We start from the raw sequence: 144,179 nt of genomic DNA on the forward strand, positions 1-144,179 counted from the left end.
CCATAACAAAGAATGAAATAATACTGTTTGGGGCCACATGGATGGACACAGATATTATCATACTAAGTGAAATAAAGCAAATGGAGAAAGACAAATATCATATGATATCACTTATGTGTGGAATAAAAAAAAAGATATATTTAGCTTATTTACAAAACTGAAAGAGACTCACAGACATAGGAAGCAAACTATGGCTACCAAAAGGGAAAGGGGGAAGGAGGGAAAATTAGGATGCTGAGACTAACATATCCACATTACTATATATAAAATATATAACCAACAGGGTCCTACTGTACAACACAGGAAACTCTTCTCAATATTTTGTGATAAATTATACAGGAAAAGAATCTAAAGTATATGCATATATTTATGTATAACTGAATTACTGTGTTGTATACCCAAAACTAATAGAACATTGTAAATCAACTATACATCACTTAAAAATTTTTAAAAAGATTTTTATTGAAATAACATTGAGTTTATAGACTAATATCAAATTAATGGCCATCTTTATTATACTGAGTCTTCCTGTCCATATTTCCTATGTTAAATATAAATATATATATACATAAATATATATATAAATTTATGTATATACATAAAAATATAAATATATATGTGTGTGTATAGATAGTTCTTTATGTTCTTCAATGATTATATTTACATACAACTCTAAATCATTTTTATTTGATTTAAGTAAGTTGTTATCATTTTATAGATAGCTTTTATTTCTGTTATGAAATGGATCTTTTACCTGTTACATTGTGCTATGTATATGAATGGTTATTCCTGGTATGTAGGAATGTTACTTATTTTTGTATGCTCATCTCAGTATAAACTTTTTCAAACTTCTCTAGTCTCTGGAACTTGAGCTTTTCTGTGAAACTTTGTATCTGTCCTCAAATCAGCAAAGATGTTTTCTCTGGTGACTTCGGTGCTACAGAACATAGGTAAGGGTCAAAGTTTCTAATATGACAGCCGGAGCAAGGTCCAAGGTGTCTTTGCTTATCACAAGGTGTCGTTGCTAAAATCTATTCACTTGCAACAATGATTTGGATGAGATTGGTTTGCATTATTTCTTTCATCTGTTTTTTTGCCCACATAGCAGCTGTATCGGTAAGTAGGGTTCTGCTCTTCAGGGTATTTAGAAATATTAATTCTAGTATATGTTATCCTTTTTCTGAATATTTATTTCTTTTCAGATTAACCATCTTTCTAAAGGAAATGGTAAGAACCAATTGAAATACATAGAGTATTTTCTGAACTTTCATTTGCTCAGCAAGACTGATAATAATTTTCTCCCCACTTTTAACAGTATATGATGGAGAATTTGAGGAACAGAAGGATATTTCAGAAATCAACTTAGGTGGGTGTAATTTCTGCCATTATTAATGTCTTTAAATAATTTAAAATTCTGCGATAGAATTGCTGAAAATCTCTTAACTTTCAGAATATGATATTGAGTAACTTTAGGAGAGAACTATTCATTGGTGCCTCATTAGAATTTGCAGCATTTCTGAAAAATGAAAACATGAAAAAGGAATAATGGTTAGACTGAATTTTCTAGAACTAGTGAGTATTCAGTGGCTCTAGAAATATATAACAAGATTTTTTTAATAAAAAATTCATTTTTCCAGTTTTCATTTTGAAATGATCACCTAGTACCTCACTTCCTATCTCAGAAGTCCCATTTTGATCCCTAGAGTGTAAGAGTTTTGACGCCAATGATCAAAAAGTTTCCATCTAATTCACCCCTCACTTTTTAAGATTCTTGGACAAAGTTTCTTTTTTTTCATTGAAGTATAGTTGATTTACACTATTATATTCCTTTCAGATGTACAACATAGTGATCAAATATTTTTACAGATCATACTCCATTCATAGTTATTATAAGATACTGGATATATTTCCTAAGCTGTACACTATATCTTTGTGACATTTATTTTATAAACAGTAGTTTGTCCTTCTTTATCCCCTACCCCTCTCTTGCCCTTCCCAACCTTCTTTTCAGTCTTCACTGGTAAAGAGTTTGTTCTCTGTGTCTCTATGTTTGTGTTTTATTATTCACTAGTTTGTTTTATTTTTTAGATTTCGCATGGAAGTGATAACATAGAATACTTGTCTCTCTTCATCTGACTTATTTCACTAAGCAGGATACCCTCTAAGTTTTCTTGTCCCAAAAAATGGCAACAGTGGATGTGACAATATATGATATTTATTAGCTATTTACATTTGTTCAATTAAAATGAATTTTTGTATTGTTTCAAAAAGAGTTTAACCACATAAAGATGAATAACTAAGGACAACAATGGAAAAGACTCATTTTATAAGAGATGCGTTTTAGCAATTCTTGTTCAAATATTTCTCTTTTTAAATCTACATCTAGCTGCAGGCTTGGACCTCTTTCAAGGGGACATCCTCCTGCAGGTGAGTACCTTCCAGTGACACCAGAACGTTCCCACAGGACTGACTATGATAGGACAGTGAGCCCTGCTCTGTCCAGCCCTGCCTGGGATGACCATTGTGGAGATGGAAGAATCTCAGCCATGATTCGTGTGCACAAAGACTTCCACTGTGCTTGCTGGTTTTAAAAAAAAAAAAAGATGAAAACATTAGTGACTAAAACGAAAGAGTCTATAGTTATTAAATTCTTTGTCCACCCAATTTTCCTAAGAAGTGAAGAATGAGAGAGAAGGAAATCCACCACCATACTGAAAGTGACTATTTCAGTTTTGAGGAAATGTAGGTCTCTTTCATAGTTGTTCAACTGCTGAGTCATGTCTGACTCTTTGCAATCCCATGGACTGCAGTACGCCAGTCTTCCCTGTCCCTCACCACCTCCCAGAGTGTGCTCAAACTCATGTCCATTGAGCTGGTGATGCCATTCAACCATCTCATCCTCTGTCACCCCCTTCTCCTTTTGCTTTCACTCTTCCCCTGCCTCAGGGTTTTTTCCAGTGAGCAGGCTCTTCTTCAGGTGACCAAAGTATTGGAGCTTCAGCTTCAGCATCAGTCCTTCCAATGAATATTCAGGGTTGGTTTTCTTTAGGATTGACTGGTTTGACTCACTTGCAGTCCAAGGGACTCTCAGGAATCTTCTCCACCACCACCGTTAGGAAGCATCACTTCTTTGGCGCTCAGTCTTCTTTATGGTCCAACTCTCAGATCTGTACATGACTACTGGAAAAACCATAACTTTGACTATATGGACCTTTGTCAGCAAAGTAATATCTCTGCTTTTTAATATGCTGTCTAGGTTAGTCATAGCTTTTCTTTCAAGGAGCAAGCATCCTTTATTTGGTCTTAAAAATTTCTCTGGAAATTTCTATATTGTCTATAATGGACATTTATTGTTTTTATAATTTGAAGACAACATGACTGTTTAAATAGTGTGACAGATTGTTTGTGATGTGAGAGTTTACAAAGGGGAAAGGAAGCCAAGGAGACCAGCCATCCAGTCTGCTTTGCCTTTTGTTTCTGCAGAATTCCAGAAATGGCCTGAGAGACCCGAGCACCAGGTGGAAGTTCCCCATCCCTTACATCCTGGCCGACAATCTGGGTAACATTAATTATTCGGTATTAGAAGCCTTGAGTTGAACCCTTCTCTCTCCTCTCTCTTCCGGGTCATCAGCTTCAAAGTTGAGTAACTGCCAACATCTAAAGGAGTTTCTAAGCTCTGAGGAGTCTTTATCTCAGGGAAACTCATGCTGCTTAACCAATCTAAGATGCAGAATGTCAAATAGTACTTTTTAAAATGCAGAACACACTAACATGTTAATTAGACCAAGAGAGCAACACAAAGGACAAAAATGAAATACAATTTGACATCATAGCAATGAAAAATGTACACCTGAAATAAGAGTTTTGTTTAAGTGACTCTAAATATGGTACCAGGATATCAGTTTCAGCATATTGATTTCTTCTCTTTCTGTTGCAAAACAAACATGTCACACTTTTGAGAAATAGAAAAGACCATATTTCATATGTTCATCACTCTTGTTCCTTGGTATTAAAATTTTCTATTCTTTTCTGTCTCTTAAGAAAAAGGACAATATAAATTAGATTTTGCTCATCATTGGAAATAAGAGTAGTTGGAAATAAAATAAATATTAGAAACCATGTGTGGACATTGGCTGACCTCAAGCAGCTGACTAACAGCTCAACAGCCACGATGATGCGATGCCTGTCTGGGAGGCCCGTCCTCTGTAGATGGGAAGACTCCAGAGCAGAGGGGAAGTCAGGACAGTGTTGCTCAATCTTAATGAGCTGCTGGGCTGCTCCCACTCTCAGGAGATGTAGATTGTGTTTCAAGATTTTCCATCACTTGTATCAGTGTTGCTTCCAGCGCCTTTTCAGGAGAAAAGTTACACAGAAAAAAATGCTATTGTTCTCAGTTATGTTCTTTATTGGAGTATAATTGCTTTACAATGTTGTGTTAATTTCTGCTCTACAGCAAAGTGAATCTGCCACGTGAATACATAGATCTCCTCCCTCTTGAACTTCCCTTCCTCCTTCCCTCCCAATCCCGCCCTTCCAGGTCATCGCAGAGCTCCCTTGCTATACAGTTGGTTCTCACTAGCTACCTATTTTACACGTGGTAGTGTATATATGTTAGTCCTAATCTCCCAATTTGTCCAACCCTTCCCTTCCCTCACTGACTCCACATGTCCACTCTCTGCGTCTGCATCTCTATTCCTACCCTGCAAACAGATGAGATGTGATTTTTAAATCCACCACTCTCAGTGTTTCCACCATTTGGGTTGAAGATAACAAAAGCAACACAAGCTTATAGACAGCATGATTTGAATTATAATCAAACTTTTCTCTTACATTTTGTGGCAACCAAGCTGTCTTCAATTTAAAGATGTTACTCAGTGAGAATACATAAAAGTTCATGAAAATCTTCAAACAGGTTTAATGCCTGCTCCTACTGTTGTTGTGTGTGTTATTCCCACAATTTATTTACTGATTATTCCAATGACTTCCTTTAATGACCTTAATATGATTTTATGACATCTGAATGTAGAGTCTCCGACTCAGGAGTTCCTTAAATAAAGGCTAGAAAAATGTGAGATAAGTACATGGTAAAGTGCCAAGAATGATAAACTCTTTGGGAGAATCCCCAAAAATCAAGTATGCAAGAATACAATTTAATTTTATAGAACTTAGCTTAATTTTTAACTCAGAGACCTACAACCAACGATGGGGTTAAAAACCACACACACACAAAGTGAGAAACAATCTCCTTTCCTCTGGTGTATCTTTCTCCTCCACCTCGTCCTTGTCTTATGCAATACCAAGGTAAGCACACGTGTAGGTTAAGAAAAAGGAGTGACATTTGATCTTTGGTCATCAATCCACAAAGGTTACTAACAGGCATCTAGTACTCTTGCTGATTCAGGTACATAGGTTTCTGCTGCTTTGGTTCCAAACTTGGGTTACAGAAATCTTTTCTAAGGCTGTCTGCAGAACTCCCTGTCTAGCCTTGTCACCCCATGGGGATCCTACAGGGAAGCTGTGTAAATATCGCACTTAACTCCTTATGCTTTCAGAACCCTCAAACCTCTCTTAGCTCTGCTGTCTCTCTCCAGCAAGAGGGAGAGTCTCTTTAGATTGGGGGAAGGAACCCCACTGTCACCGCTTCTCTCCAAGGTAATTTATCTGTGACTCAAGTCACTTCTGTCTTCTGCTCGGCAATGTTGGTCTCTTGAGGCAATGCACTCAGAATTTTTGCTTAAATGAGGGAAAATGAAAGGGAGAAAGTGGGGAAATTATTTTATGGTTTTGTTCAGCCGCACATACCATAAGTGTATTCTTATTTTGTAGATACACACACACACACACACATTATGTATTTCGCATTTAGTGTGTTTGTATACACAAATGGTTTGTCAGTTTTAGTTTCCAAGGGCTATATTTACTATCAAAAAATCTATCATGGACTTCAGTGGATTTCATACAGCAGTGTGAGTTTCTATGTTTCTAGGTTATATATATTATCCCAGATCTAGCTAAGGCTCACTGATAGCTATATTGATTTCTGCAGCGCTGAATGCCAAAGGAGCCATTCTCTATGCCTTTGAAATGTTCCGCCTCAAGTCCTGTGTGGATTTCAAGCCCTATGAAGGCGAGAGCTCATACATCATCTTTCAGGAGTTTAGTGGGTGAGTATGAAATGTTACAGAGTGTGAAATCCATCCTCTGACTTATAAAAAGTGACAGATCTCTTTTAAAGACTAAACAAAGAAATTGGAAAGAAACTAAAAGCAAAATCAAATATTTCACTGTGAATTTCTTCAAGTGGCATCACATTTTTATTGTGCTCTATGAAGAATGCATTGTTTGGATACCTCTAGAAACCAGGGAGACTCATCTCAGTTCTTTTCTGGGTTGAGGTCATGTTTTTAAACTACAGCCCTTTTTTAAAAAAAATAAAGTTTATTAAAGCTGCATTCTATTGATGGTACTCTTTTCAATTATGAGTACTCCGTTGGCTAGACTTCTATGAAAAGTTCTGTCAATGTAAGTGATATTATATGATATTTGCTTTTCTCTTTATGATTTACTTCACTATGTATGAAAGTCTCTAGGTCCATCTACACCTCTGCAAATGGTACAATTTCATTCTTTTTAATGGCTGAGTAATATTTCATTGGCTATATGTACCTCAGGCTTAGAGAACAAGCAGGGATATCAAGGAGGGGACGAGGGGATGGGATGAATCTGAAGATTGGGACTGACATATATACACTATTGATACTGTGTATAAAATATGTAACTAATGAGATGCTGAAGCTGACACTCCAATACTTTGGCCACCTCATGTGAAGAGCTGACTCATTGGAAAAGATCCTGATGTTGGGAGGGACTGGGGGCAGGAGGAGAAGAGGACGACAGAGGATGAGATGGCTGGATGGCATCACCGACTCAATGGCCATGAGTTTGAGTAAGCTCCGGGAGTTGGTGATGGACAGGGAGGCCTGGCGTGCTGTGGTTCATGGGGTCGCAAAGAGTCGGACACGACTGAGCGACTGAACTGACTGGCTGAGAACTGCCTGTGTAGCACAGGAAACTCTACTGAGTGCTCTGTAGGGACCTAAATGGGAAGGAAATCCAGAAAAAGAGGGGATATATGTGTACATATAGCCGATTCACTTCGCTGTACAGTGGAAGCTAACAGAACATTGTAAAGCAACTATGCGTGAGTGAAGTTGCTCAGTCGTGTCCGACTCTTTGCAACCCCATGGATGGTAGCCTGCACCAGGCTCCTCCGTCCATGGGATTTTCTAGGCAAGAGTACTGGAGTGGGTTGCCATTTCCTTCTCCAGCTATAGTCCAATAAAAATTAAGGAAAAAAAAAAGACCCACCTGGTGGTTTCTATTCACATTGTGGTTCCCATCACGGCCTGTAGGTGTTGTCTGGGTTTGGTTGTCTAGTTGTGAAGGTGGGGATTTTGTTTATCATGGATGAATAACAAAGGTAGAGAAGGAAGTTAGCATTCATTTTAGCTTCTCAAGAGAAGAGTCTTAGACCTCATAAGGTGTGCACTTGGCAGGAGGGGTGGTGGGGTAGTAAGTAAATAGCTTTAATATGCTACGGTGAATGCAGACGCAGGATCTCTAACGCAGAGGGAATCGAAGGGTCAGGGAAAGAGGCGCTGAGTGTCAGAGAGATGGAGGAGGGAGAAGACTGTAGAGGCAGAGGAGAAGGAAGAACAAATAGAGAGTGGGAAGAGAGGTAAAATCCTGTGTAACAAGGGAAGCTCAGCTCTGAGCTCTGCGGTGATGGAGATGGGTGGAATGGGGGGAGGGTGAGAGGGAGGTCCAAGGCGGAGGGGATATATATACGTATAGCTGATTTGTGGTGTTCTGCAGCAGAAACTAACATTGTAAAGACATTATACTTCAATAAAAGATAAGCAAATAGTGCTGCGATGAACATTGGGGTGCACGTGTCTCTTTCAGATCTGGTTTCCTCAGTGTGTATGCCCAGAAGTGGGATTGCTGGGTCATATGGCAGTTCTATTTCCAGTTTTTTAAGAAATCTCCACACTGTTTTCCATAGCGGCTGTACTAGTTTGCATTCCCACCAACAGTGTAAGAGGGTTCCCTTTTCTCCACACCCTTCCAGCATTTATTGCTTGTAGACTTTTGGGTAGCAGCCATCCTGACTGGCGTGTAATGGTCCCTCATTGTGGTTTGATTTGCATTTCTCTAATAATGAGTGATGTTGAGCATCTTTTCATGTGTTTGTTAGCCATCTGTATGTTCTTCTTTGGAGAAATGTCTGTTATAATAGCCAGCACATGGAAGCACCTAGATGCCCATCAGCAGATGAATGGATAAGGAAGCTGTGGTACATATACACCATGGAATATTACTCAGCCATTAAAAAGAATTCATTTGAATCAGTCCTAATGAGATGGATGAAGCTGGAGCCCATTATACAGAGTGAAGTAAGCCAGAAAGATAAAGAACATTACAGCATACTAACACATATATATGGAATTTAGAAAGGTGATAACGATAACCCTATATGCAAAACAGAAAAAGAGACACAGAAATACAGAACAGACTTTTGAACTTTGTGGGAGAATGTGAGGGTGGGATATTTCCAAAGAACAGCATGTATACTATCTATGGTGAAACAGATCACCAGCCCAGGTGGGATGCATGAGACAAGTGCTCCGGCCTGGTGCACTGGGAAGACCCAGAGGAATCGGGTGGAGAGGGAGGTGGGAGGGGGGATCGGGATTGGGAATACATGTAAATCCATGGCTGATTCATATCAATGTATGACAAAACCCACTGGAAAAAAAAATAATAATAAAAAAAAAATTAAAAAAAAAAAGATAAGCAAATAGTACATTTTAAAATTTTTTGAAAATAAAATTCTTTCTTGGGAAAAAAAAAACAAAAACCCATCAGTCTGGGGACTCTCATTGCCTGTGGTTGGGATGTCTCTTACATTTAAGTTAGAGGGAGAGAAAAAGGGAGGAAGAAGGTCCAGGGAATGACTGGCCCAAAGCACCCCAAACCCTTGGAGATCCTGATGCTCTGAAGCTGGAGGTTAACAGGGCTCTTCCAGAAAGATAGGGTCAAAATTTCAGAGTGGTAATGCCATGGTATTTTACAACTTATACCTTTCTTTGGGGGAGGGATGTTAAAAATGATAAATAATATATGCTTCCTCTGGATTGTGGATATTTTGCAGAGTAAATTCTGACTTGGTAATGAAATGCTATTATCTGATAGGCAAGGCAAACATGGTGATATTTACACAGCTCAATACATTTACTAAAGATCGTTGAGTTGTACCCTTAAATTGGTGAATTTTATGATATGTAAATTACACCTTAATAAAGTTGTTAGAAAATAACTAAGATCCGTTTTTGAGTAGAATTCAAGTCTATTAGCATCTGAACATATAAGATGTTAGCAATTTGGGGAAAGCAATAGCAGGTAATTTAACGTGATTGTCACCAGGGAACTACATTGGTAGCATTTAAAATGATTGGTACATCTCTCATTCTGTTGAGCATGGGTCAGCATATAGAGCCTTGTTCCTCAACTTAAAGGGGGCAAGGAGACAATTTGTGTGCAGCTCCTGGTTTGCTAATAGCAATGGAAAATCGGATTTATGAGCAAAAACAAAAATAATTGGGAAAAAGAGGGAAAGAGCCCGCACGTGAGGAATTTAGAGTATCTGCCAGCAGTTCCTGAGTCCACTATTTTCTGAGGGAATTTATGAGTCCTTCTTGCCTGGAGCCTTTTAGACATAAGTTAGGGAGCCTGCTGTGTGCTGTCATAATGCTGCAGATTTGGAAAAATCCCAAGATATGAACTTGATGAACTTGCATTTTTAATAAGGGTCTTTTTCATAATCATAAAGCATATACCTTCTCATTACAGGAAATTTGAAAAGTCATTAAAATGTAAAGGAGAAAGTATAAATCAACCGTAGCCACCACTCAGAGACACCTTTGTGGTATAAAAACAATGGCATTATTTTTTTGGACTGCCCCATGGGTTTGTGAAGGTGAAGAAAACAGCCAGTTTTTCCTTCTTTTTACCTGATGCATTATTAGGTTTGATTTGCCTTTGAGTAGATACCACTTTTATAATGGTCTGTCACTTGTAAACCCTACATAATAATCCCTCCAGGAAATGTTGCTTTTTTAACCAGTCACACAGTTTGAACCATTAGCGTACGAAAAGGTTAATAACAACTTCTTCTTAAAATCAAACCTAACCTTCAAATTTGTATTCTGGAAACTTAGGAATTACAGCCACTTGAGAATTCTCTAGAAGAAAATTTCTATCTCCTTTCTATAGGTGCTGGTCTGAGGTTGGCGACCGACACGTGGGACAGAACCTCTCTATTGGTCAGGGATGTGACTATAAGGCCATCGTTGAACATGAGATTTTGCACGCTCTGGGGTTTTACCATGAGCAGTCAAGGACGGACCGAGATGACTATGTGAATATCTGGTGGGATGAAATTCTTCCAGGTGTGTATGAACCCAAGGTGGTTGGGTGGGATTTGCTATTACCTTTATCACTTGCTCAGATCAACCATGGGATGACCAGGCCAAACCTATGTGTGAACAGGAGCTTCAGTTTCTCCAGGAGGAACACAGACTATGACCTCCTCTCCTCTGGGCTGAGTTGATCTGATCATAATTGATTCCGGATAAGGGTCTCAGGAAATGAGGAATGTTGTTCATCTCAATGCGGGGTTGAAAAGTTAATCAGATGCTTTTGTTTTGCTTCAGTGTTTTTGTTGAAACTCTATCTAAAATTCTACTTCCTGTCTTAGTGCGTAAAATGAACTAGATCCTTGAGGATGTCAGGGTCCTTTTTTTCTGGGTGTGAAATCTCATGTAACTTTAGGAAAGTATAAACTGTATAATAAACTTGAGATACTTGAGGATTTTTGTGCTCTACCAAATCAACAATATATGTTTAAAAACAGAACAACAACTACATTAGAAAAAAAAAGGTCTTTTAGCTGAAATTATACTCCCAATTTTGTTAACTGTAGCTAATAGTTTGGAGTTTTGATTAACCAAAATGTATAAATCTTTTCTTTATCCTTTCTAAGTGCCTCTTTTTTTCCCCCCAGCCCATGCTTTGTAAAGGATAACACAATTTTATTTCACATGTTATTATGCAGTTATTCTAACAATTCTGATGTTCTTTAGTTTTGCTGGATTTCCTTCAACACTACCTACCTTCTTTGTTTGAGACAACTAAGCTGAAAGCTTTTGAGTACATGAAAATATTATTATCAAAGAATTGCCCAATGGGTGGGGGGAAATTCCATGCTGTGTTTCTGAAAACACCTAGTTTTAAAATAGGAATTAGTCCAGGAGGTGGAAAAGCATTATTTTTGGCAATGATAGCTTAATGAAACCTTAATGGATTGGAAATGCCTTAGTGATGACCACACATGGTTTTCATGAAGCAAATCATGGCCTTGTAATTATCTGTTTCATTTAGATCTCAATTTCACATATGAGTTCATGGATGGTAGTGCATCTGTAATAATTTTAAGGACTTGGAAGGACTGGCCATACTTTAAAATAAAATGTGAATCCCCAAAAGACTTCTGCCAGAACTAGCTCCTTGGGAGGAAGTCAGTGGTTCTCACAGGAGGAGGGGGTACAGATGGCTAATTCTATTACACTATGTGTCCCTCTTGGCACCTCCTATTCTGATATTTTATGAAGGTAGAGTGCAGGTGGGAGGAGGAGAAAGCATGCGGTTTGTAAAAACCTAATCGAAGGACTTCCCTGGCGGTCCAGGGGTTGGAACTTCACCTTCCAATGCAGGGAGTGGGGGTCTGATCCCTGGGTTAGGAAGTTGAGATCCCCACATGCCTAGTGGCCAAAAAACTAAAACATAAAAAAGAAGCAATATTGTAACAACTTCAATGAAAACTTAACCAGAAACCCTAATCCATTACCAGGTATGAAATAATAGATCAAAAACATATGCTTGTCTCCCTGGCCTAATTGCTTTATATCTGGGTCTGCGTAGAGGGGACAGAAGAGTGCAGGTCAGAGGTCAGAGAACCAAATCTCTGACTATGAGGCTCAGGGCGTTATTAGACTTTGTGTTTGCTAGAGGCCTGAATTTCTCACTTTCTCCTCTGTATACTTAACTCTGCTGAACATGACATGAGGAAGCAGAAAATATGTGTGGTTTTAAGTCTTGAAGAACATGATGCTCAGTGCTTTTAAAATGGTTTTAGGCTATATGAGGGCTTCCCTGGTGGCTCAGTGGTAAAGAATCCACCTGCAATGCAGGAGTCGTGGATTTGATCCCAGGATGGGAAGATCCCCTGGAGGAGGGCATGGCAACCCACTCCAGTATTCTTGCTTGGAGAATCCCATGGACAGAGGAGCCTGGCAGGCTATAGTCCATAGGGTTGCAAAGAGTCGGACACAGCTGAAGCGACTTAGCATGCATGCAGGCTACATAAAGGCTCTTCCCTGGTAGCTCAGTGGTAAAGAAACTGCCTGCAGTGCGGGAGACACTGGTTTCATCCCTGGGTTGGGAAGATCCCCTAGAGCAGGAAATGGCAACCCACTCCAGTATTCTTGCCTAAAAAATTCAATGGATAGAAGCACCTGGTGGGCTACAGTCCATGGGGTCGCAAAGGTCGGACATGACTTAGCGAGTAAACAACAACAACAAAGGCTATAGGAAATCCCCTTTCTTGAGGGATTCTGCACATTTGCCAGGAGAGTTTGTAGATGTGCTCAGCTCTGGGTTGAGTGTGGATGACTCACCATGTTTGCTCATCTCCAGTCTATGTTTTCATCAGGTGTAATTCCTTATGCCTCAATTGCCTGCCATCACTGGAGAAATTTTCTCAAGCGAAACATTCAGTCCAATTAAGATCATAAGCAATGGCAGTATTATTACTCAGGGTAATTTATGACTTGCCGCATCTCATCTTCAGCTGATGGCAGCCTCATTATTTACACTAAGAACAGACTTCCCTGGTGGCTCAGATGTTAAAGCGTCTGCCTACAATGTGGGAGACCTGGGTTCGATCCCTGGGTTGGGAAGATCCTCTGGAGAAGGAAATGGCAACCCACTCCAGGACTCTTGCCTGGAAAATCCCATGGATGGAGGAGCATGGGGGTCCTGAAGCACCTGGAGGGCTACAGTCCGTGGGGTCACAAAGGGTCGGACATGACTGAGCGACTTCACCTTACCTTACCTTAGAGACTCTATGGGCAATACAATTCTCTCCCCAAATCCATCTCCGTTTCTGAAGTCAGAACTGTGTTTTCTGAATCTGTTTTTTTCCATTAAGGAGAACACGTCTGAGGTTTAGCAGGAACCTACAAACTATAGAACTACAGCCCATGGGCCATATCTGTTTGCTTTTGTAAACAAAGCTTTATGGAAACACAGCCACTCCCGTTTATTTATGTGTTACCTATGGTTGGTTTTGAGCTATACCAGCAGAGTTGAGTAGTTATGACAGATACCATACAGCTTGCAAAGCCAAAAGTATTTTCGATCTGACCTTTTACAGAAAAGGCTTGCCCATGATCTCTGCTTTACAAGGTCATTTCTTCTTCAAGCCCTCGGTTATGAGCTCCCTGAAGACAGGACCACGCCTGTCCTAGTCACTGCCAGGGGCCACCACCCACCTAACACTGCTCCCAGTAAATAGTAGGCATGACAAAACTGTGTTGAATTAAATTTTAAAATGTATTAAAAGCATTTATTGGGTCAAGCATTCTGATAAGTCTCCTTGAACAATAAAGCATAAAGTCATCTATTCTAATCCAATGGTTATATTGAAAGTTAAGGAAAACAGCCAGTGAATTGAAAGTGCCTTGCCTAAGATGCCGCTGAGAGTCACCAGGAGATTCCTGACCCTAGTCCTCACACCACTTTGATCCTTTTTATAACGTTACGCTCTTAACTGCCATCAAAGGACCAAGTGCTCCAGAAGGAATGACTTTTCTCCTTCCCTATTTGGGTCATTTATTTCTTGTAGTCTGTCTTACCTTCGATCCCTCTTGGGTTAAGTCCCCACAAAAGCCTTGTGAATTGGAAGGATGAAACATCAGTATTCTCATTTTATACTTAAAACAAGTTTTTGATCAGAGGGGTTCACAGGTTTTTCCAAAAGTATTTGGGGGCCACCTGCCAGAGTTCCTCAATTTTGAGTGTACCTGTGTTGATATCTTTGAAAGATGATCACAGTTTCTTCTAATTAATAAATACAGTTGGATGGAAAGCTAAAAAGGGAAAAGGAGATGAAGGTGGAAATTTATGATTGGGAGAGCTGAGCATTCTCGTTCAGTTTTCTGGTCACTCCCTAAGAAGAAAATGAAAAATCTGTGAACTTCCTATTCCTATAGCTACAACAGTAAATTATTAATGGCTGCTGGATTAACAGAACATCTGAATGGTATCTCATTTTGGCATTTCATTTTACAATGCACATTCTCTTCCTTGGGCTAATCTCATCAAAAATATTTTCCTTTTCTATTTTGAAAGGAAAGTCCGTTTTCTTCCTATTTTATTTTTCTCATCATGGGGCGTTTTATGGAGCAGGAGAATGTGAGCCTTGATTGACAGGATGCGATGTTCTTGTTAGCTGCTAACCTTTTTCTTTGCCCCTCAGGTTTTTTTTTCCTAACTTGTCGGAGAGTTGTCCAGGTATAACTCTTGGTGGATGAGGTACTTGGCTGGTAGTGAGATGAATCAATCCTGAATATTTTTCTGAATTCAAAAACTCCTTATTTCTGCCATAAGGAATATCTGCCTCAACTTTGATATTTTATCTTCTCTGTCTCAAAGTATTATGCACACACACACATATTTATTTATATGTATAAAAATGAATCTTTGATTTAAATATACACTTAACAACATGCATTTTATATTATATACTATTAAATATGTGCATATTTTTTATTAATATAATATATACTTTAATGTTCATTGTAGTAATTTTATATACTATTATATAGCATACTAATACATTGTAATAGGGCTTCCCTGGTGGCTCAGTGGTAAAGAAGCCATCTGCTAATGCAGAAGATACGGGTTCAATCCCTGGGTCGGGAAGATCTCCTGGAGAAGGAAATGGCTACCCACCTCAGTAGTCTTGCCTGCAAAATCCCATGGACAGAGGAGCTTGGTGGGCTATATATAGTCCATGGGGTTGCAAAGAGTCAGACATGACTTAGCGGCTAAACAACAATAATACATTGCAATATTATTAGTAAATATTAATAAATACATAAATATATATTATATAATTATAAAATATGTTAAATGTGTGTATATACTTAAATCAAAGAAATATTATTCTGCCCCATCCCCTTTCTGGTCCCTGCTTGAGTATCTAGTCAGAGGGTGGGACAGGGAAATGGCATGACTACTTAGGACATGTGGACTCCCTCCTGACAGGCTACCAGCACAACTTTAACACCTATGATGACAGCTTCATCACAGACCTCAACACACCCTATGATTACGAGTCTCTGATGCACTACCGGCCTCTCTCATTTAACAAGAATGATAGTGTCCCTACCATCACGGCCAAGATCCCTGAGTTTAACTCCATCATTGGGCAGCGTATGGATTTCAGTGCCATTGATTTGGAGAGGCTGAACCGAATGTACAACTGCAGTGAGTACCTCTGAGTCTGAGGACTGGATACCCCCATTGACCTTAGAGGTTTCCCATACATTTTCCTTTGTGTTAATTTGCTAATTTCCTGTCCATTTCATTAAGGGAAATGGACAGACTACATAAACTTAGTTTCTCTCTCCTTAGAAAAAAATACAACACCTACCTCACAGAATGGTTACGAAAATCAATTATGTGGTTGCGTTTTGTGAAATGAGAGTATTGGACCAATGAAAGGAGCTGGAATTGTCCTACTTCTTTGGCTTCCTTCTGAAGGATGCATCATCATGTAAAGCTCAAGATAGTTATAAGCTTGAAAGTATTTGGCATCTTGCAAAATTCTTTGTCGGGCTTAGTGGCTCCTAGGGTCATCTAATCCTCAGAGATGAGATGTTGTCCAAAATGGCTCCGCTAGTCTTCTGAGACACATTCTTTAATCCTGTTCAATATATACATAGAGAAGATCTACTAAGGGCAAGGCCCATCATAGTTGGTACCTCTTTCTTAATTGAAAGGGGTTGACAGTTGATGTTTACAGCAAAGCATGACGGTAAGCATTTTTATCATTTGACTCTTGTGAGGTGTGTAGGGCTGCATCTGTGTTCACAGGTTCTATGATCTAATCAGTGACAATAGGATTTGTATTTGAGAAAAATAAAAACAAAGGTTTCATGATCCTGCTACACAGGGAGGTCTTAGTAGCCTAAGATATTAGGCATTTGAAATGACCTGCCTCAAGTGTTTAACCAGGTGACAAAAATATCATTTCCAGCCACAACTCATACTTTTTTGGACCACTGTGATTTTGAGAAGGCAAACATCTGTGGGATGATTCAGGGTACCAGAGATGATACTGACTGGGTCCATGAGGACAATGCTCAGCCTGGACAAGTGGATCACACCTTGGCCGGACAATGCACAGGTCAGTAAAGGCAGCGAGGAACTACGCCGAGGTGGTTCACCAGGTTCAGGGGGTCATGGCAGCCGCAGGTTTTGCTTCATTTGGAATGCTTGTTATCAAACCTGAAACTCTGAATGAGGACAAAACACATTTCTCATATCTTTATTATTAATTCAGTAAAAAGCATCCAGGTTCTGGACATGCAAAAGAAAGATATATTTAAGCAATAACAAAACTGATACAGACAGATGGTTGATAAGATACAACTTTGTACTTACAGATTGTTTATTTTATATACAGTAGTGTGTAGTGCAGGGTACTATACTCATTATTTTGTAATAACTTATAAGGGAGAGTTGTAATATATATATATATATATATATATAAAACTGAATCACTAAAGTTTATATATATAAAACTGAATCATTGTGTTGCATGCCTAAAACTATTATGGCACTGTAAATCAACTATACTTCAATAAAAATTTTTTAATTAAAAAAAAAAGGATGGGAGTTTGTAAATTAGGGTAATGTCTCCAGAGCAGTGCCCTCCAATAGAACTACAGTGCGAACCACATATGTAATGTAAAATTTCCTAACAGTCACATAAAAAAAGAAACAAAGGAGTCTCTTCAATAATATATTTTATTTAATCCAATATATCCAAAATCTTAGCATTTCAATGTGTAATCAATATAGAAGCTGTTAATGAGGTACTTCACCCTTTTTTATAGTGAGTATTTGAAATCTGGTATTGTTTTATCCTTAAAGCACATTTCACTCTGAACTGACCACAGTTCAAATGATCGATCAGCATGCATGTTTGGTAGCCACCGTAATGAATAGCATAACTTCAGATAGTTCCTACACATGATTTGTGCTGTGAAAAAAAAAGCCATAAAGTCAGAGGAGACCTGGGTTTAAAATCTGGCTCCATCTGCCTAATTGTGACCACAAGAAGTTGTTTTTGTTGCTGCTGTTAAGTCTTGGCTTTTGTAAGCTATCAAGCTTGGAGAAGGAAGTGGCAACCCACTCCAGTATTCTTGCCTGGAGAATCCCATGGACAGAGGAGCCTGGCAGGCTACAGTCCATGGGGTCACAAAGAGTTGGACACGACTGAGCGACTAAATAACAATAACAAGCCATCAAGCTATTGATACTTCATCATGAGCATGGAAGGAGACAAAGCATACAGAGTCTTAAAGAGCAGACCAGCCCTATTACTTTTTCCTCCCATTTTCCCGTTTTCTCTGGAGGTTCTATTTATTTTTAAATTTCTATCTTAAGACACTTTTATTATGTGCTTGGTATTGAAATCATGTCAACCCTATTTGCAAGCAGGTAGGGTAATAGATTATAATTGCCCTTTAAAGACTGGGCTGTTATCAAGTCCCTTAGTCCATACCTGTGTGACTGTTGGTTAGAGTTCCTTCACAGAAGGGATCTAGCTTATCACCAAGATACCAGGCCAGCAGGGGGATTTTCAGAGGTTGTAAACCGTGGCCCCTATTCCTCCCACCGTGACAGAGGGTGAAAGTCTCTGTCACACATCAGATTATTAAACGTAAAATCTCCAGTGTCCAAAGGGTGATGTGTACCTGAGGTTCTCTCTCAATCCCCATCGTAGCCTCTAATCTAATCTCTCCTTGTAGGCTTACTGCTAGGTTAACGTGCAAGTTCAGCTAAACAGAAACGTGACCTCTGTGTGAGAAGAATCTGCTGACTGACTATTCTAGCACTTTAGTAGGAAAGGAATGGACCACGACCCAGAAGAAGGATCTTGAAAAGCTTTATTAGGTTAACTTGACCAGCCACTATGCTTCTTCCACAGGAGGCACTTAATGGGACCAGGTTTCCTCCGCTAGACAGCACTGCATTATTTGGGTAGATGCATAGACTCAAAGAGCTTGAAGGATAGAAGCCACTTCCCACTTGAACTCCAGAGAGATGAGTGCACACCCAGTCAGTGGCAGCATCAGGACAAGAATTCAGGACTCCTGACTCCCCAGTCTGAGTTATTGAATTTGCACTTCATACTTCTGACTATATCTGGTGGAATTCCTGATCAAGGACCACCCGGAGACCTTCTTAGACCTGTGAGCTCCTGTTTACCTTAACCCAAGCCCTCGGCAATTCACAACACTCAAGTCTCAGGCTTCTAAGATCAAGTATTGAGAAGATCATGCAGGAAAATATAATTTTCCCTGATGAAATAGTAAAGCCATTAAGGTATTTTTCAGCTTTATGGAAAGCTTATTTAAATATCATTGCTTGCAGTCAATAAGGAAGGCATGTGCCCCATGTATGAGGCAGGATGAAGCAGGCATTTGTAGTGTCACAGAACGTAGACCTGTACCAGATGTTTACTTCCTTTTTACTTGGTGAAATGTTTTGAGTGGAGCATGTGGTAAGAGGTTGAGTATTCAGTTCAGTTCTGTTCGGTTCAGTCGCTCAGTCATGCCCAACTCTTTGAGACCCCATGGACTGCAGCATGCCAGGCTTCCCTGTCCATCACCAACTCCCAGAGCTTACTCAAGCTCATGTCCATTGTGTTAGTGATGCCATCCAACCATCTCATCCTCTGTCGTCCCCTTCTCCTCCTGCCTTCAATCTTTCCCAGCATCAGGGTCTTTTCAAATGAGTCAGTTCTTCCCATCAGGTGGCCAAAGGATTGGAGTTTCAGCTTCAGCATCAGTCCTTCCAATGAATATTCAGGACTGATTTCCTTTAGGATGGACTGGTTGGATCTCCTTGCAGTCCAAGGGACTCTCAAGAGTCTTTTCCAACACCACAGTTCAAAAGTATCAATTCTTCGGTGCTCAGCTTTCTTTATAGTCCAACTCTCACATCCATACATGACTACTGGAGTAAGTTTAAACGACTTCTTTATATGCCAGAATTGTTCATTGCCCTTGACTTTGAAGAAGTGAGCTGGTTTTCCAAGTGATGTTTATGTTTAGCCACTTGCCTGTTTAAGGGGAGAGAATTTTGAGATATCTGAGTTGGGTGAACCCAACCTCTGGCACAAATATAGACCCTTTACCTCCTACTTTAATGTCCTTCCAAGACTTTCTTTCCATTCAGGAGAAACCCTCAATTGGTCCCTAACATGCTTTGAATGCCTCTTCTTTGGACATAGGAAAGGTGATTCGTTACTAGTGATCTACACCCAGTTATTTGGCTAGGAAAGGTTGAAACTGAATCTTTATCATTGTGAATATGTAAAATCTAACCCTTAAAACTTTGAAGCCCACAATTTTTGACATAACTAGGAGGCCAGCTCTTTTCCTGGGAATGAATCTTTTAACAACACAGTTGATGAAGAAGATGGAACTCATCTCATAGACACTAAATTCCATCCAACTTTGCTTAAACCCTGTATTTCCTTAAGTCAAAGGTGTACATGTCCCAACTTTGGGAATGAAGGTAATCAAAAAGAGACAGTGGGGCGCTATGGCTTCGACCAGTAATTCTGTCAATGGAGATAGAGTATTTATTGACAAACAACCTTTCTATTTCCTCTGAAGAGTTCCGGCCTTTGTTGCCTGGATAATGGCCGGGGCTCACTGTTGTCACCTTGCCTGGGCTGAGGGAAGCCTGGGGTGTGGATGGGCAGAGATGGGACTTTGGGGTCCTCTCTCCACAGGCGCCGGCTACTTCATGTACTTGAACACCAGCTTCGGGGCAGCGGAGGAGGCGGCCATGTTGGAGTCTCGGATTCTTTACCCCAAGAGGAAGCAGCAATGCCTGCAGTTTTTCTATAAAATGACAGGCAGCCCTTCAGACAGACTGGTCGTCTGGATCAGGAGGGATGACGGTACGGGCATCGTGCGCAAGCTGGTCAAGGTGAAGACCTTTCAAGGTACTTGGAAGCGTCCTGCGGGGACTGATTGGGCTTCACACCCAGGACTGTGCTCTTTGCCCTCCTTCCCCTCCCCCGCCCGTTTCACCCTCCTCCCCCTCTCCATTCCGCCTCCTCCTCCCAATCTTCCTCTCCTCTGTCTCCTCCTCCTTTTCCTAGGCCTCCCTTCTTGTCTTCCAAATGCATAATGCCTGGCACGCTTTAACCACTCAAGGGATGCTTTAACCATTCAAAAGCCGCGGTTTCAGGTGAGGCTGAAATATACTATTGTAAGAAGCCAATCAGGAAAGAAGAAAGGAAACGATCAGAACATAAAAATCCAGTTTTCTCTGGAACTTTGGAGAAAGCCAGGAGAGAGAAAACTGGTGATTCCAGGGTGGAGACTGGAAGGTTAAAGGAAGCAGGAATTGATGCTGAGGGAAAGAACACGGTTAGATAGTGGACCACAATTGTTTCTGCATCTGTTTCAGCAAAGTGAAGGATACCTTTATTTAATATACTGAGGTACCTTGAAACCTACTTGTGAATTTGGTGGGAAGTAAGCCATTCATTTGAAAAGACCCTGATGCTGGGAAAGATTGAAGGTGGGAGGAGAAGGGGACGACAGAGGATGAGATGGTTAGATGGCATCACTGACTCAATGGACATGAGTTTGAGTAAACTCTGGAAGTTGGTGATGGACAAGGAGGCCTGGCATACTGCAGTCCATGGGGTTGCAAAGAGTCAGACACGACTGAGTGGCTGAACTGAAGCCATTTGTATACATTAACTTCATTAAAAATCATTTATATGTTCCTAAGTGATATATTGTGCATTTCTATGAGAAGATCATGAAAATCATATTAATAAAATGCTAAGGTAGTTAGGGGGATGTGAGAGTAATCTGGCTGAAAATCAAGATCTAGGGTTATAAAAGCTAAGTACTTAGATTCTTACATTCTTTTATTGTGGTGGTGGTTCATTCATAAACATAAAGGGAGAAATATGTTTTTCTATTTTTTCATTCAGCAAAGAATTTCTCAATTAAAATGATATGAGTCCAGATGAAGCATTCTGTGTACTTCCAGAAGAAGTTGCTGCTCATTTTTTAAAAACAAATTTTTTTGGCTGTGCCATGGGGCTTGTGGGATCTTGGTTCTCTGACAAGGGATGGAACTCATGCCTCCTGGATTAAAGGGTGGAATCTTAACTGTTGGACTGCCAGGGAAGTCCCCCAAACCAGTCAATGTTGGTTTTATTTATACATTTTTTAATATTTTGGCCATGCCTCCGAGTATGTGGGATCTTAGTTCCCCAACCAAGGATTGAACCCATGCCCTCTGTAGTGTAAGCATGAAGTTTTAACCACTGGACCACTAGAAAAGTCCCCAGAAGCTGCTGCTCTTGAAGGGAGGAGGCTTCCTTTGTAAAAGGCTACTCAGAAAAACAGTGGCCCAAATTGTCTCTACTCAGGCCACTCTGTGAGTAGAAAATGCTACAAATAATGGTTTTGAGGAGTTCACTTTTCTGGCTGAAATTTACAGAGCATCTTTATTAAATGGAGGGATGACAGCCAGGTGCCCTTTAAGAGGCAAGAATTTGCTGTGTTACCAAGGATTGTAAATACGGACATATGAAATTGCCATCTTTTGACTTTTGGCTTATCAAATGTCTGTTGGGAGCATGCAGTGCTAATATTAAGGCATGTGGTACGTTTGTACCAGGGGAAAACCCAGAACCTGCAGAATGAAATAATAATAGAAAACAAATTCATAATTAAGATTTTTATGATAAATCAGAGTAGGTCTTTTTTTTCCTTTTTTTTTAGCTGTTTTCCCATATCAGATGTGTGACTTTGGAAATGTTTCTTAAGTTTATAGCAGATCTCTCCTGTGTGTGTTTGTGAAGATCACATGAGATCATTCATGTAAAGCACTTGCCACAGTACCAGTCTCAAAGAGTGCTCCAAAAATGCTGGCCACAGTTGTTACCAATTTTATTCTCTATCCTCAGGAGATTTTGATCACAATTGGAAAATTGCCCATGTGACACTCAGAGAGGAAAAGAAGTTTCGCTACCTTTTCCAGGGCACAAAAGGTGACCCCCAGAACTCGAGTGGGGGAATTTACCTGGACGACATCACTCTGACAGAAACCCCATGCCCCACAGGGGTTTGGACAGTCCGGAATTTCTCCCAGGTCCTGCAGAACACAGTGAAAGGGGACAAACTCCACAGCCCTCGATTCTACAATTCAGAGGGCTACGGTTTGGGGTTGACCTTGTACCCTCAGGGCAGGACGAGCTCCGGGAACTCTGGGTACTTGGGACTCACCTTTCACCTGTGCAGTGGAGAGAATGATGCTGTCCTCGAGTGGCCAGTGGAGAACAGACAGGTGATCATGACGATACTCGACCAGGAAGCTGATGTCAGGAAGAGAATGTCCTCCAGCATGGTGTTTACTACGTCCAAGTCCCAGACATCTACAGGTAGGTGGTTGGAAGAACTGCCCCGCCACCTGGAAGGGCCAACAGATACGGTTCCCATCTGTATAGGAGAAATGAACTTTCTTCTCACACTTCCTCCTTGGGCACATATTGGTATATCCACTGCCATGCCTAAAACAGATAGCTGCTGGGAAGCCAGTGTATAGCACGGGAAGCTCAGCCAGGAGCTCTGCGACGGCCTGGAGGGGTGGGATGGGGGATTGGGAGGGAGGGGATATATGTATACTTATGGCGGATTCATGTTGTACACCAGGAACCACACAACATTATAAAGCAGTTTACACTGTAAACCAATTATCCTCCAATTTAAAATAAATTTTAAAAAATATCATCATGTTGGAGCATTAAGTTAAATTTTTCTTTTTTCTTCAGTTGATGCATAGTTCATTTACAATGCTGTGTTAGTTTCTGGTGGACAGAAGAGTGATTCAGTTATACATATATATTCTTTTTCATATTCTTTTCTCTGATGGTTTATTACAGGCTGTTGAATATAGTTCCATGTGCCATCTGGTAGGATTTTGTTGTTTATCTATCTTATATACAGTAATTTGTAGCTGCTAATCCCAAACTCCCAATTTATCCCCCCTACTCCCTTTCCCCTTTAGTAATGTTTATTTTTCTATGTAAATTAAAATTTTCAGTGTCATCTTCTCTCACGTTCATAAATTCATCCATTGAGCATCTAGTAAGGGCTTGCAATGTGTCAAATTCTGTGCCAGTTCCTTAGAATACAAGCAAATCAGGCAGATCCTGCTTCACTGAGCTAGTCAGTGGTTAAATACTCAGAATTTGTGAGGCTCTGTGCTGAACTGATGCACTGACTCCTAAATTACTGATTGTCAGTATGTCCGCGAAGCAAAATTGCATAATAAAGAAATGGGCAAGTTATATTTTTTTTTCAAAAGAAGAGACATAAGCCTTAAAAGGAAGACGCTATAGCTGTCTCTTCCCCTTCATTGAGGAAGTGACTCAGTAGTGGACCATGACCCTTCAGAGCAGTGGTTCTCTCTGCTCCTACCTCTCCCAATTCTCAGTTTTAATTCTCCTTGAAAGAGTAAATAACCTGATTTTTTCCAACATATTTTTTTTTCTGATTAACAAAGCCCTAATGGATAAACAAGGTTCTATTGTATAGTACAGAGAACTATATTCAGTATCCTATGATAAACTATAATAGAAAAGAATGTTTAAAAAATGTATATATACATACATGTATAACTGAATCACTTTGCTGTACAGTAGAAATTAATATGCGATTCTAAGTCAATTATACTTTAATTAAAAAAAAATCCCACAAAACTCTCTATACTCATCAAAGACAAATGGAAAGTGAAAGATAAAGCGATAATGTGATTTTCTGTTATCTGTAACTTTGCAGCTATAAATGGCTCCGTCATCTGGGACAGGCCCTCGGTTGTGGGGTCCTATGACAACAGTTGTGAATGTTTCAGAAGCATTGACTGGGGTTGGAGTGCTGTCATCTCCCACCAGATGCTGAAAAGGAGAAGCTTCCTTAAAAATGATGACCTTATAATTTTTGTGGACTTTGAAGGTATTTTGCTTCTTTTCCTGAATCCTGTGTTCTGGGTGTTCTACTAATTTTACATGGACTTTTAAGCATCTCATGAAAGGTGGGGATATTCTGGGGGGCAATTAGGTTAAAAAATAGCTGTGCTCTAAGGGAACAAGGTTTTACTCCTTTTTTCAAGGTCTTCTATCTTGATTTGAACTGTCCTTGGGAGAAGCGACAATTTTAGTGCCATCTTTTTGCATAATTTATCAAATGTGACAGTTTTCAGACTGACTTCAGTGTAGTGTCAATCTATCCATGCTCATGTGATGCTTCTTTTTTTTAAGTTAAACAGATAAAACCATAATTGGACTACTTTTAAAAATAAACACAGCAAAAAAAGAATGAAGTCTTGCCATGTGTGACAACATGACGGACATGGATAGCATTATGCTTAGTGAAATCAGTCAGACAGAGAAAGCCAAGTATTCTGTGTTTTCACTTATATGTGAAATCTGAAAAATGAAACAAATGAATGAATATAATAAAACAGACTCACAGATATAGGGAACCAGAGTGGTAGAGGGAGGGAAAATTAGGGGGAGGGGATTAAGAGGTACAAACTATTATGTATGAAATAAATTACAAGGGCGTAATGTACAACACAGGGAATATAGTCAATATTTATAATAACTTTATGGGGAGTGTAACTATAAAAATGTCAAATTACTATGTTGAACAACTTAAGACTGATATAATATTTAAGTCAGTTGTATACACCAATAAAAATAAAAAATAATAAATAAATAGCTGACATTATAGAAATCTACTGGATTCAAAGCCACTTTCCTGTGTCACTAAAGGTGATGTCCAAGAGGGGTAGACGCGGCCCAGGGAACTTTCTCCAGGAGTGAAAGTGAATTGTCCTCATGTCCCTTTGTCTATTTCCTCGAGATATCACCCATCTTAACCAGACTGAAGTTCAAGTTCAAACCAGCAGGCTGACCCCCCAAGGCCTTGTTCTCCATGGCCAGGAGCAGCAGACCTCAGAAGATTCGAGAAAGGCCTCTTTAGAGACAGCCCTCCCGAGCAGCCTGGGCCAGGGGCAGCATAGCCGACAGAAGCGGTCAGTGGACAACACAGGCCCCCTGGAGGACCACAACTGGCCACAGTACTTCAGAGACCCGTGTGACCCGAACCCTTGTCAAAATGAGGGCATCTGCGTGAACGTGAAGGGGATGGTGAGCTGCAGGTAGGCCCGTGGTCGGGAGGGGCACAGGTGAGGGGTGGCAGAGAGGAGCCCCATGTCTTCTTATCCTGCTAGAAGGCACAGTTCTCAGGTCAGAGCATCCATAGCATCAGATGGTCAACTGTGGCTGTCTTGGACTCCACGGGTCTGTGCCCCGGATTGATGGGCAGAGCCAGGGTCCTGCCAGAGCAGAAGAGTCCTGAATCTCCTCTGGGGCATCGTCAACAACAGCTTGAATGTTGGAATTTTGAACTCTACTGCAGGGCTTAAGAGTGACCCAGAGCTTTTAGCTTCCATGCTCCATCATGGTGAGCCTCAGGACCAAGCTTAAATCGGCCCTGACTACAGATATTCTTATGAGTTATTAATTATGATTATTTCTATTGTCCATTAGTTCGTTGTCCTATAATCATAGTTATGTTTTCAATAATAGTAATAAAAATATCTGATATTTGGGGGCTGCTTGCTGTATGTCATGTGCTTCCGCAAGCAGTATGCATGCATGATCTAATTCTTCACAGCCGCCCTGTGACATAAAGGCCCTTCTTATCTCCCTGTAGGGCATAAGAAATTTGAAACTTAAAGACATAAGTAATTTGCCTGTAAATGCTGGAGCTGGAAACTGCATCCAGGTCTGACCATCTGTACTTTGCTCTGTTTAATAGTTCTTTTTATAATGCTTGTTATTGGTATAAAATATTTCATAAAAAGATGTATGGGATGACAGAAGCATCACCTTCATTTGACAGAATAGTAGCAGATGTGGGAGCTGGTCTGATTGGTTCAAAATATCAACATTTCTTCTGACCTCTTTTTTTCTTTAAACTTTGACTTTTTTTATTCATCATGGACTTTTGTATTATTTTTTCTTTTTTTTTAATAGCAAAGGAAATGTTCTTTAATTACTGAGTTTTTTTTCTTGGCCACGCCCTGTGGCATGTGGGATCTTAGTTCTCTGACCAGGGATCGAACCCAAAGCAGAACCCATTCTGCAGTGAAAGTGCAGAATCCTCACCACTGGATCACCAGGGAAGTCCCCTTCTCAGCATTTTTTGATCTCCACTTTGTTTCTTCTTTGTTAAACTTTTATTTTGAGCTAATTCCAGATATGCAGATACACTGATACAATGCTACAGAATTCCTAGTACCTAGAGTCAACATCTTCGGTAACCAAATTCCAATTAGCAAAGCCAAGAAATGAGCATTAACGAATGCAAATGCGATTAACAAGGCCATTGTTGCTGAGTCGGTCTCACCCTCCCCTCGGTCCTGTCTCCCCAGGTGCGTCTCGGGCCCCGCCTTCTTCTACACGGGGGAGCGATGTCAGGCCCTGCAGCTGCATAGCAGCGTCCTGGGCCTGCTGATCGGAGGCGTGGCCAGCATGATCTTCTTGACCTTCACCATCATCTCCATCCTTTACCAAAGGTCAAGGCAGTGATGCCCCAGGACGTCAGCCAGAAGCAGACATACCCCCTGCCCTTGGACCCGCCCTTTCCTTCTGCTGCTCAGGGTAGTTTGGGGCTGTTTTTCCAGCCTTGCTTTGCCTCCAGCCTCCTGGGTGACCCTTCTGTTTTCTACGCCCCTGGCCCCACGTGGCTCTGTCACCCTGCTCTGCCCTCCCGATGAACCCAGTGTGTCCCGTGACCGCACTCATACCCCCTGATTGTAAATTCTTTCTTTAGTGGACTGTCTTTCTCATAGACGGTAAGCTCCATGTGGGCAGACTCTCCTGTATCCTGTTAGCCCAATGCCTGGGAGCCTGCCTGGCCCCAGCACAGGGGATCAGTCAGCAAAAACAAATGAATGGACCAATAAATGAATGAATAACTAACTTGTAGAAACTCTCTGCTTTCTACTGCAAGTAAGACATAGACAATGAAACGCATACTTCTCTTTGTTCAGTTCAGTTCAGTTCAGTCGCTCAGTCGTGTCCGACTCTTTGCGACCCCATGAACCACAGCACGCCAGGCCTCCCTGTCCATCACAAACCCCCGGAGTTTTCTCAAACTCATGCCCATCGAGTCGGTGATGCCATCCAGCCATCTCATCCTCTGTCGTCCCCTTCTCCTCCTGCCCCCAATCCCTCCCAGCATCAGGGTCTTTTCCAACGAGTCAACTCTTTTTGTACCAGAATCCAATTCTCAAATACCTGTTTTTCCATCGGACACAATAGTGTTATTATTCCTTGAGGATCTTGTGTGTTAAGGAATTTTAAATAAAGGTTTCTCCTAGCAACAGCATTTGCTTTCCTCCTCTGATTCTAGGGGAAAATCTTTAATAAATTCAAATAGCTATTTTGTCAGTACCTTCAAAATGTCCAGAATTGTATGTGAATTTGTGTGTGTGTGTGTCTGTGTGGAGGGAGGGAGTAATCATTCAAAAGGTCTTTTTCAGTTCTTTTTAAGTTTTAAAGTGTATTTGATCTACTATTCCTGTATAAAATTATCTTAGTAACAAATTGAAAGTATCAGGTAGAAGAAAGTATTTGTAGACATACTTTCTTTCCATTGTTCCTAAGGAGATCACACTGCCCGGGGTGAGAAAGTTGCAAGAGAGATCAAATAAGGAGAGCTGAGGTTCCCATCCTCAGTCAACACAAGCCCCAGAAAAAGCTGGCTCTAGAAGTTTCCTAAAAGAAAATACCAGTACTTAAAGGCGCCTGAGTAGTCCAGGCTACCCCTTGTGCATGTGTGTGTTCCGTTGTTCAGTCGTCTCCAACTCTTTGTGACCCCGAGGACTGTAGCCCACCAGGCTCCTCTGTCCATGGGATTCTCCAGGCAAGAATACTGGAGTGGGTTGCCATGCCCTCCTCCGGGGACCTTCCTGACCCAGGGATCAAACCTGAGTCTTCTGCATCTCCTACATTAGCAGGTGAATTCTTCACTACTGCACCATACTGCACCACCTGGGAAGGCGTTACATTATCAGCCTGCTAAGTATATACTTCATGGCCATTCTGGAAATAAACATAAGGGGTTAAGAAGAGTCCCTTTCATACAAAGGTGTGAGAAGTGTCTGTAGCAGGTGTAACCCCCGCACCCAACACCAACTTTCCAACCACAGGTGCGTCAGCATCCCCAGGAGGATTGGTTAAAACACAGACCTCAGCCCCTGCCCCCAGAATTTCTCATTCAGTAGCTCTGGGATGGAGTCTAAGAATTTGCACATCCAGCATGTTCCCAGGTGATGCTGATACTGAGAACTGCTGTTTTAGTGAACAGAAAAGAGGCCTGAACTTTAGGCTCCCTTGGCTGCAGACTTGAATGTGCCATCCATTAATAACTAGCCCTACAATTGTCATAAAATCACTCATATGCTTGGTCTTCCTTTACTAATCTGTCAAATGGAAGTAATAGCTGTCTACCTCTTCCCAGCTCACTGTATTTTATTTTAAAAATATTTATTTATTTGGTTGTGCTGGGTCTTAGTTGTAGCACATGGGATCCTTGTTGCAGCATCTTTAGTTGTGGCATGTGGGATCTACTTCCCTGACCAGGGATTGAACCCCAGCCTGCTGCACTGGGAGCATGGAATCTTAGCCACTGGACCACCAAGGAGGTCTCTAAGCTCAGTTTAACATCTACAGGGTTACAGAGTAATAAAACGGGATGATAGACAACGTAGAATTAAAATATATGCAGAGTGCTGTTTAACTTTCAGATTGGAGAGATCTACTTTCAGTAAAGCTGGCATCCTTTCATGCTCCATCAGAGACTGGAAAAGGAAGTGGTTCCATGTTTGCAGAAAACACTAGCATGGGCTGCCCCAAGATGAAATTATAAAGTGGCATTAAGGTTGGAGATGTCTTAACTTCACCCTTTGTGTCACCAGCTTCTCCCTCTCTCGTTTCCTGTGTTCAGAACACTCCCCGCCATGGGAGTCTGTGTGCATCACAGGAAAGCAACAAGCGAGGTGGTGATGTGCACATGTTCTAGGTCAGACACTGCATTCGATATCATTCTTGAGCTGTGTGACTCTGGGAAAGCGATTAATCTCTCTGTGCTTATTCATCTGCAAAATGAAGAGAAAAAAAAATACTTCCTCCACCCTGTCAGGGGTTGTTGTCAGGCTTAAATGAGATTCTAGGACAGCGCCAAACAAATAGCAAGAACTCAATAAATGTTAGTTAACATAGAGGGTTATCAGCCATTTTACATGGAGGGTGCCTTTGCTATCATTTGCTGGGTCCCTCTCCTGAAGATTGGTCCACATTAAGCCTCATCTCTCCTGGTGATCTTGTTTGTTAGAGGGATGCCCCACACAAGGAGAAGGGCTGAGAGCTATCCTGAAGGCTGTGAGTAATACCCCAGTCATATGACATTCCCCTGCAGTCAGAAGTCATCTGCCTCTCATGCAAGCCAGGTCAGCTTGTCCCTCTTGCCCCAAGGGCCAGCCCTTTCGGCAGCTGTACTGTTTACTTCCCCTGAATCTTCTTGGATCACACTTTGGCTGCAGAGTCAGCGGCCCCCTTGTCCTTGTGTGTCCAGAGACTAGAGCAAAGCCTGACCAGCTGGCCGTGGCTGCTGGCCGATGTGTCGCTATCCCTGGGACAGCTGCAGATTCAATACCGACGGAAAACGAAAGCCCAGCCCAGCAGTTGGTTCCTGTGGGTGAATCACAAAAAAAGGCGCATCCTGGTTCATCCTCTAGAAGGCGCATAGAGGGGAAAGGGGGAAGGTCCCTAGAAGCAGGGAAGGCACCTGTTTGACTTACCCAAGTTGCCTTCTACACTCCTGTCTGAAATGAGGGGACCGGGTGATTTCCGGGGCTGCTTTTAGCTTTGCTTTTAGATCAATAAACAAGATTCTGTCCGTGAAGGAGGATAAAAGACAGAAGGAGGGAGCGATCCTGACTAGTATCTCTCAGAAATGCACTGTTGCTGCTGCTAAGTCACTTCAGTCGTATCCGACTCTGTGCGACCCCATAGACGGCAGCCCACCTGGCTCCCCCGTCCCTGGGATTCACACCTGCCCACAAACCCATCACACCCAGTGGAACTGCGTGCCTATAATCTGACATCCCTTTCTGCATCATTTCTTTTTCTCCTGCGAGGATCATAACATGAACGTGTTAGGAGGAGGACATCGAGAGTCATTCTTCGTGCCTGGTTTCTGTCATTCTTCCATGCGTCCCAAGTTACTGGTCCTCTGCCCGCCGCCCTCCGGACTCTCACCCACCCAACAGCAGCTGCACACCTTTGAGGTCCTGCCAAGGGGCTCCGAGGAGGCGCTTCCTCTAATAACCAGCAGGTGGCGATCAAGCCTCAGGAGAAGCGGGCGGGCTGTTGTGGGAGGAGCCCCAGCGTGGAGAACGACTGTCACTCATCAGCCCAACCCGCTGTCCATCAGAATTGTCCTGACCAGGGCAACTGGGCCTCTGGGCATGGGAAACACTCACAGTTCCAGAAAAGCAGTAAAGGGATGTGCGAATTTCCTCGATTAATCAAAATCAAAAGCCTCTTGTATTTGGTGGGGTGGGCTGTTTGGCAGGATGGAAGACCTGGGATGGTACCCATCAAAAGTGGTTCCCAAAAAGGCGGGGTCCTAAGTCCACCTTGGGACATGGGAAGTGGGAGGTGGCAAACATCTGCTCAGGATTTGCACACTCAGTTCCTGTTTCTTTTCTTGATGAGGAAAGAGTTTGGTGTTTTTTGTTTTGTTTTGTTTTTTTTCTTGTTGTTTTTTGTTTGCTTTTTTTCTGGACTTCTGAATTTGCTGTTTAGTTTCTAAGAGTCATCAGCATACTTTGTTTGGGACTTGGCTCTGCATTAAAAAAATAAAAACCTTGGGATGAGAATGGGCTGGAGTAACCCCCAAAGTTGGCCCGTTCGTGCAGCGGGACCACTCATGACCTTTCAGTTCTTCACCTCAAAGTTTTCAGGTGAAAAGGAAAGAATAGATGTCTAGATAATTATTTTTAAAGTAAACAAGATGCTTGTGTCTAGATCAAACCCACACCACATGGAAACTAGTATTTGGAGATAAATAACAGGAGTCTGGCACAGGGCTGGCTTCAGTAATTGTGCCCATCTTTCTTCTTTCTTTTCCTGTCTGCTCCATATTCACTAATAGTAGAGTCATGAAAATTGTTTCCTCTTGAGAGCGTGTAAGAGGCTAAACTTCCACATCTGTCCACCAGGACATAAGGAAAGATGGGGCGGTGAGGTTGGTAAATGGGAACAATCAGGGGCTTTATCCCCACCCCACTCCTTCAGGACCCGGGATGGGAACAGAGAGACAGGGGGATGTGTCACAGGCCTGGCCCAGGGGGCAGTTTTGTTCTCTGCTCTCGGCCACTGCTTGGCATTGGCAGAGATAAAGGATGATTTGGAATGAGCCCCCAGAGGGGCAGGTGGCCTGTGAGTGATGCTGCTGCTGCTCCTAGGAGAGAGGACACCTGGAGTCCATCTGATGCTGGGGAGGCTGTATTCAGAGCAGGCCTCCCCTGGGAACCCACTCATCATGGCTTCATAGGCTTTCTTGCTTCCCTGGGCTTTCATCCTCTCGACAGGCCCTCCGACCTGAGCTCAAAGGGCCCTGAGGTAGTCATGGCTGGAAGTCAATCCCTAGGGGTCCCCTCCTGCAGGAGGGCTCTAAAGGCACCTGGGACTGGTCTGGCCTCTGATGGTTCTCCCTACACTGGTGGGTGACAGGGGTCCAGTATATGCCCGCTGGGCTGTGTGTACCTGGGACAGGGCCATGCCTAGGACTCCAGGAAGACAGACTGGATGCTTGTGGGAAGCACAGGAGATCAATGTAAAGGCATGTCTTGGAGCAACATTGCCCAAAGATTGCCAACCCGTCTATGTGCTTTGGGTCCTGCGAGAAAAGTCATCTTGTTACCTATAGGATGATTTCCTTGGAGGAAATCTTCGAAGTCAGTCATTTGTTGAGGACTCCCTCACGCCCCCGTGGGCACCTGATGAAGAGTGCCCCACCCATCCTGACTCAGGGCTCTCCTGATGACCCTTGATACCCAGGCTTAGAACTCCTCTGGACTCTCACTAGGGTCTCCAGAGCTTACTGTCCCCTCCCCAAAGCTCCCCTGTGGTCAGCTGCTCCCTGCCTTTCAAAGTGATACTGGAAATGATCTTTTGCTTTAAACAAGTTATTATTATTTTATTTATTTATTTTTGGCTGTGCTGGGTCTTTGTTGCTTTGCGCAGGCTTTCTCTGTTTGTGGCGAGCAGGGGCCACTCTTCACTGTGGTGACCTCTCTTGCTGTGGACACAGGCCCTAGGTCACACGGGCTTTAGTAGTTGCAGCTCACGGGCTCTAGAGCACAGGCTCAGTAGTTGTGGCACAAGGGCTTAGTTGCCCCATGGCATGTGGAATCTTCCCAGACCAGGGCTCGAACCTGTGTCCCCTGCATTGGCAGGTGGATTCTTAACCTCTGGGCCACCAAGAAAGTCCTGAAAATGATCTTTTATTTGCATGATACTTGACACTTCCAAAACATACTCCTATAAACTATGCTTTGGGGGTTTAAGAATAGACTTGGGAGATAACTAAAATGATTCCCATTTTTCAGATGGGTAAACCAAGGTCCAGAGAGTTTTAGTGAAGGGCCTGGGAGGGTGAAGAACAGTGCCTTCTGCTCCCAGAGCCGTGTTCTTTCTGCTGCATCCCACCAATGAGGCCTCAAGCTTTCCCTTCAACAAGGAGGTGATGGGGATTTCTGGGCCCTTACTCCTTCCTGGGAAAGATGTGAAGCTGCCATTTTCCGGGACTGATACCTCATGCTTTTCAGCGATCTCCAAGAACAGGGTGTAAGAGTGTGGCTTTCAAGCCAGTTTGGAGGGGCAGGAGTTGTATGGAAGGGAAGTATTAGGAAGAGATGGGAATACCAGACCACCTGACCTGCCTCTTGAGAAACCTGTATACAGGTCAGGAAGCAACAGTTAGAACTGGACATGGAACAACAGACTGGTTCCAAATAGGAAAAGGAGTATGTCAAGGCTGTATATTGTCACCCTGCTTATTTAAACTGTATGTTGTCACCCTACTTATATGCAGAGTACATCATGAGAAACGCTGGGCTGGAAAAAGCACAAGCTCGAATCAAGATTGCTGGGAGAAATATCAATAACCTCAGATATGCAGATGACACCACCCTTATGGCAGAAAGTGAAGAGGAACTAAAAAGCCTCTTGATGAAAGTGAAAGAGGAGAGTGAAAAAGTTGGCTTAAAGCTCAACATTCAGAAAACTAAGATCATGGCATCTGGTCCCATCATTTCATGGGAAATAGATGGGGAAACAGTGGAAGCAGTGGCTGACTTTATTTTTCTGGGCTCCAAAATCACTGCAGATGATGACTGCAGCCATGAAATTAAAAGACGCTTGCTCCTTGGAAGGAAAGTGATGACCAACCTAGACAACATATTAAAAAGCAGAGATATTACTTTGCCAACAAAGGTCCATCTAGTCAAGGCTATGGTTTTTCCAGTGGTCATGTATGGATGTGAGAGTTGGACTATAAAGAAAACTGAGCACAGAAGAATTGATGGTTTTCAACTGTGGTGTTGGAGAAGACTCTTGAGAGTCCCTTGGACTGCAAGGAGATCCAACCAGTCCATCCTAAAGGAGATCAGTCCTGGGTGTTCACTGGAGGGACTGGTATTGAAGCTGAAACTCCAATACTTTGTGCACCTGATGTGAAGAGCTGACTCATCGGAAAAGACCCTGATGCTGGGAAAGATTGAGGGCAGGAGGAGAAGGGGACAACAGAGGATGAGATGGCTGGATGGCATCACTGACACAATGGACATGGGTTTGTGTGGACTCCGGGAGTTGGTGATGGACAGGGAGGCCTGGTGTGCTGCGGTTCATGGGGTCGCAAAGAGTCGGACACGACTAAGCAACTGAACTGAGCTGAGCTGAACTGAAGTGTTGGGGGTGGCCCAAAATGTCGTCCGGGTTTCTCTATAAGCTGTTACGAATGAACATGAATGAACATGAACACCAATGAGCTTCATGGCCACCCTCAATATTTGGAGCCTTATGGATTTCTGGTCCTTCTACCTCCCATATGTGTAGCGTCTCTGCAAAGACTGGCCCAAATGATGTGGCAAGGCCTGTTTTAAATTTATTTTCCTACCCTGTATTCCTACAGAGAGAGGAAACAGAATAGCAGAAGCATTTGTCCCTGATTTATGCTCTAAGCCGTGTTCCCTGGTGTAGCAGCTTCTAGATACATGTGGGTCCTTAGCGCTGGAAATCTGCTGGGCACCTGTGGTGTAAAGAACACTTGGGTGAACACTTGGTGTTGAAACAAAAAGAAATATAAAATAGCTAAATAAGAAGTTTACATAAATTATACCCTGAAATCCCAAAATTTTGGATCTATTGGGTTAAATCAAAAGTATTACTGCAATTCACTTTTCCTCCTGATTTTTTGTAAAGTGGCTCCTAAAATATTTAAAATACACATGGAACTTCCCTGGTGGCCCAGTAGTTAAAACTCTATGCTTCCAAGGCAGGGGGCTCAGGTTTGATCCTTGGTTGGGGCGCTAAAATCCCACATGCTGTGAGGTTCAGCCAATTAAAAAAAAAAAAACACATGACTCACCTCACAGTTCAGCCAGACCATTCTGCCCTCCCCACGTTCCTTTTCACATAATGGATTTGTAGGAAGCATGCTTTTCTTCCTACTTATATGAATAAAGTATACACTTCATAAAGTTGGGGTGGGGGAGGAAGTCTTCAAAATACAAAACTAAATGTCTTCCTTTCTGAATGGTGTGTATATTATTTTACAAAGAAAAACATCAGGACAGGGACTTCCCTATGGTCCAGTGAATATGGCTCCAAGCATCCACTGCAGGGGGCACAGGTTCCATCCCTTGTTGGGGAACTAAGATCCTACCTGCCATGTAGTGCAGCCAAAGGAAAAAAAAAAAAGAAGTAAAAATATTCACACACACACACCCAGACACACACAAAATAAAAAAAGACATCAGGGCAAATGACCAGAAAATTCCAAAGTCCTGTGACCCATGTAGGCACATGATGGCAGCTTACCCCATGAGAGATCGATGAATCTTTTTTCAGAACATTTATTTATTTACTTGACTTTTCCGGGCCTTAGTTGCAGCATGCAACTAACTAAACTCTCAGTTGCAGCACGTGGGGTCTAGTTCCCTGACCAGAGATCAAACCTGGGACCCCTGCATTGGGAACTCCGTCCCTCCATGAGTCCGTGGTATGAAAACGTTTGCAGTCCCAAACATGACCTGCAGGTGGCAGTACTTCACTGGTGGTGGGGGAATTAAAGGAGACGTGCCCAGCATGGGGGGAGCATTCTGATTTGGTTTTTAAGGAGTGACAGGTCAGATGAACAAAAGCTTAGAGGACAGGCCAGCACCTGTGTGTTCAGATCTCTGCCCTGTTGGCCTAAACGTCAATGGTATATTAGTGCCTGGGCTCACTCTACCTGCCACACCAGACATGCGCAGTGTGGGGAAAGTTGTCAGCTGCAGAGCTGTGAGCCTCTTTTCATCTGGACAAATCAAGCTTTCCCACATGACACCCTTTCCCTGAATTGTCCACACACCTGGAAGCCATGCCTTTGGGAAAGGTGACTTTGGTTGTATTTGCATATTCAGCAGACAGAATAGCATGGACATATTTGCAGCACGCAAGCCGTATCACTGATGCTGTCCAGAGAGACCCTCCTCAGCGTGACTACTCCTAGGGATAAAGCAAGTCTGCAGGTCACCGTGTCTCCAGCTCAGACCTCATACAGATTCTACAGAGCAGTGTGTGGTCCTTAACTTCTTTTTTAAAAATAATCTGAAGATAGAACTTGTGTTATCTTCTCCCCTGGACAGTGAGCAGGACCTGTGTCTCTGATGAGATTACATTATAGGGCAAAGCTGAAGGGATCTTGCAGGTGTAAAGAAGGTCCCTAATCATCTGGCTTTCAGTTAATCTCAAGGAAGATTATCCTAGGTGGGCCTGACCTAATCAGGCGAGTCCTTTAAAAACATGTCTGGAGATCAGAGACGGGAGAAGTACCAGAGATTCAAAGGGGCCACAGAAGTTCCTCTGCTGACTTTGAAGAAGCCAACTACCCTGCTGGGAGAAGACCACAGGACAGGGGATGGTAAGACACCTCCAGGAGCTAAAGATGACCTCAGTCCTGTAACTAAAGAGTAGAATTCTGCCAAGCAACCGCTGAGCTTGGAGGAGGACCCTAGCTTTCAGATGAGACTGCAGCCCTAACCAACAACTTGAGTTCAGCCTGGTAAAAGTCTGAGCAGAAGGTGAAGTCAACCATGCCCAGAAACTGTGTGATAACTAACGGGTATGGTTTTCAGCCTCTAACTTTGTGGTAATATGTCACACAGCCATATAAAACTAATATGGGAAATACTGGACCTGTTGCAGAAATATCTGTTGCTAATAGAACCCACAGTGCTCTGTTTTCGGCTGTCCATGAAAATGCCAACCAAGCCACATCCAAATGTCAGAACAGACTTTTTTTTTTTATTTGATTCCCCAACAGTCGGGTACTGAAAACTTTACCTCCAGGTCTCCTGCTTAAAGCCTCTTAAGTTTCTGGGCTCCATATGCTGAGTGGGAATGTGAATTGTGTGAGGAAAGATGTCAGCCCTCAGCTTGTGAGCTTCAGAGACCCCCCCACCCATGTCCCCATGCCTGGAGAAGAGAAGTGACCATTCGCTGGAGAAGGAGTTAAATTCTGGTGGACGTGGAGAAGTCTGAAACAGCGGGAATAGCCTATTGCAAAAGTGGAGACAATTTATATTAACAAAAGCTTCACACCATCTTTTTAGATATTTTAGTATTATAAGCAGGGAAAAGACATAGAGCTATATGTTGTTGAGTCACTAAGTCATGTCCTACTCTTTGCGACCCCATGGACTGCAGAATGCCAGGTTTCCCTGTCCTTCACTATCTCCCAAAGTTTGCTCAGATTCATATCCACTGAGTCAAGAACCTCATGAACAGAGCTGTATGCTGGAATGCTATTAAGACACGATTGAAAATCCCAAGTCATAATTTTAGAAACCTATACCATCTCACTTCAAAACTAATACCTCTGAAATGATTAGACATTGTTTTCAAGGATGTTCAAAAAATACAAAGCCCCTCCTTTATTTTGGACACTTGGGGAATCAGACTTCTGCTGGCCTGAGTCACTGACTTTCTCTAGGGGATGTAGAACCCCATTTGACAGCACCTTCCCCTGCCACAAATGAAATGTGTTCTGCCTACAGGGCACTTCTATGACCTCACTTGCTTCCTTTGTCTTCTAAAATGGTTGTGACATGTGACTCAGAATAATGTCTTCTGCCACCTCTGTGCTTGCTGGTTGCTATAATCTTTCTCATCCCCACAAAACTTTTTTAAAGACTTCTAACCTCTCTGAAGTTCCCTACACAAACCACAAAGGACTATGTCTTCCCACGGTGTTTCTTAATTTCTGGCCTTAGCAACCTAGATCCTGAAATCCCCAAGGACTTGTATTTACCTCTTTCTCCAAGTAAACAGTATGACTCGGAGGCGAGCGTGGCAGACGTATGACTCATCCAGGAGAGGATGTGTTGCACTGGACTCAGAACGTTATTCTGGGCTGAGACTACCTCTGTAGTTTGTATCCACTGCTCACTGGTGGATGCTCTAACCTCTAACCTCACCCCCTCTGGAGCATCAGTACAGACTCCACTGCAGGAAACAGACTTATCAGAGGGTCCCTTAATGCAGGAAGGTTTGGCCCGGTGGAACCGGCTTTATACACTGAGAGATTTCAGGGACGTGGGAAAGTAGTGGACACTTTCCCGGTGAAGTAGGCGCCACATCCCACTTTGTGCCAACACCAGAGTTCCCGTTCTTCCTTCCCTCGGAAATCTGCTGCCCAGAGCCTTGAAATCATTGCTGACTGAAAACCGGTGACCCCAGGGCCAAGCATAGCTCCTGCTGTAATTAACAGATTCACAGACCACTCTTTTTTACAATGCTGAATTCTGTTGCTTATTTCAGGGTATTCTTGGAAAAGAGCAGTGACGGAACTGTGTCTCTTGCAGTTGAGCAGAAAACCAGCATGTACTGTACTTCTCCGGTGTTTGTACGGCTTTTCTGGAAATGTGGATCCAGCACTGTGACTGGAAAGGGGGGAGGTGCATGCACACCTTGAGCGTGTGTGTTTGTGCATGTGTGTGCACATGTGTGTGTGTGTGTGTGTGTGTGTGTGTGCGCACAGGCGCGCATGCCTTGGGGATGAGGGAACAGGCCTCCGTTAATGAATGTGGGCAGAGAACCAGATCCCCATCCTGGGGAGCCCCACTGGAGGTTTCTGTTATTACAGAGGTCCCCTTCACAAAGTTCTGGACAACAATTCCCAGAGGATCCCTAAGAAATGGGTGGAAGGTCAGTGTTTCTTATAGTTTTATGATTTCAAACAGGAGAACCACAGCCTTCTGAATGCAATGCTTTCCCTGGCTAATCACATCAATACTGTCTAACCCTGTCTCAGTTCTCATGGATAGAACCCCAGAAACCAAATCACTAAAGCCATTCTTTTCCTGATGTCTAAATCGAATTCAGCTGATCATCCAGCCTAACCTCTGACTCTTGTCTTCTCAGTACCAGCTTCTGCCCAAAGTTGATCATTCCCTGGAGAATTCTGAGCTTTATAATCATTTCCTTCAGGGACTTTAAATAATGAACTCTTCAATTGGGATAATGATGTGGCAATTTGCTGGCAAATGTGGGCGTAGATATGTATGTCACTTGTGAGTATGTAGAAAAAGGGGGAAAAAAAGAGTTCATTTCCTTGAAATGTGATTGGGACTTCTGTCTGTCCTATCTCCCCCTTCTCCTAAAGAAAAGAGAGACAGAGGTAGAATTTAAAATTAAAAATAAAAGGAAGTTATTTTAAACAGTAAAATTATTAAAAGAAAACTCTTTCAAACCTCAGTGAATAAATGATACTTGAATCTCAGCCTGTTTGTTCCTTTCTTCCTGATGGTTGGACCTGTTAGATCTGTCCTTATGAAGACCACACTGCTCATATTTTCAGAGAAGTCCCACATTTTTTATTCTATTTCATGATGGCCCTAGGATCAGACTTTGATTTGGAATATTTGGTTGCTGTAGCTACAGCACATGGTAAACTTTGCTATGGATATGATTTTAATAAATATTTATATTATATTTTTATGAAATGCACACACACAGGTGAAACATACACGCACATAGTTCACAATCTCCACCATCTGTTCATCAAGGTAAAGTGTCATTAGGAGCACAGACTAGCCAGCTGGAGAGCTTTTTCCAGAAGATTTCTAAGTAGTTAGAATAAATACCAATTAGACAGTAGAAAACTCTGAATGTATATTGGTCCGGGAACTTAGGAACGGAAAGAATTAACACAGAGAGAGCTATACAGCACATCCAGGGCCTCTAAATCCACAGTAACTACAAAAATAATAATATACAATGCTGTAAGATCATTAAAATCTTTTCTAGCATGCACAGAAAAGTACCTGGTTAAAGCTGTTAAATATAATTCATGACAGTTGGGAGGGTCTGTTTTCAGTGCAATATATCACATTTGGAAATGAATGGATAGACAAATATATATATTTTTGCTTACAAAAAGTGGAACAAACCAAAACCTAAGACTGTTCTGCTAAACTATTAATAATAAAAATGCAATCAGCAATTGGTCAGCTGGGATCTAATCATCTAATCATACTTCCTCTGTCCATTCATTCCTCTTAACTCCAACCGTAACACACAGTAACACATATGTGTGTGTTTAGCATCAGGAGAGTCATGTCTTCTGTGAAATTCTTGGAAATATCATCATTCACTTAAAAGCATCTTGATGATATAATTTCCTCCCTATTTTTTCATTGCCTTTTTTCTTTTCCTTTTTTGGTCTCTCTTAGCTAAGAAAACACCAGGGAAATATTGAACTTTATCCATGGCTAATTTTCAGTTTTCATTTTGGAGTCATTTTTTAATTTTCAGTGTTGCATTATCTGAGTGGTAAAAGTATTGGGTCATTAACATAGGAATCTTAACATGTGGTCCTTATGTTAGTCTTCTCTATATTTTTTCCTCGTCGTTTCCTCCATCCCTTTCTTCTTTCTTTCTTTCTCTCTTCCATCCTTCCTCCCTAGAATTCATTGAAGAGTTTCCTAAGTCCTGGCCTTTTACTTATTATTTTAATCAAAGCTTATCTCTGGGCCCAGGGTGTGAAAAGGAAAAATGTCCCTGAAATTCTATTTTACAATATAGACAGAGAAGTTGGCTTGAGTTTCACTTAAATACTATACACATTTGGTATCACACAAGAGACAGGGGTGGGGCAGCAACATAAATGCAACCATTTCCTTTGGTCTGTCTTTACAAAAGAAAGCCTCTTCCCTCATGAAAAAGTCTCTTCAGCATCTGCTCCCAGAGGCCTGCGGAAAAAACATGTTACCCGTGGCTTGGAAAGGATCTCTTTTTCAGAGCACATCCACTGTTTCCCAAGAGGTCCCATGGGCTGGATTTTCCTGTCATTAGTTGAGCAATGAATAAGCACTGGATGTGTTTTCCAGGGATGAGCTGGTTGTTTCAGGGGTGGAAACATTGTATGTTCCTGAAAAACAGAACAGCAGCTTAGCTGAAGGTCACGTCTTCATGATCACTGGGGTGTGAATCTCTGCTGATCGCCCAGGGGGCGCTCTACTCCAGGGGCCAGGCAAGCCACGCCTGGAAATGAACCCCTGCCTGCCCTCCTCCCCAGACCCAGAGGTCCTGGAGAACAAACCAAGCTGTTGTCAAGCATGCGTGGCAGCCGATAAGACAAGCACTAACTACTTCACATCACACCAGCAGCCAGATTGCTACAGAAGACAGGGAGATCTTGACACACCGGCAGCCCTCCGCATGCTGCCTCATGCAACAGCCTGGGGGCATCCATACGAAGGAACATCCCTGGGCCCCTTGGGTTGCTGTGACCTGGGGAAGCTCTCAGGAGGGGTCTGAGCCGGGGAAAGGGAGGAAAGTAAAGAAAGGAGGAAATTGCGGGGGAAGAAGAGGCAGGACCAGGAAAGCAGCAGGAGTCAGGGGATGACAACAGAAGTGCTGAGGGTGAGGGCAGCAGGGAGAACGGCCCTGGGGCAACTGCATAGACTGATGCCGGCGTGGGGCGGGGACACAGCAGGGGAGCAGTGTGGGCGGTGTGTTGGGCAGGGGAAGTGACACAGTGCCCACCCTACCATCAGATGGGCAGACTGCCACGGCTAACGTTTCCGTCATTGCCTGGGGGAGCCCTTGGGGCTGCTGACAACATAAACCAAAGTTACGGTGATTATGGAGCCCTCAAGTAGGCCACCTTGGATCAGCATGAATGACCCTGAAAGGCTGAGTGGCCGCGGCCCGGATTCTCAGGCCCTAGGACCTTGGGATCTGGGCCCCAGCTCTTGATCTGACTGGTTCAGAAACAGGGAACACACGTCACTGGCCTTACATAGTGTGTAACTCAGATTCTGTGGAATCATTTCATAGAGTTTTCACTGTTCTCACTTTAATGCAAATGCTAAACACCATCCAGGGCTTCCCAGGTGGCACGAATGGAAAAGAACCTGCCTGCCAATGCAGGAGACATAAGAGATGCCAGTTTGATCCCTGGGTCAGGAAGATCCCTTGGGGAGGAAATGGCAACCCACTCCAGTACTCTTGCCTGGAGAATCCCATGGACAGAGAAGCCTGGTGGGCTACAGTCCATGCTGTCCCAAAGAGTCGGACACAATTAAGCGACTTAACATGATCCAGGGGTAGTGCTGGCCAAGAGGAAAAGTTCTGATATACCCTGGATCTCGGATGATTTCACAACAGATCCAACCAAAAGGGAAGGTCCTGAAGTTTCATGAGTAATACATCAAGCTGAAGCCCCAAATGCCAAGTTCTGAGCTTTAATAACTAATAGGCATTCCCAGAATTCACTGGAGAACCATAGTCTGGAAGACTTTCGACACATTTCATATATTTCTTCATTTGTGAGATCTGTTTAGTTTGGAGGAGCTAGAAGGAATTCTAGTGCCTGTTTTCCCTGGCAGGAGGTGAGGGGTTGGGGGGAGAAGGGACAGGGGTTTCAGCTTTCCAGAACAGCCGAGACCCACTGCCCAAAGTCATTCACATCCTTCATCTTAGATCTAAAAGGAGAAAATGTTCATCGCACATGCCCCTAATAGAATAGCTAACTTGGGTGATCTCTCATACGTATGCAAGGTTTTAAAAATGCCCGTGTGTAAAACAAGAACACTCCAAAAATAGAAAAAGGAAAAAAAAATAAAAAGAAATGAAACTTACAGCATGGGATGCTATGGTAGGATTCTCTAAATATATCCTTCGCTGCACCATAACCCAGAACTATGACCTACCTATTCTTATATAACATGAATAGAAGTTTGTGTTTGACCAGCAATTAACATTCAATTCCCATTTTTATGGTGGATATGGTTTTGATGGAGAGTTCTCTGCAGGCTGAAGGCAGTTGCCCTCTGTACCAACATCCTGGTAGTTTGGGAAAATATAAGCAAGTATTTAACCTCTGCCCCAAATAAGGCCATTGTGGGTCAATGTTATGAAGTGGACAGTTGGACACTAGGGGTGAGATTTCCCCCCAGGGCAAATGCGTTTAGGTCAACCCAGGAAAGATCTAGAGGACACTACGTACCTGTTTTACCAAACAAATTGTTGAATCTTCTTGATATCGGAGAGCTCATAGAAAATACAGGGGTAGATGAACCTATGGATGTTGACTAGAGAAGAAAAGAATTAAAAGTACACATGTTAGTCCAAGGTCCTGTTTGAATCTGTAGAATGGTTTGTTTGCTGCCCTCTTGTGGTCACTGCCTGCATCTTTCATCTCACCTAAGGAGAGGGCCTGGATGAACCTGAACTTCACTTTCAAATTAAGCAGGAAAGCCTTCTGGTGGCTCAGACCACTAAGAATCTGCCTGCAATGCAGGAGACCTGGCTTCAGTCCCTGGGTCAAGAAGATCCCCTGGATAAAGGAATGGCAACCCCCTCCAGTGTTCTTGCCTGAAGAATTCCATGGACAGAGGGGCCTGGTGGGCTTAAGTCCTTGGGTGGCAAAGAGTTGGACATGACTGAGTGAATAACACTTTCACTTTAAGCAGGAAAGCCACCTTTTGAAACACTGGAATCTTGTCATAGGTATTAGGCTTCCAAATACATATTTTACTGTTTGATAAGGTTTATTATCTTCTGACATGTGAAAACAATATTTTCCAAGAAGAACTACACAAAATTCATCATTATTCTTCAAACTGTGTTCTCAAGGCTCATAAATGGCCTTGAGTTTCCCCAGAAGATTGCTTCTCATTGAAATTTGGTCTTAACTTCCAGTTGATACTATCTGTGCTATTGGCCCCTATAATCCCTATTTTAAAATGTGGGGACAGCATCTTAATGCCAGTTCATTGCCGTGGTTTTGATTAAAAGGCAGAATCAGGTACAAAGCAAGCACGGTGGAATAATCTATAATTATTCCACTACACTACAATTGGTAGTGGAGAGAGAGGGGTTTTTCAAAGTCTCTACAAAGAAACTATTTACCTTTGAGTGTTGTGAAGACCATTTTGACCGTGAATACTTATTCAGCAAGGCTTCCTGCACCTGCAGAGTTTAAGAGAAGCCATTGTCAAATGCTGAAGACGGTATGGAGAGAAGGGAAGCCTTCTATACTGTTGGTGGGAATGTAAAGTGGTAATAGCCACTATGGGGACCAGTGTGGAGGTCCCTTAAAAAACTAAACTAAGAACAGAGCTACTATGTGACCTTGCAATCCCACTCCTGGGCATATACCCAGACAGCAACATGGTCCAAAAGGGTACATGCACCCCAGTGCTCATTGCAGCACTATTTACAATAGCCAAGACGTGGAAGCAACCTAAATGTCCATTGATAGATAGAGGAATGGATAAAGAAGATGTGGTACATATATACAATGGAGTATTACTCAGCTGTTAGAAATAATGAAATAATGCCATTTCCAGCAACATGAATGGAACTAGAGATTGTCATACTGAGTGAAGTAAGTCAGAGAAGGAGAAATATTGTGTGACATTTCTTGTATGTGGAATCTAAAGAGAAATGATAAAGTGAAATTATTCACAAAATAGAAACAGACTCACAGATTTAAAAAATGAACTTATGGTTGTCAGGAGGGGAGAGTGGGGGGAAGGGATGGTTAGGAAGTTTGGGATCAACATGGATACACTGCTGTGTTTAAAATGGATAACTGAAAGGTCCTACTCTACAGCACAGGAAACTCTGCTCAATGTTATGTAGCAGCCTGGATGGGAGGGGAGTTTGGGGGAGAATGGATACATGCATATGTATGGCTGAGTCCCTTCATTGTTCCCCTGAAACTATCACAAAACTGTTAATCAGCTCTATTCCAATATAAAATGAAAAGGTTAAAAAAAAAGAGGCCATTGTCAGCCTAACATGTCATGGCTCTTTACACTTTTCTAGGAGCATGACTATCATCGTTCTTACCTTCTGATCCCAGAGGCATCCAAAGAGTAAAATGAATAATCCCTGAAAAAAAATCAGAAAGAAGTGCATTTTAATCATATTATTTACTAATCATATTCTTGTCTAGCAAAATAGGAAGTATTATTCACGTAGCATAGGATTTGTAAGCTACTTTTTCTACAGCTGCATTTATGGTTAAGTAGATGACAATGATGTAGCAGGTCCACACCAAGGGACCTTCAATGTTACAGTGTTATAAGGATATTTTCAATTTCCCTATTTCCACCCAATTGCAAGCTGGAGGTCCTGTTGGTTATGTTATTAAACATGCCTCTTATGTCTACAGCAGCCCTCACAGTTGTAATGTGGACGTAGGGCATGAGGTAGAAAAATCAGTCCCTCCTAGTCAAGACATCATTAGACATGAACCTTAGAGTTTGGAGTAGCAGGATTTGCGTGGTCTTGGCATGAGCATCTAGGATGATGTCTCAGCGTCACCCCAAGATGCCCTGCCTTCTCACCAATGCGTGGGAGCCTAGGGTTACCATTCATCTATTGGCTGAATCACAATCAAGCATCCCCCCCTTGTGCTCCAAAGGCTTGTTGTCTGTACCTCTGCTAAAGCCCTCCTAACAATGTGACTTGTATTAGAATTAGTTTTGCACTGCTGGAGAGCAAAGGGAACATCTTTTTCGTTTTCGTATAATGAAAGTGAAGTCGTTCAGTCGTATCCAACTCTTTGCGACCCCAAGGGCTGTAGCCTACCAGGATCCTCTGCCCATGGGATTGTTCCGGCAAGAATATTGGAGTGAGTTGCCATTTCCTTTTCGGGGGATCTTCCCGACCCAGGGATTGCACTGCAGGCAGACTCTTTACCATCTGAGCCACCAAGGAAGCCCATTCATATAATGAATGGAGCAGAATTCTTTCAGCCTTCAGCAAATGTTACCTGAGAACCTTCTATGTGGTACCGAGCATTTACTTCATTTGTCAAATGGTTACCCAGCTCCTAGCCTGTTCCAAGGTCTTTGCTGGAACTAGGGATATACTGATAAGAAAGACAGGTGCTTCCACCTCACCAAGGCAGAGCTCATTTAATGCTTGTGAAAATCAACTGGAGAAGCTGTTTGGTTTAATGGTGGTATTTGCATTTAGGATATAATAGACAGCATCAAGATAACATTGGATAAATAGCAAAATCCAGTGTAGGGGAGGAACTTTCCTCCTATTTGCATCAAGGCATTTAGCAGGGAGGCACATATGCAACTAAATTATAAAGCAGGTGATAAGAGGTATGAGGTTCCATGGGAGCAGAGGAATGTGCCTTTTCTCTTTCATTGAGTTCTTGTCATTACTGTTCTTTAGGGCCAGGGCCTCCCCTGAACTCAAACCCTTCCCCATTCCTACCTTTATTTGTGTTTCTATCATTACAGATCTTCGCTGAGAGCGCTGCCCTGCAGAACATACCTGGAAGGCATTGAGGAGGGTAAACACAATGTGGAACACAGCATTGCTCCCCTGGAACACAGTAGCCAGACCGAAACCCCAGGTGAGCCCCAAGAGCGGCGTGAGGACCCCAATGCTCTTGGTGATCTGGAACAGGCTGCTCTTCTCCTGCTTGCTCGGTTTGTCCCCGATGGAAGGCCTCAGGATCTTGGTGACGACCACGACCGTGATGGTCATGTTCACCACCACGATGACCAGGGCCGGGATGACGAAGGCCAGCAGGGCCTTGGTGTCCTCCCAGTTGAGCCAACATGCGTTCTTCCTAGTGTAGACCTCCCGGGGCTGGGTGGCCCCCACCGTGATAACTGAGATGAGCAGCGGGCAGCCGTACCCCAGGGAAAAGGCGATTGTCTTCTGAATGGACTTGCTCGTGTCGTGCAGGATGAAAACCAGGCGGTAGAAGAGCATGAGGCCCAGTGTCAGCATCCAGAAGAAGACGCTGAGGTAGAAGAAGTGGACGAAGAAGGTGGCGGCCACACAGGCCGTCTCATTGAGTGGGAAGCGATGGTCGTGGATGGCAGCGGCCACGATGAACCAGACGTCGGCGACCAGGAGGGAAGCGGTAATGTTGACGATGCAGATGTGGCGCATGGAGGAGGTCCGGTTCTTGGTCACCGACTTCCACACCACGGCCTCCACGACGAGGCAGGCTGCTAAGCTCAAGATGGAAAAGCACAGCCCAATGTAGGAAATGATATCCAGCAGGATTTTCAGGAGAGAATCGGGGTCTGGGGAGTCGGGCGACATGAGGATGGAGAAGGAGGTGAGGTGCTCACAGCTGCAGGACACGCTGTCCTCGGTGACTGCTTTCACATAGCACCCACTGCTGTCCCACCCCCCGGTGTGGTTGGCGAGGTCGAAGTTCCAGAATACACACTGCGGCATCCCGCCCGAAGGGTGGTTGTTTTTGAAAGTCATCAGAATCCTGAATGGCGTGGCTATGCTGCGGCTGACGGTGGTGGTCATCACCAAGCTGTTGGCAAAATTCTCTCCCGGAACATCCTGGTCGAGGATGGTTTTGAGAGTTGGGAAAGCCACGGTGACGACAAATGAATCTGGCTGCAGGTGTTCCAGCTGGCATCCATTGATGGTCACGTTGCCCCAGAGGTCAGAGTCTAAGAAAACAAAGCTCTGCCTGTAGGATTGGGGGTGGCCGGGTTTTATGACCATGCTCTTCATCTGCACATTAGGTTGGGAGATGCTGCTGTCTTCTGCCCGTAAAACTCGGGAAAATCTTTCCACTGAATCCAATAGCTGTGAGCTATAATTGGTTTTTTGTTCCTGTGACATCTTCCAGGTATTCAAGGCAGACTTGCCAAGGATGATGTTGACCGTGGAGAGGACGTGCTGTAATTGACAAGGCATGGGATCAAACCAACTGAATGTTTTCAATCATAAAGGAGAGAGAGAAAAGAACATCTCCTTGGAAACTGGTCAAGTGGGTACATGCATGCGTGCATGCTCATTTGCTAAGTCATGTCAGACTCTTTTGCAACCTCATGGACTGCAGGCCACCAGGCTCCTCTGTCCATGGGATTTCCCAGACAAGAGTACTGGAGTGGGTTGCCATTTCCTCCTCCAGAGGGTCTTTCCAACCCAGGGATGGAATCCAAGTCTTCAGTGTCTCCTGCATTGGCAGGTGGGTTCTTTACCACTGAGCCACCTGGGAAGCTCTAAGTGGGTACAGAGAAGAAGAAAAGAGAAGGGGGATGTGCAGCATCACAGGTTGTAGGGGACAATGATCCACCTTCTTAGGGGGAGAAAGCAGAGGATGGACACTGCCCCCCCTCCAACTTCAAGACTTTGTGAAATGTTTAGAAGTCATGACAGTGAGAACCACTCCTACAACTCACTAAGGTCAACTCAGCAGGCTGGCAGAGATACTTATTAATTGTTTTATGTTTTATTTTATTTTAAATCTCAAGCCTGTAAAGGCTTTTGGGTGGGCGGTATTTCACCAGCAAGGGTGAGGGAGTCTCGGAAGACCCTCTTAAATGCTGAGCACCAAATAAGAGTGTTGTTAAAGGCACCTTTCTTCTTTGCTCAACAGTTTGATTCCCTTTCCCATAAACTTGGAATTATCATTTGTGGCTTATCTCCATGGAGAGAAGTGGCTTCTCTCTGCCGTTCTTCGCCTTGTTCTGTTCTCTCAAATGATGAGCCCTGGAGTTAGTTGAACAGTGGCCTCCAAAATGACTTGTCCTAATTCCCAAACTCTGTGAATGTGACCTGATTTGGAGAAAGGGTCTTTGTAGATGTTATTAAGGATCTTGAGAGAAAAATCACCCTGGATTACCTGGTCAGGCCCTAAATCCAGTGACAAGTATCCTTAAAAGAGACAGATGAGGAGGAGATAAATGGAGAAAATGAGTCATATGAGGACAAAGTTGGAGGTTGGAATGAGGCAGCACAAGTCAGAGAATGCCTGGATCTACTAGAAGGTGGAAAGTGAACGTGTTAGTCATTCAGTCTTGCCTGACTCTGTACAGCCCCATGGACTGTAGCCTGCCAGGCTCCTCTGTCCATGGGATTCTCCAGACAAGAATACCAGAGTGGGTAGTCATTCCCTTCTCCAGGGATCTTCCTGACCCAGGGATTGGACCTGGGTCTCCTGCATTGGCAGGCTGATTTTTTTTTCCATCTGAGCTACCAGGGAAGCCCCCTAGAAGCTAGAAGAGGTGATCAAAGATCCTTCCCTAGAGCCTTCAGAGGAAACGTGGTCCCCAGACACCTTGATTTCAGACTTCTAGCCTCAAGGAGTGTGAGAGAGGAAATTTCCTCATTGTAAGCCACCCAGTTTATGGCAATTTGTTAGAACAGCCCTCGGAGAGCTGTATAAGCTCCTTGGACTCTTGTAACCCAAACTGCTTGCCGGTTGCCTCTGGTTGGGTTTGTCGAGTGAGAAACACCAGCAGGAGGTGAGATGATGAGAGAAGAAAGAAGCCGAGATCTATTTTTCCTGCATCCTCATTTCTACTCTCAGCATATCTTTGGTATGGTTATGTCCTTCCAATGCTATAGCTCCTGCTCAGTGATCCCTCCTCCAAGGTTATGGGTGCACTATTTCCTCTCCTTTTCCTGTTAATCCTCAAGGGAGTAAAGGTTTCTAAATGCTTCTGGTTTCTGGTGGCCTCACACTTTTAAAAAAATTCCTAGTTTTACCTCTGTAAGTATCCCTTTGCTAAAGTATCTTCATTTGAACTCTGGTGAGTGAATTCTCTTTCCTCTTAGAACACTGATTGCTGGAGAAAAAGGAACCTTCTTACACTGTTGGTGGGAATGTAGACTGATATAGCCAGAATGGAAAATAGTATGGAGGTTCCTTCAAACACTAAAAATAGAACTATCATATGATCCAGCATTTCCACTCCTGGACATATACCCAGACAAAACCATCATTCAAAAAGATACATACACCTCAATGTTAATTGCAACACTATTTACAATAGCCAAGACATGGAAGCAATCTAAATGTCCATCAACAGAGGAATGGATAAAGAACATGTGGTGCATATATACAATGGAATATTACTCAGCCATGAAAAGGAATGGAGTTGTGTCATTTGAAGAGATGTGGATGGATCTAGAGACTGTCACACAGAGTGAAAAAAGTCAGAAAGAGAAACAAATATTGTACATTGATGCATATATGTGGAATCCAGAAAAATGGTGTAGATAATCTTATTTTCAAAGCAGAAATAGAGACACAGATGTAGGGAACAAACATATGGCTACCAAGGGGTCAACAGGGAGTGGGATGGATTAGGAGATTGAGACTAACGTACATACCCTATTGCATAGAAAATAGATGGCTCATTAGAACCTACGCACAGCCCAGGGAGCTCTACCAGCGCTCTGCGGTAACAGAAGGGGGAAAAGTGAAAGCGAAAGTCGCTCAGTCCTATCCGACTCTTTGTGACCCCATGGACTTCTCCAGGCCAGAATACTGGAGTGGGCAGCCTTTCCCTTCTCCAGGGGATCTTCCCAACCCAGGGATCGAACCAGGTCTCACAATGCAGGTGGATTCTTTCCCAGCTGAGCCATAAGGGAAGCCCCAACTGAAGTGGGAAGGAAATCCAAAAAAGAGGGGATATATATATATACACATATATATATATATATATGGCTGATTCACTCTACTGTACAGCAGAAATGAACACAACGTTGTAAAGCAACTATACTCCAATAAAAAAAAAAATAAAGAACCGTTGATTGCTTCAACTGTTATGTTTAGTGAGAAATTGTTGAGAATCTCACCTCGTACATATTCTGTAAACCTTCCATTCCTAGTTTTCTTAGAAAGCAGATAAGAATTATTCTCTTTTAATGAAGAAACTAATGAGATTCTTTAAAGAAATCATCTTAAGATCCCAAGATATACACGTACATGCTAAAAGCCAGGGCTGGCAAGGCACTGCTTAGGAAAAGAGAGAAGAATTTGCAGTGGAGAGATTATGTTTCTTGACCGCAAGGGCTGAGGGATGAAGAGATGAGACCCCAGACTCCTGTAAGATGAACAAACTCACCGTCATCATTTCTGAATTCACTTGGGTTGGAACTGTTGAGAACAGGTCCAGGATGTTAATAATAGCTCCCAGGGTCCCAGAAAATGAGCCGGCTTCAAGTTTCACCTGCTTTGTGCTAATGGAAAGATTCCCTAGGTAGGACGGGAGCTTCTCATCCTGGGTGGGGCTCTTAACCAAAGCCTAGGAACAAAAAAGCCAACACAATCAGACAAGACACACACACAAAAAAATTGCAACTCATTTATTGTAACTCATGGAATTTTAGGACTCTTGAATTCTCAATGATGTAGGTATGAGAGGTGAAAGTATTTATTTTGATGAAATAAAACATATTTCCTTACCACATGGCACTCACTTCTACTCTAGGTAAGAGAGGTCAGCTAGCCACTTCTAGGACTATAGATGACTTGTAAGGATAAAGGAAATCTCAGACCTGTAAAAGCATAAAGCCCAATTTTTTTTTCCTATTGATGAACCTTACTTAAAAAAAATTAATTTATTTTTTTCGGCTGTGCTGGGTCTTCGTTGCAATGTGGGATCTTAGTTCCCCCGACCAGGGTTCAAATCTGTGTCCTCTGAATTGGAAGGAGGATTCTTAACCACTGAACCACCAGGGAAGTCCACGAATCTTATTTTTTATTTTGGTTTCTTTGTGAAAAGATTAGAACTTTTAGCTTGATATAAAAATTCTTCAAAGGAGAGCAGTTAGAGGGGATGCTTCACCAACATGACTTTCATCATTGAGCTAACGGAAACCAAGGTGAAGGTCCACAGCTGGTCCTAGGGCAGAACACACTGTGTTGCCTCTCTATTTCAAGCAAAACATCAAGCATTTCTAGGGTTGCATCTTCTTTGGAGATGTAGATAAGTGTAGCTTTGAGAGCAACACAAAGCAGCTCAAAGTCCACTTTCCTAGGTGCTGAGAAATAGGTTCGGCTGAACACAGCTCCCCACCAAGAGCTCAGAGTCAAGGGTTTAAGGATCACCTTGGCCAGCTGGAGCAGAGCGTTTATTGGGGCAGAGATGCAGTCATTTCTCTTGATCTGCCACCGGGAGCCCGCGCATCTGTAAGTTATGATCCCTCCAACAGGATTCTCATGGCTTCTGGTAATGTTCGAGAACCGGCAAAGCTTCTGGATGACTTTCCCAGGCTCCCCAACGCCTAGGATAGGATCCTGGCAAGTGATGCTCTCCCCTGCATTGGAAACGTGGACATAAAAGGTACAGTTGAAAAGAGGAGAAAAGATAGCTGAAACAGGAACAGGCTTAGGCGGCATTTTGATATTTGAACTCATCTTCTTCTTTACTTTCAGTGGCCTTTTCCAAGTTTCTACACAGATCTGATTCTAATTTGCACTGGCTTTTCCTCTAGACCTCATTCCCACCTGTAATCTCTAGGAATTTTCTCTGCTGCCTGTAAAATCTAAGCCATGAAAATAACAAGAGCTTAGTGTGTACTCATCCAGAGAAAAGATATGCAGGTGACCGTAGGTGTTAGGGATGCATGGGATCTTCATGAATGGGATTCTCAACTCTGATGCCTAAGAATCACCAGAGGAGCCTCAGAAATACCAATGTCTGGAAATACCAAGTAGATCAGAACCTCTCAGGCTAAAATTCAGGCTTTAACAATTTTTAAAGCATCCTTGTGATTCCTGGGTGCAGCCAAGGATGAGAGGCACCATCTTAATCTAAAGCTATAATTAGCAGTAGGAATTCTAGGCACCCATGACCTGAATATTCTAGACAATATTTATAAGCATTTATTCCTTCTGGTTTCCCTTAAGATGACTTCCCTTTTCCTCTACCTAAGACCAGACTTCATTGGAAAATGGCATTTTTTGCAGAATCTCCATCTCCAGAGAACTTGGACTCTCTGATGAGCAGAACCACCTCCCCCACTATCTTTTAGCATTTATTGAGTTCTCAGCCACTGTAGAAAAATCTTAAAATACCTAAGTAATTTTCTATTAGGAAAAGGCTGAGGAATCAGACTTTGCAAGAAGAACAAAGAGTAGAACAAAGGTAAGTGAATAAAACATGATGGCACCTGGGCTAAGATGGGAGGACAGAGGAGAAGTGACCTTGGCTGCCCTCTGGAAAAGGTGTGCTTGGGTGGGGGGGGGGTCAAGGGACGGTGACTCAGAGATACAGGGAGCTCTTAATTGCTTCCTACTTTGGTGTCTGGGTCTCAGATACCAAGACCTGTAAGAAGGACCAAAAATCCCTCAATAAACTCAAACAGGCTTGGTAACAGAGCCATAGATCCTTCAGACATCATGGGGTCTTATATAGAGATGATTTCTGGGGTAAGGGGATTGCTTATGATGTAGGCCCAGGAGTATCTTTTTACCTTGAAAAATAGTATATGAGGTGGGATTGGCTCAGCGATGACAAAGGATGGGAAAGACAGTTTCTGATTCTTTTTATATATATTTGAATTTTTCATTATTTTTAAGACACTTTGACATGGGACATTTTTAAAAGTCTTCAATTTGTTACAGCATTGATTCTGTCTTATATTTTGGATTTTTGACCCCAAGGCATGTGGGATCTTAGCTCCCCAGCCAGGGATGGAACCCACACCCCCTGCATTGGAAGGTGAAGTCTTAACCATTGGACTGCCAGGGAAGTCCCTCCGATTCTTTTTATGTAGCTCTGGGAAACAGTGCTTGTGGGGGCATATAGTAGACTAGATATTTGAACTTTGCTGAAAGTCTATAATTTTGCTGAAAGTTCAAAGTGGCCTCAGCCCCACACGAACACTGTCCACTCTTAACTGGTGAGGACAGGGCTTCAACTCCCAGAATCAATGGGTATATGGCTTTATCTGCCAAGATGTCTTAATCAATTTCTTCCCACCTAATTGCTACCAAAGTTAATCAGGCAGCCTCTTCTAGCCACCCACAACCATCTCTAGTTCAGAACTTACCATATTATATGTGATGACATTTTAAAATCACATGTATCTCTCTCCTAGATGTGAGGCCAAGAAACATAGCTTATTTCTTTTTAATCCCCCATGCTTAGCTCAAGGCTTGCCACATGAAAGTGATTAACACACATTTATTGATGGATGAATGAGGAAGTGAATCAATAAATGAATCTCTGCTCATGACCTTAACATTATTTTAAAATGTTAAAAGTGCTCTCACCAGGAACCAGGTGAAGCTTCATAGACGGGCTCTGGACTGAATTATTAGCGGCATTGGTAAAGTGACAAAACACATCCACATTTTCTGGACAGGAAACTGAGTCTGCCATGAAATGGTGTTTGTAGCACACTTGCTTTTCATTAACTTCTTTTACTAAAATAAAATCAAAGAATGAAGTCACAACATAAGTATTCAAAGCACGGATTTTGTTAAAATCATCCAATGTGGATAAACTTGTTCAAATTCTTTCCAAGATTATGTGCCACATCCATCTTTTATGTGGTTCTCAAAATGCCACTAGCCTAGAAGTAACCAAACCCTCACTGGCGTGCATACTGGCCAAAACCTTCTCTCCACCATTCATGGCTCCAAGTCTATGCCCACCCAGTTTCGGACAATCAGAATGCTTTCTCAGCATCCTTCTATCTACTGAAATACCATCATGCTCTGCGCCTTTATCCTATCATTGGTTCAGAGGTCACCAAAGGAGAAGAGGGTGTCAGAGGACGAGATGGTTGGCTGGACAGCATCACCGATGCAATGAATATGATCTTGGGCAGATTCTAGGAGATGGTGAGGGACAGGGAGGCCTGGCATGCTGCAGCACATGGGGTCACAAAGAATCGGACATGACTGGGCGGCTGAACCACAACTCCTACCAGACCCTGAGGTTTTAGCGAGTAGGTGCCTGGTTACATTTATCTTTGCATCTCCTAGTGCCGAGCTCAATATTTGGCACACAGAAAATACTGAAGGCATGCGTGTTTGCCACAGAATGGTGAAATGCTAAAATATTTCAGTTCCCAGATTGATTTCATATCCCCCTGCCATTCAGCCTTCTCTGCATTGTCTAGTCTTTATGGGATTCCCCACTTTTCTGAACTTCCATTGTCCTTTCGATCTGTTAATGCTCATTTTTGGGTATTTAATATTCTACATATTGCCTTTTATGACATATGCTCTTCTAGATATTAATCTACATGCCCCACTTCTTTGATCTACTTTTCATTGCCTCCTACGGTGTTCTGTATTAAGCAGGAGGTCCCCAAGAACCATTTTTGAAAGTATGAATGACCTCCTAAATCCCTGATGGTGATGGTGATGGTGTCAGTGAGTTAAGATTTGGGGTTGTGAAGTCATATTTGGTTGACTTTTATTTGAATGAATCCTGAGGAATTTGGGTGGAAGGTACATTCTACCAGACAGGACTTGAATTTTTTTTTTTTTTTTGGTCAGGTACCATTGAGTGCAACCAATGGACCCTCTTCAGTTAATTATTCCTCAGCTTGGAGTTCCCAAACCTGGGCAGGAGAGTCATAATTCTCAGGGGAAATTTTTGCCCTTTATCAGCAATGAGGACAAGCTCTTAACTCTGGCAGATGAATTTTGTTTTTTTCCTAGATTCTTCTTCTTTTACTAAGCACGTCATCATCTGAGGGCCCTGACGTTGTGCTGGTGGGTGGGGTGCCTTAGTTACTGCCTTGGGATCAAGGCCTTCTCTCTCCTTTACTTCAGAGCTTTCAAATTCAGATTCAAGATTCTGGGTTTCTGATCTTGGCAAATGCCTTCAGGGCATCCCAGCATTAGCAAAAACATTTCCTCTAATTCTTCTTGATTGTTTCTGTTACTCTTTTGGCTGCTCATTTGTGCATTTACAGGATTCTTGTGGTACTTTGATTACATGCTAACTCCTGGCGTAGAGGGAAGGATGATCAGAATATCTAGTCTACTATATGGAACATGTAGAAGGCTCATGACAGTAACTTAATATGGTCTTCAACAGTCATCACTAAAAACAATGGGTTCCACTCTCACCGACTCTCAAGATTTTGTCACAAACCACTTGCTCAGATGGTAAAGAATCTGCCTAAAATGCAGGAGACCCAGGTTCGATCCCTGCGTCAGGAAGATCTCCTGGAGAAGGGAATGGGTACCCACTCCTGTATTCTTGCCTGGAGAATTATATGGACAGAGGAGCCTGGTGGGCTACTGTCCACGGGGTCTCAAAGAGTCAGACACGACTGATCTATTACGACTTTCACTTTTCAATGAGCCACTGGCCACATGGCAAAATAGAAGGCAGTAAAGCCTCATGGAATTCCTCTGTTATATTCTGTCTGATGGAATCCTTATGTCTCTTTATCCTTATTTTAAGAGTAAATTTGTAGACTCCATGTATATGGAATCGTATGTCCTAACAATTCAGCAGTGGGCATCTTACCAGCAGGAAAGGACGAGGAACCCACTTGAAAAATGACCTTGTAGTCTGCATCTTCCTCAATGCAGCATCTGATGTGATGGGAGCTTCGGCATGGTACTGCAGCTTCCACAGGATCAACCATGATGTTGGACTCCAGAGGCAGCGGGTACACGGTGACATCTTTGGCCACGACCCTGTACAAATTCTTGTATCGAAATACGCAGTGATAGGTTCCTGAGTGGAAGGAAGCCAAGATGAGATGGAACAAATGTCATCACTCCAGAAAGGCATTAGCTGAACCTCAAAAACATCATGCTGAGTGACAGAAGCCAGGCACAAAAGGCCACATATCGTGTGATACCAGTTCTATGAAATGTCTACAGTAGACAAATATACGGGAACAGAAAATAGGGTAGTGGTTGCCTAGGGCTGGGGGTTTGGGAAAAATGAGGTGGCTTGTAAAGCATATGGAATTCCTCTTGGTGGGGGTAAGGGGGAGGGATGAAAATGTTCTCAAGTGACTACGGTAAAGTTTGCACAACTCCAGTATACTAAAAGCCACTGAACTGTATCCTTTGAAAGAATCAATTCTGCATGATCAATAGTGACCACCTGCGTGATCAATCCAGAGTCAATAGTGCGTGAATTTTATCTAACAAAGCCGTTGCAAAATCAAAAAAAAGCAAAAACAGGAAGGCATTGGCTGAGAAAGTTAAGAAGAGGATTGGGTTTCCTTGTCAAGCTGGGACAAGCGCACAGCGACCCCTCCCAGGCCCTAGAAGAGAGAACGCTCCTTCGAGTCCCCTCCTGGGCTCTCTATGCATTTGAACCCATCCTCATGGAAATATTCACTTACTTTTGAATACAATGTGGTGGCTTATCCAGAGTCAAATAGCCTGTTGGAGTGGGATCGAGTTTCAAATCAGGTTCCCAAGATCTCCTCCAAGGGCTCTTTCTTTAACCAGGAGGGAAAAAATGAGAATTCTGGTCTGTGCTGGGATGGAGAGTTCTTGAAGAAAGTTGTCAGTGAGATGGAGCCGGAGCCCTGGGGTCTTGTGACACCCATCTGTAAGCGAGTAGATGCCTCCAGTTCTGGCACATCATGGCGCCGCTAAGAAGTGCAGAGGGAAGGAGGAAGGGGGGAGAGGTGGACTGTGAACTCTTGGGAGAGCTTGACCTGTGAACTCTGGGATTAGATGTCTGACGCGTATCTAGGAAAGTCTGAAGATGAGAGTGGGCCGACTCAGCTTTGCATGAGTGAAAAGAGAAGGCTGCAGAGGAGTGGCCTGCACACCCAGTGCTTGGTGAAGCAGAGTGGACTGTGGACAGGGCTTGGGTTGACCTTCATGAAAGCCAGCTTCTCCACTGGACTTCACACCAGAGCCCATCAGGGGATGAGCCACCGCTGGGTCAGCTGCTGCGGGGACAGCTGGGAGTTTATAACAGCATCTACAGTTAAGTAGGACCTTTCAATGTTGCTGACATTCCTTCTCTTTGCCCTAACTTTGTGGGAGTCAGAGCAGCTGCTGGGCAGAGAAAAAACAAGTAGAAAAAGACCAGAGAGAAAATGCCTTCCGATTCCCATTGGGAGGGAAGGAAACTTTACATGGAATAGAAAAGTGTAGTCAATTTTGATGAGAACAGATGATATTTAGAACCTGAGTGGGACTGTTTAATAGTTCAATATAACTAGGATAGCTCTGGCTCCTCCTAAGTTATTGTCTGATAGTCAGGGCTATTGGGCAGAGCAAGTATGAGCTCAGCTTAAGAGAAAAATATTCCCATTCCTGATGGTATCCACCAAGTCCAGCCAGAAAAGAAGCAGTTATTTCTACAGTGCTGCCTAGGCTTTCCTCATAGGAAAAAATCAAGATGACCTGGAACTCGTAGGATCTGGACTGATCAAGCCTATAATTCATGAAAAGCTTTAGAACAAAGTAGTTAATAATTGGCCTCTGGGGGTGGTTCAGTATTTAATTCTCCACTTTTAGTTCAATCCCTGGCCAGGGAACTAAGATCCCACAAGCGCGGCCAAAAAAAATCCAAAACTGTTGGCCTCGAGCCAGACAGTCACCTTTTCACTTTGGCTCTGCCATTCACCAGATGCGAAACCTCAGGCGTTTTCTTACCCTCACTGGGCCCCAGTGTCCTCATCTGTGAAATGGAGATGATAATGACACTCCCCTCTAGGCTTATGGTTTTAAATTAATTCATGTACTTAAGTACTTAGCACAGTGTCTACCACACAGCAGAAGCTCAAGAAGTGTCAGTTATATTGAAGGGATCCTATCAAATTGCTTTTTCTTTCAAAAATTTGCATTTTCTCTCAAACAGTACCTAGGGATAAGTAGAAAACAAAAATGTTTTTCTGTCCTCTTTTGGAACCAGGCAGATAAAACCTTTAGGAAGAATTTTTATACCTCAGTTGGGTGAAACAAGAGTCTGGTAAAAATACTTTAAAAAACAATCCTCTTAGGAGTTTGGAATTACATGCATACCACTAATGCATAAAATAGATGAATAACAAGAACCTACTGTATAGCACAGGGAACTATACTCAATATCTTAATAATGGGAAAGAATCTAAAAAAGAACATATATATGTATATGTATATATATATATAACTGAATCACTTCATATAAAAAACTGAATCACATACATATATAAAAACTGAATTGCTTTATATATAAAACTGAATCACATATATAGGTGATTATATGTGATTACATGGGAATTATATTTATCACATATACATGATATCTTCACATATGTGTGTGTGTGTATATATATATATATATAAACATATAAAACTGAATCAGTTTGCCATACGCTTGAAACTAAACACAACATTGTAAATTAACTATCGTTAAATTAAAACAAAAAAACTTCTTAATGGCAAAGCACAGGCTCTAGAATCAAAGAGACCAGTTTTAATTCTTGCTCTAAAACTTAAGTTGTAGAAACTTAGGCACGTTTATTATCCTCCCTGAACCTCACTTTCCGCATCTGTAAAATGGGAATAGTGACGTCTTCCCCCAAAGGGCTGTTGTATTGAGAGATGACATGTGACATGTAGAGTGGCTAACATAGGCATGGCTTGAGCCAGACCCTCCGTGGATGGTAATGATTCCAGTGTATTTCTAGGGATCCCAGAACCAGGGTCCAGGGCATCTGGACTTTCACTCACCATTCCACTCCCTGGTTGAGGTCTTGACTCTCAGCACCGACTCTGCTCTGTCAGGGTACCTCCTCGTGGTATAAAACCTTTTGTATATTTTAGTTCCAGCAGAAGTGTTCCAGTACATCTCATCATAGTTACTCATATCGCTGATGCACTTTATAAAAAAGCTTTGTCCCTCAGAAACAGAAATTAGGTCCGGGGTTATGTTTAGCTTGGCTAAAAGAATGCAAACAAAACAGACAAAAGAAAACCAACAACAAGTATAATGTTTAGTCTTTCTGGTGATGTCCACATAGAGTGAAATTTCACATGGAGACAGAAAGCATGAGCGGTCCTGACTCTACTGGGGTCAACGCGGCACTGGTACCTTGCTGCTCCGGGGCTTTACTTGTTTCTAGGCTGTTCTTGGTGGTGCTCTGAACTGTACTCATTTCCATCAGAAGCCTTTGGGATTCTTGCACGTCCCCTTTGTGGCTGGAATTATCTCCTAATGATCAGCAGGGCAGAAGGTTGCAAACTTAGAGTGTTGCCTTAACCCAAACTCCCCTCCAACCTCTTCCAGGCACCTCAAGGGAGACTCAACGGCTCAGTTCCTATGACCGTATCATTTTCTACTCTTTCAAAATAACTTTTAAAAATACCATCGTGTATTTTAATTTCTCTTTTTTGTATCTCTTATCCATAAAAATGTGAGCTCCTTAAGAGCAGGACCCTCTCACGGGTGTCTTTGTTCACATCCCCAGCATCAGCAATGGGTCCAGTACCCAGTCGGTGCTTACCAAGCAGATGAGTGTTTTCTGGAATGACTTGTGAAGCAGAGGGATCATAGCATTTATACTGCCCAAATAATTATATCTGGGCTGAGAAGTAGAGGCACCCAAATTGTTCAGAAGTGGGGACTGATTTGTTTTTGTATGATGGGTGCAAAAACATGTTTGCCTGCCCAATTTTTGCAGAGAATGCAGCAGAAAGTTTTAAGTGTCTGATATGGGGTGAAGTTAGAATGCTTTAAGATATAAGCAGTAGAAATGATACTTTTAAGAGTCCTAGAATTAATTGAAACATTAAAAAAAAAATAAAAACACTTGTTACAACTGTAAGATAACCATGAAATACCAGACTCCTAAAGCTTTCTGCTGCATTTTCTCTGAAAAAGATGAAAGAGGAGAGAAAAGGGGGGATGAAGGATGGTGGGGAGTGAGCCAAGCTATTGAAATTCAAGGGAGGGAGAATGGGATTATGGGAGAAAAAGTAGGAGATTAGGGGCATTATCCTTGTGAAGCAAAAGTCACTCAGTCGACTCTTAGTCCATGGGATTCCTTCCTTATTCAGTGACTAACCTGAGTGTGAAACCTACTTCAGCTTTTTGCCTTCTCAGTACAACGTAGGCGGTTCCTTCCCTGCAACCACCTCTTCCTACTCTTACCCTTCCTTGTAAGGAGTTCATGTGAATTTAAACAGCGGAGATGAAAATCCCATTGTGTGATTTACCCCAACCACGCTCTCATTACCAGGGAAGGTCCAGCCTCACTGCTCGTGGATGTTCCCAGTTCATTGGCAGCCCCTGATTTGAGGGGGCAAGCCCCAAAATATCAGTGAAAGAGTCCTTACCCACAGAGATGAAGGTCACTTCTATGTCCCTTCTGCCTCTGGCTCCGTGGGCACTGATGAACTCACACGTGTAGACCACTGTCGTTCCAGACGACCTGCTTGGACACTGAGTCCCATTGGCCATGAGGGTGTATCTGCTGCAGCCACTGTCTGTGTCTATTTCAGCGTTTCCTGCAACAACATAAGAGGTTCCCTTACTGTCACAGTTATCTGACTCTCTGATTTGGTAGCAAAGAAGCCAAATCGGGGGCTTTCCTGGTGGCTCAGTGGTAAAGAGTCTGCCTGCCAATACAGGAGACATGGGTTTGATCCCTGATCTTGGAAGATCCCACATGAAGCTTTCGCACCGCAACTAGAGAGTAATCCCCACTTGCCGCAACTAGGGAAAAGCCCGAGCAGCAATGAAGACCGCACACAGCCAAAAATAAATAAATAAAGTTATTTAAAAAAAAAAACAAAACAAGAAGCCAAATCAGCTAAAATGACTCCTCATTTACATCCAGTTTTCTCTTTGAATGGAGAGGCAGGATGGTATAATGGTTAGTCCTGCCACTTCAAGATCCAGGTGGCCTGGCTGCAGTTTCCAAACTGTATTATTATTTTTTTTTATATTTTTTTTTAACATGGACCATTTTTTCATTTTTTAAAAAGTCTTTATTGAACCAGTTACAACATTGCTTCTGTTCTTTATGCTTTGGTTTTTTGGGTGCGAGGCACGTGGGATTTTGGCTCTCTAATCAGAGCTCGAACCCACACTCCCTGCGTTGGAAGACAAAGTCTAAACCACTGGGCCACCAGGGAAGTCCCCAACACTCTACTACCTACCAGCAGGGTGTTGTTGGCAAAGTCACTAAGCCACACTCTACCTCAGTTTCTCCAGATGTAAAATGGGGATATGTAACAGCTATGACCGAGGATTGTAGTCAGGTAAAAGGAGTTAATGTGTTAACACTTAGGACAGTGCCTGGCTGGGGCCAGCCCCTAACCAAGACCATGATGGTTGCCAGAGTGTGAAAAACTAAAAAAGAGAAGTCATGTCCTTGGATATGATTTCCGTTGGAAGGGGAAAAGATGATAGATTATTTTGATTATTTTTATTATTAAAAGGAGGAAGAAACAGGACTCGGGCCTCTGATACTCGTCTCACTTGAGACCTGTTTTCGTAACTGATTCCTTCCTATTAGTCATATGTTTTAATGGAAGCTTTACCTTCATGTTTTCTTTGGTTACCAGCAGTTCACCCGTCAGAAAGCTGCTCCTGTCTTCCTTTCCGTTCCCAAGACGCTTTCCCTCCCACGCCATCTCACTTCCTGCCTGTGTCTCTATGATGCCCTCTTGGCCACCTTTTTCTACTTCTGTTCCTTCACGCTCTCCCTTCCATTCTTGCCTTCTGCCATGTACTCTGAAGACACTCCTCAAACACTGACAATCTTCCAAAAGTTAAAGAAAAGAAAAAGACCCTTCTGATGAACTCTAACATAAATGCATCTTCTTCAGCCTTAGCTGGAGGATCAATGATATAAAAATATTCTGATTAAAAAGGAACCAGCTTTTCTCCCCAGTCCCCAAAATGGTGATTCAGAACACCAAACTGATTTCCCACCTTGGGTATATTATTAATACCTCCTGGTTCATAGGTACAAATGTCCTTTCATCTCCAAGGCTCATACATCCACTTATTTTTGGAAAACCTACTTCCTCCACTTCCTCCAGGACCTCTCACTCCATCCCTCTCCCTTGACTGCAGAACAACGGAAGGTACTGAATGCAGACTGTAAGTTGGCTCTCTGTTTTCCAGGATAGAGGTGGTAGGCAGTTACAGGTTTGTTCTCAACATTAAATAACATCCAATGGAGAATTCCCAGGACATTGAGGATAAGGGAAGACATGGTTTTCAAAGCTATCATCATTATCAGGAAGCAGTTATTGTGGCAGATTCAATATATTCAAGTCTGCTTTAAATGTTGACATTTATTATCTCTTTTCTCTTCTCTCAAAAGTCTCACAAAATGGGTACCATTGTCTCTATTTAAAAGACGAAAATCTGGGAGCTCCTTAGCAATCTATTGGTTAGGATTTAGCACTTTCACTGTCCCTGCTGAGTTCAATCTCTAAGAATCCACAAGCACTGAAATACCCAAATACCCCAGAAAGCCCAACCTGTTTGAAAAAGACCACCCTCATCTTCTTAAAGTTAGAAATTCTGACACTATGGATTACTTCCTTTCCATCTTTTATCCCTTGCTAGAAGTGCTTTGAAAATCCAGTGCAACCATTTCTGAGATGAGGCGATGCGTTCAATTCCAACACATTGGGGTGAATTATTTAGCTAGATTGCTTTCTCCTGATCTAGAAAAATGGCTGCTAAGAGAACTTGTGGAATTTGGAGAAAGATGGCCCCAACGAAGGGAGGGCAAGGGAGAAGGAAAGAGGACAGGTGTTGAGAGAGCAGAGGTTAAATTCATCAGAGAACCCGCTGTGTGGGTCCCCAGGCGGCCAGCCGGTGGCAGGAAATCCATTGTTCTGTTGTTGGTTGAGCCTGCCCGGGGCATTAGGAATGTCTGTAGCAGGGATGGCCACAGAGAGGTCCCTGAGCATCTGTACGGTAGACTTCCTGGTTCCTTTGCCAGAGGGCCAGGCTTTTCACCCCTCACAGTTGAAAGCGTCTAAGTCAGAGCCACGGGAACTCTGCAAGGTCTTTCTCCCATCTGGCAGTTCCTTCAGGATGTCTACACCTCCCCTTCCTTAAGAATCAGGGAAGTGGCTAAATGGACCACATGTCAACTTGTTCAACAGTTACCAGATGCCTTTCCCATTCTGCAGAGTACTTTAAGGTGGAAACAAATGTGCTCTGCAAACTAGATGTGCTCAGAAAACATTACATATCAATTGATCCTTATTTTATTTATGATTTAATATTGTCTGACAGGAAACAGTTTATAAAAGTTCCACCACACTGATGAATTTCATGGCTAAAGCTACAGTTGCTTTAATGATTTTTTTTTTTACTTGAAAGATGAGCACATAATACTGTCATTTCTTTAGAAAAGAATTGCCTACGTGAGGTTTCTAGGCAGAGAACAGTCTTCTGTTTCACAGTACAATTTCTGCCGGATCAGCTCATGCCAAGTCTGACTCACCAGGCATGTGTGATATAGTTTGGCCAAGACAAAGACTATGAAGCAAGGTGAATGATTTTCTTTCTCTATTGTGACATCCTCGAATAAGTCATTGAATTTGAACCTCAATTTCCTTATTTGAAAATGGAAGGCAAAAAAAAAATGCCTGCTTTAAACTTGTGGTCAAATTTAAATGTGATTAAAGTGATAACAATATATGCATACCTATAACTGGTTCATATTGTACAGAAGAAATCAACACAACATTGTAAAGCAACTGTCCTCCAATTAAAATAAATAAGACATTTTTTCAAGTGATAACATGTTTTTAAAAAATTGGTTAATCATAAATTATTACACAAAAAAGAGCACTATTGCTATTTTAATTTCTTCTACTTATTGTTATTCATTAGTATAACTTAAAAGGTGGGGAATTTCAAGCGTGATCTCAGATAACCAACAGGATCAGAAATTGACATTGGTTGAGAGACAAACAGGTTGATAGAGAAAGATGTAGAACCAAAGACAGAGTCAGATAATGAGTTGGAAGGACAGACACCAGGAGGAGAGACTCAGGAATTCGACTTCAAAGCAAAACCCATGACCTCATCTTTGTCTCTTTGCTGAAGAGGGAAAGGAAAGGGAAGTGAGGACAAGATTTTCTGCAGGGAAGATGCCATAAACCTATGTCATCCCATCACTCCTTCTTGAATCTTCTCTGCCAGAATCTTGTTTACAACCCAAGTGTGACACTTATGGACTTCCCCAATGGCTCAGCAGGTAAAGAATCCACTCACTATCCAAGGAGCCACAGGAGACTCGGGTTCAATCCCTGGACTGGGAAGATCACTAGAGGAGAAGATGGCAACCTACTCCAGTATTCCTGCTGGGCTACAGTGCATGGGGTCACAAGGAGTTGGCCATGACTGAGCACAGAACACACATAACACTTATGTGTACGTATTTGGGGAATTTTGTTCTAGCATGGCTTAGCTGGAGCTGGCATCAAACCTAGTACTTTTTTTCCACAGTCTGAGGTCTAGAAAAAACCAGCTACCCACACTTGCTCTTTTACCCACCGCATCTCCATTTTTACTTGGCCCAAAGGCAAAAAACCTATTTGTCAAAGGGTTTTTAACAGGCTCACCCGGAATGCTTATACTCCCTTCCTGCTTCCATTCAATTTGACTCCAATTCACGTTCACCTCACTGCAGCAGCTCAGAGACACAGGGCTGTTGTCACACATCACCTCCGTGGCTTCGCTTGCCAGTATCTGGATGGGTATAACTTCCACTTTTCTTCTGGATGCATATTCAAAAATATCTAATGTCAGTTTGCAAGTGTATTCACCTGTAGCGAATACACAAAAAGACATGGATGATTACTATTACATATGTCTAGTCCCCTAGAAGAACGATGGCCTCATCTCATGTGTCATGGTGGTACTTCATGAAAAACCACTTTCAAAAGCATGTGAGACTTGGTGTAAGCAACCCCAAAGGAATATTCAGGAGGTATAGAAGGTTTAGGGAGATATTTCTGATGCCACAAGGTGAGGAGCAGAGAGAAGTTCTAAGGAAAAAGCAGAAATCTGAGTCCTTGCTGGTAAGAAAAAAAAGTGTGGGGATGCTTCAGAGGTACAAAGGGAAGATGGGACAACCTTGGAGAATTAGAAAATCATGGATCATTTTGGCATCCTATTTAACTCTGTGGCAAAGTCAGAGTCAACAAACACTTGATAGAATCCATGTGTCTGCAGTCCAGTTTCTCATTCAGAGAAAATGGGTTGCCTCTGTTGACATCTGGATTGCAGTGATGCTATTAAATTTTGAAATGTCAGGTGTAAGAGTTATGCTTCTGTGGTTGCTGGGGAGGAACAGGTGGGAGGGATTACAACAGAGAAGAAGAAAACTTGGGGAGAGCAGTGATGAATATGTTCACTATCTTGATTATGGTGATAGTTGCACAGGTGTACACACATGCCAAAACTTATTAAACTATATGTGCACAATTATACATGTAAGTCATAATTTAAATGATAAATGTAAGCATATTAAGTTTACATATGTACAGTTTATTCTATGTCAATTCTACCTCAACAAAGCTCTTCTCACATTTTAAAAAAATGTTAAAAAAAAAAAGGAAAGAAACCTGCTTTTTGTCTTAGGTTCCAGCTCATAAGCTTTGGTAAATGTGGAAAATTATATTTGTCTCCCCAGGCTAAATTTGCTTGGCTCATTCACCATGGGATTAATTTTCAGCTGTGAAAATTTGAGCTTCTTTTTGAAGAGGAAAAGGCTGTCTACACACACTCCCACGGTTTGATTCTTTCTTAGCCCTTCATGCCTTTCCTCGCCCCAGCTGCTGGATGGCAACCCACCCGTGTAATTCGAGTGATGTTGTGGATAATAAGGCGGGACACAGAGGTCATGTTATTGAGCACAGAGGTGTAGATGGAGACTTCAGTGCTGTTCTGCATGTCGAGCTCCGCTTCCCCCTGCGTCCAGGACACGTTGGTGGAAAAAACTTCATTCTCACACATCAGGGTTACTGTATCTCCTTCAAAGATGATTTCTGGTGTGATGGAGAATTTCGTTTCATCTGGAAACCCAAACGAAAGCCATTAGGATCCCAAAGCAAATGAATGGAATTAATGCTACTCCCCAGTGCTACCACCACTGGTCTTCTCAAGACGTCTCTGTGGTGATGAATGATGCAATGTGTTCCCTGCACTCCTTCCCTGGACAGCTGGGACCTGAGGGCCCCGGAGTGACTGAGCCAGCTGTTAGGGACACGGTTTCTAGCTTGGGATCTTTGCACACTTGAGAGCTGTCAATGATGCTAATGGGGATCCCGAATCTATTTTTCAGTGTTTCAAATAGTCTGTCACAGATATAAAGAACAGACAACTTGGCAACTTGTGGTTGCCAAGCGGAAGGAAAATAGGGGAGGGGTGGATTGGGAGGTTGGGATTAGCAGATACAAACTATTATGTATAGGTTGGATAAACAGCAAGGTTTTATCACATAGCACAGGCAACTATGTTCAAAATCCTTTGATAAACCACAGAAAAGAAGAATATGAAAAAGGACATACAAATATAAATATAGATAACTGAACCACTTTGTTGTATGGCAGAAATTAACACAACATTGTAAATCAACTATACTTCAATAAAATTTATAAAATAAAAATGCAAAACAAAATTTCTAATAGTCTGGTAGAAAATTGCACATTTGCTTATGAAAAAGTCACACCAACTAACCTAAACATCAAGTTTCTTTGCCCCTGATTTGAGAAATATCAACGGTTTGTTACTGATAATTGATACCTCACGCTGACTGAAAGCTCTGTCTTGTGCCTTTGATAAATTAAAAGTGGGAAAACCAATTAATTTTTTACAATAACACGTGCTTGGGAAATAAGACATTTTTTAAAGACCTAACACCTATGGGCCTATAAAAGTGGCAGCTTATAGACACACAGATCTGAATTTGAATTCCGGTTCTGAGCCAGGCATAGCTGTGTGGTGCTGGGGAGCTTGCTGAGTATCTCTGAACCTTGGCTTCCTTGTCTGGAAGAGAGGATGAGTGAGAGCTAACTTGGGAGGTGACTTGGAGGGATAGTAGCTATTCTTACTGGTTTCACGGTAAACTTCTCAAGAGACGTGGCATTAAGTCATCTCACAGACAGAAATAAAAACACAGTACTCGCTATTTTTGGGCTTTTATGGCTCTCCTTTGCTTATATAACATACAGGTTTTCTCTCTAAGCTGAGCTATGTTATTCATGAATTCCATGCATTGAGAAAATCTAAGGAGCTGAGAAAGAAGGGTCTGGGAGGCATCTTTTGGATGGTTCTTTATGCTCAGGCCACACCCTGCTCTTACTGTAAAGTCAAACTGAAAGTCAGTCAGTCGTGTCCGGCTCTTTGCGACCCCATGGACTATACAGTCCATGGAATTCTAGAGGCCAGAATACTGGAGTGGGTAGCCTTTCCCTTCTCCAGGGGATCTTCCCAACCCAGAGATCGAACCCAGGTCTCCTGCACTGCAGGCAGATTCTTAACCAGCTGAGCCACAAGGGAAGGCAGTTCATATTGTAAACATGGGCCTAAAATACCATAGAATTAACTTGGGGTGCTATGATGTTCAAAATATCCAGGTATCTAAGTATCTCTTGCTTTGTTTTTCAGGCTCCTGAATAAAATAAGATTTCAGAAAATCACATTTAACTATTCAGAAGCAAAGCCACCTGTGAATATTTCATGTAGTGACCTGAGGCACGCAAAATGATGTTACTTACCATGTGGCCTTGAGCAAGTCATTTACCCTAAGGGTGATTTGCTCTCAATTTCTCCCTATGGGTGATTTGCTCTCACAATTTGCCCCACCCTCTCCTTCCCAAATGATAGGATGTCTAAAAGTATTAGCAAAGAGATAAAGTATGGACCCGTTTAAGGATGGTCTAACTCCTGAGAAGAGGTGCTTTTCCTTCCAGCTGCGCCTGCAACAGCCCCTTCAGAGCCCTCCCCATGTGGACTGTGTTGTTCCAAAGAGGAATCCCCTAAAGTCGTGAACCATGGGCCTGATTTACGCAGCATCGCTTGCTCATCATATCTCTGCTGAGTTGGCTCCCCTTGCTTTCCCCCAGGCCACAATAGATGCACCCACCTAATTACACAACAGAGCCCAACTCTATACCCCATTTGGAAAATGAGGGAGAGCATCTAAAATGCCAGGACTCTTACCACTGCTATATGTGATCCAAAGCAGAGGTTCTCAAATCTCCCCTGCATCAGAATCACCTGGAGGGCTTGCCAAAATACAGATTGGCCCAGCTTGGTCTGGGGTAACCCCCAGAATTTGCTTTTCTAACAAGTTTCCAGATGGTGCGGATGCTGCTGGAGGGACCACAGTTTGAGAACTACGGCTCTAAAGTAACAATGCACCCCTGGTCAATATCAGGGCATCTCAGGAATACCCCCTCTCCACCATTACAATGTTAGTTCTGCTTCTGGGGAGGTTTGGGGTCTGTCAACCCTGAATTTTCATTGGAAAGACTGATGCTAAAGCTGAAGCTCCAATACTTTGCGAAAAGTCAACTCATTGGAAAAGATCTTGATGCTGGGAAAGATTGAGGGCAGAAGGAGAAGTGGGAGACAGAGGATGTGATGGTTGGATGGTATCGCTGACTCAATGGACATGAGTTTGAGCAAGCTCCGGGAGACAGTGAAGGATGGGAAAGCCTGGTGTGCTATAGTCCACGGGGTCACAAAGAGTCAGACACGACTGAGTGATAGCAGCAACTATCATCACAACGTTAGTGCTCCTTTTTGAATATTTTGAGTCTGTCAATTAAAAAAAAAAAATCAGTAAACCCAGATGGCTCTGTGGCCCCTCTCCTTGTAAAATCTCTCCCTCCTGGGACCCTCCCCACCACCACCAAAGTGGCCGATGGTGGGGAGAAGGCACAAATCCTGTATGCCAGGAACTGGAGAGTTTCTCTCCACAGAGGAAGTCGTCATGCGACTTCTCAGGTTTATGCATCATGATAAGTACGGTTACCATATCTAAGTAGAGGGTGCATATAGGAAGAACGCAGCAATAATCTACTTACTGCTGTAAGTAACCTGAAAGGAATTGCTCTCCATCTTGTAGGTCTGATTGAGGTTCTGTGTGACTTTCTCGTTCGCTTTATACATTAACGCAGGTGATGCTGTTGTTGTTGTTGCGATTTCATACGTCACAACCACACTTCCAGGCCTGGATGGAGACCATTCAGTTCAGTGAAAGCAGTAAGCGACCTGGAAGAGTCTAGATCCTTATGGTTTGTTTGCATAAGAAAGCAAAATGGCAGGAAGAGCCTGGGGACCTTTTACTTTGAGGGTTCACTTGAAATCCACTTATTTCTAAGCTCTAGTTGAAAGCCTGAGGCAGGGTTCAAACACTCAAATGTCTGCAGACAGGTAACATAAATGGCCAGGATAGCCAGATGGGGTGGAGTGAACTGAATCCCACAAGTGGTCAAAGGGTATTAACTATAAGGTAGAGACTGTTGTCACACAGCCAGGCTGACCCAGGGTTACCAGCTATGCTGAATATCCAGTGAAGTCAAAATCCTCAATGTTTCTGGAAACATTCTTAATTTTGTAATTGGCAAGTGGCTTTTTGAAACACTGGGCAAACATACTCAGGGCTATCAGGGCACCTAACTCCACGGTGAGGCATTACACGGCGTTGTACAACACTATAGCCATAGCTAACTGGCTAGTTTTCTAAAGTAAAGGCATATTTGGAACTTTCCTGGTGTCCAGTGGCTAAGACTCCTTGCTCCCAATGCAGGGGGACTGGGTTTGATCCCTGGTGAGGGAACTAGATCCCACATGCTACAAGTAAAGATTTCATGTGCCACAACGAAGACCTGGCATAGCCAAATAAATAAATGTTAAAAAAAAATGATAAAATAAGGGCACCACTGCATGACATTATTTCACTTTTGTATTTCTGACCCTCTAGATACCACATCTTTGTTTGCAAAATTCATGCATGCATAGAATGAACACAGATCTTTTTCTCACCTTCCCTCTAGATAGGTACATCTCTAAGGAGTCAACTACTGTTCTCAGTATTTCCTTCCCCTTCAAGCCCTGGCAATCTGGCATTGTCTTCACCTCTATCAAACTGTTCCTGTTGGGCATCCCAGATGGGGCTCCTCTAACAGGCTTTTGCTTTTTCACTAACTTTTTGGTATCAGCCACTGGATGCGTGCATGTGTGCTAAGTCGCTTCAGTCGTGTCCGACTCTTTGCGACCCTGTGGATGGTAGCCTGCCAGGCTCCTTTGTCCATGGGATGCTCCAGGTGAGAATACTGGAGTGGGTTGCCAAGCTCTCCTCCAGAGGATTTTTGCACTGAGGGATCAAACCCATGTCCTCTGCTGCTCCTGCCTTGCAGGCGGATTCTTTACCACTGAGCCACCAGGGAAGCCCGCCATTGGATAAAATTACCCAATTATAGCATTCTTACCTGAACCCTGTCACCGTCACCAATTTGAAGCCTGGTAAAATACTGTAACCCTTCCAGAACTGGAAAATAAAGCAAGACAAGTACCATTAATCAAGGTCCACTGACAGATATGTCAAATGATTTGAAACAGAGTAAAAAGTGTGTATTTCTTATCATGTGTGCATGCTCAGTCACATCTGATGTGTCCAGGCAAGCATACTGGAGTGGGTTGCCATGCCCTCCTTCAGGAGATCTTCCTAACCCAGGGATTGAACATGTGTCTCCTGTGTCTAATTCATTGAAGGTGGATTTTTTACCCACTGAGCCATCAGGGAAGCCTGTATTTCTTATCACCTTGGGTAAAATGCTCTCTGTATATTTTGTTAAGTAGCCGAATAAGTGCTAGCTTTTCAGATCTTTGGAGAAGTAATTCCTATTTACCTGGGTCATTCTGGGTTCTCCAGGAAGCAAACATCAGAGTAAATGTGCAAAAAATTGACTTAGGGAGGCTTCCCTGGTGGCTCAGTACTAATACACCTGCACTGCAGGAGACATGGATTCAAGCCCTGGTCTGGGAAGATCCCACCTGCCTCAGGGAAACCAAGCCCGAGCCCCACAACTACCGAGCTCACATGCTGCAACTACTGAAGCCATTTGCCCTAGAGTCTGTGCTCTGCAACAAGAGAAGCCACTGCAATTAGAAGCCCACGCATCACAGGGAAGAGCAGCCCCACCCACTGAAACTAGAGAAAGCTCATGCAGCAATGAAGATCCGGCACAGCCATAAACAAATTAAATTAAAATAAATGACTTAGGGAAATGCCTAGAGGAAAACAATGAGGAGGCATCAGGGAAGGTGGACAGAGCCATCAGATCTGAGTGAAACTGAACAGGAGGGGAGGTTAGATGAAATCATCTAGACTGAGCCTAGAAGTACAGTATAGCCTCCAAAGGAGTCCGGCGTGTGTCAGATAGACCTGCCCTGCTCACTCACTAGTAGTGGGCAGCAGTTGGGATCCACAGTCAATTCACACTTCCTGCAGTTGGAAATCTACGAGGTGTCTTCTTGTGACCAATACACTGCCTGATTCCTCACTAAACATATCACAGCTTTGGTTGAGCCAATGTGGTTTTTACTGATGTTTTTAACTCCACTTTGTTTCCCTGAATTCTAACTCCACAGGAGATTCAATTTGAGTCAAGTTACATTTACAGGGCAGATTGCACCTGCAAAGTGCTGTGTTAGGGAGTTGGTGGGCAGGATCAAACAATTAATATGCTAGTGTCTTTTTTCCTCAAAAGCATACAATGTCGTGTGATATGTGTAGTGTGACTTGTGTGCATGAGGAGGATTCTCACGCTGTGCAGAACTATTACATGCCTGATATGCAAATCAGATATCCAAGAACTCTCCTGTATCAGCGTTGCATGATGGCACCGATAAAAAATATTAACCCCTACTTGACTGGGGTAAGCGGGAGGTTGCTCCTGGTTTGAGGCAGGCGGTTGGCTGCCTGGAGAGTTAAGCAGAGTCATTACATCAGTCTACCTATAGCAATTTGTACCACACCAGTTGAGAAGCTCTATTCCAAATGAATTGATCCAACCAATGTCTTTAGGTTTAGATGAATTAATCCAATGTAAAGCACTTAGAATAATGCCTGGCACACATGTTACATTGAGGGAATACCCTTTATCTTTACATGAGCAGATTTTCATATACATATATAGTTTTTCATATTCTTTTCTATTATGGTTGATCACAGGATACTGAATATAGTTCCCTATGCTACCCAGTGGGACCTTGTTTGTTATCCATTCTATGTATAATCGTTTACATCTGCTGACCCCAAACTCCCAATCCTTTCCTCCACTTCCCCTTGATAGCCAGTCTGTGCTCTGGATCTGTGAGTCTGTTTCTGGTATGTGGAATCTGAAGTGTGACACAGATGAACCTATCTACATGAGTAAATTTAAATCTGCCTTAAATGTGAATGCTTAAGGACCTCTAGTATCGAGTGGTATAGAATTCTCTACGTCAGACTTAACGGGTCTGCACAAAAGATATTAGGGGTTTCATCAGTGTGGTGTGTAAAGATGAATAGAAATGCACCATCTGATACTTCTAGACCAAGGTTTTGGAACTTTGAACAGGTTTTAGTGAGTTAATGCCACCAAATTTTATCTGAATCAATTCTATTCTGGGAAGAATTTCCACCTATATGTCAAGATGATGTCAAAGATGGTAGATCAAGATGATGTCAAGGTCAAGATGGTGTAAAAATGGTCAAGATGATGCCAAAAGTCAAGATGAAGCCAAAGAGGTCAAGATGATGTCAAAGGTTAAGATAATGTCATGGGTCAAGATGATATCAGGTCAAGATGTCAAAACATCCTCTGAACACAGTATGATTTGAGCAGTTCTTAAATCATCATCCCAGAGGTATAGAAATAATTTCAATATGAGCTTCATGAATTCTGACAGATTCAAGCAAACAACCCACTGTAAATGCAATAGATTTAGCTCAGCTCAGAGTTTGTTGGTGAAGAGACTCCTGGGACCACAACCCACCGCTGTTTCCAGGTCAGTCTTGTAGGACTTATAGAGGGCAGAGGAAGAGTTCCTGAGGTCTTCTTGAAAGCCCACATTGAGTCTGACTGACATTCTCAGGATAATATCTGTGGAGAACACAGGGTCATATTTTTAAAATCCCATGTTAGCATGAGTACACACAGGACAGAGAAACATTTTCTTGAGTTGATATCAAATTGGCACTCAACAAACAAGCTTTCAATGAGCAGTTACTTACCTCCCCGGAGCTGGCAAAAAGGTCCCTTGGGAGGCAGTCCCTTAAGGCAACTGCAGTGATGCCCTGCAGAGGAACCATCATGTCCCTGACAAGTGAGATTGTGGAGGCAACTTTCCTGAGGCCACTCATAGCCTGTCTCACAGGAGCACCAGATTTCATTTCCAGTAGGTCTGCAGACTGTCATCAACCAGAACAGTGAGGAGAGAAAAGATGCAATTTATAGATTATAAGTACTTAGGCTTGTAGGAAATCCTAATTCCACTCCATATTGCCCTTCTGGGAAGTTCAGTGACTCTGCATGAGGTTCTCGTAATTCCCATACATATCACCTTTTGTGAGGCATAGCCATCTAAAAGAGGGCAATGTCAACTATCCCAGTCACTGCCTACAATGATAAGATGGTAAACAGATTCTCAGACTTTGAGTATATGGCAGCCAACCTCTAAGATGGCCCCAGCCATCCCTGCTTCTGGGTACCCACACCCTTTTATAGATTCCTGCTGGCTCAATGGTAAAGAATCCGCCTGCCAGTGCAGGAGACACAGCTTCAACCCCTGAGTTGGGAAGATCCCCTGGAGAAGGAAATGGTTACCCACTCTAGTATTCTTGACTGAGAAATCCTATGGACAGAGGAGCCTGGGGAGCTGTAGTCCATGGGGTTGCAAAAGAGTTGGACACAACTTAGTGGCCAAATGGCAACAATAACTCATATTATACTAGGATTGTTCTGGGTAACCAATAGAATACAGCAGAAGTGGTGCTATATCACTTCTGAGGTTGGGTTGTAAAAGACAGTGTGGCGTCCCTCTTGGTTACATGTGCTCTCTCTCTAACTCCCTCTGATCACCTGGTCTGGGGGAAGTCAGCTGCACTGATGAGGACATGTCACAGAGAGGCCCACATGATTAGGAACTGAGGTCTCCAGCCAATAGCTATGGAGGAGCTGAGGATCCGCCAGCAACCACACACGTGAGCATGGAAGCAGGTTTTCCAGCCCCAGGTGGGCCTTCAGATGACTGCAACTTGGGCTAATGGCTTGACTACAGCCTCACAAGAGACCCCGAGCCAGAGCCATCCAGCTAAGCTCTTCTTGGATTTCTGGCCTTCAGAAACTGTGTAGCATGATAAATGTTTGTTGCTTTTATTTATTTGTTTGCTTTGGCTTTGCCATGTGGCTTATGGGATCTTAGGTTCCCAATGAGGGATCAAATCCAGGCTCTTGGCAGTGAAACTGCAGAGTCCTAACCACTGGACTGCCAGGGAATCCTGAGTTTGTTGTTTTAAGATGCTAAGTTCCGGGGAAGCAATAAATAACAAATATAGAGTATACTTCTAAACTTGTGCCTTTTATATTCAAGCCAGATGTGAACAGCCCAAGCAGACTCTAATCCCATTGAAAACTGACATTGAAAAATGCCCTGAAGACTTTGAAGTTATATCTAAAACTGGACTAATGCCATATTCCTGGGAATTCTGCAGGCGGGCATCTAGGCAAAGGTCCACAAGATGACTTCCCAAAGCAAAGCTGTCAAAGAACTGTTGCTGAAATAGGAGGGACAGCCAAGTCCCCTGGAATCCTTGGACACTGCTGCCGTCCTGTGTGCCAGCAGTAGGACAGAGTGAAGTGGAAACAGGGAAGTCGAGGCTGCTAGTGAGTATGGCGGATACTGGTAATTCGAAGGAAACCAACAAGACCCTCTTGGTCAAAAACCTCTCTCTTACTGACCTGAAATCCCACTGCTAAAGCCCTCTTGGTTGTTTTATTTTGTTGGTGCTGTTTTCATTTGCCTGTTTTTGAGATAGATGTGGGGGTGGGATTTGAATAACTTTGGACTCCCACGTGAAAAATGAATATGCCTTAAGAGGATGGCAAAAGTGACCATCCCCAGACCACCTACCACATTCCATGTATTGTTTAGTGTTTGACACATATTGTCTGGCCTTAAAAATACTCAGTTTTGGGTACTAGGATTTAAAATGCCTTTCAGATAACTGATAAGAACCTACTGAATAGCACAAGGAATTCTATTCAATACTCTGTCATGATCTATATGGGAGAAGAATCTAAAAATGAATAAATATATGTGAATATATCACTGATTCACTTTGCTATATGGTGGAAACTAACACAATATTGCAAATCAACCATACTTCAATAAAAAATTAATTAAAAAATACCTTTCTTGAAAGGATCATAACGTAAGCTGTTGGAAGAGTGGAAAGGGGAGACATAGAAGAGGGGGGTGGAAGAAATTTGGGGTGCTAAGATATGAATATCGTGGTCAGTAAGTCTCCTCACCCACCCATCCCATCGCCTCCTATCTGAGGTTCACTCTTCCCAGGCTGCTCCCCTCCACACCCCGCATTCCCCTCTAACAGTAAGCAGCCCGGAGTAGTTTCTTCTGATTAGCTCAGTCCTCCTCTTTCAAGCAATAGGCCTTTTACTCACCTGTTGACACCTCGATGCTCAAAATGTTAGTAGCTAGGTCAGTGTCATTCCCTTGAATTGGAAAACTGAGGTTGTTCAAGTAAGCTTTAATAGGCTCCAGGAAGGAGGCATTTTCAAAACTGATCTCAACATCGACGGTGAACTCTTGAGCTGCAGGGCTGCTTATGGCAACTGGAATGAAGGCACACAAAGGCTGTGAGCACTTACCATGTGGGGAGGAGAGAGAACGTGATGGACATTTTAGAACTTAAAGCCAGTGAAACTTAGGAGTTTAAGATGAGTACATACACCTTACTATATATAAAGTAGATAACCAACAAGGACCCTACCATATAGCACGGGGAACTTTACCCAGTACTCTGTAATAACATATGGGGGAAAGAATCTGAGAGAGAATGGATATATGTGTATGTATAATTGAATCACTCTGTTGTACGCCTGAAATTAACACAACACTGAAGATCAACTATAGTCCAGTATAAAATAAAACATTTTTAAAAAGTCAATGATGTATATTTTTGAGATTAATCCTTTGTAATGATAACCCTATATGCAAAACAGAAAAAGAGACACAGATGTACAGTCCAGACTTTGGTACTCTGGGAGAAGGCGAGGGTGGGATGTTCTGAGAGAATAGCATTGAAACAAGTATACTATCAAGGGTGAAACAGATCACCAGCCCAGGTTGGATGCATGAGACAAGTGCTCAGGGCTGGGGCACTGGGAAGACCCAGAGGGATCGGATGGGGAGGGAGGAGGGAGGGGGGATTGCGATGGGGAACACATGTAAATCCATGGCTGATTCATGTCAGTGTATGGCAAAAACCACTACAATATTGTAAAGTAATTAGCCTCCAACTAATAAAAATAAATGAAAAAAAAATTCTTTGAATTAAAAAAGAAAGCCAATGATGGAGACATATGGATGTCTGACACATCACCCTTTAAGAATTTCTAATAAACATTTTTATTTTATGTTTGTTTACTGAGAAAGAGAAGTTTGTTTACTGATCACCACCAAGTCCTCCCTTCATGGGCTTGCTCTCTATGACTTTGCTATTTAGAGGAGAAAGGAAATGCTATCTGGTATCAGCACCATGGCCTCCAGACATCTGAGAGCTTCACAGACCAAGATGAGGACTTGTCCTCCTCTCCATTCTCATTCTCCCCCTTGATGTCCAAGGCTGTGTGAGAACAGATTCTAATGAGACAAGAATAGAAGCAGGGAGACCCAGCAGGGGGACTTGGCAACTGTCTAGACAATCAAAGCCAGGGTCCTGACTCACCAGAATGAGTCAGTACATTCCTGACTCCGTTCAATGGTCATGCACGTGTTTTGAGAGCTCAAGGGTACACGGTTTGAAGACCTCTGGAAAAAGCCATCTAGTTAATCCCCTTTGTTCTTAGTATGTACACACGGTGTGGACTCTTGGTTCTCACTCTGTATCTCCCATGTCCAGAACATGATAGACACTCAAAAAGCAAAATTGGCAAACTGGAAAGTAAAATAAAAGAGACCTATAGCAATTCATTGTGTTTCCAAATTGTCTCCAAATTGGTCGCCTGTACGGCATTCTGCATGCGTCTGCTTCCCACACCAGGCAAGCCAGACAATAGATCTATTGGAAGGTTCCTGCATAGTTTCCGCTATTACATCACATCTGGACCCAAGGTTGTTAGCTTCTTAAGGGCAGAAACTGCTTCTTTCACTTCTCATGGCCTTACCCACTCCAGCTGGCATGGAGCCCAGCATGAAATAAATTCGTGTCCAGTAGATTCTTGTTAAACCTGTGATTTCTGAGTTGAGTCTCAGATTCACCTTTATGTCACAGACAGAATCTTTGGTTCACTCTTGGCTGAAATACATAACTGAAGCCATGGGCTTGGTTAGCAGCTAATGCAGAACCTTTGGAGAATAGGAGAATCTTTTTATACAGATGCCTTGAGAAGACAAGTTGTGGCTTATTTTATTTTGCTGGTCAAGTAAGGAAAAGATTAATGAATATTTGTAAAATTTTTCCTTTTAAAATAAAAGTAAAATCTGCAAAAATGTAAAATCTGGATATATCACATATATGACAATATATATATACTTAAAATGATAATATATGATATACAAAATGATATGATATATAAAATATATGATATATAAAATACATAAATATATATGATGTTATATATAAATCTAAAAGTTTAACATTAAAATTCTATATCTGTTTTCTAAAAGGGTAAAGAATTTATCTCATAATATTTCAAGATTTGTTTTAAATATTCCAAGGATTATTTATGTGCAAACCTAAAATGAAATACATTTACTATGGAAAACTCCAACTGATAAACATTTATTGCAGAAAATGGTAGTATTTGCCCACTTAGAGGTGTAAACTCTGTTTTTTTCTAGGAGTTTGGTTTTACTTATCAGCCTTGTTGAGAATTATTTCATTTTGGCATTCATCAACTTGCTGTAATTAACTCAAATCTTTAAAAATGTTTTTAAAATTTTTAAATGTTTTAAAAATGTAATTAACTCAAACCTTTAAAAATGTCTGTGCACATTTTCTTAAAACTACGAATGCCTCTTAAGCTATGTTCCCTCCATATAAACATGTATTTACAAGTAGAACACAGTGACTTTTACAACCTAGGATGGAATCTCAGTCTGTCATGATTCTATGGCATATCTTGAAATTTCCTGTTTTCTTTCTGGTTTGCAAATGATTCTGTGATGAAAAGCAAGCTTCCTGGAGGGACCACTAGTCTTCTGAGCTATCCTAACCTGTATGTTGTCTGCTAGGAACATTTGCGATGGTGGCTGCTTGATATTTACAAGGTCTGTTTGAGAGCATATTCTTTTTCCTGAAAGGTAATTCAGCAATGTTTATACCTTCCAGAGGATTCAGAAGCTCCAGGATCCTCTTTGGTGTGGTCAGTCTACTTCCCTCCCATGAATGAATGTAAACAGGATTTCCTGGACACTAGCTGCTTTTGTGATAAGTGAGGTCAGTAACAATCCCACATCACCCACTTCATCATCTGCATCTTTGCCTCCCAGGGTCTGATCCCAGCATGATTTCAGTGCCTGCCTGAAGGCGATTAGTATCATCCATCCCTGAGCCCACCTTTCTCTACATGCTTGGAGAAAAAGCATGTGCCTGAAGAGCACATGGTAATTCCTGAATGTCATCATTCCCCACGGAAACCAAGGTAGTTCTTCTGCTGAGACCCTACAAGAAGCTGAGCCAAAAGCCTAAAATACTACTAAGAGGGGACTTTCCTGATGGTCAAGTGGTTAAGAATCCGCCTTGCAATGCAGGGGATGTGGGTTCGATTCCTGATCTGGGAACTAAGATCCCACATGCCACAGAGTAACCAAGCCTGTGCCCCAGCTAGAGAGTCTGTGTGCCACCAGGAAAGATCCTACATGACTCAAGAAGATCCCATGTGCCACAACTAAGCTTCGACACAGCCAAATAAATAAATATTTAAATACATAAATATAAAAATAAATGAATAATAAAATAGTTCTCTGAAAGTATATTCCAATGAGGACTGGTCCTGTGACTTTAGTGAGTTCTAGTCTATGGCATTTGTGCCAGTTTTCTTTTTTGCCTTGCTGAGCAGCATGTAGGATCTTAGTCCCCTGAGCGGGGATTGAACCCCTGCCCCCTGCAGTGGGAGCATGATGTTTTAACCACTGGACTGTCAGGGAAGGCCCTGTGCAAGTAATCACTAAAGCACCAGCCTCTGAGACCCTCTTCTCCTCATCCGTTTTTTATGTTCTTGACAACTTCTAAGGGAGTACGTCAAGGCTGTGTATTGTCACCCTGCTTATTTAACTTATATGCAGAGTACATCCTGAGAAACGCTGGGCTGGAAGAAGCACAAGCTGGAATCAAGATTGCCGGGAGAAATATCAAGAACCTCAGATATGCAGATGACACCACCCTTATGGCAGAAAGTGAAGAGGAACTAAAAAGCCTCTTGATGAAAGTGAAAGAGGAGAGTGAAAAAGTTGGCTTAAAGCTCAACATTCAGAAAACTAAGATCATGGCATCTGGTCCCATCACTTCATGGCAAATAGATGGGGAAACAGTGGAAACAGTGGCTGACTTTATTTTTTTGGGGCTCCAAAATCACTGCAGATGGTGATTGCAGCCATGAAATTAAAAGATGCTTACTCTTTGGAAGGAAAGTTATGGCCAACCTAGATAGCATATTAAAAAGCAGAAACATTACTTTGCCAACAAAGGTCCATCTAGTCAAGGCTATGGTTTTTCCAGTGGTCATGTATGAATGTGAGAGTTGGACTGTGAAGAAAGCTGAGTGCCAAAGAATTGATGCTTTTGAACTGTGGTGTTGGAGAAGACAATCTTGAGAGTCCCTTGGACTGCAAGGAAATCCAGCCAGTCCATCCTAAAGGAGATCAGTCCTGGGTGCTCATTGGAAGAACTGATGCTTAAGTTGAAACTCCAATACTTTGGCCACCTCATGCAAAGAGTTGACTCATTGGAAAAGACCCTGATGCTGGGAGGGATTGGGGGCAGGAGGAAAAGGGGATGACAGAGGATGAGATGGCTGGATGGCATCACTGACTCGATGGACATAAGTTTGAGTAAACTCTGGGAGTTGGTGATGGACAGGGAGGCCTGGCATGCTGCGATTCGTGGGGTTGCAAAGAGTCAGACATGACTGAGTGACTGAACTGAACTGAAGGGAGTTTCAGAATAATCCTCAGCCTGAGCAGCGATTCTCCAGAGACTGATAAGGATGGGTAACATTTAATAAAGAAATATCTTCTTGAAAATGGTCAGTCCTTCAAAATAGGCTCAGGAACTCAGGCATAGTAACTCAGAAAGCTGTCTGCAGGCAGGTCCTTGAGAATCATCTATTCCAGTGTTCCCCACCCCCGGCTGATGATCACCAGAGGTAGGGAATTCTACCCACAAATACTTTGGGGCCTCAACCCAGGTGAGTGAAGGTAGAATCTTTATCAGTTAGGTCCATACATCTGTAGCGTGGGCTGAAGAAGATGCCCTTGCTGATTTGGGTCTTTTCTTCCCATCTAGAGTATCATGGTGCTATGGGCAAAGAGAACACGGAAATACCACTGGGCCTTTAGTCCCTGTAACGCCCTGGGGAGAGTACCTGAATTTAAGGGATGAAGCCCAGATGCTCAGGATCAATCAGCCTGGCCTGCAGAGGGTGGGGTCAGGGGCATGCTTTGGGGTCGAAAGACCACTCCCTGTCCTCTTTGCCTCCTCTAAACCTAAGGACTTCCGAGTTTGGGACAGCGAAGCTGGTGGTCCTGCCAAGGCTACAAGGGACCCAGGAGGAACACGACCATGCCTCCACGCTGTAAGTATATACTTTAGATGCCCTCTGTGCTCCTCGCCTGCCTCTGGGCCACCTGATTCCAGACAGTTCAGTGTGTTTTGTCTCGAGCTCCTTCACCCTGGTATTGTTTGTCTGAATTCTCACAGACTCACTGATGCCCCAGTGGAAGGCAGATCCTCAGTGTCACAGATGCAGGCCTCTCATCGGCCCTGGGAGGCACAAACCAGCCTTTTCCCCTCTCCTTTCCCATAAATCACTGCCCGCCACACAGCACTTATCTTAAGGAGACATTTCTGGAAAGTTGGCCACAAACTGTGACATACAGTTCTGGGTCTTAATTACAGCTGTTTAAACCAACGGTGCGATTTTTGCCTGACCACTTCAGTGGGAATTATGGCTCCTTCAGAAGGCAGAGACTAAGTCAATGCATAAATCAATCTCCCACCTGCAAGAGAACGAGCCTGCTGACTTCGTCCAAGAAAAACGAAGTCACTCTGGTTTTCTCTTGACCAACAGGGACCATGCCTCTTTATTACAGAAGATTTGGCTCTCTGGTTTCTCCCCCTTAGGCCTGTAGCAGGCAAATATTAAAAGCTACCTGTTCTGCTTGTTTCCTGACATGTTCTAGTAGGTAGCAGTCTGGCAGCATCGTCTGGCTCTACTATACCATTGTCAGTGGAGAATCAAAGATTCTGGTTCTCCCTTTAGCTTTTAGAAAGGTTTGCTCAGGCAGTGGAAAACTGCCAGAACCCCAGGGGCAGATGCGGGTGGGATGGGGTGGGGAGGGTGGGCAGTACTTAAAACACTGGACTGTGAGATCTAAAGAAAAGAGTCAATTCTAGTAGCTTGTTATACACCCAAATAATCAAAGTCAGCACCGTATAAAGGGGTGATAGTGCCCCTTACTCAATAAAGCTGCTCTGAGAATCACAACTACATAATCTTCCTCTAAATATGCTAGTGAGATCTCAGTTTCCTCCTGCAATATATGCACAAGAAAAAGCCCCAGACCACGTCAGTCTCCTGGAGCTCCCTCTGCCTGGAGCTCCCGCCTCCCTCCCTTCTTCTGTCCTGTATCTGCTCCTTCTTCCAGGCCTCAACCTGGTCACTCTTTGAGCCCACGGGTGCTCACTGACCCGCGGACTCACAGAATCAAGGCATTGTGAAGTTGTTTGAGTATTTTAAAGATCATCCTGGGTAACCACTCTTCAGATGCTGTGATACCCTCTATAAACACTCCAGTCAAGTACTTGTTAGATTGACTTGAATACTTCACATGACATCAAACTCACCATGTAAGTGGTCCAGCCCATCATTAGTCAGTTCTGTTAGTAACTTACATTTAGCTCAGACCTATTTCCCTGTAGCTGCTACTACTTCCTTGGCGGTAGCTCTGCCTTTTGCAGACTCCCATTGTGTGATGACTCTGCTTTCCACATTATAAACTTTGAATTTAACTTTGGTCAGTGTATACCCTATCCTCACAACCAGATTAAAAGTTGACAACAGGCAGTCAGTGAGTTTTACGTTCTGGGTGCCAAATAGGCACTCAATAAATACATACTAAATACACGTTGGAGACAATTTTTTGCTAAAAAACAAACAAGCCATGACATGGAATCTCACAGACAAGAGTCAGAGACACACGTTGAAAACTATGACCTGTAACTATGAACTTGGACTTGGAGCCACATGGAGCTGAGGTGAATGTCCTGTTACCTGGGAGGCTACTGAACTCTGTGAGCCAAGTTTTGGCTGTTTGTAAATTAGAAGCACTATTATCTCTGCACCACTGTTGCTAAGGAGCTGAGGTATGAAGACCCCTAACAAACTGCCTGCATATAGTAGCCACTTTGAAACAACGTGTAGAAATAATAATAATGATCATAATAGGGATTATCATTTATGCAGATGTATGCTGGCAGGTCAACAAAACCTCTCATTCTATTTTCATCAGGTCTCACTTTTGAGATAGGGAAGCAAACAATCAGGCAGAGAATACCAGCCTTCTCTCCTTACTCTGCCACCTTCACTGTCGGCTCATAGCCTGAAATGCCACAAGTTATCATAAGGAAGATGAATGCCAAGGAAAACCTCCAAATCTCTTCCCCCGCCTGGAGAAGGCACAGCATCTCCTGAACCCAGATCAAAAAGAGCCAGCACACCCGGACTGCAGGTCTGCAGAAAGTTCAGGATTCCCGAGCTGGCAGCTGGCCACCCAACCTGGGGGGAACCTCGCTCTCCCTGAACAGGCATGAAGACAGCAGCGCCTCCAGCTTGGGGTCAGGACATCCCGGGGCTCCCCTCCTCCCAGTGTCTTCTCCCACCAGCTGTTTCTTCTGAAGCCAAAGAAGAACCAGTGTGGTCTTTTCAGCCCAGGACCCGAGACACGTTCCCAGTTAACCTCAAAAATCTGGCTTGGGGAACTTGGACAGCTGATGTTGAGGACACATTTGTGTTATTTCCAATCAACAAGAAACTTTTTTTTTTTTTTTAGAAAATACTCTTAAATCAGTCCATCCAGGCACTTTAGTTATTTGTTTTTGACTGCATGTGCGATCTTAGTTCCCCAACCAGGGATGGAACCCACGCTCCCTGCAGTGGAAGCGTGAAGCCCTAACCACTAGTTCCCCAGGGAAGTTCCAAGAAACTTCTGATTTCAATCCCCTGTAAAGATTGCCATAAAGACTAAGTTTCCAGCTGACTGGCATATTTCCAAAATATGGAAATATTTATTCCAGCTCTGGCTTCTACTTATGGCCTCCACCTCCCCAGTTACCCAGGTCTGTGTATTCCCTGTTACCCCTCTGTCAAGCCTGTCCCCAGGTCCTTTAATTCATTTCTCAAAATGTCTTTCACAAGTGTTCCCTTTGTCCCTTTCCTAGGTCATTCCAGAGACCTGGCCCATGATGGTCAGCACCGCTGAGCATCCTCTCTGGTCTCCCAGAGCTGACTTCATCTAATTCCTTCAGACATAACCATCTGGCAAATTTTCACTTCCGATGGCTTCCACCAGTTCTCTCTCTGCGAGCCTCTCAGCTGGTATGGAATCCACGTCCTGCTGGAATTGAGGCAGAATTCTGAATACTCCGACCAGTGCTTTTTTCCCCTTGCTCCCCAATAACCACTCTGCTCTAACAGGAAGTATTACACTATTCTTGTCTCTGACCTCTGGGTTTTTGTGCAGGCTTATCTTCCTTAACAGAGTTTTGAAAGAATTTTCCAAAAATGCTAATATCATGGCATCCATCCTTCTGCCTTCAGGAGTTATATGAAATCTTCTCTGCACCAAATATAGTTTGGGCTCTTTCAGACACATTTTTATTAAAAATCAATTAAATTTGTTTTAATTAAAGAAACATTAAAACAAACAAGTACGCCCTAGATAACACTGTTAATATTGAACAATACGTACTAAATGTTATTTAATTCTCTCAACAGCCTGTATAGTAATAATATATTTGGAGATTTCTATGTGGGCTTCTAAGGTGGTACAGTGGTAAAGAATCTGCCTGACAATGCAAGAGACACAAGAGATGTAGTTTTGTTCCCTGGGTCAGGAAGATCCCCTGGAATAGGAAAAGTAACCTGCTCCAGTATTCCTGCCTGAGAAATTCCATGGACAGAGGAGCCTGGTGGGCTACAGTCCATGGGATTGCAAAGAGTTGGACACGACTGAGCAACAAAGCACACACATATTGTATGTATGTGTCTATATGTGGATTTGGGTATGTGTGATAGATTTTTGATAGGTGATAGCGGAAGTCCATAGCTCAGAAGAAATGTGAGTCTTGATTCTACCTTGAAAGGTGATTTCTATCTCAAATCTTAAAGCTCTAAATATTTGGTCCAGTGCCTCAAAATAAAATTCTTTTTGAGAATTCTTTCTCTTGGAACCTGTGTTTGCCTCTTTTTGGTATTAAGGCTCCAGAACACAGATATTCCTGTGTGGTCTCTGTTGGATTTAACACTCCCGTCGCTTTCCTAGTTTTCCTGGGGTGTGATGCTCTTAACTGCAGCTTACATCCTGGGTATCTGTGACCTAGTGCCTGGGACTTTCCATGATCAGTTCTTGCTTCAGTGATTTGTAAAAGTACCAAAGCCAAACCATCTGTTGCAGATGATGAGCTGAGTCATTAACACTTCCAAAATGACTCCAGAGATCCAAGAGCACACAGGACCACGTATTTGAAAAAACAGAAAACATGTTTTCATGGTGATTTATCACTGCCATGATGGTTTTTAATGAAAGCGTGTCTGGAAAAACTGTGGAATGTCAAATTCCTAGACGTGGAAGTGGTTTCCTCTCTGACAGCTGACCTCTCAGGCTGTCACCAAGGGTCACAAATAGTCAGGAAGTGCAGGAAGATGTTACTTTTCCAGCTGTGGGGTCACCAACCATCCCCGAGGAAGCTGGCAGGGAGTGGAGCTGGGACTTAACACAAGTGGTTTGATTTTAGGAAGAGAAGTCTTTCAAAATATTTGACTGGGGACCTCGTTGGCCCTGTTGCTGTCATGGGGACGGGGGATGGAGTAGAGGTGATGATACTTGTTTTAAGCGCAGGAAGCACAGTCTGCGCTGTAGACCAGTGGTCCCTACCCTTTTTGGCATGAGGGATCGGTTTCTTGGAAGACAATTTTTCCATGGACTGGGGTGGTGGGGGATTGGTTTTGGAATGATTCAAGCACGTTACATTTATTGTGCACTTGATTTCCCTGATGGCTCAGATGGTAAAGAATCTGTCTGCAAAGGGAGACCTGGGTTCGCTCCCTGGGTTGGGAAGATCCTCTGGAGAAGGGAATGGCACCCCACTCCAATCTTCTTGCCTGGAGAATCCCATGGACAGAGGAACCTGGGTGTTTACAGTCCATGGGGTTGCAAAGAGTTGGACACAACTAAACAACTAACACTTTCACTTTTTTCTTTATTTCTATTATTGTTACATCAGCTCCACCTCAGATCATCAGGCATTAGATCCTGGAGGTTGGGGACCCCTGCTGTGGATCACTTCAGGGAATGCAAGGAGGAGGGTGAGTGAGAATGCCATAGGGATGTAAAACCAGACTAAAACAGAAAAGAATGGGAAGGAAGGGAAGGGAAGGAAAGAAGAACAATGGTATAAACTTTGGTGAGCATTTTGATAGTTTATTAACAATGTGGTCGAATTCTCATTTCAGGCACTGGGTAGCAGTCGGATCTGGTTATGGCCCAGTGAAGGGTCTACCAGATACCTCTATCCTGCGCTCTGGGCAAGCTTGCTCTCTCTGGCAGTCTAATGTCTCTTTCATACCACAAGACTGAACATACCAAGTCACAACATGCCTGGAAAACCATTTCATCCCAGTGCTACAGGTTAAGAAGTTTCTAGATGGTTGGTCTAGCCACAAAGCCAGCAGACTCCTGGCGAAAAGGGACACATTCTCTGAATTCACACAAGTGGCTATGACAGAGTCACACAAGTGGCTATGATAGAGACACACCTTCTCTTTATTTGTTCACTGGTCTGTTGAGACACTGGGCTGCTGGCCAGGCTACAGAGAGGAAGAGGGTTCAAGGGAGCTCATGCCTCCCGGGAGTGGCAAACAGGAAGTGAAAGAATTGCGATGCGTTGGGATAAATGTTGGGCCATGAGGATGTGTCATGGATAATGGGGACCCAGGAAAACAGCCCCTCCCTGTCTGGGGAAATTGATGGAAGACCTTCCAAGACACGAATCCATTTGAATTGATCTCCCAGACAAGCAAAGGGAGCGTGGTGGGTGGGAGGCTGACTCTGTGACTCTCTGTGACTCTGGCAGATACAGAGATATGTGAGAGGATGATCAGATTTATGCAGGGAAATGACAACATCCGGTTGATGCTATCACAAGATTGTTGTGATGGAGGGAGGATCTGGTCCTTGGAAAATGCAGCCTTCAGACATACCCACCTGCCCCAGGTCTCACATGGGGGAGGGGACTCTGAGGCTCATCATGCAGGTGTTCACAGCTCTCACCTGCCCCCAGCCCTCCAAAAGGCAGAGCCCTGTGTTTCCCAGACCCCTTCTTTGGAATTTAGTGGGAAAATTGGAATAGGAAGCAGAGGAGGACTTGGGTCTAGTGGTTAAACTGATCCATGAGACTAAGTGAGGAATGAAAGGAGACAAGATTAAAAGAAAAAGGGAAAAGAAAGAGGCAAGGCTGCTGGGTTGAGAGGAGAGAAGCAGGCTTTTTGGTGTTGGTGCAGGGCTGCTGGGGGAAGGGCCGTGGGGTAATCTTCGGGATCGAGGAGTGGTGATGAAGGAGGACACTTGGATGGAGGGTGTTGATAAGATCCCTTTAATGTCATTTGACAGAGACTGGAGTGCCTTCACAGTTACTTCTAGAAATTGAACCCTGAGGCGCTTGGAGACTGAATCATGTAGATCCCAGTGTTTCAAAAAGTTACAACACATGCTGTTTGATGGGACTTACTAGAAAAGATGGTCAAGGAAATGTTTACATACCGGCTCGTTTTTGTCTTACTGGATCCTCCTCCATTAGTTCATGTTCATGGAGAAGCTGAAAGAACATTTTAGAAAATAGTGAGTGTTAGCGATGTCTTTTCATGATGGTTTTCTGCTCACAGGCCCGGGAATGTTCAAGCTGAGCATAGGGCTGCCGACTCTGGGTCAACACCTTGTGCCCTGTGGATGGCGGGCTATCAGCTATGGGAGGGTAGGGAAGATGCAATGGATTGGCCTCTGAGATATGACCTTGGCATTGACTTTTTATAGACCAGTCACTAGATCCAGAAGCTGAAGAAATCAGCCTATCTGATTCTCTCAGAGTTCCTGCAGCTTGAGGCCTGTCAAGAAACATAAATTATGCTGTTCTCCATTGCACTGGGGCTTAAATCCTGAGTCATTCGGGCGGCACTTTAGACGAGTCTCACGACCTCTCCTTTGCACTCACTCAGCCTGTCCCCACCCCAGTATTTCTGCAGCCTTGGGACTGTTTAGGTTACGCATGTTTAGAAATTATTTTCTCCTTGTCTGGCCCTTTTCCTCCTAGATGGTTTTATGGTTGCTTTTTGGGGCAAGGGCTTTGAGACCGAGCTCTAGAGCCAGACTGCTAGGGTACAGAGCTGTGCTCTTTACTCACCTGCGACCTTGAGGAAGTTACTTAGTCTCTTTGAACCTCAGCTTTCTTTTCTGTAAAATGGAATAATAGTGCCAACCTCATAGAATTCTTATGAGAATTAAGCCAACTGCAAGGTGGAATATACTAAGCTCTTAATAAATATTAGTTATATCATATAGTATGATGGTTAAGAGTTAAGTACTCGGCAGACATTGATTCAAATCCTAGCTCTGCCATAAAATGGCTGTGTGACCTTGGGCAAGTTACTTAACCTTTCTGTGCCTCAGTACTCACCTGTAGCATACAGATACAAATAGCTGACCTCATGAGGTTGTTGTGAGGAGCAAATGATTAATCAATGTAGAACACCAGAATAGCTTTAGTGACGTAGTAAGTGCTATTCTGGGACACGGCATCACACTGTTCTGGGGGCACCGCTCACACAGAACACCCCCTGCCCCCAACTGCATAAACCACTTGCTTCATCTCCACAAAGCTCATCTACTGTCACCGTGTGGCTTCTTTAAGAACTGACATTGATTGCCTTTGCTGCTGGGCTCACTGCCAGCTCTGTAGCTTACAACCTCACCTTGACCTGATATGGCGTTCCTAGCTCATCCCTGCCTCCCAAGTGAGTTTTCCTATGATGAGTTTCCCAACCAAACTTCCTTTAAGTCTCAGTAGAGGAACCAGATAAGGCCCGCCCTCCAGGGTGTTACCTTGAACCCCACCCCCGCCCCCACACCAGGGAGCACCACCTGAGACAGAGTTTGTTTTGCCCTCCGTGGTCTCTACCATTTTTCCCTAGGTATCTCCCATCGTAATGATATCCAGAGGAATAATTCCTAAGACATCTCCAACGCCCGGTGCCAGGCACTGTTAAGTGCTTGGTCTGTGCTTATTTATTTAATCCTCATGACAATCTAAGGTGTAGATACTGTTATCATCTGCATTTCACAGATGAGAAAACACAGGCACAGAGGGGTCAAATAACTCGCCTAAGGTCACACAGCCTTGAAATGGCAGAATCGGGACTCAAACCCAGCTGTCCTTCCTCCTAAGTCTGCACTTATCCACACAGGCACAGCATCATCTTACCAGGCGATATCCTGGGACAGTGTGGGGAAACTGGGTTCCTCTCGGTGACCCGGTCTCTCCTAACCAGTACTTTGTCTCTTTTTCTATTGCCTCTTCCACCACTGCCTTCTTTTCAGCGACTAGTATTAATGTCCATTGGAAATGTGAGGGGATCTGAGAGTTCACAATTGTTCTTGAAGAAGTGAACAGAGAAATGATGACTGATGATTGGAATGTGCAAGCCCAGGGGCTGCTTCCTTTGCCGTGAGGTTATCTCAGCTCCACTGAGATGTGCAGGAACCAAGAAATAACAAAGTCAATGTATAGGGCTGGTTCCTGCCCGACTTCCCCGGGAGCCTGCTCTGGCGCTGAGCCTGGGCAGAAGGAAAGGCTCTTTGGCTGTCTTCCTGCCTCCATCCTCCCTGAGATTCGGGGGAGTTAGGGGGAGCCACCAGGAAGCTTTCTCTGTTCACTCTTTGTGGGCTTGCCGCTGGGGGACTCAGCCCAGGAGAAGGTGACTACGGAGGTCACCTTTGGGAAGCAGGCCAAGATTTCATTTCCTCCATTTTCCAGGGGTCACTAGAGAATTAATGACTTGCCAATGGCAACTGTGGGTTAAAATCAAGGTACATTTCAGTCCTCTCTTTTAGAGCATTTCTAATCTTCATGAGCATGAGACTCCTCTCCCTTCCCTCCCCCAATCAGATTTCAGTCAGTTCAGTTCAGTTCAGTCGTTCAGTCGTGTCCGACTCTTTGCGACCCCATGAATTGCAGCACGCCAGGCCTCCCTGTCCATTACCAACTCCCGGAGATTACTCAAACTCATGCCTATCGAGTCGGTGATGCCATCCAGCCATCTCATCCTCTGTCGTTCCCTCCTCCTCCTGTCCCCATTCCCTCCCAGCATCAGGGTCTTTAACAATGAGTCAACTCGTCGCATGAGGTGGCCAAAGTATTGGAGTTTCAGCTTCAGCATCAGTCCCTCCAATGAACACCCAGGACTGATCTCATTTAGGATGGACTGGTTGGATCTCCTTGCAGTCCAAGGGACTCTCAAGAATCTTCTCCAATACCACAGTTCAAAAGCATCAGTTTTTCGGCGCTTAGCTTTCTTCACAGTCCAACTCTCACATCCATACATGACCAGATTTAGCATGTCTCAAATAAGGTAAAGAAAACTGCTTTTTTAACCAGCACATCCATGGACAGGAGGCCAGTTTTTGAGAACCTCTGCTCTCTAACTACTTCTTGAATCTTCATGGTGATTATCTGAAACTTTCACGGAACACCTATATTAAGCGCTGCTTCCACGTAACTGTCGTCTACTGGCTCCACTGTTTAGTGAAGATTCACAGCTTTGCATGAGAATAACTGACTTTTTATTTTAAACCCTGTAATCATTGGGTTGCTAGCTTTTTGGAAGGAAAGCTATGACAAACCTAGACAGTGTATTAAAAAGCAAAGATATCACTTTGCTGACAAAGGTCCGTATAGTCAAATCTATGGTCTTTCCAGTAGTCATGTATAGATGTGAGAGTTGAACCATAAAGGAGGCTGAGTGCTAAAGAATTGATGCTTTTGAATTGTGGTACTGGAGAAGACTCTTGAGAGTCCCTTGGACAGCAATGAGATCAAACCAGTCAATCCTAAAGAAAATCAATCCTGAATACTCATTGGAAGGACTGATGCTGAAGCTAAAGCTCTAATACTTTGGCCACTTGCTGGCCAAAGAGCTGACTCACTGGAAAAGACCCTGATGCTGGGACATATTGAAGGCAAAAGGAGAAGAGGGCAGCAGTGGATGAGATGGTTGGACAGCATCATCGATTCAAAGGACAAACTCCAGGAGACAGTGGGGGACAGGGAGGCCTGACAGGCTGCAGTCCATGGGATTGTAAAAAGTCAGACATGACTTAGCGACTGAGCAATAATCATTGGGAAAAGACAGAGGGAAAACATACTTAAAGCACTGAAGCCTTTGAGCTGTTCACTGGTGATGCTGGTAGGGGCAAAGACCCTTGGCCACCCAGATTTGACTAAGCATCAAGAGTTAGACTGCCAGGTCATGGGGCCTGGATTTCAAGAAGGCAGGTGTTGGAGTCACTCCAAGAACTGATCCCTCTGCCTTTTCTTCTCTCTAACTGGAAAAGTCATTCATTCATTCCAAGCCTTGGTTTCTCACATTTTGAAAAACAAGGAACATGATAAACGCGATGCATCTCTGGCAGTGCTGACAGCCCACGTGCCCATCTGGCCTGGGCTCACCGGGGGACAGTCTTGCCTTCCTGAGTCTCATGTCACCCTAGTTTGGGGGACGATGAGGCTGCACGCAGATCCTGCCAGGGTCTCCCAATGCTGAGTACGATTTCAGAAAAAAACCAGAGCCTCTGCCTGTGCACGGAAAGGTACCCAGATGGGTATTGGAGGACAATGATCAGCTCTGTCCAGGAGGGATTTCCTGTTTGCCAAGCTTCAGTCAGAAGATACAAGGTCACCGATTCCAGGAAATGCCCCACTTGTTGAACTTTACAAGTAATGGGAGGGTGGGGAGCGGCTTGAAGGGGGAGCAGACAGACAGTCAGGAATGAGAGATGGCATTTTTAGAAGTGGAAAAAAAAAACAAAACAGGGAGCCAGATGACAAAAAATAAATAGTTACAGATCTCACTCAGTTTTGCATCTTTGCCTCAATTGTCTCAGCAAGGATCCCGTTAAAATATCTTCTTCCTGGGCGTGTGAACCCAGGTTTATTTGTACCAGAATAGTAAAAATAACCACCAAATCTTATGTATTTGCTGTGTGCCAGTCATGATGCTAAGCCATGTATATCTGAGAACATGTAATCCTGAAGAAGCTGAAGAATGAGACACTATTTATTTCTCATATTATGTGAGAAAATAGGTTCAGGGAGACGAAAAAATGAGATGAAATTTCCGAAGTTAGTGAGCGTTAGAGCCGAGCTTTGGACTCAGGGTTGATCCCAGCGTTGAGAATCTGCAGCCTTGCTGCTTCCAGTGTGATCACTGGGACCGGAACAAGAGTAACTAGTCAGAAGGCAACACCCAGAGCCCCACCCTCAGACTTCCTGAGCTGAAATCTGCACTTTAAGTTTCCCAGCTGGATCCATGCACACGTTGAAGTGTGAGAAGCTATATCATCAATCACACTTCAGGAGGCTGTCATGCAGTATTTGCACCCCCATGTTCAGAGCAGCATTGTTCACAGCAGCTAGGAGGTGAGAGGAACCCGAATGTGCATTAATGGATAAACAGATTAACAACACGTAGGATATACATACAATGGATCCTTGTTCAGACTTAAGAAAGGAAGGAAATTCTGATGCATACTATTAATACAACAGATACATTTTTAGGACTTTACGCTAAATGAATAAGCCAGTCACAAAAAGACAAATACTGCCTGATTCCACTTGTATGAGGTACTCAAGAGTCATCAAAATCGTGGAGTTGGAAAGTAGAACAGTGAGTTCTAGGAGCTGGGGTCCTGTGGGGGGCTGAGGGGGTTTTGTTTAATGGATACAGACTTTCAGTTTTGCAAGATGGTTTTGCAGATTGATTGTGCGACAATGTGAATATATTTAATGCTACTGAAATGCACACTTAAAAATGGTGACAATGGTCAATTTTTTGTAACAGATCATCACTGTATGTTACTATTACATTAGTAGAAGTGGGAGCTGAGTGGCAGCCTAGGGCCATATAAGCTGATAAGGCAGTTTCAAGGGCATCTCTCCAATGGAGAGATGCCAGTTCAGCCTCTGAACTGGATGAAAATATTATATCTTGAAGGTCGATCTAAAGGGGGAAAGTGGGGCCCTTTAGGATGGTGGTGGGAATATCCAGGAAGATATCCTGGTCCACCAGGCTGATGGAGGAGCTTTGTTATGGATGATCACGAGGGTAGAGCTGACACAGTGGAAGGGCATTGCTGTAGCCAGGAATGCTGGGAATCTCTGGAGCAGAGGTAAGGCTGACCCCATTGCTAAGATCAGGTCAGTCTCTGACTTTCTCCCCATATGCTTGGGGTAAGTAGACCTCTGTGCTGACCATGCACATCCCCGGGAAAAGTAATGTTTCCATCCTCTGTTTACAAGAGAAAGCTGCTGCATAGAATTGCAAGGGTTGTATCCTGCATATTGCAATTTGGAAGGAGACACACAAAGTATACTTCCCAAATCATGAGAGAAATAAATAAAAAGACAAGACCTAAGTCAAACAAAGAAAGATACAAAAACTAAAAAAAGGAAGGAAATGCATAAACCCATAAAAAAATCCTGAAATTAAGAGCAAGAATTTTAAATGACACCAAATGTGAATAAATTATACTCCCCAATCACAGTCAGATTAAAAGAAAGAAAGAAAATGAAGTCGCTCAGTCATGTCCAACTCTTTGCAACCTCATGGGCTGTAGCCTACCAGGTTCCTCCGTCCATGGGATTTTCCAAGCAAGAGTACTGGAGTGGGTTGCCATTTCCGTCTCCACAGATTAAAAGAAAAGAATCTCAAACATGCATTGTTTATAAAAGAACCAGTAAAGCAAAGGAATATATTAAAAGCTACACAAAAAATAAAGAGTAGAGATCAAGCAAACACAAACACAAAAACAGAACCAACAACTGGAATAGAGGACAGAGAATTAAAATTGAAAATATCCAAACAGGAAAAGAAGAGACATTTTCTGATGCTAAAATCTATCAATGAAAAACTCTAACAGTCGTGACAGAATGAACTAAGTTGCCCTGAAATATCTTTTTAAAAAGTCAGTAGAAAAAAAAATACAAGAAGAGAAATGATAATAGCAAACAGATAAGGCCTTTTTACATGTGTCAGGCACTAGTCTAAAGCATTTTGTTAATATTAACTAATTTAATTCTCACAGCAATAAGTAAATCAATACTATTATTTTCATTATTTATAGATGAAAATGCTGAGACACAGAGAGAATCACATCTGTCCCATGAGATTTCATTACCAGTAATAAGCCCGGCTCTGGTACATGGAGTAGCCTAGGGAAAGAAGATCCCAATGATTCCCACAAGGAACAAGGGGGTGAGCTAAACTCCCATTAAGTTCCCAAGGACAAAACAACCTGGCTAATTTGTTTTACAAAAGCTTGGGTGATAACCCATGGCCCTTTCAACTATATCAACCTGTGATTATAACATGACACAAATGAACACCTTTTGAAATGTGTTTTAGTCTGATGCTCCTGGTTAAAAAAAAAAAACAAAACATATTCCTTTGAGGACACATATCCTGTTCAGTCCTCAAAATCTGCTTTATTGGTGGTGGTTTCAGTTTCATAGGGTGAAGCTCCAACCCTAGAAGTGGAAAATTCATTAAGGAGGGAAGCCAGGGGAATGTTCCCCTGACACCACCACTGATTCCAGAGTATGACGTGTGGTACCCGGGGTGTATTGTCGAATGAATACCATTTATGGTCCACCACTCCCTCCCACCATCTGTGACATGTTCTCAAAGGCCCTGAACATTTGTGTAAAGCAGTTTCCGTCGATGATTTTCCCAGGAAATCAGAAAAAAATGTGACAGGGAAATATAGCAGACATGGATTTACTCACCGAATGATAAACAATAGACTCTAAACTCAAACTCAGTGTAGCTTGGGAAGAATAAATTGCGATAATCACGAAGCACAAAGTGGTTCTCCTTGGGGACTTCATGTCTTCAAGTTTGAGTTGCCTTGCCTGAAATGGAAATAAGATGGTTTAGAGACAGAGTGGTGTGTTTATCAAACTTAGAAAAGGACTAGGAAATGCTGTCTCAAAAGTCACCCTGCAAATGGGCATTTTCAGTGGAGGGGAGAAAGGAAAGAGCTTAAAGGCATCAACTGTAGAAAACTAGAGTGTCCACTCCAGACCCTGGGGTGATGAAAGGATAATGTCAGGAAAGATGGTGGCTGGGGAAGACCAGGAATGGTACCTGCAAACGGGACAAAAGTAGCAGATCTTTAGGTAACTTTCCTAGAGACAGAGAGAAGGAGAGAGAAGAGGAAAGAGAAAGGAGAAAGAGGAAAGACTACTCAGTATGAAATACTTTTAACCTTATGGTTCAGTACACATGAACAAAAGGATTCAGAGAACAGTAGTTTCCTTAGCTACATGCAACATACTATGATGTTTTCAATTCTGTTTCTATTCTCTTACCCTATGTCTTCTTTTAAGCCTGGCAACAATCTATTAAACTGACTTTTGTGTGTGTGTTTCATCGCTAAGTCCTGTCTGACTCTTCTGCAACTCCATGGTCTAAAGCCCGCCATGCTTCTCTGTCCATGGGATTTCCCAGGCAAGAATACTGGAATGGGTTGCCATTCCCTTCTCCAGGGGATATTCTTGACCCTGGGATCGAACTCACATCTCCTGTATTGCAGGTGGATTCTTTACTACTGAGTCACCAGGAAGGCCCCTAAATTGACTTAAAGACCCATGTTAATGGGCTACGGCCTATTAGTATGAAAAATTCTGGAACTGGCCACAAAAATACAAGGTATATTTTAGAGATTTTTAGGGTATATAACATAGAATATTAATAGATAATATATCATACATTGACTCTTGATTGTTATCTCTTTACAACGCTGGTAATAAAAACAAAGGTTTTTCAGATGACCAGATTAATCACGGTTGCATTTGAAAAGTAGAGAATCACATGAAATAATCCCAGATCCTATGGGTCTAGGGACCAGGACAAACTACTTTTCTTTCCTTAGTGACTTTTTAAAACCCATATTTTTGTGAAAAGAATACTTGACAAAGGGACAGGAGATAGGAACCAAACTAATTGCATCTGGGGCTTCCCTGGTGGCTCAGGGGTAAAGAATCCAGCTGCCAAGTGCAGGAGACACGGGTTTGATCCCTGGTCCAGGAAGATCGCGCATGGCACAGAGCAACTAAGCCTGTGGACAACTATTGAGCTGGTGCTCTAGAGCCTGGAAGTCACAACTACTGAGCCCACGAACCGCAACTACCGAAGCCCATGCTCTGCAACAAGAGAAGCCACACAATGAGAAGTCAGTACGCTGCGACTAAAGAGTAGCCCCACTCACCACAACTAGAGAAAAGCCCATACAGCAGTGAAGCCCAGCAGAGCCATAAATAAATAAACAAAATTATAGAAAAAAAAAAACTAATCTAGTTGTATCCTTGAATAAGTCACTTGTCTTCTCTGAATCCAGTTTATCCGTCTATGAAATGGGGATACTTAGACCTCCTCTAATTCCCTCACAGACTTTTCTGAGGCTCAAATGTGATTAAAAGCCATGCAGAGCTTCAGGGATGCCAGCTGCAGTGGAACCACCCTGACAGTGGAATCCAGAGGGCAGGCATTGGTCCATCAGGAAGGGCAGGCACTGGTCCAGGCATTGCCAGGAGCATCAGAGGACTTGGCCAGGATGGCACGCAGAGAGACAGCCAAGACTCCCACGCCAGCAAGGCTCGTGTTTCAAGCACCAGTTGTTGGCTGCCTCCTTTTCCTCTTCCCCAGTGGGAAAGAAGGAAGCGTAAGGCCCTGGAAAACTGACCCAATTTGCAGATCTGGCAATGAAATACATTTTTTAAATTCTGCAACTCAATGGCTTTTGGAAAATGCTTCGCAATTTAGGTTACAGGAATAGATATTTAAGGCCAGATGCATCTACCATAGGGAAAACAGAGCAACTCATTCTTTGTTGAAAAGCAGTAGGCTTTGGTGGGTATGGAGCAGGCTGATTTAGCCTGGGAGTAACGACTGCCTGGGGGATGAATCAGGTATTTCAGAGGCAATTTAATCTTTTTAGGGATCCACTTTCTGCCTGTACTAACTGGTTCCATTTTGAAGCAGTTAATCAGAAGAGAAAAGTTAGTAGCTGAATAGTTAATGAGTCTCCCTTAATACTTGAGAGCCAGGAAGGGACTCAGGTATTAAAGGGATTTGAGTTGACTGAACATCTTTTCATCACTTTGTAATATTGGCCTTGGTCAGCTAGCAAGGATTACCTTGGTCATGATAATGACCAAATGGTCACACTCCCCCACCAATGGTCATGTCTGGTCCTTTTGTATAATAACCACTGGCCAATGCTTTCTGTTGTCCCCAACTTCCCCCACCCTCCTTGGACATAGTTCTTGATTAAATTGACATCTTTTTCTCTGTTGACCTATTTTGTAGCCACAGAATCACAATTCAACAGAAATACAGTTATAGAAAGAACCACACTGTGGGGAAGGGGGTATTCTCTGGATGCAGAAAAAAAGATAACAGCTACATAGAGTCATCAGTTACATAAGGGTAAAGGTAAGGTCATCCACTTAAAGGAAGAAAGCCATTGTTTTGAGAGAGAGGTAATATTAAAAATATTTGACAACCAGTAAGGCATGAGCCTGACTCATATGAACAAGCATACCAGCTGAAACTCAGTCCCGCTTTCAGGGTTCCTGCTATGTTTGGGAGGAGTTCTGAGGATGAACTTTTCTCACCTACATCAATAATGTCTCAGTAACCCTGCAGCTCTTTTTATCAGTGAGGAAGCTAGTGGAGGCTGTTTAACTTGGCTAACGGGGGAAAAAATTCCCAATCCATACAACAAAAAGCCCAGAGTAGAATTCTACTATCAAGGTGACGTATCTTGAGTAGGGTTCCCTCTTTTTTTGTAAATCCCCAAGACGTTCCTCTTTATTCCAAATTCCTAGAATAAATGTGCTCAGTCACTCAGTCACATCCGACTCTTCGAGACACCATGGACTAAAGCCCACCAGGCTCCGCTGTCCATGGGATTTTCCAGGCAAGAATACTCGAGTGGGTTAGTATTTCCTTCTCCAGCGTAAATGGCAGACAACAACTAAAAAACTCAGGGACAAGCAGAGACAGAAAAAGAGAATTATCTTATGTCATTCCCAATTTCTTTATCCTTTGAAATTATAAGTGCTGAACACTGTCTACTAAAACTAACCAACCCATATAAGCCTGCTGTGTCTTAGAAAAAGCTGAGAGATATGACCTCATGCTCAGCAGTAGCCTTGTGATGGATGAGCAACTTCCTGGTTCCTCAGACTCTATTTTCCTGTCTGTGAAGTTAGAAGATAGGGGGAGGGAAAACAAGCACCCTGACATCATATGCCGGGAAGAAGTGGCGGTGATTCTCAGCATTACTGCTCTTGGAGGACAAAGGTCTAGATTATTTGAAGCAGTCTTAAACCACATTCTCTCTCAGAGGGATTATGCACCAGGAACATTCATTGTGAAACTGACCTGAAACACATCAGGGAACTGTTCTCCCAAATCTTCTAAACAACCAGGGCTTCAAATGAACTGGTCTCAATCCCTTCATCAGCCCTGAGCAGCCCAATTTTGATTGAAGGGGAGAAGTCAAGGGGGTTGTACACCTTGCAAGTTAAGAGGACTGTTCATGAAATGGCCACATCTGTGAGGTCTGATGACCCAACGTCATCATCAAGTTGTGATTCCAAGCTTGGTATATAGAGGGTAATAGTGAGGCTAGCTCTGGAAATGATTTCCTAAGCTCTACACAGCTCTGCCCTCCTGTGCTCTCAGGTATCCTCAGCCCCTCTTCCCTGGGGACCCCAGCCTTAATCCTCTCCTTGGCTCCTCCTGGGGAGAAAGAAGGCAGGAGGTAAAAGAAAGCCCACATTTGATGACCCTCTGCCCAGGTGCCTCCCCCTTCCTCCAGTTCAGGTCTCTGCTCCTGGCTCGGGTCCAAGCACAACTCCTCCCCTTAACATCACCCTGGGTAGCACCACCCTGGAAGGAAGCTCCCCGGAGTATTTGAGCATCATCTGCTTAAATGGCTCTTATCCCTGGCTGTGCATCAGAATAAGCACCTGGGGAATTTCTTTGTTTCCTCTCATCATTTGTTTGTTGTTTTAACATCATGCTAGATCAACTGAATTAGCATTTCTGGTGGGGGCAGGAGTGAGGGGGTGGCTGTATCCGCCCCAGCTGTTTCTGATGCAGAGGGAGGTTTGAGGTCTGCAGGTCCATGCTTTCAGCATCCCATTGCCCTAGCCACACTCCTGGCACTTTCTACCACAAGCCTATAGTCCTCTCTCCACTAAAGAAGCTACATCGAAATAGAATCTTAGTGGGGATGCAATGATGGATGAACGAATGGATTCATATAGACTCAGAAGTGATCTACCCAACAGTTTTTGATGCAATTCAGCAGCCAAGGCTGTTATCTGAGGTTGTGTCATATATCTCCCATAGTATCAAATGTGGTGCACAGTTACAACACAACAGAGAACATTCCATAGGCCTAAAATCGTGCTAAGCATGCACGAAGTGAAATAAGTCATGGTTCTTGTCTCAAAAAAGCTCTCAATTTTATCAGGAAGGCATGAAACAGAGACTGAAAGAAAAATGTGAGCTTAAAAGATGCTATTTACTAAATGTCTGCTAGGTACCAAACACTGCCCTAAGTGTAATTATTAATATGTTCATTTGCTTAATTTGCCTCACAATAAGGCCTAGGAGGTAGGTATTTCTTCCTAACTCATGAATGAGAAAATGAAGGCTTTCAGAGAGGTTACCATACTTATTCAGGTTGCCCAGCTAGTAAATAACAGTAAGAATTGCCCCCATTTTGGCCTGTCTCCGGGGCTTCACTGGTGGCTCAGTCAGTAAAGAAACTGCCTGCAATGCAGGAGACCTGGCTTCAATTCCTGGATCAGGAAGATCCCCTGGGAATGGGAATGGCAACCCACTCTAGTATTCTTGCTTGGAGAATTCCATGGACAGATGAGCCTGGTGGGGAAAGTGAGCTGCAGTGTGAAGTAATAAGATGACTAGAAGAAGCTGGCCTGGGGGAGTTGGGTGGATTTTGGAGTGACCAGGGTCACTGACCAGACCCTGAAGGATTGGCAATGCTTAAACATGTGATAGGGGAAAGAAAAGAGAATTTCAGGCAAAGGAGAAGACCATAGTGGAGAGCCTTGTCCCTGTTTAAAGGGAACAAAGCATCCCAAAGGGTGATGTTTAGCTGTCCCCTGGGCCCTTCGTGGACGTTGCCAAGGGTAGCTTGTCCAACCACTGTGATGGAGGCTCGGTCACCATCCCCGAGAGCACATTGTTCTTCTGAACAGTCACCATCAACAAGGGAAGGCAGAGCTATTTTCTGCTCTGCCTTGGAAAAAAAATGAATGTAATAGCTTTAGGGCCCCAGTGATTCCCTCTTTCCTGTAATAGACTACAGTGGAAAGAACACCAGCTTTGATGCAAAACTGGCCTTGTTCTGATTCCAGCTTCACCACTTATTAATTGTGGGTGAGACACTTAACCCCGTAGAGGCTCCGTTTCCTGGTGTGAGTAATGGGGATCACAGTACTGGCCTTGCAGCATTGCTGTGGAGATTAGAGACTTTTGCCCATGAAGGTCGAAAAAGCCTGGTTATGGTTGAATTTGTTAAGGTCTGAGTTGTGCCCTCCAAAATTAATATGTTGAATTCCAGCCCCCAGCAGCTCAGAATGTGACCTCATTTGGAAACCGGGTCTTTAATGAGGTCATTAAGTTAAAATGAGGTCATATGGCTGGGGCCCTGATCCAATATGACCAGTGACCTTATAAGAACAGATACTATACTTGATCTTAATATAAGATCAAGATCAAAGGTGGAGAAGTGATGAACAGTGATCTTATAAGAAGAGGAGATTAAGACACAGACCCACACAGAGGGAGAACCACGTGAAGACACCAGAGGAAGGCAGCATCTCCAAGCCAAGGAGAGAGGCCTCTGAAAAAACCAACTCTGCTGACACCTTGATTTCTGACCTCCGAGCTCCAGAATTGTGAGAAAATAAATTTCTGTTGTCTGCAGGTCTTTATTATGGCACCCTGAGAAAACTAATACAGAATTCAATAAAAATGATACCTCTTTTTATTTTTTATCACCCAAAAAGTGTGAGTCTGGCCCTCTGGTCTGCTACCCAATATTTATTATTTATTCTGTGAGTGTTTTTATGAAAATAAAAAAAATGGATTATTGGTGTTTCTGGATACAGCATAAAACATACACAGTTAAAACTGAAAGACAAATTAGAATTAATCTTTATGCAGAGGTAGAGAAGAGACTTGTGGACACAGTGGGGGAAGGAAGGGGTGGGATGAATTGAGAGAGCAGCATTGACTAGATAGCTAGTGGGACGTGTGTATAACACAGGGAGCTCAGGCTGGTGCTCTGTGATGACCTAGAGGAGTGGGGTGGGGTGTTAGTAGAGGGGGGCTCAAGAAGGAGGGGATATGTGTATACATACAGCTGATTCACATTGTTGTATGGCAGAAACCAGCACAACATTGTAAAGTAATTATCCTCCAGTTAAAAATAAATTTAAAGAAAATGATTTGCTAAGAAAAAAAGAAAAAGAATTTGCCTTTAGTTCAAACACTAGCTCCTGCCCTCTACACACACACACACACACACACACACACACACGTCTAATTTTTTTAGATGACAAAACGAAGACCTGGCAAGGGCTGTGTGTCTCATAGGCAGCTGGGAGCTGAGTTAGGATGGAAGAGATTAATTAAGGATTTTTAAAATTCTGGATAATAATATTGTCCTATAGTGGACAATATAGGACAACTATATTGTCCTATAGTCAGACAAGTCACTTGTCGTATAATGGTGGAGAACAATTATCAGCAAAGATGATGATGGTAATGGTGATGATGGTGGTTACAGATCGCTGATATTAGATCTGTTTCAGGCATAGAGCTATTTCAGTATTCATAGTGCTATTACATCTGTTTCAGGCCTAATGCTATAAGTGGCATAGAAGCTCTCTTCAAGAATTATGTCATTTAACCCTCTCAATTAATCCTATAGTATCACTAAACTATCCTTAATTATTCCATATTCAAATATGGAAATGGAAGGTTAGAAGGTGAGTAACTCACCAAGGTCAAACAGCTGATACGTAGTAGTGACAAAATTATAAACTTGGCCATCTATTCCTTTGGGGAAAAGGTACCATTTGGGTTAGAGATCTTCTTGGGGGGGTTATCAACAAGAATAAATGAAAAGCTTTCTCTGTGTGAACCCTAGTCCAGGCAACTGAGTTCCAGCCTCACCTTGCTAGTGATTTGTTCATGATCTGGGGCAAATCACCTCACTTCTCCGCATCTCAATTTTCTTTTTGGCAAAGCCAGGGAGTTGATGGCCCTTGGTGATTTCAAAATTGAGGTGAAAGATGTGGACTCTGATGGTCCCATTGCTGTTCAAAGAGTCTAAAATTTCTCACAGTTATTTCAAATCCATTGTAGCCTCACTTAGGTTTCTAAGCCTAATCATAGCTATCTCTTGCATTTGTCTACTCCATCTCTGGTTGACTATGCTAGCTAGGTCTTCACTGCCCCACACAGGCATCACCGTGATGGCTTCCCTTCTTTCCTCTCTACCCTACCATCTTCATAGATACAAGACTGACCTTCTGCAAGCACTCTTCACACCTGTTACCTCTGTTCAGCTCTCCACTGCTTCCAGAACAAAGGCAATGGTCTTTGCTGATGCTGGAGGCCCTCCACGACCTGGTTCTTATTTTTCAGATCTGGCATATGTAATAGGCATCTATCACATTTTCACGACTGAAGCTGGTAACTTTTTCATCATTTAAAATAGTGCAAGACAAATCTTGAGCTAGGAGTAGTTTTACTTTTTAAAATTAAGACTATAGTCTGGGACTTCCCTGGCAGTCCAGTGGTTAAGACTCTGAGCTCCCAAAGCAGGGGACAGGGGTTTGATAATTGGCTGGGAAACTAAGATTTCACATGCCACATAGCATGTCCTAAAGATAAATAAATAAATAAAAATAAAACAACAGCAACAAAAAGACTATGAAAAAATAGAGGGGGGCAGAAAATGCAAGCAGATACTTAAATAAACATTAAAAGAAAAACACTATGGTCAAACCTTCACAGTTGATGTTTTATTCACCGACTCACCAGCCCCACAGGCAATAGTGAATAGAGAAGCAGGGACCTTTCCTTCAGATATGAACCTGAATTGAAAGTTTCTTTTTTAGCCTTTCTGAAACTTGGCTTACTCATTTGCAAAATGGATTGTTGATAATTAAATAATAAGTAAAATAAATAAATAAAATAATGCAAGAGATTTTTCATTGTTCATGCAGAGGTAAAAATATGAAAATTAATCTTTGAGACATAAGAGTAATTATTTGGTCAAACCACTTTTTACTGTTTGGCAAAACCAAAAGTAATCCTGTGATTTACTTGGTTTCTTAATCTCCATTTTTTTCCTGCCCCTTTGCCTCAACGTGATCACTGCATATTCAGTTCTAACCACCCTTCAGTGCTCAGGAAAATGACTACATCCTGGTTGGAGATTCTCTGCTTTGTTCAGCTATAAATGGGAGGTCAGGTACATAAAACACAAGAAATCTCATTAAAAAGTAGAAGAGAAAGAGCGGTAATTCTTCCCATATCTCTACTTCCTGGTTTCAGATCATGAACAGAAGGTGATGCTATATACGTGGCTTTCTTTTTAATAAAAGAAGAATTGAATTGTATGCTAAGACACTAACAAGGCAAGCTGTGCATCTTGACCTGCGTCTGACTAACTGAGCAGGTTATTGTATTTATTGAAAGAAGCCAAAGATATATCTTCCTATGTTTTGTTCCCTATATATATACACACATATATATATGCCTGAGTCATGTACTTCTGATCAAAATAGAGACTAGATGAGAGACTAAAAATAAATATGCATATATATTATTCTACTATTAGAGAATAATTCAAAGCAGAATTCCTCTTAATGCAGATGATGGATGGTAGGAGCAAATTTCAGGACTTTCATTGAACATTTGACTGAGATTATTATTTTTTATGGACTTCCCAGGTGGTGCTAGTGACAGAAAAAAAAAACTTGCCTGACAATGCAGGATACACAAGACACTTGGGTTTAATCCCTGGGTTGGAAAGATACCCTGGAGGAGGGCATGGCAATCCATTTCAGTATTCTTGCCTATAGAATCCCAGGGACATAGGAGCCTGGTAGGCTACAGTCAATGGGGTCGCAGAGTCAGACATGACTGAAGCACGCACACATTAGAGAATTAGCACGCACACATGGGCTTCCCAGGTGGCTCAGTTGGTAAAGAATCCACTTGCAGATGTAGGAGATGCAGGAGACACGAGTTTGATCCCTGGGTCAGGAAGATCCCCTGGAGAAGAAAATGGCAACCCACTCCAATGTTCTTGCCTGGAAAATCCCACAGACAGAGGAGTGTGGTGGGTTATAGTCCATGGGGTCGCGAAGAGTCGGACACGATTAGTGACTGAGCAAAGAGCATATTGTTCTTTGCTCAGGACGACAATAAAGACAGGATGGCATCAAAACCTCCCTCTTGGAGTGCAGAAGTGCAGATTAAAAACCCTCAAGGACTCTCTAACAGCCAGCCTTCACAAATCTGTGTTTTCAACAGCAAGAGGTGATGACTTGCCTTTGCTGACCTTATCTAATGAGATGAATCTCCCTTGCATATGCAGAACTATAAACCAAATATTTATTTAACACAAACACGAAACACAATACCAATAAAAGAACTGCCTTGAAAAAATTTTTTTTCCTGTTTCGTTTTCCTTTGCCTTAAAATAAGGTTCAGGAGAAGCATTGTGTCAGGGTAACTCAGTCCTATCAGATTACAGAGGAACATTTGTTTGTACACAATGGGGTCAAGTTTTCCAAAACACACTGCACATGTGTGCAGCATTGATAACCTTTCATCCTTCTTGTTGTAAATCACTGGAGGATTTTACAACAGGAGATTGCCATCTCCAAGAAACCTTTGAACAGGAGATTGCCATCTCCATGAAACCAGTAAGCTCCTAACTCTGTTCTTGTCTCAGCCATCTTGGTACTTCCATTTACCACGTGGAGGGGTTTTCCTAAGCCCTGGCAAGACAATGCCTGAGGTGTTTTTCAGCTGCCATGGAGGGTGGCCCTGGGGTTGGCTGTGAGACTCCGAGGGCTTGGGCGTGGGTCCAAGCCTTACAGTTCTGTGGTCTTACTCTTTATGAGGTAAGATCTGAAATAATACTGAGTCTTCCAATAGCAACAATAGTGGGCCAATCAGGGCAGTCTCTGGTCACTGCAAGAACAGAGGCCCTGGGCCCAAGGGCCCAAGACAAGCGACCGAGTGATGGAGGCAGAGACTGGAGGCGACACTCCAGACCCTCCAGCAGCCCCAGGGGAGCACTTATTTCTTTACCATGTGGTTTAAACTATTCCAACATTTTAGTAATTGACCAGACCCTCTTAGATCTTTGTATTCTCTCCCTTCCCACCTCCCAGTTCCTCCATCTCCCTGACATCAGGCATGGGGTCCTTGGCCAATGACTTCACTTCTCTTAAACTTCTATTTTCCTCCCTAGGCGTTTTGTTAGAATTTAAGAATAGTGGATGACAGGGAACTATATTCAATAACTTGTAATAACTTATAATGAAAAAGAATATGAAAAAGAATATATATATGTATAACTGAATCATTTTGCTCTACAACAAAAACTAACACAGCATTGTAAGTCAACTATACTTCAATAAAAATAATTATTTGCCTCTTTTGAAGAAAAGATGTGTGTGTGCTACTTAAAATGAAAAAAAATTACAGATTAAAATTTATGGATTAAATATTACATATTAATTAAATATTACAGATTAAAATCCCCTCCCCCCAATATAGCACGCTGGGAAGTCATGGCCATTCCAAGATTTTCTTCATCTGGATAGTCTGACTTTTGTCCTCATCTCATCATGAAAAGCATTTTCTAAAGTGTGATATTCTTCACTAATCCTCATCCTTCCTAGTTTCTTGTTGGTTTCTGACAACACTTAGCTGCTCTTCCTTTGTGCCTTTTTCTCCTTCACTTCACTTTGGAGGGTTCTCTTCACTGCAGCCTTTTCTCCTTTCCCTCCTCCTATGTTTCCGTCCTCCTCATCCTACACCATCTGAGTGTGGGCTTTCAAACCTCCCCTGGGTCCTTGGTTGATCTCTCTTGACACTCTTAGGAAGCTTGTCCATGTCTACAGCTTTAATTATCCATTTATATGAGAATTCCCCAAACTTTATTTCCATCTTAGTCACTTTTCTAAGTATTAGGAACATCTTCCCAAATGCACTATTTCCACCTGGGTCTAAATTCAGCTCATCCAGAACTAATGCGTCTCTTCTCTCCTAACCCATCTCTTTCCAGATTTACAAACTGCTGGCTTCTTTCTCCAGGTTCCCAAGCTCACAACTCCACGGGTATTCTGGGTCACAAGCCTTGAGGGCAGGAATGGGAGGAGCAATTCAGCCATTCGCTCAGTCTTGTGAATATCTCCAACGCCTGTGTTTTCTCCCTCGGCCGCCATATTGGTGTGGATGTTATCACCTCCTCAGAATCATTAGCACCAGAATGACTGCAGCAATCTCCTGAGCCTTCTTCTTTCCCTCCCTGTCCAATATCCAATACCACTTGCCGATTCACTTGCCTAGGACACTATTTGTTATATATTGCTACTATACCATCGTCAGATACTCTAAACATTCTCAAATGCTCAGAGGAAATCTGGGCTAATTCACCTGGCAAGCATGGTTACCACAACTGAATGTACACCCAGCTCTGATACAGTTTTCTTCTGTAACACTTGGAGACAGAACTGGCTGGCTGACCTACTCACAAGCATTTATTGTACCTTCTTTCGCAAAATGTGTCATAAATATTAACAGTAAGTATTGGTTGAAGAGATTGCTACCTCTTAACTTCTTCTCACACTATTCTTGGCAACCTGAAATGCCTCATTTCTCCCTTCTGAGATTTACTCACTATTTCAGGTCTTTTGTACTCCCTTAGTAGCAACAGTAATTGCTATCATTTATCAAACTTTAGCTATATGTTGGGCTTCCCTCATAGCTCAGTCGGTAAAGAATCTGCCTGCAATGCAGGAGACCTGGTTCAATTCCTGGGTCGGGTAGATCCCCTGGAGAAGGAAATGGCAATCCACTCCAGTATTCTTGCCTGGAAAATCCCATGGACAGAGGAGCCTGGTGGGCTACAGCCCATGGGGTCGCAAGAGTCAGACACGACTTAGTGACTAAACCCCCACCACCAGCTATACGCCGGGCATTAGACTAAGCGGTGTACCTGCATGTGCCAGGCTCATTTTAATCCCAAAGCTCTGCATTGTTAGAACTATCAGTATCTCCATTTTACCGACGAAGAAACTGAAACTTGGGTAAATTAAATCACAAACCCCAAGTCACACAGTAATAGCCAACTCTGTTGCTAAATCTGAAGTCTTACCCTTTCTTTGGAATACACTGCACTTCCCTTCCTGGCTACTTCTCTGGCCCTGGCAAGTGTATTTTTCTGTAGCTCTATTGTGGTTTCTGTAGCACAGCATAGTTATTAGACATATGGACTGGTCAGACTGCCTACTTGCCAGCTTTCTGTGTCTCGGGCAACTTAGTTAAAATTGTGTGTCCTTTTGTCTATAAATTAGGTATTATAATAGAACCTGAGGCATGGGATTATTGAAATAACTACATGACTTAACCACCTCTGTAAAGTACTGAACACAGTGCCTAGCACAAAATAAGTACTCAGTAAACATTACCTGTTATTATTAAAATCCCCAGGGCCAGTGCTTTGCCTCCTGTTATGAGTACAAACCGATTAAAGGAAAAGATTCTCTGTCTTTGTAATTCCACAGCTCTTTGCACATCTCTCAGTATAGATGCTTCTACTAAGCTGTGACTTTAAAGGTTTCACTTTTGTGATTATCTTCTAGGAAACAGGCAAGATTCCAGTTATTTTAACCATCATCCCCAGAATCAGGCAATGTGAGTTGAAATGCTGAGTCGTGTGAATTCTTAGCGTCCCCATAGTGAACACAGATACTTAACTCAACAAGCCTTCCTAAAGCACCTACTCTGGGTTGAAGCCCCCTGACGTGGGGGAAACTGAGCCTGAGAGGGCCCCACCTAGAGACAGAGATTACAACGATGAGCGATACTAATTTGGACTCTATGAGGAATGTTGGCAGGGAAGTTTTCTAGGGGCACATATTCTGATTTTAAAAAAAGCTCTGAAAAACAACAACAAAAACCCAACTCTGACTTATTTTCTATCCATCTGTATAGATCAATCCAGAAAGTGGCAGATCAGGCAAAAGATAACTAGTATTTCTTTTTCTGGGAATTGAGACACATGTTAAAGTGACATTGAATAAAAGGATGACCCCCTCCCACCCATAGTCATTTGGCAGCAGAAGAACACATCCTGTTTACCTAGAACATTTCATCAGATTCTGTAAACTCTGCAAGTAACAGGCAGCCAGTGACTCTGCATGGAAGCCAGTGGGGTTGTTTCAGTTGAAACTCAAAAGGTAGGGCCATGTCTGGGGAGCTGAAGTTGTCTCCTCATTCTCACCTGCAGATGTGGGCGGGGGGGGGGGGGGGGGCGGCGTTCCACTCATAAACAGCCTCAGCCAGGATCCTGAAACAGGATGCTCACCCCTGCTGGCACTTCTGGCCCCAACTTCTGGGCAACCTGAAGCAGTATTACTTCTGCTTCACTATTTAGACTTTGTCTCTTATGGTTTGGACTCAGTGGTTCTCAACCCTCGCTGCATAAAAGAATCACTTTGGAGATTCACAAACAAAACCAACCGAGCAAAACAGCATGAGATTTCCCTAGAGATTCTCACTCAGTTGTTCCAGGGAAGTGTCTGGGCACCGTTTTCTTTTGCTAAGTTGCTGAAGGTGATGCCAATAAACGGCAGGTGTTAGAATGTGCTCAAATCTGGACCAGGCAATAGCTGAATCTACCTACAGACTTCCAGCACAACTGGGAACCCGTGTTGCTCCAAAACTGATAGAATCTAGCCAATCACATTCATTCTCTACTCTACACTATTTTCACCCTCATGTCGTCAACCTCTTGGTTGGAAAGGCAGAGATCAGGGCTTCTTCTCATTCCAATGCCCCTCAAAGATTCATTGAGGGATGCTGAGCAAACAACAAAACCTCTGAGCCTCTCAGTTTTGTATTTCATAAAATGGGAACAAGCTACCTGCTTTACCTGTGATGAGTGAGTTGAAGGAGAAGGAGGTCTCTGTCAGGGGCTAGCACTATGCAGTAGGGTGAAATGATTCATCAAAATACCCAGAGAAAGAACCTACATGAGCAAATTTAACAAGATGGTCAAGAAAGCACCAGAGAATGTCCAAAATCAGGGCCAACTGGCCCTCTAGTTTGGAGGAGAGAAACCTTGGGAAGGGCAAGAAAATGCCTAATAGCAGTTGAAGAGTATTTTGTGATTATTCTTAGACCTGACATTGCTCATGTAACTTCATTGCGAATTCTCTTTCCGTGACCCATACTCATTTGTTCATAGTATTTTATTTCTTATTCACTTGTCTCGTAATAATGAACAGAAGGAAAAAATTAAAGGCCACCTTTTTGCAGAAAGCTAAAAGAAATAGAAAGTGAACCCACATGTTAAATACATCTATTATTCATTAAGAAAGGAAATCTCTCCCACTGTCCCCCCCATTTCCCTAGAGCCAACTACTTAATCTTGCTGGCTAGCTATCATTTATGTATCTATAAATCCATCCATCTATTCAGTTAATCTTCTTTTATTTTCCAGAACAGAATACCTTTGATGGACTTCAAGAGAGAAGTCCAAACTACTAGTTGAAAAATCTAGAATTTCATCCCTGGGAGGTTGGTACAAGTACTATGCATTGTCCAAGCCAAAACCAACGCATAAATAACAATGGTAAAAATGAAAAAAACTGTTTCAAGCTTTGCTAAATATTAAAATAACTGCTCACATTCCCCATGTATTATTTTTTCTTTACAGTGAGGGGAAGGTATTGTTAAAGACCAATACATGGATCTAAAAAAAAAAAAAAAAGACCAATACATGGATCTGACAATGAGAATTTCTTGTACTCCTAAGTGCCCTGACTTGCCTTAAGAGCTGGGAAAACAAAAAAATCAGTCACTTAACTGGTAAGATACGTGGCAAACAATTGATTGGATAACATGGGGGAGGGAAGGAAACTAATGCATATGGGGCGTGCGGGGTTTGAAAAACTGTGAGACTTATTCTGTTACAGTAAGAATATAACCATGCATTACATTCATCATTCAAAAATGAAAGTCCAGAAACATTAGCTCTTTACGAAGGGAAAAGCTGAGCTGCGGTGAAGTGGTATGACCCGGCTTTCTACAAAGTACGAGAAAACACAGTTGAAGCAAACCACACACCGTAGGGCAACTCCTCCTTTCTAGAACACTTGAGGCAAGCCTGCCTGCTCTTGATGCCAGTGCTTTATCTGCCCTCCTTCCCAGAGCTGACTTGCAAACCCCGCTTGATTCAGTAGTTGGGGGAGGAAGGCGGTAGCCTACATTTTACGTTTCCAGACTGCCTAGGACCAGAGGATATCTGCACACCTCCTGCTACACGCAGGGTAGTCTCCCTGGCTGCCTGGCATGGAAATTCACAGCAAGCAATTCACGAACGCTTTGGTCTCTATGATATTTTCTGGCTCAGGGATGGGAAAACTCATTAAAAAGAAAGAAAACGGAAAGCTCTTCTTATTACAGAGGAAATCCTAAAAGTACCCCCAGCTCACTGCCTGACACTCCATCTTCCTAAACACAGTCTTATCAACTTGACCAACAGCCGCACGCCCAATGCCCCTGGCCAGCCATGCTTTGTGCTCGCAACATACAAGTTACAGCCACAGAAAATAGAATTGTAACTGAAAAGTGCCTTAAAAGGAGCCTCAGAGTGACCTAGGTGCTCCTGAGGTCTTGCTACCAAGAGAGACAAACCCCAGTAGGAGAGATGCCCGTTACCTGCCCAGAACTGTCGTCCCCAGGCTGGCTCCGGCTCTGATCAGACGTCTAACAAACTTCCAGCTCTCTGCTACAAGGCCACTCGCCCCGCAGCCTCATGCTCGATGAAGGGAGAGCCAAGCTGGGCTCATGAGGAGGGCTCAGACAGGACTGGGAGCTCCGAGCCAAGCTCAGCCTCCTCTCTGACCGGTGCCTCCCTGCCGTGAGCCTCCCAGCCTCACACAGCCATCCCTGACGGCTCGCCGCTGTTTGAAAACAAGAAGTGATTTCCTGGTCCTCTTCCCCAGATGGTGTGTGCTATTTCCCTCACGCCCAAGGGAAGTCCTTCAGATCCTTCTTATCTGGAAACCTATTCACTGAGTAGCTAGACTTGTTTGGCCAAAGCCCCTAATCCTTGCTTTCCTTTCTTCAGAGAAAAAACTTCAAAAAACGAAACCAGAGAGTCCGCAGATGGGGTTGAGCTTATGGCCAGTGTAGGATGCCTGGTTTAAACCTTTGAAAGATGCCCACTAAATGAGATTGTGTTTTCAGAGTGGAAAGAAAATTAAAATGATCAGTGAGCATCATTTCTAGCAGTACCAAGAAATCAGAGATTTTAAAAGTCCTGAAAGTGGGAAGACCTAGTGAAATCATTTGGTCCTAGCCCTGGGTTTTAGGGAGGGCTGCCCTTCAAATACACCACATTCAGAGGTATGTAGTTCTTCCAGATTTTCCAGGGAAACTCTGTGAATATTTGTGCATCAAATTACAAATTCTGTAACATTTAACCTATTGTCTCAGTTAACACTAATGTCTAAAGATAAGGAGATACATGGAAAAAGGCAGGCTGCAGTTGATTTGTTGGGTTTAAAGATGAATTAGATGAAGCAATTATACTGTAGTAAAAAATAAAGATGAATTAGAGTTAGAGTTCTTGAGATGAAAGTGACCTAGCTGTCCTCATTTTGCAAGCAAGGAAACTGAGATCCAGGGAGAAACAGTGACTTGCCCAAGGTCAGAACACAGATGGGAAGTGACAAACGGTCACCTCATTGTTCTTAAATGTCTCTGTGTGTGGAATACTCTTCAACTTCCTACTCTGAAGCCCTGCCCACAGAAAGCCTGGTGAATGGGCCCTGGCCTAGGGCCCAGGAATCTGCATTGTAAGTGCCCCCGCAAAAATGGCATCCCCAGACTGCATTGAGAGATACCCTCCTAATGTCAGGACAGTGTATCAGTACAAGGACCCCAGAGTCAGACTGCAAGGATTCAAACCATAGGGTCACTGATTCCTATTTCTGTGGTCTTGGAGATGTTATGAGACCTCACTGAGACTCAGTTTTATTATGGGTAAAAGTGGAATAATAATACTGCTGAGGCTGCAAAGGCTCTGATAAAAGCCTGGCAAGGAGGAGGAACTCCAGAACTGGAGACCTGGACTCTAGTCCTCCAAGCTCACAGATCTTCCCTGTCCCACATCGTCTCCTTTCCTCCTAGCCGGCCTTCCCTTCCAGTCAGAGCTCTCATCCTGTAGGCACGTCAGCAACTAATTGTCATATCCAGTCTGGGGACAAGGGTGAAGTGTTTGGCAAAATGAGGATGAACCTTCAAAATACTGGATTGGCAAACATTTTGTTGGAGTTTTTCTGCAACCTCTTATGGAGGAACCCAGATGAATTTTTTTGCCAAGTCCACATTATTATTCTACTTCTTGGTACTGATTCTCAATTGTATTCTCCTGCCCATTCCACACCAGCATGGGAGATGGTGGTGGTTGCCCCCAATCGCTGACCCTTCACCTCCTCTCTGCTGCCAGCCTGGGCCTGGCTATGTGCTCAGGGGTGCACTGTGATAGGTTTAAAGTGCAGTGACGTCATTCTCCTTGCTGGACCCTGGGATATGCTTAGACATGTGGCCAGATGTGGATGTATATCACTCTGGATTTACTATCACTGGCACAATGTCTGTGCATGCTCATGTCCAACTCTTTTGTGACCCCATGGACTGTGGCCCACCTCTACCTACGGAATTTCACAGGCAAGAATATTAGAGTAGGTTTCCATTTTCTCCTCCAGGGGATCTTCCCAACCCAGGGATCATTGACAGTAGGATTCTTTACCCCTGAATCACCTGGCACAATAAAGGGCCTTATTATTTAATCCAGTACTAATTGCCTTACCTATAGTAAAGTGATGAATCACTATGAAAACTAAATCTTTTCTTTCTATAGAAAACACTCATGACACAGTAAGTCAAATATACTTCAACTAAAAAATAATTCTATAAAAAAATTAGTAAAATACTACCCTTGGCCAATAAATAAATAAAATAGTAAGACACATACACACAGAGTCAAAGAGCTTAAATCATATTTTAGAATACAGTTGATCCTTGAACAATGTGCGTGGGTCTACTCTCATGCTGATTTTTTTCACTAAATGCATACAACTGTATGACATGATCCACAGTTGCTTGGTTGACTCCTTATATGTGGAACCAGGATACAGAGTGATAATTGTAAAGTTATGTGCAGATTTTCAGCTGTCCAGGGATGGGTACCCTTAAACCCTATGTTGTTCAAGGGTCTACTGTATTCCAAATTTCTTCTGCTAAACATTTGCAGTATTGACTTTTTCTATATAAAATGGACAAAGATATTCCAGATTCATTTTTACAGTAAAAACCTATAATATTAAATATAAGTAGTAGAAAACACTTGGGTCTTGAAAACGCAGAGTAACCTGGGGTTAATCACGTGGACACCAGATCTGCCCACTCATAGCTCCTCAGAAACTTACTTGGTTATTTCATCTTTCCGTGCCTTGGTTTTCTCATCTGCAAAATCAGAGTAATAATAAGAATGACTTCAGGGTTGTAGGGAAGATTGAATGAGTTCCACACCTGTAAAAATGCTTATGAAAGTGCCTGGCACTTAATAAGCATGTGTTAAGTGTTGGCTATTGTTATTATAGCATCACCAATTCCATGGACATGAATTTGAGGAAACTCTGGAAGATAGTGAAGGACAGAGGAGCCTACAGTCCATGGGGTCACAAATAGTCAAACATGACTTAGTGACTGAACAACAACAAAAATATTATTTCTGCAGGAAAGAGATTTTTGTTGTAATAGCATGGAGGGAATTGGCACTGCCTCTGTCTTTGCTTTCTGCTGGCTTTGCCTCTGGTTCCACACAGACTGGCACTTTGAAGATACCTCCAAAATATATCTTCTTGTCTCTGTCATGAGATGTGGTTCCTTTGGGGGTAACGTGAGTGGATTAGTCTAAGTGTAGATGAATGACACCAGCTGTGTTGGAAGGAATGACGAAAACATAGGAGGAAAACCAGTTGTATAGCATAGGGAGCTCAGCTCAGTGCTCTGTAATGACCTAGATGGATGGAATTGGGGTGGTGGTGAAAGAAAGGTTCGAGAAAAAGGGGATGTATGTATACATATAGCTGATCCAGTTAACTGTTCAGCAGAAACTAACACAACATTGTAAAGCAATTACACTCCCAAAAAAAGGGGGGTTGTCACTAAAAGAATGTTGCAGGCTGAGAGCTTTGGTAAGTAATTGCAAAGGAGGATTGAATGTCTGGTAGCAGAGTTTACCCAGTCCGGGAGAGGAAAGCTCGAAGACCATGAGAAAAGAGGGTCATTCATAGAGACGTGGAGGGACCTAGAGTCTGTCATACAGCGTGAAGTAAATCAGAGAGAAGCACTTTATATTAACACATGTATGTGGAATCTAAAAAAAAAATGATAGAGACAAGCTTATTTGCAGGGCAGGAATAGAGACACAGAGTAACGGACATGTGGACACAGGGTGGGAAGGGGAGAGTGTGATGAACTGGGAGATTAGGAGTGACATATATACACCACTGCATAGTCGCTTCAGTCGTGTCGGACTCGGTGCAACCGTATGAACTTCAGCCCGCCAGGCTGCTCTGTCCATGGGGATTCTCCAGGCACCAATACTGGAGTGGGTTGCCATGCACTCCTCCAGGGATCAAACCCAGGTCTCTTGCACTGCAGGCAGATTCTTTACCATCTGAACCACCAGGGAAGCCCAAGGATACTGGAGTGGGTAGCCTGTCCATTCTCTAGGGGATCTTCCCGAGCCAGGAATCGAACTGGGGTCTCCTGCATTGCAGGAGGATTCTTTACCAGCGGAGCTACCAGGGAAGCCCCATGTATACACTAGCAAGTGTAAAATAGATGGCTAGTGGGAAGCTGCTAGACAACACAGGGAGCTCAGCTCAGTGCTCTGGGATGACCTAGAGGGGTGATGGGGAGGTGCGGGAAGGAGGGAGGGAGGGAAGATGGAGGGGATATATGGATATAAATAACTGATTCTTTTTGTTGTGCAGCAGATACTAACACAACATGTAAAGCAATGGTCCTTCAATAAAGTAAGAGGAACAATGTGACGGACCTTGACTTGGATACCTCTTGCCTTAAAAAACACCCTGCTGTCAGAGTCAGATCCTGGGTTCACACTTGAAAAATGCTGTCTCCTTCCTGTTTGCCTCGGGTTGTGGGGCGCCGTCGACTCTGACGTCGGCCTGGGCGTTGTCAAGGTGGCTGTCCGCGTGCCTCCCTGAGGAGCAATTCCTCTCTCACCCACTGTGCTGTGTGTTGCTAGGAACATGCTGTGCTCGTGGCACTCTCTTCACGATGAAAACAAAGACCAATAAAAAAATGGAACCACCAGATGGTCTCGGCTGCAACCCAGAGGCCAGAGCTGATGGGAAGACTTTGCCCTGTCTCAGCGACAGCTGCTGTTCACTGGGAAAGAGCCCTTGTCTGAGTTCTAAGATGTTGGAGTTGGTGGCAAGTCGAAACCAGACTTCCACCTGACTGCGATGGTGTAGCCTGAGTAACTAATTCATCTAGTCGTGTTCTCGACATTTGTATTAGTATGAGGCATCACTTAGGACTGCAGGGGTTAGCCCCGCTGGAGACAGAGCTATTTGCTCAGGCAGAAATGTAAGTACCAGGTAAACGTGTCTTTCCTGGAACATTCCAAGCTGTGTCACGATTTTGCCCTTCCCCCTTCTTCATCTGGCTAACTTTTAATCTTCAGTTAAGTAGCAGATGTTATTTCTTCCAAAGACCTTCCCACTCCTCCCAGGCTGAGTCAGGTATTTTTTTCTCTCTGACCCCCAACTAGCAGGTATGTGTCTTTCTGCAGGTCCACACTACACTCAAATGATCATTTTAATGCATTGACTGTAAAAGCCTTGAGGGCTGGGCCTTGTTTTATGTATTGTATGCCCAGATCCTCGCTCAGTGTTGGCATGTCCTAGGTGATCCAGAAAAGCAATCAAAAGGACTACCCTATGACCCAGCAATCCCACTTCAGGATATATATCCAAAGAAAACCATAATTTGAAAAGATACATGCTCCCCACTGCTCATAGCAGCACTATTTACAATAACCAAGACAGGGAAGCAGCCTAAATGTCCATCAACAGATGAATGGATACAGAAGATATAGTACATATATACAACAGAATACTACTCAGCAATAAAAAACAATGAAATAATGCCATCTGCAGTGACATGGATGGACCTATAGATTATCATAGTAAGTGAAGTAAGCCAGAGAAAAACAAATACATGATATCACTCATGTGTGGAATCTAATTTTAAGAATGGTATAAATTAACTTATTTACAAAACAGAAACAAACTCTCATATTTCAAAACCAAAAATTTGGTTGCCAAAGGGGAAATGTTGGGGGGAGGGATAAATTAGGAGTCATTAATATACATACAATACTATATATAAAATAGATAACCAGCAAGCTCTTACAGTATAGCACAGGGACTTCTACTCAATATTCTATAATAACCTATTTGAGAAAAGAGTCTGAAAAAGAATGACTGTGTATGCATGTGCATGCTCAGTTGTGTCTGACTCTATGTGACCCTTTGGACTGTAGCCCACCAGGCTCCGCAGTCCATGGGATTCTCCAGGCAAGAATACTGGAGTGGGTTGCCATGTCCTTCCTCTAGGGGATCTTTCTGATCCAGGAATTGAACCCACATCTCCTGTGTCTCCTGCATCAAAGGTGAATTCTTTACCTGCTGAGCCATCAGGGAAGCCCCGAATATGTGTATATCTATAACCAAATAGCTTTGCCATACACCTGAAACTAACGCAACCTTGTAAATCAACTATACTCCAATAAAATTTTTTAAAAAGGCAAACAAAAGGAAACCTCTTCACCTCGTTCTGTTGCTGGCTTTTCCTCTTAATGCTGGTGTGTCCCATGGTTCAGTCTTTGGAACTCCTCTCTGTGGACCCTTATTCCCCAGGTGATCTCCACCAGTTTCATGGTTTAAATTTTTGTGCTGATGACTTCCAAATATCTACCTTGATCACAGACCTCGCTCCTGCACTCCTGACCCATATATCCAACTGCCTACTTGCTATCTTCACTTGGATCTTCAATAAGATCCCCAACTGAGCAGGTCCAAAACAAAACTCTTGATTTTCCCTACCAAACCACCTTTTCCAACAGTCTCTCTCATTTCAGTAAAAGGCATCTCCATCCTTCCAGGTAACCCAGACCGAAACTGTGACTCATCCTGGAGTCCTCCCTTGCACACTTTGTACTTAATTTGCCATCAAATCCTGTGAGTTCTACCTTCAAAACACATTCAAGTTTGGGCATTTCTTACCTCTTTCACTGCTATCACTCTCATCAAGCCATCATTATCCCTTTTTAAAATAAATTTTTATTGGCACATAGTTGCTTTATAATGTTGTGTTAGTTTCTACACAGCAAAAAGAACCAGCCATACATATAACCCTGCCCTTTTGGACTTCCTGCCCATTCAGGTCACCACAATGCATTAAGTAGAGTTCCCTGGGCTGTGTGGCGTGTTCTCATTAGTTGTCTATCTCATATACAGTATCAATAGTGTATATGTGTCAATCCCAACTCCCAGTTCACCACTCCCTTCCCCTCTGGGCATCACTATGTTTGTTTTCTACATCTGTGTCTCTATTTCTGCTTCAGTTCAGTTCAGTTGAGTCGCTCAGTCGTGTCTGACTCTTTGCGACCCCATGAATTGCAGCACGCCAGGCCTCCCTGTCCATCACCAACTCCCAGAGTTTACTCAAACTCGTGTCCATTGAGTCGGTGATGCCATCCAGCCATCTCATCCTCTGTCGTCCCCTTCTCCTCCTGCCCCCAGTCCCTCCCAGCAGCAGGGTCTTTTCCAATGAGTCAACTCTTCACATGAGGTGGCCAAAGTATTGGAGTTTCAGCTTCAGCATCAGTCCTTCCAATGAACACCCAGGACTGATCTCCTTTAGGATGGACTGGCTGGATCTCCTTGCAGTCCAAGGGACTCTCAAGAATCTTCTCCAACACCACAGTTCAAAAGCATCAATTTTTCCGCACTCAGCTTTCTTCACAGTCCAACTCTCACATCCATACATGACTACTGGAAAAACCATAGCTTTGACTAGATGGATCTTTGTTGGCAAAGTAATGTCTCTGCTTTTTAATATGCTATCTAGGTTGGTCATAACTTTCCTTTCAAGGAGTAAGCGTTTTTTAATTTCATGGCTGCAATCACCATCTGCAGTGATTTTGGAGCCCAAAAAAATAAAGTCAGCCACTGTTTCCACTGTTTCCCCATCCATTTCCCATGAAGTGATGGGACCAGATGCCATGTTCTGCTTAGCCATCATCATTATTTCTTGACTGGATGCTTATCATTGCCTCTGATTGGCCTCTGTAAGGCTGCAGTTAGAACAGTCTTCGTAGAACATAAACTATGTAATGTCCACCCGTGTTCAGTTGTCTGCTGCTCTCATCTCACACTGTCAAGGGCAAAGTCATTTCAGTAGCCTGTAAGGTCTACACCACTGGCACCCCCTGCTCCTCCCAACTATAGTCTCACTTAATTCCTCTTCTTCTTTCCATGTTGCTCCAGCTCTGCTGACCTCCCTGTGAGTCACCATGTTCCATCCCAGAGTCTTGGCACTGGCTGTTCCCTCTGCCTGGATGCTCTTAGCTCAGATATCCTCCTGTCTCACTCTCTCACCTCATTCTTACCTTGCTCCAAACACTGTTTCCTTAGTGAGGGCTTCCCTGACCACATGTCACATTTCAGCCCTCCCAACCCCCTCCCCTGATGAATTTTTTCCATATCATATATCACTTCTAATACACTGTGCATGTGTGCCAAGTCACATCAGTCATGTCCCACTCTTCTCGACACCATGGACTATATCCCACCAGGCTCCTCTGTCCACGGGGATCCTCCAGGTAAGAATACTAGAGTGGGTTTCTGTGCCCTCCTCCAAGGAATCTTCCCAACCCAGGGACTGAACACATGTCTCTCATGTTTTCTGCACTGGCAGGTGGGTTCTTTACCACTAGCGCCACCTGGGAAGCCCTCTAATACACTATAATGTACTTATTTATTAATATTTTACTGGTTGTCTCCACCTTCCAATCCTCCACTACTGTGCGAGCTTCCTGAGGGCAGAGATGCATATTTGGTTCATTAAAGAAGTGTATTTGAAAGTTTAACATGCAAACAAAGTTAAGAAAGCCACAATATTAGTATATACCCAGCAGAAGGGTATACAAAAGTCCACGAAGCCTCCACTTGCAAAATAAACTTCCACATTTTGACAGAGTAGCCTTTTTTTCCCCTTTTAATTCATAACCAGATGTTGGCAACCCTTTTGACCCAATGTGGCCCAGGGTCCGCTCTCTTTTGGTATTTGCTATAGTGAGGCCAGGAAAATTCCCTTCTGGCACTGACTTGTCCTTATACAAGGAAGGAACCAACAAATAATTGGGCAGTTTTATAGTATACAAATGGGCTAATTCTTATCTTTTGTGTGTATATCTTGGCAGAGTCTCTGCTAATTGGACTTGGTCATATTTGTGCTCAGCTGTGGCCTTTTAGGTTTTATTTGCACTTGCTGTTACTGGACCCATTCCACCAATGGACAGATTTATTACTCATTCTTGGTGTGCATATCTTTCAGAGACTTATTTTGCTGTAGTAGCTTTCCTGTAGAAGCTTTGCTGTAAAGTTTTGCTGTAAAGTTTTCCATCTTTTGGCCCAATTGGATACAGTTGACAGCCATATTCTACCCACCTTACTTCTCCAGTGATGGCACCAGCTTTGGCCAGAAATCCAAAGCACCCTCGAAGCGAAGCCCTGTTTTGGATCACTGCAAAGACTACCTTTCCTGCCTTTTCTTTAAAGAGGGAGAGACAGGATAGAGGGGGAATGGAGGCAGATTCAGGACACAGCTCCATAGAGGTGCCCTCAACAGCCTTCTCTTGAACTTTGTTGACCTGTCTCAACCTTTTCTTATGGAGGGTTTACCAGCGATGGCCTGAAACCATGTGTAGCCCTCAGATTCCACCTTTAGCTCTCAGAGGTGACATAGCACGTGGCAAAAAGTGCTCACTGATGCCCATGAAATGACATATGTCACCCACATGCCGCAGTCATGGTGGGTATGATGTCAGAGTTACGGACTGACCACACTTGTCACTGACTCCTCCTCGCCCTGCCATGTGAGGATCATGGAGACAAGCTGAGTGTCTGGGGACATGGGTATGCCCTTTGGTCTTGGTCTGGGAAGGAAGCTGTTTTGAAGGAAGTTGCATTTGGTCTCAAGTGTGCAAGTTCCTTTGCTCACAAACACTGGATGGTCACTCCTCTTGTGACGTCTGCTGTTCTGTCGTGGGTCCTGGGTGCAGAAACCTGTGTCAGCAGGTTTCACATACCTCAGGCAGCAGTGAGGGAACCTGCTAACATCTAGCAGACCATAGTTTGGGGCCGCAAGTCTCCGTTCCCCTAAGGTGCCTCCCATGCAGACCAGGGCTCTTTACTGTTTTCAGGGCCTTGGCGCTTCCTCTGACACCAAAACAGAGGTTACCCCAGTTTTGCCTTTGATTGGAGAAATAACTACCTCCAAATGTATCAAGTCAATGAGTGAACAGCCATGATGCCAAGGCCACCAGACAAATATGAACTGAAGAGTCATCCATGATAGGAGAGAAATCAGAATCAAAGGATTTTAGAGCCAAGGTGGCCTAGTGATCATTCTTCCCAGGGACCATGCTAGAGGGAATTGAGAGGCTTCACCAAGTTCATAGAACCCATTAGTATCAGAGACAGATTTAGAATCAAGGTCTTCCATCTTCCCAGGCAGGACTCTTAACATTGTGCCCTGGAGCCTGCCCTGATCCTCTCCAGATACTCAGATACCTTTTCTTCTCACCTAAATCGGGACAATTCTCCAGGTACAGGTAAGGGATTGATTCCTATGTCTAATGCCTAAAATAGAGTGATGATTTCTAAGTAGACAGAGACAGTGTTAAGCTTGTGTTAATCTTTTAGTCTTTTCTTTATGATGCTTGGTCCACAATTTAACTAGTACCAGAAATAAAGCTCTAAATAAATTATCCCAATTTTTCCAGTGCCTATATTCTTTCAAGAAAGAATGTTAAATGGTTCTTTCTATCATATTGGATATAGCTGAATCAGAAGTGTAGTGAAGAGCACCATGGTGGTCTAAAAAAATGTGGTGCCAGGTGACATTAGCAGTATAGACTATTACCTCTGTGGGAGGATTTGAGAGGCAACAGAAAAAACCTGTCTTCCTGCCCTTAATTCCTAAACTTATATTTTAAGAGACAAATTGCTTTAAGCAAAAGAACAACCTCTGCTCTGACTCAAATGCCTTTGAATGGTGGACATGTTGTCCATTTCCAATAAGCTGCATATAAGCTTGAATTAGTCTAAGTCATCAATGAGGCTTTAATATGGAAATGACCTGGTGGCTCAGATGGTAAAGAATCCACCTGCAATGCAGGAGACCTGGGTTTGATCCCTGGGTTGGGAAGATTCCCTGGAGAAGGGAAAGGCTACCCGCTCCAGTATTCTGGCCTGGAGAATTCCATGGACTGTATGTATAGTCCATGGGGTCACCAAGAGTTGGACTCAACTGAGCAACTTTCACTCACAGAGATAGCAAGAGGGCAATGGGATAAGGGAGGAGGGATAAACTAGAAGACTGGGATTGACATGTGTATACTACTATATATTAAATAGATAACTAATAGGCACCTACTGCACAGTACAGGGAACTTTACTCAATACTCTGTAATAACCTACATGGAAAAAGAGTCTTAAAAAGAGTGGGCATACATACAACTGATTCCCTTTGCTGTATATCTGAAACAAGCCCAACACTGTAAATCAACTATACCTTAATGAAATTTTTTTTTTTAAAGAGAGTAGTGGGGTTAGAGAGAAGTGGAGGACCGTGGAAAGAGGGGGATATTTCAGAGAGCAGTTCTTAACTGTGCCTGAGGACTGACAAACAGCTTATTCATTAAAATCATCCCTTTGTCTGGTATAAGAGGATGACTCAGACCTGCTCTTCCCAAAGACCCATCTCTTTCTTCTCTTGGCTCTGAGGCCCATTTCCTCTTTCATCCTCAGCACCGATCAGTCCCAGAAGCACAGAAACATGCTCTAGAATCTCTCTTAAAATGTCTTGCGTTGACATCTCTTTCCTCACTGACTGCAATATTTTTCTGCTCCTTTCACAGCAACTCTTGACCAAAGAGTTGAATACATCAACGTTTCTCTCCACTTCCCCACGTCTCTTCTCTGACCTCTACGTCAGTCAAAGCCATCTTCCTCCCCTAGTGCTGAGCTGGTGGCTCTCATGACAGTCACCATCATTTCCACGTCGCCGCAGTCAGTGGTGCCTTTGCTGTTTTTATCATCCTTGACCCAGCATGTGACAGAGTTGGCTGTTCCCTCCTCCCATTTTTTTCAGGCTTCTGTGGCATCCAGACTTCGGATCTTCCTCCTCCCTCTTCTCCCTCCTCTCCATCCCCTTGGAGGCCTTTCTTCCTCTATTTACCCTCTAAATTTAGCCTGATCCCTGGTCCCAGCGTTCTTTTCCACCTATGTTCTCTTACAGGGTAGCCTCACCTGGCTCTACACTTGAAAAAACATTCATGGGTGAGGGCAAAATAAAAATATTTCTAGATGGTCCAGTGATTAGGACTTGCCCTTCCAATGCAGGGGGTGCGGGTTCGATCCCTGCTCAGGGAGCTTAGGTCCCACATGTCTCATGGCAAAAAAAACAAAATATAAAACAGAAGTAGTATTGTAAGAAGTTCACTAAATACTTTTTAAATGGTCCATGTCAAAAAAAAAAATCTTAAGAAAAAGATATCTCTAGACATAGACTAAAAGAGCTTGGATCTCCCTGGCCTTGGCTGAAAGGACTATTACAGTAAGATTCAAAATCAGAATTTGTGCCCCGGACCCTTTTGGCTATCTGGTGAAGTCTATGATTCCTTCTCAAAATAATGCTTTTAAATGCATAAAACAAATACATAGTATTACAAGGCAAAATAATAGTACTGAAATATAGTTATCAAAATATTAAAATGATGTGATTCAGTAATGTATTTGCTTCTTTCTTAATCTATTCAATTAAAAGTTTTAATGAGACAGGTTTAGTAACTATCACACACTTTATGAAGAGATGGGAATAAACTAGATTTTTGAGGGTCTGCAACATAGTAATGATATCTCTTGATGACAAAGTCATATGTACTGTTAATACAGCTGTGGCTTGTCACTTAGGTTCCTAATTAAAGGAAATCCTAAATAGTAATTAGATGTTAATAAAAAATAAAGATTTTTTTTCTCTTTCAAGTTTGTGGACACCACCCCTGAATTTTATTCAAGTGGTGTCCATGAAACTTAATGTATTTAAGAAAGAAAATTGAATTCTTGAGAACAGATCCTTTAAAATCTACTTTTTAACTATTAGTTTTAAAAAAAGTTATTAGTTAAAAATGACGAATCTGAAGGTGGGCTTAAAAAAGAAAATTTGTACCAAAATAATAAGTAACTTTGACAAGGAAGATAGTATGTATTCAATGAATACTTTTCTGATCACTAAATGAATCAAGGGGAGATTTTATTTTATGGGTTCATCCCTTTCCAAGTACTAGGATTATACACTGTCAGGAGAATCCGTTATTTTCAAGGGCATAGACACGGAGGGGTTTTGACTGCTAACACACTGTACCCACCAAGATCCCACACTCATTTATAAAGCTACAGGAGTCCCCCTGTGTGGACCAGCTGGGGGCGGGGTTGAGCAGGAGATACTCCACCATCTTAACCAAAGAGAGAAAATAACTTTTACGGTAGAGTTAGAAATCCTCAGCACATAGGAGACACTCAATAAATTTCCCAAGACCCACAATACAAAGATAACATTACTAGGTCAGCATCACCTTCTGGTCAACCAGTGAAGGCCATCCCTGTGCTAAGATGGCCGCCCCCCAGGGACACCTCTTGCCTTCCATCTGTGTCCCTGCTCCGAGGCTGCTTCACATCTAACAGTCGGGTCTCTCCGCCTCCCCTCCCCTCAGTTCTTTGGAGCCATGATGTATTCTTTTTAAAATGCTCTTTCAAGAATACATATTATGTCAGGCACAATGACAGCATTTATTTCTGAAAGAAATCGGAAAAGGTTGGGCTGATGCCTGTGTCTGTGAACAACAATGGCTCTCAAATCCAGCCCCGAGAAGGGGCCTAAAATAAGCTCCAGGAGGAGAAGCATAAAATGGGGGGAAGAGTGATGAAGATGGAAAATGAAGCACAAATGGTAATCCATCAACATTTCTGAAGCTCAGCTCCTTGGGGAGCAGAAAGAATGTGCTTTTAAAAGCCCAGAGATGTGGAGTGCAGATGTCTTATAACTGAGCCTTGGGGAAACAAGCTAGTCCGTCATTAGCGCGATTAGTCCGTCATCAGACAGCGAACACCACTGGTTATTTTACCGGAAGTGAATCGCTTTTGAAGAAAATGGAAGGGCACATACCAGATATTACGCATATTACTCAATAAACTAGCTCCTGTTCAAAGCAACTTACTTGTTTTAATATTGGGAAAAGCATTAGGTTTTTGAGCGCCCTACCCAGAGGTTGAGGGAATTCTCTGTCTCCTGAAATCAAAGTCATGCATAAGCCATCTCTTTGGAAATTCCTCTGTTCCATTTCATGCCATGATGGCAAACTCTGAGAGTCTGTCCGACCTAACAGTGTGCTTGATGATCAGGTTGGCAGACCCAAAGTTTAGTTGTCCTGGATTCTAGCCTGTACTTCTTGAGTGTTTCTGGCACAGATAGAGTTAAGAGATGAAGGGAAAGGTGTTCATGGTGGCTGCTATGGCCCTTGGGAATTATCCAGCACGAGCAAGAGGTTGCTGCGCTGCATGGAGGTTGCCCAGCCCCCTCCAACTCCATGACCTAGGCCAGAACAATGAGTCCAAGTTTCCAAGTTCAAGACCTTTCCTAACTACATCACCCTCTATAATTCAAAACCAGCGTCTTGGGACCACTGAACTATTTTTAGAGTTGATGCATAGTACACAAAACACAGCTACCTTTTAACAATTATATGATTATTCCAGGACCCATCCCTTCCGTTTGCCTTGTCTGACCTGGAACATAACCGGGCGGGGGGGGAACCACATATATTTTTAGTGTTTTCTTGAATTCCTCAAATGTTTTTCCCTTTTCCATCTTATTTATGGTCAGAAGGATCTGGTCTTTGTGCTTTATCCTTTGGGATGTTCACATACATACCTTCTCCTGGGGCTCTTTATTTGAACCTGCTAGACCCTCACTAAGGGCTTCCCTGGTAGCTCAGCTGGTAAAGAATCTGCCTGCAATGCAGGAGATCCCAGTTTGATTCCTGAGTCAGGAAGATCCCCTGGAGATGGGATAGGCTATCCACTCCAGTATTCTTGCCTGGAGAACCCCCATGGAGAGAAGCCTGGCAGGCTACCCATGGATGGGATTGCAAAGAGTTGGACAGGACTGAGTGACTAAACTCACAGACCCTTACTAAGTAAGGGCACTCTTATCAGTGACCTCCGGCCCTTGGGTTGGTGACCTCATCAGTAATTCTCCCATACTGTCCCTTCCTGAGTGCCAGAATCTCCTTATACATCAAATGCCTGTCCAGGGATATTTATGTATACAAAGAGCAATATTTAAGTATCCTTTTATGATTGGCATCATAGAATTTCCCAAGAATTGTGTAATGACAAAGAGAGAGAATACATGTGTATATTCCCTAAACCCCCCTAAACCAATGAATACACACATGCATACAGGTACAGACATGCACATATACACGTTTATCACACACACTCCTCTGCACTGTAAATTCAGATTGAAGAAGGCAGCAATGAGCACTCACAATTTCTAGACCATGGAAGTCTCTAGTATATTTGACATCTGGACCAGATCTTTTATTAACTTTCCCCTCTTTTATATGGGAACACTATTTTCAGTAATAATCCTTATTTTCTTGATTAATTCTGTAGATTTAGAACAACTGAAAAAGAAAAAAATTTTCATGGAAACATTAATTTTCAGTAAAACATTTTGGTGAGAGCTAACATCTGTATTTGTCAAACAAAATGAGTACACTGTGCTAGTAGTACTCTCCTTTGCTGTTTTAAATTTTAAACACAAATAAAAATTTGTAAAGTCCCATAGAATGACAGAATTGAAGCAACTGTTGTACAGTTTATTTGTGTATACAATTATCATGCTAATTTGGCTTATTTTTAGTCTGCTTTTCAAATGTAGGGGCAGATCAGTGTGCAAGGCAGCATACTGTTCAAATGCAGGGGGATAGAGACACTTGTGGGGGGGCTTCCCTGGTGGTTCAGATGATAAAGAATCTGCCTGCAATGCAGGAGATGCAAAGATCCTCTGGAGAAGGAAATTGCAACCCACTCCAGTATTCTTGCCTGGGAAATCCCATGGACAGGGGAGCCTAGTGGTCTACCATCCACGGGGTCGCAAGGAGTTGGACGTGACTGAGTGAATAATACACACACAGACACAGTTGGAGTGACCTCAGACAGTTCCAAACCATCAGGAACTTATTCTTGCAACCAGCATGTGTAGCGAAGTCCCTGTGTGCCAGGAGCCAGTATATGACAGAGTTTTCTGAATTAACTTCTACGCAGAACACAATTTTCATCAAAAGATAAGTAATACAAATATGGTAACTAGGAGCTTAGATTCTATTACTGAAACTTGCCTGTGATCACAGTAATTATATAGAACTTAGACCAACAAAAGAATTTTTTAGGAAGAGCATTTTGTCACTGGCATTGTTTGGAATTGCCACTTCACAGTGATCATTTTAGTTTGTTTCATTATTGATCTTAAATTCTCCCCAGACATGTACCACCTTATTGCCTGCACCTGGGGGAACCTCTCCCCACCATCCACCTTTGTGCCCTGGATTCCAGAGTGTCTTGTAAACTTGTCTCACAACTACAGGAGACTTTGGGGTTAGATGGTCACCTATCCTGCCTCTTCTGTTTTAGCTTGGAGTGGTGCTATTAGAAATACAGACCCAAAGGGCTGGAGAAAGGACTTGGCACCAGCAAACAGAAGTGGAGGAGACTCTCCAGCAAAGGAAGACCACTTGAGTCCCCAGACTCTGAGGCAATGCCCATCTTCTCCAAGGGAAGCTCATCTTCCAGGAGTCCCCTACATGCTTCTCATCTCGGCTCCATCTGGAGCCTGACCCCGAGGAAAGAAGAATGGCACAGTCTCTTTCTCAGTACTCTTCTAAGCATCCCCAGGCCACCTGGAGAAAAAAAAGTGTGCGTGTGGCACCGACCCGGAAGTCAGAAGGGAAACCAGCTTCACTCCACTTAACCCTGAAGGAAGGAAGCAGGAAGCTCTGCGTGGGGATGGGAGGAGCCTCCTCTGGGACGGGCTGTCCTGTTCTCCCTGACCCTCTCCGTGATCAAGGATCCAGCACAGAAAACAGAGCCCCTGCCGCAGGTCCCATGCCTCTCTCAAGAGCAGAGACAGGAAACAATCCTTACAGCTACTGCTAAGTGTTTACACCATGCCAGACGGTGGGTCCGCACCCAGCCAAGCCTCATGTTTCTGGGAGGGATGAATAATTTTCATCCCCATTTTACTGCCAGTCTGGAACGCCTGGTCTCAGAGCCTCTGACTCCATGAGAATGGAAGAACTGGAGCAGCCCATGTCCAAAAGCCTTTCTGTCCTGTCTGGGGGTAGTTAGCTGGGGGTGAGCCCCTCCTGTGCCCCTCGCATCTGTAGACCTTGGAGCGTGAACCTTGAGACCCCTGCAATTGTGCTGCTGGATGTATAGCATTGGGACCCATGAGGGTACTGTGAATCATGTCTGTCTGCTCACAGAGCAAGATTTAGAAGTGGGCAAAGTGGACTTCTGGATAACTTACTAGTATCAGATGTGTATAATCAGATGCCAGGCCTCTTCTTCCAAGCCATGCATCATTCATTTCTTCACCAGATGTTGTTAAAAACCTGCACACCAGACACTATTGCAGACCCTGGAGATAAGTGGTTACAAATACAACTGTCCCCAAGGAGCTTCATTCCAGCTGAAAGAGCATGCCTGGCTTTGTGCCCCGAGAGATCCACCCCACACCCTGTAGCACCTTGTCATCTGGACGAGCAGGAGATCCCAGCAGGAGATGGTAGGATGGGAGGAAAGTGGAGCTGGGGATCTACTGCCCTCCCTCCTTGCTGGGCTACAGTTTGACAGTGGCTGTATTGCTTCATCCTCAGCCACAGATTCTGGGGAACCCCCTCTTCTACATCCACAGGTCTTGCCAGGCTTCTCTGACACCCCACCCCAACCTCTGACCCTTTCCTGCCCTACAGGAGGTGATCAAGGGCTTCCTGGTGCTGCAAGTCCCCTGTTGACTAAAAGCCTACACCTTTCCAATGAACCTTTGAGAGTGTGGTTTCTTTCCTGGTGTGGCCTTGACTGATACAGTAATATTGACAATAAATAAATAAATAAGTTATCCATCAGATGGACAAACATGCTATGTAGAAATATAAAAGTAATAAAGAATGTGTGCGTATATGTGTCCATGTGTGTTGATGAGGTGGCATCACACTACTCTTTCTAACATGTTTCCCCAAATCCCCTTTCCGACCCTCGTGCCATCCCTCCCCAGCCTCATTGGCTCAAATCTCATATTACTGTATTTTCCACTGGATCCTCAATTTTTCTTATCTGTATTAACCAAAGCAGGTCAGCTTATCACACCTCTGCCTTTCAAATGTGTATCCCAACTTCCCAAGCCAAATGCCTACCTCTAGTTACCATCCTAGTTGCAAGGTGATCCTCCATTATCAACAACCAGACATGTCATGAAGTTTATGAGTCAACATGATTTATAATTTAATTTTGTGTGTTTGGGAAGCCCAGGCACTTTGTTCCCTGCAGAACTAATTCCAATGCTTGTTCTTGAAACTTCTTGCCTGAAAAACAATACTCAGTGCGTCTTCAAAGCATCTTCCTCTCTTGCCCTGCTTTCTGCAGGCCTTAGACCCTACTACCTGTTGACTGGTGCTTGTATATATCTGTAATTTCTGTTCTATCAGGCATCTAGATGGCCAGTGATAATGAGCCACTTTGGAGGCTGCCATCAAAAAGAGAAGTGGTAGGATGGGGCCATGGGAGGTGCGTTGCTCTCTGATGGAGTTCAGGACACTCTCCCCCCAAATATGGCATCTTGGGGTTTAGAGTTTGAGAGTTTGAGGAAATGGCAGAAGCAGGAAAGTCTCTCTGATCTTCCCCTGCCCTTCCACTCTGAAGAAGATCATAAGACCTTCATGGGAGAGGTGCCCTCTCTCTGCCCCAGGGATGCTGAGAAGAATCTGAGCAAAGAGGACTTGCTAAGCTTTCGCTACACTTCCTCACTCTCTGTCCCTCCTTAGCCTTCCCCCACTCACCACTCTTCACCAGCCCTACCACAGAAGAAGCACTCAGGTTTAGGTCTTCATTTCTTCATAAAGGAGTCATTGTCATGGGAAATGTATTAAATAAATGTGTTACTTTCCTCCTGTTCACCTGCCTTTGTCAGTCCAAGTTTCAGACGGAGCCAGTGACTCTAAGAGGTCGAGGAAAGCTTTCTCCTCTCCTTCACCTCAAAGCCAGGGGTGAGACCTTGGGGCCCACTGCTCTTCACACCATATGAGGGAACATCCTGGTGGGTACCGATCAGCACCTGGACTGGATAATCCTTATGGGGAGAATGCTTAATAAGCCCGCAAGTTTCAATAATGGGGACTCTCAGGCCTTCCCACCAGAATCTCAGGGTAGAGTCCAGAATCATCAACAAACTCTCTAGGCGACTCTTGTGCAAATTACACTCTGAGAAGTACCGTCCTAGAGAGCACCTGCCATATTCCACCACAAAGGACTTCACAGGGGCCCTTATCTACCCCCCTGCAATTCACCTTATTTTTCCTTTACCCCATTTTTTTCAGACATCATCAAAGCAAGAGACTCACTGCTCCCTCCTTTAACTAGTGATTCTTTCCTATGGGTAGGAATCACATGTAAACAGGGTCAGCCGAATGGCCAAGCTCGAGGCATCTGGATTGAACAGAAGCAGGGCTGAATTAAAGAGAAGATACTTACTCTTGTAAGAAAAGTTATGACCAATCTAGACATATCATAAAGCAGAGACATTACTTTGCCAACAAAGGTCTGTCTAGCCAAAGCTCTGTTTTTTCCAGTAGTCATGTATGGATGTGAGAGTTGGACTATAAAGAAAGCTGAGCACAGAAGAATTGATGCTTTTGAACTGTGGTGTTGGAGAAAACTCTTGAGAGTCCCTTAGACAGCAAGGAGATCCAACCAGTCCATCCTAAAGGAAATCAGTACTGAATATACATTGGAAGGACTGATGCTGAAGCCGAAACTCCAATACTTTGGCCACCTGATACAAAGAATTAACTCACTGGAAAAGATCCTGATGTTGGGAAAGATTGAAGGCAGGAGAAGAAGGGGATGACAGAGGATGAGATGGTTGAATGGCATCACCAAATCAGTGGACATGAGTTTGAGTAAACTCTGGGTGTTGGTGATGGACACGGAGGCCTGGCGTGCTGCATTCCATGGGGTTGCAAAGAGTCGGACATGACTGAGTCACTGAACTGAACTGAACTGATTGAACCGAGGGCTGAGCTGGGGCTTGAACCCAGGTGGGTTCAAATGTGTTGGGGGGGGGAACTTCAGGAAATGTGAAGGCACCCCACTGCCTGTGAGCTCGCAGAGGCACAAAGTAACTAGGCAACCAAACTGGTGTACCTGGGGGTTTCCACTAAAATCCCTGTGTGCAAATTAAACAAATGAGGGGAAAGAGCGAGTCAATAAAAGTTCATTGTTTCTCGGACTCAATGAAAGTAGTTTTCTGTTTATTTCCTTTTCATACAATCATAGTTCACTTCAGTTATTTTTAGTAACTTCCCTTTGAACTCATTGTTTTAAAACTCATAAGTAACTTGCATCAGAGGGTGAATATATTGTGAGGATAAGAAATGGGTGCTGTGCTTAGTAGCTCCATTGTGTCCGACTCTTTGTGACCCCATGGACTGTAGCCCGCCATGCTCCTCTATCCATGGGGATTATCCATGCAAGAATACTGGAGTGGGTTGCCATGCCCTCCTCCAGAGGATCTTCCTAACCTAGGGCTCAAACCCAGGTCTCACGCATTGCAGATGGATTTTTTACCATCTGAGCCACCAGGGAAGCCCAAAAATACTAGAGTGGGTAGCCTATCCCTTCTCCAGGGGATCTTCTGGACCCAGGAATCAAACCAGGGTCTCCTGCATTGCAGGCAGATTCTTTACCAGCTGAGCTATAAGAGAACCCCGCAAGGAATGGAGGAACTCCATTAATTCATTTTCCTGGTAAACAAAGGTCAAAAATTGGAAAATTACAGTATTGGAAAATCTTAAAGCATAAAGTTAGTCCATTTGTTCTTTATGAAATAGGGATAGTTAATGGAACTGAATCTTCTTTGGACGAATGAAGATTTCCAGATGCTTCCAGATATTCAGAAGGGTGTTTGCATTTCAATACTCCAGAGAGAGGAATTTAACACACCAGATTGGTAATAAAACCCTCACTGTAACTTGCTTTTTTATGATTTGTAATTATTTCTGCTCCTGTGAGCCTCATTTTGATTCATTACTCACTGTACTAAAGATTTTTAATTTGGCCACTTACTATTTTGCACGTGAATATTTTTCTTCAAATCTTTGGTGCGAGAAATTTAGTTTGTGACCATGACATTTAAAAAAGATAGTTTGGGTAGGGTTTGTTTTGTAAAAGTAAAGTGTTAGTCGCTCAGTCATGTCTGGCTCTTTGTGACTCCATAGACCGTAGCCTGCCAGGCTCCTCTGTCCATGGAATTCTCCAGACAAGAATACTGGAGTAGATTGCCATTCCCTTCTCCAGGGGATCTTCCTGACCCAGGGATCAAACCTGAGTCTCCTGCATTAGCCGGCAGATTCTTTACCGTCTGAGTCACCAGGGAAGCCCTCACCTTTATTGTTCTCTTTGCCTTTGGGTTTCCCAGGCTCTTCCTGCCTTAGCTGGTTGGCCACACACAAAGACACCAATCTCACATTTCCACGTTCACAGCCCTTTCCAAGGAGACTCAGATTCAAGTTGCTCTAAAAATGGAGAGAAACTTGCTCAAAAGTTGCACATCTAAAGCCTCCGAGGGGGCATGCCCTCCACCTGAGTGTTTGCTCTGCCCAGCAAGTGACTTCCTACTTTGCAAACAAACTTCCTGCTTTGCAAACAAATGTTTCAAATTTTGGATTTTTAAAATTCCTAAGAACTCTCCAAGTCACCATATTTTTACCACTTACAGAGTATAAAGGAGTGCTTCTTAGGTGGCTCAGTAGTAAAGAATCTGCCTGCAATGCAGGAGACACAGGTTTGATCCCTGGAGAGGGAAGATCCCCTGAAGAAGGAAATGGCAACCTGCTCCAGTATTCTTGCCTGGAGAATTCAATGGCCAGAGGAGCCTGGTGGCCTACGGTCCATGGAATTTCAAAGAGTCAGGCACAACTGGGCAGGGCACAGCAGCATAGGGCAAAATCACCCAGAACATCAGGAATACTTGGCTTTGATTTTCTTACACTATGGGAATATTTAAAAGTTAAAGAAGCAGTATAGCAAAGAAGACAAGAGATTTCAATCATTCCTCCTCCCAGGAATTATCAAATCAGCAGCTTAAGAATCACCTAAGTACTGTTGCCTAAATTCCTGGCTTCACACCCCGAGATTCTCCTCTGTAAAGTGCTGAAGATTGGCAGCTTTAACACTCCCTAGGTACTTGCTTGAAATGCAAACTCTTTTTTGTGCAGAGTCCTAACCACTGGACTGCCAGGGAATTCCCTAAAAACGCAACATTTTGAACCCACTCCAGACCTGCAGAATCGAAAACTCTGGGGGTAGACCCAGACATCAGTGTTTAAACAAATGTTCAGGGGGTGATTCTGAGGCACAAGAAAGCTTAACAATCACTGAGATATAAAATCATTATTTCACCACAGTGCTTCTCAGTCTGTGAAAGTCCTGGTGTCTGGTCTCCAGGTCCAAGCCAATAGAATCAGAAGCTGTGCCTAAATTTAGAGAAACACTGGCAGACAGATATCTGCTGGTTTAGTTGACGGAAAGTCTCTCCTCTCTCTAAAGTGACATACAATTTGCTGTTGCTGTTTAGTTGTTTCAGTCGTGTTTGACTCTTTTGTGACCCCACAGACAGTAGCCCGTCAAGCACCTCTGTCCATGAGATCTCCCAGGCAAGAATACTGGAGTGCGTTGTCATTTCCTTCTCCGGGGATCTTCCCAACCCAGAATTGACACTCATCTCCTGCATTGGCAGGCAGATTCTTTACCTCTGAGCCACCTGGGAAGCCTGACATACAATTGTCTTCAGCTAAAACCCTGAATCATTAGGGCTTCTGCCCACCCTCCCACTTCACTTCTCTCCATCACTTTCTTCTCTTCTTACTCTCCCCTCTCTGACCCTCCTCGGTGCCCTGCCAGCACTGTGTTCTCCAGCCTCTGCCTAGAACTGCCTTCTTCCCCTATTTTCACTGGTCTAATGCCCATTGTCTTTCAAGGCCCAAGTCAAGGTCATTCCAGGCAAGAAGCTGCTTTAACTCCTTTTAGTTGTATGTACACCTCTGCCTCTCACTTGCCTCCATCAGGGCATTTCCTGAAATGCATTAAAAAGATTTGTGAGCTCTTCTTCTATCCTTTGATTCTCCTAGTCCCAACCCTCATGAAAAGGAAGGGCCTTGTTTGTCTACTGCTGTGTGTTGCGCACATAACTCACTGTAGGCTGATGCTCAATTCCTGTTTGTTAATAATGACTCCCCAGGTGGCACATTATTAGAATCGCTATAAAATGTTGAGAACATGGGCTGTGGCACCTGACGACCTTGGTTTACATCCTTGTTCTACCACTTACTGGCTAAGTAAGTTTGGACAAATTACTTAATCTCTTTTCCTCAGTGGTTGGTATTGATGAAACTTTTGTTGTTATTTTTTTACTGAAATATAGTTGATTTATAACGTTATGTTAATTTCTGTTGTATAGCAAAGAGGTTCAGTTATACATATATTTACATATATATATATATACATTCTTTTTTAAAATATGCTTTTTCATTATAGTTTATCATAGGATATTGAATATAGTCTTCTGTGCTATGCAGTGGGAGCTTGTTTATTTGTTGTTATTTTTAATTGCTCTCTCTTGCTGAGAATCCACTCTGTCACAGGGTCTAGGCTGAGTGCCTTTTTAAAAACTGTGTGCATGACGTTTAATTTTCACAATAAGCTAGGAGCTGGTTAGCTACTCCCACTCGAGAAAGGGAGGCTTGGAAAGGTTAATCAACTTGCCAAGTCTCATTTAAAAACGACATAGATTGGCAGTCAAAGACATTGAAGAATCTGGAGCAGATCCAAATCCTAAACCCAGCTCTTGCTTCTATAATATATCATGCTGAGACAAGCTGCCAAGACATAAACACACAAATTGTTAAAAATGACAGTGTGAAGGATGCTACAAAATGGTACAGGATTCTCTTCCAAACCTGGAGCCCACGAAAGGGCTACAAATTCAGCAGGAAGGATGTTGCATCAAAGATGAGTCCAGATGGCAAAATCATTAAACTCCCCATTGGGGTGCACAGAATGTAGGGGTGCCCAGTGTAGCATGCATGCATGTGTGCTCTCAGATGTGTCCGACTCTTTGCGACCTTGTGGACTGTAGCCCACCAGACTTCTCTGTCCATGGGATTCTCCAGGCAAGAATACTGGAGTGGGTTGCCATGCCCTCCTCCAGGGGATCTTCCTGACTCAAGGATGGAAAGCATCTCTTGCATCTCCTGAATTGGCAGGCAGATTCTTAACCACTGCACCACTTGCCCAGTGTAGACACTTTTCTAAACACAGGTTGCCAGGTGTTTCCTATATATTGTTATTGATGCATAATAAAATGTCCATCAGACTTCGGAGGAACCATCTAAAGTGCTGGTTAAAAAATGTGGATTCCCAGTTCAGCTCTACTTCCTGCCTCCAGCCCCAGATTCCTACTTGACGTCATAGATCTAGGTAGAGCCTGGCAATCTACATATTGACCAACACTCCAGCCATCTCTCAACCATACTTGGACAAACCATGCTATCTATGGCCCATATTTTACATGCCATTTCCTGCTGTTTTGTACTAATATTTTACATGCATTATTACAAAAACCTAATGTAGAGATTTAAAGGAATGACATTTTTCAACATAAATAGCATTTCCTATGTTTTCTCTTCATAGCCCCAGGGAGAAGATAGAATATTGTCACCACCCAGAATTGGGTGAGCTTCTGGCTCCACCTTCTGAGACTCACCTCTGCTGTTTGAGCTCCTGGGAGACAAGACCTTGAGTGGATTTGGTACTGACTCAGTGATAAGGCTGATTCTTCTGGGCTGCCCCTGGTTCTCCTTCAAACAACTCAGCAAATCCATCTCTGTGACTTCAAAAGACTTGCGGGTGCAGCTGGGGAAATTTTACGTAATGCCAGCTGCATAGTGAAGTGGCAAAACCTTGGCAAAATATTAGCCCTGCTCCACCATGGCAACCCCACTTCAGGTGCATGAAAATCCAGTGTCATTCATGACACATTCAGACATTCTCCCTGCGGGAAAACTTAAATTCGACATGAAATCCAAGTTGTCATTCCTTTCTGCTTTTAAACAGAGACTGAACACTCAAATAGGAAGTGCTCAGGATTCTAATTTCCATCTTGAAGAAAAGTGAAATATTGTTAGCAGTCTAAATGTGAGTGGTTTCACTTTAAAAATTATATTCAAATATAATTTTTGCATTTTTAAAATTTAAATACATTTCTAAATAAAAATCTAATACCATTTATCCCCAAACAGTAAAGCCATTTACTGTTTACTGTTACTTAAGCTCAGGTAAAAGTTCACTAAAGTGTCTGTTAAATGACTCTTTGACATTCCCAACTCTTTGTAATTTAGTGAAAAACCCAATGTGCCAGGAACTGTGCTGGGGGTGAGGAATACAAAGATGAATGAGGAAGTATCTCTATGTTCTAGGAAAGAAGTATATGGGAACAGTTACTGAGAATACAAATACGAAAGGCATCATAAGGGAGGGTTGCGAAGATGCCTGGAAGACAAGTCAGCTCATGGATGGAGAGACATGTAAAAAGGAAGTAATCTGGTGGCATTTCAGACAGACTTTGGATGACCAATGGGGGCCTCCCAGGTGGTGCTAGTGGTACAGAATCTGCCTGCCAAGGCAGGAAACACAAGAGACGCAGGTTCGATTCCTGGGTTGGGAAGACCACCTCGAGTAGGAAATGGAAACCTACTCCAGTATTCTTGCCCAGAGTATTCCGTGGACTGAGAAGCCTGGCAGGCTACAGTCCATGGGGTCACAAAGAGTCGAACATGACTGAGTGAGCACTTGGATGATCAATAGTTTACTTAACAGAGAAGGGAGAAAAGAGAACTCTGGACAGAGAGATGAATTTCAGCAGGGAGGTGGTGGAGGTGGAGAAGGGAAGGTGGTCCAGATCGTGGCCATTGGGAAGTAGCAGGAACAGTAAGTGAAAGGAACCTGCAAAGAAAACTGAGTAGTTAGAAAGCTAGGAGACTATGGACCCCAGAAGGTAGGATGAGAGCACAGAGGGTGGTGGGCCACAAGGTCACGTGCTGTAGACAAGGGAGTGAGATGGGCTTGGGGTCGTGGAGGTCACAGAGAGTCTTGGCAAGACATTTGCTAAGGGGTCCTGGGGGTCGGGGAGATGAGGAGACAGAACAGAGTCATTTCCTGGGTGAGTAGTTGATGATGACACAAGACGTGAACATCAACAATCCTTTCTCGCATTTCACGGTGAGGAGGAAAGGAAGAGGAAGGGTAGCTGCGTGGTCAGCAAAGGTTGTTTTGCCATGAGATGGTCCTACGCAGATTTAAATGACAGTGGGGAGAGCCAATCAGAGGAGAGTGTAGTGAAGTAGTGATGCCATTGGGAAGATGAGTGTGTGTGTGCGTTCAGTCCTGTCTGACTCTTTGTGACCCCGGACTGTAGCTCACCAGGCTCCTCTGTCTATGGGATTCTTCAGGCAAGAATCCTGGAGTGGGTTGCCATTTCCTTCTCCAGGGGATCTTCCCGATCCAGGGATCAAACCCTCATCTCCTGCGTTTCCTGACTTAGCAGGCAGGTTCTTTACCACTATGCCATCTGAGAAGCCTATTGAGAAATAAGACGGGGTTAAAGCTGAGCTCTGGATGCAACGAAGGGCTGTCTCTTCCTTGGAGACAGGAAAAGAATGAGAAGAGATGGGTGTGGAAGGAGGAGCTTTTGTGGAGCTGGGGTTGAGAGGCAATTTCCTCTAAGATGGCAGAGTTGTCTCCTGAGAGTGGTTGTATGTCCCCATTTGTGTGTGTGTGTGTCTGTGTGTGTGTGTGTGTGTGTCTGTATGTGTGTACTTGGCCATGTTGGTGCTTGGAGAGCTGAGGACACTGGAGTCACCAGAAAAATGTGTCTGGGTATCATAATAGCATCTCTGGCAGCACAAGGGCTCAGGGTCCTCTTCTGATCTTTCTGGATTTGGATCACCCAGTTCCCTGATGGCTTTGTACTCTCACTAAAAGGCATGAGTATATGTGTCGGCATACAGGTATAAATACACCAGAGGGGCTTGAACTTCCTCACAGGCAGAACTTCTGCTTTCCCTTGGTTCCTAGTGGAGTTCACGCAGGTGGCCTATGCTCCATATATGCTCCATAAAGAACTTGGTTCACGTAAAATCTTTCCACTCATTTCACCGACTCCAAAGGGGAATAACAACTATCACCCTAGGAGGACCCTGCCCTGGGAACAGGGAATGGGGACAGGGAACTAAAATTGGGTGAGCATTTTTATCATGAAAGTATGTTTTGGTAAATAAAGTAGAAATTTTGCCTGGTCTGAACAATGACTGGGTGTATGTAGTGATACTGAAAGAGAACTTTAAAAAAGAAGCAAGTTTTATAATGGTTGGAGGGGGGAGATTGGGGGAAGAGGTAACTAGGAAGTTTGGGATGGACAAGTACACAGTGCTATATTTAAAATGGATAACCAACAAGGACCCACTGTACAGCACAGGGAACACTGCTCCGTGTTATGTGGCAGCCTGGATGGGAGGGAGGTTTGGGGAGAATGGATACATGTGTATGATGGCTGAGTCCCTTTGCTCTCCACCTGAAACCATCACAACACTGTTAATCGGCTATACTCCAATATAAAAGAAAAAGTTTTAAAAAAAGAAGTAAGTTTTATGCTTTATTACCTATCTCCTCTCCACTAACACACACACACACAAATATACACATACATATGCATACACATATACAAACACATACACACATATACACGCACATATACATATACAAGTACATATACATATACATATATACACACATACACACACACATATACACACATACACACTCATATATACAAGCCTATCTGCATATGCAGCTGTGTGTGCCCCCACACAACCCAAGTCTGCAATCCTTCTGCTTCTTCAAAGGCTGACAGAGGGACTATTCTGCGATGGGGCAGGCGGACAGAAGAAAGGGTTAAGTAAGGCTCTCGAGCAATGCTTCCACTTGTCCTTTGAGGAGTAACAAAGAGAGGAAGCACAGCCTCGGTGGAAGGAAATTCCCAGGCCCTACTTCGGACATTCGCGACCTGCCCTGTGAACCCCTGAGGAGTGTCTGATAATAAACACTTGCAAACAAAACAATCCATAAAGACGTTTTTTACTAACATTTGCACATTTTTCACCAAAGGACTAGAACACCTTTTCCTGCATCTGTGGGCCCAGAGGTGGCCTGGTCATCCACCTGCTGACAAAGCCCAGCCCTCTCATCCAGGCTCAGGGCTGGCGTTTCTCTGTGCAGGTCCCCTGGGGTGTCCGATCATGATGGACCCCATCCTGACAGGCAGCTGCTGGGATGCAGACAGTGGACCCCAGAGGGCAGGTATGAACCCCTGCTTGCAAATCTGAGACCCACTCTTCCTCTTCCGTGGTAATCCCAGATGCAGCCCTGAGCGTGGCAGCCTTGACCTTCCCCGGGGTGAGGAGAGATTGACAAAGGCCTGAAAACTCTCCTAGCATAGTGTGTCCATTTAGTAACAAATGCGATTCTTCCTCTGTAAGGGCAAAAAAGCCAAACCAAAACAAAAGAAAAGCAAAAACACAAACCCTCCAAACAACAAAAACCCCTAGAGACTTGATGGCAAATATTCTTACAAGAGGGCTACCCAGATGGCATGATGGTAAAGAATCTGCTTGCTAATGCCCGAGACGTGGATTCCATCCCTGGGTGGGGAAGATCCCCTGGAGGAGGAAATGGGAACCAGCCTCAGTATTCTTTGCCTGGAGAATTCCATGCACAGAGGAGCCTGGTGGGCTACAGTTCATGGGGTGGCAAAAGGGTTGGACATGACTTAGCAACTAAACAACAACAATTGTATGTAACGTTAGAGAGAGGAAAGAGTTTCCACCGACTAACCCAGCACTAACTAACGTTCTTACAATAGTTTCTTGGAGAGAGCTTCAAGCATATTAGGACCAAAATGCAAAACTTTAAGTGGAAGTCTAGTTTGGGTCAGTTTATTTGTAATACTGCATGTTAGTTCTCCTCAAACTAATAAGATGTAAGGTTTGTTGCATCCATTTTGGAGATAAATCAAGAATCAGAAACTAATCTAGAATAATAGGAAAGATCTAGGTGGCTCAGGTGTCAGATTCCTTTTCGTGTGTGTGTGTGTGTTGGGTTGTGTGTATAGGCACCTATGCTTTAAAAAATATATATATATGTATATATATATATAATATATATATATATATATATATATAATATGCTTTAAAACCACTTTAATTGCAATCTAACCCAGAGTTAGCCCCATTTCTGGGCTAGACCAGAGTCCACTTCAAGACAAGGATGAGGATTGAGGAGATCCACAGCCACAAATAGAAAGCTGAGCCTTTGTTTCTGAAATGCCATCAGTGGTCTCTGAGATATTTTTAGATGAAATAATCATACACATCTCCTCATTTGAATGTGCCCAGAGCTGCCGGGGCGCCCTGTACCGTGACCCCGGCCTGGAGGACCACATAGACTTAAGGAATGAGAGGTTCCAGATTTCACGGTGGGCGGGTCACCCGGAGCCCTGCACTCAGGCCCTTCGCTGCCCTTTGTACTATAACAATGCGCGGAAGCGCAGGCTTGTTAGAGGAAATTCCCAGGGCCTTAGTTTGGACATTAGACAGTTGCTTTGCTACGCTGGGCTGTTGATGTGCATCTAAAAATAAACATGCTGCTCTGCATGGATTTCTCTGATTTTTGTCCTGCATAGTTGATTATATTTCAAAAAGATCTTTTTTTAAAATTGTTTTCAAGAAACCTAGGTAAACCTGGAGAAAAAAATGTACTGTAGTTTTGTTTTGATTTGACAAAACACATCATCCGTTGATGTTCGCTTCTGTTGAAAGAACGACAGTTTCTTTTCCCTGAGATTTCAAAACAAAGACTGCGAGAACAAAAAGCATGCGAAGATGCTGCCCAAGTGACTGCAGAAAGACGTGAGGGATAAAAAATGACAAGACCAGAAAGTTCTTCTGAGTCCTGGAAGGGTGAAGTTTGAGCAAAACATCCCAAGAGCAGTGGATGCTGTGTACAGGTCCCTCTCCGCCTAAGCTAAATTCTCCTTTTTATAAAAGCCCCCTGGTCCTGAGCTGGCAGAGAGGATGTTATCACGTGGCTTACTTAGCAGAAAAGGAAAGGTGGGTGGAAAACAATGGTTGGTGAACTCCGAGCAGGCAGCCAGCCGCAGCCAGCTCTCCTCTCACCTCCAAAGGGAAATACTTCACTCACAATCCCTGCAATTTAGAAGATGGCACTACTTTATTTTGCATTTCTTAAAATTAGATTTCTGGCATAGAGAGTGGACTCGTGGACACACAGTAGGGGGAAAGAGAGGGTGGGATGAATTGAGAGAGGAGTAACGTTACCATGTGTAAAATAGATAGCTCGTGGGAAGTTGCTGTGTAGCGCATGGAGCTCAGCCGGGCGGTGTGATGACTTGGGGTGGGGGGGGAGGCTCAAATGGGACGGGATACATTAATATTCATACTTTCAGCTGATTCGCCTTGTTGTATGGCAGAAACCAACACAATGTTGTAAAGCAATTATCCTCCAATTAAAAATGAAAAAAATTTTTAAAAATTAGATTTCTGGATGATAAAGAATACATAGTCATATTGTGCTTTTGTTTTATAGATAGAGCAGAAATCAAGGACAAAGATTTGAGTCTTGCTATTACTTGCCTGACCCCAGTGCAGCTGAAAATATCCCCAAATGTGGTAATCTGTAACACAAGGAGTAACCCACAAACTAGTTGAAGAGGAACCCAAGAAGAGTGGTTTGGAGTGAACTTTTCCCATCTCATTGTTCTCGTTTCTTTTTTTCTTTTTTCCTGGAAGTCCAACCTTTTGATTGTTCCTGCAAAGACCCTATTTAAAAAGCATCACAGGTGGGTAGGGCTAGCTAGTCAAAAGGCAGCCTCAGGCACTCTGTAGCCTGATAATTTTTTTATATATATATACCTTTATTTGGTGGCTTGGACTTGAGCCCTGACATCACAAGGCTCTCAGTAGATTTGAGTGGGAAAGACCTTGAGGTCATCACCCACACTCCACCCAGTGCGGGCATCCCTTTGGGAACATCCCGGCCATGCTTCCAGGGTCCTGGAATACTGCCCAGAACAGGGTGTTCACCCTGCCACGAGGCAGCTCACCCAGCTTAGACAATTCTGATGGTGGGTAAATCATTCTGTACATTGAGCTAAGATTTTTTGCCTTATAATTTCCACTCATGTTGACCTCTTTTCCCACACACAAACATCTTTAAATATTTGAAGGCAGCCTTCATGGGCTACAGGGCTTCCCTGGTGACTCAGATAGTAAAGAATCTGCCTGCAGTGCAGGAGACCTGGGTTCGATCCCTGGTCTAGAAGATCCCTTGGAGAAGGGAATGGCAACCCACTCCAGTGTTCTTCCCTGGAGAATTCCATGGACAGAGGAGCCTGGAGGGCTACAGTCAGTGGGGTCGCAAAGAGACAGACACAACTAAGTAGCTAACACTTTAACTTTCGTGAACTACAAGAGTTACTTCTTACTTCAACTATCCCCTGGTTCCTTCAACTATTCTGCACATGACATTTTTATCATTTTCACCATCTTGGTTAGCTTCTTCTTTTCAGATCTGATGTATTTTTTGAGGCAACATATTCGGTACTTTATAAATAACTAATCTTCTTTACAACCTTGCTTGGTAAATATTATCTGCATTTTCAGAAACAAATCTAAGACTAGAGATATAACTACTTATTAAAGGAAGTGACAGATGGAGGATTCAGAAGTGGGTCTGCCTCTTTCTAAGCCCACTCTATGCTTCTGATGAAAAAAAAATGTTGATCAGATACAGGCAAGCT

At 43.2% G+C, this 144,179-nt stretch overlaps 2 protein-coding genes across 2 annotated transcripts; one reads left to right on the forward strand and one right to left on the reverse strand.

Annotated features, from left to right (window-relative positions):
* Positions 1 to 1,019: 1,019 nt before the first annotated feature.
* Positions 1,020 to 27,888, forward strand: MEP1A (meprin A subunit alpha). The gene is made up of 14 exons (XM_043450021.1): positions 1,020 to 1,116; positions 1,203 to 1,227; positions 1,316 to 1,366; positions 2,387 to 2,427; positions 3,484 to 3,559; positions 6,047 to 6,164; positions 10,336 to 10,511; positions 15,451 to 15,672; positions 16,445 to 16,594; positions 20,219 to 20,434; positions 22,427 to 22,900; positions 24,300 to 24,473; positions 25,386 to 25,683; positions 26,962 to 27,888. The coding sequence occupies exons 1-14, from the start codon at positions 1,048 to 1,050 to the stop codon at positions 27,116 to 27,118; spliced, it is 2,247 nt and encodes a 748-aa protein (XP_043305956.1). The 5' UTR covers positions 1,020 to 1,047; the 3' UTR covers positions 27,119 to 27,888.
* A 12,128-nt stretch (positions 27,889 to 40,016) lies between these two features.
* Positions 40,017 to 112,593, reverse strand: ADGRF5 (adhesion G protein-coupled receptor F5). Its single transcript, XM_043449584.1, has 21 exons — positions 112,179 to 112,593; positions 95,879 to 96,004; positions 88,588 to 88,642; positions 76,770 to 76,940; positions 74,321 to 74,497; positions 74,083 to 74,189; positions 71,532 to 71,590; positions 70,125 to 70,270; positions 66,882 to 67,106; positions 65,652 to 65,855; positions 61,386 to 61,556; positions 59,781 to 59,990; positions 56,614 to 56,826; positions 54,393 to 54,545; positions 52,224 to 52,432; positions 51,238 to 51,417; positions 46,673 to 48,058; positions 45,227 to 45,268; positions 44,282 to 44,341; positions 43,377 to 43,461; positions 40,017 to 41,294 (listed from the first exon to the last, which is right to left on the reverse strand). Exons 2-21 carry the CDS (start codon positions 95,978 to 95,980, stop codon positions 41,215 to 41,217), a joined length of 4,035 nt encoding a protein of 1,344 aa, XP_043305519.1. The 5' UTR covers positions 95,981 to 96,004; positions 112,179 to 112,593; the 3' UTR covers positions 40,017 to 41,214.
* Between the last annotated feature and the right edge of the window lie 31,586 nt (positions 112,594 to 144,179).

This window comes from Cervus canadensis, chromosome 28 (assembly GCF_019320065.1).
Source record: "Cervus canadensis isolate Bull #8, Minnesota chromosome 28, ASM1932006v1, whole genome shotgun sequence".
Lineage (NCBI taxonomy): Eukaryota > Metazoa > Chordata > Mammalia > Artiodactyla > Cervidae > Cervus > Cervus canadensis.

Coding starts and splice junctions, on each gene's coding strand:
- MEP1A (XM_043450021.1), top strand. CDS start 1,048: ATGATTTGGATGAGATTGGTTTGCATTATTTCTTTCATCTGTTTTTTT. Junction 2,428..3,483: donor AAGGGGACATCCTCCTGCAG/GTGAGTACCTTC, acceptor TTGTTTCTGCAG/AATTCCAGAAATGGCCTGAG. Junction 20,435..22,426: donor CAAGGTGAAGACCTTTCAAG/GTACTTGGAAGC, acceptor CTCTATCCTCAG/GAGATTTTGATCACAATTGG.
- ADGRF5 (XM_043449584.1), bottom strand. CDS start 95,980: ATGAAGTCCCCAAGGAGAACCACTTTGTGCTTCGTGATTATCGCAATT. Junction 61,557..65,651: donor AGGGAGTATAAGCATTCCGG/GTGAGCCTGTTA, acceptor ATGTTGTTGCAG/GAAACGCTGAAATAGACACA. Junction 44,342..45,226: donor GATGCCTCTGGGATCAGAAG/GTAAGAACGATG, acceptor TAAACTCTGCAG/GTGCAGGAAGCCTTGCTGAA.